Raw genomic sequence first — 139662 nt, forward strand, 5'->3', positions numbered from 1 at the left:
GGAGTACTGCGTGCAATTCTGGGCGCCGCAATTCAAGAGGGATGTGGATAACCTGGAGAGGGTCCAGAGAAGGGCCACTCGTATGGTTAAGGGCTTGCAGGCCAAGCCCTACGAGAAGAGACTAGAAAACCTGGAACTTTTCAGCCTCCGCAGGAGAAGTTTGAGAGGCGACCTTGTGGCTGCCTATAAGTTCATCACGGGGGCACAGAAGGGAATTGGTGAGGTTTTATTCACCAAGGCACCCCCGGGGGTTACAAGAAATAATGGCCACAAGGTAGTAGAGAGCAGATTTAGACTGGACATTAGGAAGAACTTCTTCACAGTTCGAGTGGCCAAGGTCTGGAACGGGCTCCCAAGGGAGGTGGTGCTCTCCCCTACCCTGGGGGTCTTCAAGAGGAGGATGGATGTGCATCTAGCTGGGGTCATCTAGACCCAGCACTCTTTCCTGCCTATGCAGGGGGTTGGACTCGATGATCTTTTGAGGTCCCTTCCGACCCGAACACCTATGAATCTATGAATAGTTTACTGTTTTCTGCCCCACTCGGAGGCTTGGGGGGCATGTCTTTACCCTGTGATCTGTTTTCTGGACTGCTGTAAAGGCCCAGAGAAAGACACACCTGAGCATAATATAGCAGATCCCCTCGGCTCCAAGCCTTTATAACAACAGGCAGTAGGCGCGTGTCCCTTGGACTAGGTCTCTTGTTAGCAGGAGGTTCCTGTGCAAGGACCGAGTGGATCTCCGGCTGGTTGGAAACGTTTACCCAAGCAGCAGGTTTTGGTGGCGATGGTAGATGGAGGACTGCCCACCTCTGCAGCTAGTCTGGCATGACAGACTAGTCCAGGCCAAACACTTCACGTCTGCCTGTTGAAAGGCAGAAAGTAGCCCGTGCAGGTGGAGGGGTGCCTTCAGTGCCGGAGCCTGGGCCCCAAGTAAGACACGTCTTACCAGTGTCACATATCACTCACACCCAGGAGTTTCAGCCACACGCCACCCTCCTCTCTTCCTGCGTCTCCAGCCCTGGCAGATGTGCAGTTGAAGGCACGAGGGGGTCGGACACATGATCCCCACCACTGCGCTTCCTGGCAGGACGTGTGATCCTGGGACTGAACAGCAGACCCCGCCATACTATACTGCCAGCGCGAGGGGAGCCCACGCTCGATCTGATCCCAGGCTCCTCCTGCTCCGGCCAGCAGCAAGCTCCCAGGACGGGGAGCCTCAGCAGCCGACGGGGCTCCCAGCTGCCGGGCACAGCGGGGCCCTTGACTCCAGCGGGCCCGGCACGGGGAGCAGCAGTCAGCTGATCGGGCTCTCTAACAGCTGCTGCTGGATTTGAGCAGGGCTCAGGATCCCTGCAGAGGCAGAGCGGGCAAGTTTGCAGAAAGTTGTTGCTTGCAAGAGCACACGCGTGTTTGTGCTCAGGTCCTGAGGCAGGAGCGGGCAGGGAGCTCTGGCCCGGGGACTCAGCCAGGCTCCGAGAAGGAAGGCGCTAGGACCATGGCACGCGGGGAGGATCCACCCTGCATCCTGCCTGTGAGATCCCACCGACGTGGAGCAGAGGAGAGCTGCTCTTGCCCAGGAGGCACTGGCAGAGAGCAGGTCTTTGTGCAGCAGCACCAGCCATGGCTCCTGTGTTGGCAGTGTGACGGAGAGCGGATGTCTTGTTCCCCCGCGTGCTCCTGCTGAACGTCACTGCAGTGCAAGGTTGACGCTGGGGAGTTGTACTGAGGGTGCCTGTGATTCAACTGAGACGGCGTGTTTCAGTGCATTGATACCTGCCTTCGGCAATTCGATTACAGATATCCTGGTCTGCTTTACCCTCATTCAGATGTTGACTGTTTTCATAGATTTTCACAGATTTCATAGACATTAGGGCTGGAAGGGACTCAGAAGATCATCGAGTCCAGTCCCATGCCCCAGGACAGGAAGTCAGCTGGGGTCATAGGATCCCAGCAAGATAAGCATCCAAATTGCTCTTGAAGACGTTCAAAGTAGGTGCATGAACCACCTCCGGTTTTGTAAATAATAAACTGTAAGTAGTTGGACTGCCTGGATCCAGTCTGTGGGGAAACCCCCAGAAGGCACCCCACGGAGAGGTGGCCCCAGCCCTAGGGCCGGGAGGCTGACCGAGGCTATTTGACACTGCAGGACCCTGAATCCGGATGTGGCTGTGGGTAGCACCGCACCTACAGTTACATTGCAAATAAAATAAGCTATAATCCAGTCCAGTATTTCTAGCCATAATAGTGGTTTTCTCACCAACACGGGCAAGGAAGTGGTTCTGATCTTTGCAGCCTCCCTCCCACCAGGTGTGGATCCGTCCCTGCGGGTGGTCAGCTGGGCACAGGTTAGCATGGGGCGGTGTGGGGTTTCCCTTCTCAGATGAGCGCGCCTTGCTGGCAGCTGCATCCTTCTCTTATACTCATTCCTCAACGCATAGTTTTCTTGAAGGGCTGAAGATAACGGTGCAGACAAGGCTGAGAGTGGAGGTCATTGTCCCTTGGTTGTGTTGTGAATGTTAGCCTTTTGGATCCATCTCTGGCTGTTGTGGGTGAACCCGACACGCACAAAAACCCTCCATCACTTCGGAGGTTTCTCATCTGCTGAACTATGGCATGACATGATTGCTTGAGCCAACACCCTAAACTGGAGGTATACGACTTGATTTAATCGCAGAAGGACTTGATTACTTGAGATGAGCACCTTATCGCCTGCACTGTAAGGCACTGGGTAGGTTGCTGTGATAACTGGGCAGAACCCAGGTATTGTCCAGCTGGCACAGACATCTCGACTGGGGAGTGATCCAATAACACAGGAGAGGCAATCGCTTTGAAAAGGGAACTTATTCTGATCAGTTTAGAGTAGTTGGGCATTGGGTGTACTGGATACCAAAGCCAGAGAGGAAATTAGCTCCATTGTTTTGTTTCAGGTGCCCCAGTCATGCGTTCACGTTGTTGTGCAAATGGGCACTGATATTATAATTTAATTGTGTGAATTTTCCACGTAGGCCCCGACAAGCTCCGTGTCCAGCAGGGAGGAGGGCATGAGTCCGCAGCGCTGAGGTCCCCGGGCTTCACTCTTCCTTTGCTAGAACGCACTTGTCACACAAGCGATGCCACGTGCTCGTGCCCCATGGCATAGCAGTGTCACAACAATGCATGTATATCAGATGTGGGGAGTTGACCCAGCCCAGTGCGGCAGGGCAGGATGTGGTGCTGACCCAGCTCGGATGGGTGGGGGAGGGCAATTAATCCCATCTGGCCCAGGCCAGTCCATTGCAGACACACTGCTGGGGATGCCAGAGTGGGCAGACTGGTGGGATCTCCATTGGGCCTGGCTGAGGTCCCCGGCAGGCAGGCAGGCAGGGCAGGCTCAGTTGAGTGGACGTGATGGGCCCATGGCGGTGGGGGGCGGCATCTGGCTGCTGCTGCTCCATGTTGCCAGTAGTGGGGCAGAGGAAAACTGGGGCTGTGGCTGCCCCAGTCCCGCTGTGTGCCCAGGGCTGGTGGGACTGGCTGCATGTGCCACGGCTCGGACTGCCCCCGTCCGCGGGCTGGAAGAATCGTGCTGTGGGCCAGATCCAGGCCAGAGGCTGCGTTTTGCCCAGCTGTGAAAGCACAGGGAAGAGCAAGGGAGAGGGAAGTGCAAGGACACAGCAGAGCCAAGCCACGCCGGGACTGGCAAAAGAGCTGGCGGTGCAAGAAGCACAAGCCGGAGCTTCTGCCAAGACTCAGGCCAGGATTGCTAGATTCAGAGTCCACAGTGCTGGGCATGTCACCACGCTCCCTGCATCGGGGGCTCCCCCAGCCTCTGTGCAGGACCTTGCCAGCCAGACGCCACCTGCCCAGGGCAGCCTGGCCCCAAGATCCCCTGAGTGTCTGTGGGGAAGAGCTCCCGAGGCTGGCGGGGCAGTCTGACTCCCATCCACTGCTCCAGCGGGACAAGGCTTCAGGAAGAGGTCCTCTGGCCATCCACCGATGGGGAGGAAAGGGGCAAGCGAGGAGCTGCTTCCCCTCCCCTCGAGCGGGGGGCTGGAGCAGCAGCAGCCGTCTCCACAAGCCCCGGCTTTCCTTGGTGGTTCAGGGAGGAGCAAACCTGTGTTTCAAGCACTTGTCCTGGGTCTGGTCCCTGCCCCATGCTGGTCCTCTCCCTCTGCCTGGTCTCTGGTGCCATTGCTTCCCTTCCCTAGCCACGAAGGTCATGAATGCCCAGGAAAGCACCCGGGAAGAATGAGATCTACAAGCCGGCGCCCAGAACGAGTGAGGAGCCCTCCAAGGATTTGCAGACTGCTCTCATAGTCTCTAGCTCCCACAGCCTCTCTTCCGAGGACTTGCTCTCCAAGGCCTTCCCTCCCCACCTCTGGCCCGTCTCGAACTCCCCCGTGTCTGTTTAAAACACGGAGCCCAGACTGCTCCCAGGAGTCCAGACCAGGCCAAGCTGGGGCTGAGCAGCGGTGCAGGATCTCCTCCGGCACGGCGGCCCTCTTGCTTGAGTTGAGGGATCCAACACTTGTCTTGTTCCCTTTGCTCCCCTGTCCCACACCGAAGACCCCTCGTCCCTGTAGTGATCTACCAAGACAGCCCATCGTTTCCCCTCGTGCAGGCACACCACCCACTCGACCACTTCATACCTGTGTGCTCCATTGCTTTTCTGCGAGTGAAGCCCCTTGCCGACCCGCTTTTCTATTGCTCTAGCGCAGCGGTGGGGGACGTCCGGCCCACGGGCATGGTCCGGTCAGCCGGGGACTCCCTTTCAAAGCCCCCGTGCCTGCACGGCTCGTGCCGCTCTCCAAGGAGACCCCGCCTCAGCCACGCCGCCAGCACGCGGCAGAGCAGCGCAGGGGCTGCTCCAGAGGTGCTGGGCACGGGGGACGGGCGGCTTGCTCCGGAGCCAGCGCAGAGCCATGGTCTGTAGCCTGCACGCTCCGGGCAGGGCACGCGATTAGTTGTGAGCTCAGCAACAACACTCTGCTCACTCCGGTGTTGAACTAGCAGTCATTTATTATGCCCAGTCCTGGTGCGTGAGAGGAACCAAATGCCCACCAGCTCCTCGTGGCAGCGAAAATGGAGTCACCAGTGCCGCAAAACTGCCACAAGCCACTGAGCCCTGCAATGCTGACCACGGGGGCCTTGGCCTGGAAGGGGCAGTGCAAGCAAACACAATAAGACACAACAGCACGCACGCAGGGGATCGTGGCTCTGCCCCGGCTCCAGCAGGCTGTCCCTGCTAGGGATGCTGCCCCCACACCCTGCCACCCAAGCACCCCTGTCCCCGGGGCACTGAGCCGTCATGTACGTGCACGGGGTCCGGGTCCGCCTGTGCAGTCCAACTGCACGTGTGGCCCTAGATGTGGTGTGGGGCCCTGCACTCGCGCACCAGAAAGCTTGAGCACCGCTGGGCTCACGGACTCGGAGATGCATCAGCTTTCACGAGCACGCGCTCACCTCCTCACACGCTATGGCAGGAGGCGCAGAGAGCAAAGGACAGGGTGTGGAGGGAGGGGAGGAGAGGAGAGGCGGGAGGACACTGCTGAGAGAGGAAAGCAAAGTCCCAAGTGACAAACCACGGGGACGGCAGGGATCTGTACATGAAGGACGAGAGCTTGGAGCCGGTCCCTCCCAGGCTGTGCACGTGGGGATTGGGACATGAAGCAAGTGCTGTGATGGAGACCCCAGCCCTGTCCCCACCCCGGGGGCACCGAGGGGTGGCAGTCGGGGCGCGGGGAGGGGACAGTCTGTGCCCCCCGCGGGTCATGGCAGGGACAGGGATTCCCTCAGGGCTGGGCTGGGACCGGGCACAGGGTCAGGGGAGCCGCGTTGGTGCCCCCAGCATTGAGACTAGGATTGAAGAAAGGGCGCAGGGTCCCGGAGAAGGTGTCAGTGAAAGTGAAGAGATGGGACCTGTCGGTCACGTTGTAAAATGAGACTTCGCCCCGCTCGTAGTCCAGGAAAACCCCCACCCACCTGGGCCGCACGTGCACGGGGAGGGGGGTCATGGGGGAGGTGCAGGCCTTGTATCCCCCGTCCTGCAGCCACGCAACCCAGTATCCATCGCCAGGTGTCAGTCTGACCCCCCCCTTCCTGCGCACAGACTCCCTGCACACACCCAGGGTCCAGCCCGTCTTGTCTCCCACCTCCACCTCCCAGTAGCGCCTCCCGCCCGTGATCCCCTCCGAGCCCAGGACACAGGGACAAGTGTCAAATCTCTCGGGGGTGTCGGGCAGATCCTGTCGGGTGTCTCCGTGTCTCACACATTTCCGATCCTCAGACAGGACGAGGTTGGGATGAGCCGTCCCTGGGTCCAGAGTCACGTCCACTGGGGAGAGAGTCACGGGTCAGGGCCGGGGCAGGCGGTCCCCGCGATCACGGGGAATTCGCTGCGTCCCAGCACTCGCGGGTCGGTCCCTGCTGGGAAACCACCGTCGCCCCGCGGGGAAATGGGGGAACAGGAAATGGGGGGACAGGAAATGGGGGAACAGAAAGGCGGGACGTCCCCACTGACCCCTTCTTCCCCGGGGCATTCCCGGCCTGGGCACCGGAGCCACGAGCCGGGAGGGACATGGGGTGGGGGCGGGGCAGGCCTCGGAAGGGGGAGGGGCATGCGATGATGTCATCCCAGCAGGTCCCTGCCCAGCCCCTCCCCCACACCCAGCGGGGCTGCTCTGCCTCGGGGGGCAAGAGGAGTGGGCTCCAAACCCCTGCGCTGGTGTCGCGGGCGCTGCTGGGAAGGGGGCGAGGGGGGTGGCAGGGAGGCTGCAGGGAGGGGGCCGGGCTGGGAGACAGCAGGGAGCAGAGGGGCCCAGCAGAGCAGCCTGCCCGGGGGAAGGGGTGGCAGGGGGGCAGGGGGCAGGGCCCGGGGGTCTCTGTGCTCTGGGCCGGGGTCACTGGGTGTGCTGCCGACAGCAGGTGGGCGCTGCCCCTGCCACCCCAGGCTGGGCTGCTCTGCCCCAGCGGGGACCCCCATGCCCCAGCCCTGTGGGCACAGGACTGCAGCCAGGGCACCCCACAGCCAGCGCCTCCCCAGAGCCCAGCCCAGGGCAGGGCCGTGCATGGGGCTGGGCGCACGGGGTGGGGAGGGGAGGGAAGGGCAGGGGGAGCACTGACAGGGGCACTAAGCACTGCAGAACAGGGCCCATTGCTGGCGAGTCTGGGGCAGTTGAGCGAGGAGGGGGCATTTCCCTACTGACTGCCCCAAACTTCTGGGCTCAGCTGCACAAGAGACATGTCCCAGCACCCCCGCCGTGTGTCTGCTCTGGGGGTCTCCACCGGAGGAACTGCACTGGGACAAGGACACCCCGTGTACACAGGACCTGGGACACTGCTGGGACCGGGGCCGTCTGCCCCCACAGCACTGCACAATCCCAGTCCCGTGGGCCCAGTTGCCGCACTGGCCAGCCTCCATTGTGCCAGAAGCTGCACATCCCGATGCAGTTTCCAAACACATCGCAGTGACCCAGGAGCAGAAATCCCAATGGCTCCCAACAGGACCTGGGCTCCGGGGCCACTTGGGGCCTGTGGAAATGCAGTCCTTGGAAACCACAGGAGACTCGTGCATTACTTGTGCAAGGGCAGGCTGGGGAGGATGACCAGTCTGGGATGGGTCTGTTCAGAGCACCAGTGTGAATGCACCTTCCCTCTGCTCTGTCCCCAGACCTGCTGTGACATTTGCCCACTTGAGGACATCGGCCCTGCTCCCACCCAACACCCAGGCTGAAAACAGAGACGGGTCCAGTCCAACTTCTCCTCCCAGAGGGATTTGTCCCCTGTTGTGAGCTGCACAACTCCCCTACAGCCATGCCCAGGCCCCCCAGCATATACAGTGCTGGCAGGGACTGGCTCACATCCCCAGGGAGCGTGTGTGCTCTCCACCCCCTGCACCCTGGCCCATGACAGGGGACCGGACTCCATGATCTCACAGGTTCCTCCTGGTCCTTCTTTCTGTGACTCTGTGATCGTGTGCGTGTAAGGCGTGGGACTTGCTGGGTTTCATTGCAGAGCTTCTTCCATTCATGAGGACCTCAGGGCTCATCCACCCAACAGAGCTGGCCTGGGTCATCAAAGCCCCTATAAGGTCTCTTGGACTGACCCTCCCAGACCCAGGCACATATGTACCAGGCCCAAGTGAAAGCAGCTTTTTGGCTTCAGCTTTGTGTGGGCCAGGCCTGCACTGACTGCTGGTTTGCACCATCCTGGGCAGAGAACCGCTGCAGGGACCCAGTCATCTTATTCAGCATCTCTTGCTGCCTGGAGGGGCTGGTGCTTGCACTGGTGTGTCTGAGCTCTCTGGGCAACCCCAGGCCTGGCTGAAGGCTGCTTTCTGCCCTTCCTGCGGCCTCAGGGAAAGAGCCGTGAAGACCCTTCCTGGAGGGAGGGACCTGGAGTGACAGAAGCCACTGTCCAAAGCCCAGGCAACACACACGGCCTGAGCAAGAGCTCAGGGAGAAGGAGAAGGGTTTCCCTGGTCACTAAAGGCAAAAGGAGCAGCTGGGCACAGACTGGGCTCTAGCTGGGAGAGGACATGGGTGTCAGGGAAAGAGCGCAGGGACACCGGGAGGAAGCAGCAGGATGTGTGCTGGGAGCCAAGGTTGGGCATCAGCATTTTGCAGCCTGGAGCCGCCTGAGGCCAGTCCACTGAGCAGCCTGCAGAGCAGGGCCAGGGGCAGCGGTGACACGTAGGGGGTGCATGGGGGCAAACATATACCCCCGAGAGCATTGGTGCACCCCTCTGACCGGCCGCGCTCACCACCTAGGTGATGGGCAGGCGAGGCAGGCGGGAGCACCGGTGCCCCCTGGAAGCACAGGCTGATCGCTGCCACTGCCGCCAGACGCGCCGGCAGCCGCTCCCAAAGCAGCAGCAGCTGCTCCCAGAAATGGCTGCAGTGATCAGCCCCAGCAAGCGGCCGCAGGGGCTGCCCAGGCAGCAAAACTGGTCGTGGGAGGATGCCCTCCGGCAGCAACCCTCCCACTGGGATCCTCTCTCCCACCCCCAGCACCACGGATCAGTCATGTTGTGGTTCCACATCTAGGCCACTTTTCCTGCCCCCACCCTCTATCCTCTGCCTGTGCCCACCTGCCCCTTCATGCCCTGTCCCCTTACTCATCCCACTGCCCCGGCATGCTCCCTTTGTGTCCATCTCCCAGGCTGTCTCCTCGGCCTGGAGCAAACCCCCTTATCCTGGCCACAAGCAACCTAAACCTCCTTCTCTCAGCCCAGCCCCAAACCACAGCCCCTCAGCAGCTTCCCTGGCACCAACTCTCTATCCCCGACCCCTGGGCCAGTTAACTCCCCCTCACAGGGGCAGTGCCTGTGCAGAGGATGTGGACAAGGCCCCCTGGGCTGGAGGAGACCCGAGACCCAGAGGATGTGACAAGAACACGAGATGTGGGCTCTGCTACCCGACTTTCTCTCTGAGATTGACACTCCCACCCGGCCTGCTCACCCCTGCCCTGGTGGAGGGTTTCTTGTGCTCTGCACGCAGGGATGGAGGTGCTTGGGCTGCAGGTGCTGGGCCACCACCCAGGAGATGGGGAGTATCTTCCCTGCTCTGCCACTGACTCTCTGTGTGACCCTGGGCAAGTCCCTGGAGTCCCCTGGGCCTCTGGCTACAGAAAGAGGATCATGGGCTGTCCTTGTCTGTCCTGTCCCTTTAGATGAGAAGCCACCAGGCAGGGCAGGGCTGTCTCCTACTCCTTGTCCCGGCAGCTCCAAGCATGCAGGGCCTGGTCTCAGCTGGGATCTCCTGGCACTGCTGGGATAAACAGCTGCACACTGATCCTGCCACATGCACTGATGCTGAGCAGCACTTTGCTTCTCACATCACATGGAGTCACGATGCCAGCACCTGGCAGGGATCCGACATGGACACGCATGGATGTTGTGCTGCCCCAGTGCCCCATACACTGCTGCCTGCCCCTGCACACACGGGCCTGCCCCTGCACCCCTGCCTTCTCCAGGGTGCAGCCAGAGCCCTGGGAGCTGAGCAGGGGGAGGCACGGCTTTGGGTCCTGGTGGGGGGGACACAGCTCCTCTCTCCCTTGGAGGGGACCTCACAGCTCTGGTGGGTGAGGTTTGGACACCCTGTTCCTCACCCCACCACCCCCTGAGGGTATCCAGCCGTGCCCTGTCCTCCATGCTGTACCTGCCACTGCATCACCCACAGAGGGAGGAGCGTTTCCAGGGCCGGGGTCAGCAGGGAGCAGCTCAGCACCTCACTAGCAGGAGGCAGCAGAGCCGCCAGGGAGGGCAGCTGCACCGGGGTCTGAGGCCCAGCATTTCCCCAAAGCCCAGCCCTGGGGGCTCGGGGCAACTTTCTGTCTCCTTGCACCTGTGACCCTGCCAGGCAGCACCCCGAGAGTCAGGGGCAGAGCGCGGAGCCGACACACCTGGGGAGATGGGGCCAGGAGGCCCGGAGGAAGGGTCGGCTTCACTCACCTGCATGTCTCTGGGCTTTGGTGAGTCCTGAAAAAGCCAGAAACCAGAGTTCAGACAAACAAGCACAAACCCCACAGGACACATATCAGTGAACAAGACATTGCAGAGAACAAAACCAGCACTTACCCAGCTCTGGCGGAGCGTCCCGGGAAGGACAGAGGGAAGGAAAATGAAAACAGGTCAGTCAGTCGCCATGATCCTCACTGACAAAGCTGCCCCGCACGACGGACAGCCAGTGCTGGCTTCAGCAGGAATGCTGCCTGGTGCAGGTGGCAGGATCGGGTCCCCAGGCCAGAGTTGGGGCCTCTCTTCTCCAGCCCCTGGACTGTGATGCTCTCCCACCCCGGTCCTAGGAGCCAGTGGGGCTGCCCCGGGGGGAGTTACTCACAGGTGCAAGGGAGGCAGAACTGGACACGGGCAGACCCTTCCCCTGCTCCAGCCCCTTTGTGCAGATGGGGCAGATGGGCAGGATCTGGCCCTGACTGCACACATGAGCAATGCCCGGGTGCAGGTAGTGCTCAGCTGGCACGGAGCAGAGTAACCCGCACCTGTGCCCGCTGCCACCTGCTAATTTCATGGGTGGGGTGTCGGGGCAGGGGTGTCAGGGTACAGTCCCCTCCTCAGGGACCACAGGCAAGTGGAGTCAGTCAGAGCAGCCCCAGGGGCAGTCTGAGAACCAGGGACTGTAACTGGCTCCTGCCGGTCCCCTCCCCTCCCCTCGTTCCCCGACTAGAAATAATGTGCGTCCAGCTCAAAGGTCTCCGAGATCTCTCCCTCCAGGAAGCGATTTCATGACTGCAGTGATGCCGGGTGTGAGCCCAGCCAGTGCTGAGCGTGCGCAGTTCTTGCAGGTTTGCATTGGAGCAGAGGGCACTCAGCTCCACACAGGATTGGGGCCGTGAGCTGGGACATGACTGTTGGAGCCCTGGATTAGATGGGGACTGTTATGAATGTTGTTGTACCGTGAATGTGCTCTGGCCTTATGCTTTGTGGACCAGGCATCGCTCAGGCCCATCCCAGAGCCTGGGATCTTGGTCAGTCATTCTGTCCCAGGTCTCAGGGAGAGCACAGACCCAGAACAAAAGGGCCCCGGTGGTAAAAGGGGACAAACAGTCTGCCAGAGACACACAAAACCCTGGGCCAGACACAGGCAGGCCTGGGCAGGAAGGCGAGGTCATGGCTGGCAGCTGTGGGTGGAGGGCCTGGTTTAATTGTGGGACTAGACAAGTTCAGGGAAGCTGAGCTGAAGAGCTCTGTGCTTCAAAAAACCCCTGTGATCTGCAGAAAGGGATCCCAGAGCCTCACAGGGCTGCTCCGTACCACAGCCGCACCAGGTCCCAGCATCAGTAGCCGTGCGTGCCCTCCTCCCCTGTCTTACATGCGTACCAGCCCAGCCTCTGGCTTTTTCACTATTTCTTCCATCCAGGACGAGCACACACCAACTGCAGAAGCTTCCTCAGCCTGATGAAGGGTTTCTGAACCCAAACTTGCTAAGAATTTTTTTCCCGACTATTTAAGTTGGTCTAATAAAAGATACCAGATTCACCCAAAGCACCTTGTCTGCCTGTGTCCTTAGACTACCATGGTTACAACCTACACCCCTCCCCACCTGATACACCCGACCCAGGCAAGACACAGGAGTTCAATGTGAGGCTTTCCCGGAGGAGGAGTCAGGATTGGTGCCAAGGGTGAGGCAGCTGGAGCGGGAGGTCCCAGTGCTCAGGAGCTGGGGTAAGAGAGATCCCCATGCCCTGGCCTCTGCCCTGGCCTCCCAAATCTGTTGGTGGATCTGCTGGGGAAGGTCCAGCCAGGGATCAAGCTGATCCATGGGAGCACGTGGGCCTGACCCTGCATGTGCTGTGTGGGGAAGGCAACAGGGGCTGAGGTCCTAGGCCTGCCCCATGGAGGGTGCTGGGAGTCAGGGCTGGGGCCAGGAGCCTCCCCAGGATGATCCCTACAGAGCCGTCCTCTCACAAGTCCTCCCTGGAGATGGGGAGGGAACAGTTTGATTTCCAGGGTGTTTTCAACTATGCCCGTGTCGGTAGAGCCAGTAAAAAGTCACTTACCTCCCACTGTCTTGTATCTTGCTGCAAAGTGAGAGAAAACAAGAATTAATGTGGAGCACCACAGACTCCCCTGGCCCATCCCAGATAAGGCCAGCAGCCCCGTCAGACGGTACAGAGCCAGGAGCAGGTTGGCATCCAGGGGTTTAAGGCAGAAGTGCACAAGCAGCAGTTTTTGGTGGTGGGGTGATATCTTTTATTGGATGAACTGCACAGCTGGGAGAAAGGAGACCAGAAGAGCAATGCCTTGTGTTCAAAACTTGTCTAACGCAGTCCCAGACATGCAGTTGGTCCAATAAAAGATACCACCCCTGAATTCCTCACCTCTTGCATGACTCCTGGACCATCAAGGCTACAACATCACTCTAACACCACGGAGGACTGAACTCAACACAGAACTAGACCATGTGTGTTCACTCCTTTATGCAAGGCCTGTCTGTGTGCACCTGGGATCTCCTTGTCCTGTGGCCCTGACGAAGCACAGGGTTCCTGACCAGGCTGCCACCTTGGTGGGTGCAGGGGAAAAGTGTAGTTTAAGTCTTAAGGATTAAAGTGTGAAGGGTCCGTCCTGGTCCGTGGGCTGAGGCAGTAGAGGGTGAGGTCCCAGCACTCAGAAGAGGATGCTACATGCAGACTGCACCACCGAGGACAGACGTTAACATAGAACTAGACCACGTGTGTTGAGATCCTTTATGCAAGGCCTGTCTGCGTTCACCCAGGCTCTCCCTGTCCTGTGGCCCTGAAGAAGCACAGGGCCTCCGAGAGGGCTGCCACCTTGGTGGGTGCAGGGGAAAGGCCTTGCTTAAGCCTTAAGGCTTACAGTCTGAGCGGTCTGTCCTCATCCCCGGGCTGAGGCAGTTGAGGGTGAGGTCCAGCACTCAGAAGAGGATGCTACACACAAACTGCACCACGTGCCGGTGCCTCGAGCCCCTGAGCTGGAGGTAATGACTTGGGGCCACCACGGCACTCAGGGGAGCAGGATGGGTATAGAGGGAGTGAAGAGGGTCATTTCCCTTGTTTCCAGACTATGGAGCCCCTGGTCTATACCAGTGACAGGGACCCCACATTTGAAGGCAGGGGCAGGGCCTGCATTTGGCCTCTGCCCAGGCCCCATGCATCTGACACTGGCTCTCCTGCTGAGTGAGCAGCAGGGGATTTATGACCCCATGACAGCACGTGGGTCTGACCCTGCTTGTGCTGTGTGGGGAAGGCGACAGGGGTCACGGTGCCCAGGTCTGCACCTGCAAGACACTGCAGACATGGCCAGGGCCCTGCAGCACACTCAGGATTGGGCCCATTCATACAGATCTGTCCTTGTTAGGAGGCCTCTGGAGATGGGGGGACATGTGGTTGGTTTTCCAGGTGTTTTCAATGTGTGCAGGGGGTCAGCAAAGCTAGTAAAGGGCACTTACCTTCCACTGCCTTGTACGTCACTGTAAAGGGAGAAAGAACAAGAATTAATGCAGAGCCCAGCAAACTCCTTGGTCCCACCCAGACAAGGGCAGCATCTCCCTGTCTGCCAGTGCAGAAGCTGGAAGCAAGTTGCCATCTGGGTAAGCAACATGCGAGCGGCAAGGACTTTTTGGGGATAGGTTTATATGAACTGCACAGCTGGGAGAAAGAAGAACAATGCCTTGTGTTCAAAAGCTACCTCGATCCCAGCTCTGCAGGTCGACACTGAGCTAGATAAGGTGTGTTCAGGTCATCTGTGCACGGCCTGTCTGTGTGCACCCGGGCCCCCCCTGTTCCATGGCCCAGAAAGCCGCCACCTTGCCGGGCTCTGGGGAGAGGCGATACTTCAGGTTTGATGGGCAGAGACTGAAGCGTCAGCCCTGGTCTCAGGGAAGAGGCAGCTGGTGCGTGAGGTCCCAGGATTTGGGAGTTTACAGAACGGGGCCTCATCAGGGCCCTGAGCAGCACGGCAAGCTGGATGGTCCTAGCAGTGATGCCGGGTGTGAGCCCAAGTGGTGCTGGGGGTGCACAGTTCTTGCAGGTTTGCATTGGAGCAGAGGGCACTCAGCTCCGCACAGGATTGGGGCTGTGAGCTGGGACATCACTGTTGGAGACCTGGATTAGATGGGGACTGCTATGAATGTTGCTGTACCGTGAATGTGCTCTGCCCCTATGCTTTGTGGACCAGGCATCGCTCAGGCCCATCCCAGGGCGTGGGACCTTGGTCAGTCATTCAGTGTTTAAAAGCCTCTTGGAGGTGGGAGCAGCTTGGGACATGGAGCCAGATAGTAGAAAAAGAGATCCCACCTGTCCCAGGTCTCAGGGGAGAGCACAGACCCAGGACAAAAGGTCCCCGGTGCTAGAAGGGGACAAACAGTCTGCCAGAGACACACAAAACCCTGGGCCAGACACAGGCAGACCTGGGCAGGAAGGCAAGGTCGTGGCTGGCAGCTGTGGGTGGAGGGCCTGGTTTAATTGTGGGACTAGACGAGTTCAGGGAAGCTGAGCTGAAGAGCTCTGTGCTTCAAACAAACCCTGTGATCTGGAAAAGGGATCCCAGAGCCTCACAGGGCTGCTCCGTACCACAGCTGCACCAGGTCCCAGCATCAGTAACCGTGCATGCCCCCCCACCTGAGACACCCGACCCAGGACAGATATGGGAGATCAATGTGAGGCTTTCCCAGAGGAGTCGTCAGGATTGGTGCCAGAGGTGAGGCAGCTGGAACGGGAGGTCCCAGATCTCAGGAGCTGAGGCAAGAGAGGTCCCCACGCCCTGGCCTCTGCCCTGGCCTCATGGATCTGTCACTGGCTCTGCTGGGGAAGGTCCAGCCAGGGATCAAGATGAGCCATGGGAGCACGTGGGCCTGACCCTGCATGTGCTGTGTGGGGAAGGCAAGAGGGGCTGAGGTCCCAGGCCTGCCCCATGGAGGGTGCTGGGAGTCAGGGCTGGGGCCAGGAGCCTCCCTGGGATGATCCCTACAGAGCCGTCCTCTCACTAGTCCTCCCTGGAGATGGGGAGGGAGCGGTTTGATTTTCAGGGTGTCAGGAGAGTCAGTAAAAACTCATTTACCTCCCACTTCTTGTATCTTGCTGCAAAGTGGAGAGAATTAATGTGAAGCACCACAGACTCCCCTGGCCCATCCCAGATAAGGCCGGCAGCCCCTGTCAGACAGGACAGAGCCAGGAGCAGGTTGGCATCCAGGGGTTTAAGGTAGAAGTGTGCAAGCAGCAGTTTTTGGTGGCGGGGTGATATTTGTTATTGTATGAACTGCACAGCTGGGAGAAAGGAGACCAGAAGAACTTTTCCAGACTATGGATCCCCTGGTCTATACCAGTGACAGTGACCCCAAGTTTGGTGACAGGGGCAGGGCCTGAACTTTGGCCTCTGCCCGGGCCCCACACATCTGACATTGGCTCTGCTAGTGAGCGTGCAGCAGGGGATTTATGACCCCATGACAGCACGTGGGTCTGACCCTGCTTGTGCTTTGTGGAGAAGGCGACAGGGGTCACGGTGCCCAGGTCTGCACCTGCAAGACACTGCAGACATGGCCAGGGCCCTGCAGCACACTCAGGATTGGGCCCATTCATACAGATCTGTCCTTGTTAGGAGGCCTCTGGAGATGGGGGGACATGTGGTTGGTTTTCCAGGTGTTTTCAATGTGTGCAGGGGGTCAGCAAAGCTAGTAAAGGGCACTTACCTTCCACTGCCTTGTACGTCACTGTAAAGGGAGAAAGAACAAGAATTAATGCAGAGCCCAGCAAACTCCCTGGTCCCACCCAGACAAGGGCAGCATCTCCCTGTCTGCCAGTGCAGAAGCTGGAAGCAAGTTGCCATCTGGGTAAGCAACATGCGAGCGGCAAGGACTTTTTGGGGATAGGTTTATATAAACTGCACAGCTGGGAGAAAGAGCAATGCCTTGTGTTCAAAAGCTACCTGAATCCCAGCTCTGCAGGTCGACACTGAGCTAGATAAGGTGTGTTCAGGTCATCTGTGCACGGCCTGTCTGTGTGCACCCAGGCCCCCCCTGTTCCATGGCCCAGAAAGCCGCCACCTTGCCGGGCTCTGGGGAGAGGCGATACTTAAGCCTTGATGGGCAGAGAATGAAGTGTCAGCCCTGGTCTCAGGGAAGAGGCAGCTGGTGCGTGAGGTCCCAGGATTTGGGAGTTTACAGAACGGGGCCTCAGGGCCCTGAGCAGCACGGCAAGCTGGATGGTCCTAGCAGTGATGCCGGGTGTGAGCCCAAGTGGTGCTGGGGGTGCACAGTTCTTGCAGGTTTGCATTGGAGTAGAGGGCACTCAGCTCCGCACAGGATTGGGGCTGTGAGCTGGGACATCGCTGTTGGAGCCCTGGATTAGATGGGGACTGTTATGAATGTTGCTGTACCGTGAATGTGCTCTGCCCCTATGCTTTGTGGACCAGGCATCGCTCAGGCCCATCCCAGGGCGTGGGACCTTGGTCAGTCATTCAGTGTTTAAAAGCCTCTTGGAGGTGGGAGCAGCTTGGGACATGGAGCCAGATAGTAGAAAAAGAGATCCCACCTGTCCCAGGTCTCAGGGAGAGCACAGACCCAGGACAAAAGGTCCCCGGTGCTAGAAGGGGACAACCAGTCTGCCAGAGACACACAAAACCCTGGGCCGGACACAGGCAGGCCTGGGCAGGAAGGCGAGGTCGTGGCTGGCAGCTGTGGGTGGAGGGCCTGGTTTAATTGTGGGACTAGACGAGTTCGGGGAAGCTGAGCTGAAGAGCTCTGTGCTTCAAAAAACCCCTGTGATCCGCAGAAAGGGATCCCAGAGCCTCACAGGGCTGCTCTGTACCACAGCCGCACCAGGTCCCAGCATCAGTAGCCGTGCATGCCCCCCCCGATCTGAGACACCCGACCCAGGACAGATATGGGAGATCAATGTGAGGCTTTCCCAGAGGAGGAGTCAGGATTGGTGCCAGAGGTGAGGCAGCTGGAGCAGGAGGTCCCAGTGCTCAGGAGCTGGGGCAAGAGAGATCCCCACGCCCTGGCCTCTGCCCTGGCCTCATGGATCTGTCACTGGCTCTGCTGGGGAAGGTCCAGCCAGGGATCAAGATGAGCCATGGGAGCACGTGGGCCTGACCCTGCATGTGCTGTGTGGGGAAGGCAAGAGGGGCTGAGGTCCCAGGCCTGCCCCATGGAGGGTGCTGGGAGTCAGGGCTGGGGCCAGGAGCCTCCCTGGGATGATCCCTACAGAGCCGTCCTCTCACAAGTCCTCCCTGGAGATGGGGAGGGAGTGGTTTGATTTTCAGGGTGTCAGGAGAGTCAGTAAAAACTCATTTACCTCCCACTTCTTGTATCTCGCTGCAAAGTGGAGAGAATTAATGTGGAGCACCACAGACTCCCCTGGCCCATCCCAGATAAGGGCAGCAGCCCCTGTCAGACAGGACAGAGCCAGGAGCAGGTTGGCATCCAGGGGTTTAAGGCAGAAGTGTGCAAGCAGCAGTTTTTGGTGGCAGGGTGATATTTGTTATTGTATGAACTGCACAGCTGGGAGAAAGGAGACCAGAAGAACTTTTCCAGACTATGGATCCCCTGGTCTATACCAGTGACAGGGACCCCAAGTTTGGTGACAGGGGCAGGGCCTGAACTTTGGCCTCTGCCCGGGCACCACACATCTGACATTGGCTCTGCTAGTGAGCGTGCAGCAGGGGATTTATGACCCCATGACAGCACGTGGGTCTGACCCTGCTTGTGATGTGTGGGGAAGGCGACAGGGGTCACGGTGCCCAGGACTGCCCCTAGCAGGCACTGCAAACATGGCCGGGGCCTTGCAGCACACTCAGGATTGGGCCCATTCATACAGTTATGTCCTTTTCAGGAGGCCTCTGGAGATGGGAGGACATTTGGTTGGTTTTCCAGGTGGTTTCAATGAGGGCAGGGGTCAGTAAAGCTAGAATAGAGCACTTACCTTCCATTTCCTTGTACTTCACTGTAAGGGGAGAGAAAACAAGAATTAATGCAGAGCCCAGAGAACTCCCGGGTCCCACCCAGACAAGGGCAGCATCTCCCTGTCTGCCAGTGCAGAAGCTGGAAGCAAGTTGCGATCTGGGCAAGAAACGTGTGAACGGCAAGGACTTTTGGGGGGCAGGTTTATATCTCGTATTGGGTGAAGTGCACAGCTGTGTGACAGGAGACCAGAAGAAGAATGCCTCGTGTTCAACAGCTTGTGTAACTCAATCCCAGATCTGCAGGTGGTCCAATATAAGATACACCCCCCAAAATTTCTCACCTCTCCCACAAATCCTGAACCACCAAGGTTACAACATCACCCTATCACCACTGAGGACAGAAGATGACACAGAGCTAGACAATGTGTGTTCGTGTGCTGTCTGCACGGCCGGTCTATGTGCACCCGGGCTCTCCCTGTCCCATGGCCCAGAAAGCCGCCGCTTTGGTGGGCTCTGGGGAAAGGCTTTGCTTAAGCCTTTCCCCAGAGAGGAGGAGAGGGGCAGAGGGGCAGAGACCGAAGAGGCAGTCCTGGTCTCTGGGAACAGGCAGCTGGTGCGTGAGGTCCCAGGACTCAGGAGGTTACAGCAGGGGCCCTGAGGTCCCAGGGGAGAAGGCAGATGGGTGAGCTGGATGGTCCTAGCACCAGTCACCCATGACTGCAGCCTGTGGGCCCCTGGGCTACATCAGTGACGATGGCCCAGCGTGGGGTGGCACAGGGAGGGGCCCACGCCTTGCCCTCTGCCCAGACCTGCTGGTGAGTGTCCATCTGGGGCCGACCACGCTGTGACTACACCTGGGTCTGACCATGCTTGTGCATGCGGTGAAGGCAGCAGGGGCCACAGGGCACAGGCTGCCCCAGGCAGGCACTGCAATGAGGGCGAGGCCTTGGACGGTGCCCAGTATTGGGCCCATTCATGCAGCTCTGTCCTTGTGACGAGGCCTCTCTGGAGATGGGCAGGGACACGGGTCGGCTCTCACAGTATTTCCAATGTAGTCAGAGCGTCAGTGAAGCCAGTAAAGTGCATTTACCCTTCATTGCCTCGTGTTCCCCCGCAAAGTGAGAGAGCAAGAATGAGTGTGGAGCCCCACAAAGTCCCTCGCCCAGCACAGCTGAGAGCAGCGTCTGCCCTGGAGGACACGGACACTGGCACTGATTTGTCCTCCAGCCCCAGCCACCTGCTGCCCAGGAGGAGGTCCCAGTCCGAGTAGGACCCTGCACATACTTGCACCTCTAGAGAGCTCTTATCCACAAATGGCACCATCACACGTCCCCACAGGCTTAGCTACTCCCTCCCTTGGGTCTGCACCTCCCAGCCATACCCAGTTGCTCCTCCCTGCTCAGGATGTGCAGGATCCAGCCTCCTCTCTCCATCCTGACAGCCCGGTCTCTGATACCAGCCCTTGTTTTACCCTGCCTCAACTAATAAAGCTCCCTTATCTGGCCTCTGCCCACACATGCTGCCCTCTCCACACACAGCACATGGGGACAGGCCCTGCCTCACACACAGCACCCAGACAGGGCAGCAGAGAGGGGCAATGGAGCCATGGGCTGGAGGTGTTGAGAGGACGAGGCGATGGTCAAGGAAATCTGGCCTGGATTGCTCTTTTCTAGATAGCACCAGGCAGGAGGGACATAAGGGAGCTCAGCCAAGGTAGGCCTAGGGGAGGGAGAAGATCCATGAATGTGGATGGAGAACACACTGCCTGGGCTAGGGGATGGGAGAGGTGAGATTCACCCTGCGGTGTCTCTGAAATCACCCTCCTGGTAGCTCATATAACTAGCCTCGGACACTCACCTTTCTCATTTTCCAGTGTGGATTGCAGAGTTGGGGGTTGGGGGGGAGAGAAGTGTTAGAGGTGAGATTTCACCCTGTCCAGTTTGTACTCCCACATAAGGAGATGGGCACAGACAGGTTTGCATTAGCTTCCCTGCACACCACACCCCTGCTGCCTGGGCCTAGCCTGCTCAACGGCAGGGTTCAAACAGACCCACTTTTTCCTATCCCCGCTAGGACCTGGTGTAAACGTCTCTTCCAAAGGAGCCACCCCCCTCTCTGGTCCCCTCTGACTCCTGCCCTTGTGGCATGGGGGTCACTGAAGGTGATGGTGTAGCAGAGGGAGACTGGCCCAGGGGGGCTGGTGTCCCTGCTGGCACTGAAGGAGGGAATGATCTCCCAGGCCAGGATGGCCAGGACTGTGGGGTGGTCGGTTCCACTTACTGGGGTCATCAAACATCTTTTACCCAACAAATCCTGGCCCCGCAGGTGCCCAAGGTGTTGGGGAGCCCATCTGTCTTCTGCTCTGTGGCAGACAGTAGGTTTTACAGCCTGGTGGGATAGGATACTCCCCCTAAGGGAAACTGTCCCCGGGGTGAGAGGTCTTTGTGGCAGTGCAGGGGGCAGGGACCACGGTGGATGGTCTCGTGGGCCCTTTTGGCTAAATGTCCATTGTGTGGCGGCCTGTGGTGCTAAGGGACTGGGGTCAGGGGCCCACATGGGCCCTTCCACTTCTGTGTCCCTTTGACCCACTCCCTTTCCTGCTCCTTTCTTTGCTCATGCCCCGAGCTGACCCAGCTCCCCTGGCTCCTGGTGCAGGGCTGAGGAAGGTGAAGTGGGTCAGACGAGTAAGGCATTGACCTGGGCTGGATACAGGGTGGGCTCCATCTTAGCCCAACCCCTGGTCTTGTGGGTAGTCCCTGCACCTAGCTGTGAGGATGAAGAGGAGAACCTGCCACTGGTACCGGGGAAGAGGAGACGTGTCCATAAGGGGATGGGGGAGAGGGGCCTTCTTCCAGCAGTTGTTCACGTCAGCCTGGGCTTAGTGAAGGAGGTGGGGATGGGCCTGGGGTGCTCCACTTGGAGCTGGTCCCCTGGGGCGCCTGCCCTGGGGTACATGTCTGGCAGGACACGGAGGCATCGTCATGTCTGACAGTCACTGCTCAGCACAGCTGGGGCGAGAGCAGCCAGGCCCAGGCATCAGCCCTGTCTGAGAATGGCCCTGCTGGTCCTGAGTGCGGTTTCTGCGTTACAACAACTGTAGACAGTGGGTCACTTCAGCCATCAGCGGCTCTAGGATCCCACCCCCAGCCACAGGCAGATCCCTGCCGGCCCATCGCCACCGTTGGTGACCAGGGAGCAAAGCAGCAGGGAGCCCTCACAGTGCACGGGACACACCAGCACACCAACACGCACTACAGCCTCTTCCTGTGGGAGGATCTCAGGATGAGCAGCCCTAGCATTGAGGAGGGAATAGCTGACTCTCCTCAGCACCACTTTGCCCATCCACAGCCCCTACCTGCCTCAGAGGACAGGATTTTTACCTAACCACCTCCCCTCCTCCCAGACCCTCTCCCTTCTGCTCTGTGTGCAGGGATCAGGACAAACACGTCCATAGCTGCCCAGCACAGAGCTCCCCCTCCTCATCCGTGTTTCCAGCTGAGCAGCACTGATCTGGCAGGACCGCTCGCTGCAGGGTTTGGTTTGTGTTCCCCACTGAGCTGCAGGGGTGGGAATCCATGTGGCCCCTTTCCTGGCTCAGATGTGGGGTCTGGTCTGATCAGAGACTTCTCCCACAGCTTCAGTCCATCCCTGGGGCTTGGAGCTCCTCTCACAGCAGTGGATGGAGACCCGTCCACCCTGTCCTGTCCCATCTCAGAGGAGCTCTCCCCTCCCCACCTTGTCACATTACCTTTTGCACGGCGGAAGTAGAAAATGCTCAGGACAATGACCACCAACATGATGGGTACAATCACAGCCAGAGCCACCATCCAGGGGGAGAGCCGGGGGAAAAAGTGACCTGCAAGAGAAAGTGTCATTCACGTGGCAGCCCTGCGTGAGTAAATGCACAGGGCTGGGGGCAGCAGTGGCTTTCCCGGGGACCCTCCTCATGGATTTCAGGCTGACGGGGCTCCTCCGTGCTTCATGCTTATCGCACTGGCAGCCCAGCTCCAGCCTGGCTAATGCAGCCACTGTCCTGCCCCTGCCCGGAGGCAGCAGAGTGGTCACTGCAGGAATAAACCAGAGCCAGCAGCACAACCTCTGCATGCAGAAACCTCTGCCAGCCTGAGGAAAGAGAGATAGCAACCTCCCCTTCCTCAGGCTATCATGGGACCCTCATGGGAAGTGGCTCCTCATCCAGCAGGTCAGCAAAGACAAACTATGTTTCTCCAGTCAGAGGCTGAAAGCTGAGCTCTGAGCCAGTGTGCGGTTGTCCTGAATCTCAGTGTGACCCCTCGTGCCAGGCGGCGCAGGCCGACCCCAGGGGCACAGTCAGGACTGAGGTGACCGAGTGCCGTCAATGCAGCCCACAGACACTGTCCCCTGAAGCACTGCAGGCACTGAGTGGCCCTCAGGGGACTCCTGCGCCTGCTCTCTCACCCCAGCAGCTACCAATGGACCAACACCAAACCCATTCGCAGTGCTCTCCTGAGGGCTGTGAGCATGTTAACTCTCATGGGTAAAGTAGAACTGGACTCAAGTCAGACCTTGCACCAGAGGCCCCCCAGGAGCATGCGTCCAGGTACCAGGAGCAGTCTGGGAGTGAGCCATAGTGTGGGCAGTGCAGCCAGTGCAGCCCCAGGTGCAGGGTCATGGGGACGTGTCCCAAGGAGCAGTGAGGTCCCTCAGGGGATGTCTGCGTGGTGCAGCACGGCCCCATGCTGGGATTGCTGTGCAAGCTCTGCACGTGCACCCCAGAGCACAACGCAGCGCGTATGGCTCCAGAGCCCCTCGCACGGTGCCATGTCTGGGGAGTCGCTGCTCTACAGTGGGAGCGAGGGGGCAAGTCTGGGAGCCCTGCCCATGTTTGAAGCTTTCACAGCACAGGCTGATGGGAAACCCCTTGTCTTGTCTCCCTGGGAGCCTGGTCCTGCATCTCGGGTTTGTGTCTCCTCTCCTCCCCTCCCAGTGCTCTGGACCTGCACAGAGCGAGTCGGGGCACTCGGAGCCCAGGGCTCCTCTCTGAGCCTCCAGCCCGATGCACTGGTGAGGCCCTTCGTGCTCCCTGTGACCCGTGCGCTGATCTCAGCAGCTGCAGCAACCAGAGGCCGCGAGATGAACAGTGCTGCATGGACCCCGTGTCTTTGCGATCCCCATGTCATTCTAGTTGTGAACTCACAGTAAGGGCAACAATTATTATTAGGGGATTTGATAGGAAATAGAATTACATGGGCTCCTGTAATCACAAGAAGTAGGGTTGGAAGGCACCTCAGGAGGTCTCATCTAGTCCAAGCCCCTGCTCAAGGCAGGATCATCCCTACCCCGACCATCCCACACGCGCTTGTCTAGCCTGTTCCAAACACTGCACAAACGACCCTCTCGCACAGGTAAAAGACACACAGCTGAGGACACCAAGAACAGCCTCACCTGACATAAATACAGCAGGGGACAAGGACGCTCTCCACATCCTGCCGCTGCAAGGTTGTTAAATACACTTCAGAGACCCAAGGAAGAGAGCCGTGCTGTTACCTGTCAGCTCGGTGTTCCCGAGGGAGCCCGGGCACCCAGCTTGCTGGACTTACAAAGGACTTTTTCTTTCCCCCTCCTCACACCTCACCGAACCACAACTAAGCTGAACAAAAGTGTAACAGGCATCTCAGGCCGTACATTCCCGGTCCTAGTATGGGAGGCCTTTTTAAACTTGATTGACTGAGTCTTGGTTGCCGGGGTAGGGAATGCTGAGCCAAGAGACCGAGTCAGAGCGGGTACGGGCAACATTTGAACAATGGTTCAGGGTTCATCACAATGTTCAACCTATTGGAGCCCTGGCCACAAATGCTGTCCTATTTTTCCCAGGATGACTGGTGGAAGTCCTCCCCTCAAAGTTTATCAGCACTTCAAGTAATGCCCTTAAGTCTGTTAGAAGACTACGGTAAGATCGGAAATTCATGCTAAGCTGAGGCTTGTTCACAACGGGTAAAATACAAAACCCTACAGTGCAAGCATAGCTAGGCCGGCTGAGAAGAAACACCGTGGTATCCCTTCCAGTTTACTTCTGTATTCATAAGCATTTCAAGCTGGCTCCTAGGTGTCTGGTTACTCCTTAAACCTTATGTTTTTCCTGGTTGTTAATCCATTTCTTGAGATGTTCCAAACCAGATAACCCCTTGTCACTGGAAAAGGTAATTCATGTACATTGAAACTGTTCCTGTAACAGGATTTTCCCTGTCAGTTATGGCTTGAGACCCTCTTGATTTCCACAACTAAAAGAGTGCCTTCAAGAGGCTGGACTAAGGGTATAAGAAAGGTGTAAAACAGCAAACAGTGTGCTTCAAGAGAGAGAAATCTCTGTGACACCGTCCGCTGTTGTTCTCGAGAAGCTGGGAGAAACAGATCCTCTCTTTCCATCGCCTGTTTAAACTTCAAGGATCGTGCTGGGAATTTTGCCTGCCAACAAACCACCCGAGTGCCTTGGGACGGGAAGATCCCAGCTCTCGTTCTCGCTCTCTTTCTCTCTAGGCATAGCTTTCTCAACCTGAATTGTATTAGTTAAGCTCTGCAGCAACGCTTCTTTTACCTAAGCCAAAGATCCCTGTGAAGCCCCAAAATACTGTGGGGTCTGCTCATCAAGAGGCTACCACAGCTAGAACAGTTAGGGCAAAAGACTGGGACGTGCTGAGTTGGAGACACAGAAGGGGATCAGCATGTACAGGCTGATTGACCCCGTTTGGGTCAGACCTGCCCCAAGGAACTGAATGCTGGCCCACGAGGGTGTCAGCTGGACACCCAGCCGGATGCAGAGGTCTTCTGTTCACCTGTGTGCTCGTGTCTGACTGCAGTGTGTTGTTACCTTGATTAAGTGATTCCTGGCAGATGAGGGTGTCAGCCTGTACATGCTGATGAACCCGGCCGGGTCAGGCGTGTCACTTTAATCTGTCTGTGTGTGTGTGTGTGTGTGTGTGTGTGTGTGTGTGTGTGTGTGTGTGTGTGTGTTTGACTGATTTGGTGGCTGGAGGAACCCAGCCCCACTGAAACTGAGTCCTGCAAGATAGCTCCATTGGGGGTGAGGACTTGCAGAAGGGAGAGAAACAGCTCCAAACAGAAACACAAGTAACACAAGCAGCACATTGATAGAATTACAGAGAGCCCAGAAACGTATCCCTAATAAATGAGCACAGCCCAAAGTGACGGGCAAATCTGGTGACAACGCCCTCTGCCTCCCCCCACTCCCTCTGCTACAGAGGCAGGCGACCTGTCCCCCCATGGTCTGTAACATTAATGTCACAGGGGAAAATTCCTTCCTGACCTCAAATGTGGTGTTTGATTAGACCCTGAGCAGGCACTGGGAACTACAGTCTCTCATCAGGAACTGGGAACTATGGGATTCTTGCATGAGTGACCATGATGTCACTGCGCACCCAGGGAGCTGCACCCCTGAGTCTCCTTGTGCACCCAGAGACCCTGTGTGCACCGTGGGGCTCTGCAAGGAAAAGCCAGAGCACACACAGGCACCAGGGAGGGGTTCAGGTGTCTGTGGAGAGTCTAATCTGACCCCTTTTAGACACAGGATGTTATGGATGACCTGGTTTCCCCTGCTCTGAGCCCAGTCATGCAGGTCTGACTACAGCAATACCAGTGCTTGGCTAAAGCCTGTCATTGAAAAGCACCTCCCAGCTGGAGCCGAGCACACCCGGAGAGGAAGGACCGAGGCCAGTCCAGGGGAGTGTGTGCTAGGCTTTGTCCTGCCCTGCTCACATCTCGCACCTCACTTCTAATTCCAGCTACTCCAAGTTCAGGATTCATGCTCTGGACTTTCATGTTTTGTGCAGTTCCTGACCGCAGCGGCAGTGCCCAGTGACTCTGGACACTCAGCCTGGGACACCCCCGAGGGTCTGGGAGTGGAGCCGTGCTGAGCACCTGCCTTTGAACACCAGGCTCCCTCAGGTGTCTCAGCTGGGTGCCCCAGTCCTAAGTGGCATTTGCAAACCTTGGGCAGGACTCACTGCCTGGCCCCACCTGGCTCACCCGGGCCCAGCTCTCAGCTCAGCCACAGGGCGCTTGGCCTGAGTCCTGGTGTCGGTGTCACTGCAAACTCCCGTGTCCCTGTAAGCCCTGCTGAGAGCAGCACAGACGGGCTGTTGTGCTGCCCTGGGAAACGGCTCACTACACGTCCGACACATGAGCAGTGATCACCCTCCCCACCCCAACGCCGTGCTCACGGCGTGGCAGGCACTGACCTGCAATACTGATGGTGGCTGTTTTCTCCTGGTGCAGGAACAGGCTCCTGACAGCACAGGTCACGTTCTGGTTCGACTCTGCCATGATCACAACAGAAACCTCCGTGTGAAACAGCCCGGCAGTGTCTGTGAACACCTTCTCAGAGGCGGGTGGTAACGGCTGCCCACGGTGATCTCTCCACTGCACCTCGGGCTCTGGGTACCACCCAGCCAATCGACACACCATCAGGATCCCTCCGTCCTGGTGACCCTCAGCAGAGACGTGGGGGTCAGAGCCCAGTGCTGGAGAGGAACAGACAAATCCTGCGTTAGGTCTAGACCAGGGCTTCAAACTCGCCCACCCCCTGGGGCAGATGCTGACTGCAAGGATCCTTGCGGGCTGGCTCTGGACACAGCACGGGGGCAGTGGCAGTGGCAGTGGTGCAACCAGTGGTGGTGGTAGGGTAAATGGCAGCAGCAGTCACCGTGCTACAGGTAATGGCAGTGGTGGGGCGAGCAGTGGTGAGACTTAACCCGTGCCATGGACACGTGCTGTTCAACCCAGTTGCTCACACCCCACCGCTGACACACGTCACCAATAGGGCTCCATGCCCCCGATTTTGGCAGCAGGCCCCATCCCCACTTTCCCCAGCCCCTCTGTAAGCCCCACAGGCTGAACGCTTCTGCTCCGCAGGCGGGATTCACCCACAGTCCATAATCTGACACAACTGCTCTAGACGTACGGGGGAATTGCCCAGCACCACCGCTAGGATGTGAGCACTCAATTCCTGTTCATATCTAAGGGACGTGGACTACAAAATACCATTTTTGGCCTTGGAAATCCCAGTCCCTCCTGCTACATCAACAGCTCAGACCTTCAGGAAGGAGCCTCCTCAGGACCCTCAGCAGAGCAAGTTATGGGATAAACACTGGAGAATGGGCCCTGTGCTGTCTGGGAGGCCTGTTCCCTTCACTACACTCACAGGGCTGGACCCTGGCTCCTATTTCACTTGAAGCCCCCAAACCCCACTTGCCCAGCTGCACAAGCTGCACTTACACACTGCTTGTGATTGTCTTTTGCTGGAGGGGGAGGAGGGGTGGACTAGAAATGGGCAGTGATCTAGAGCGGCACAGGAGAGAGGAGATGCAGAGTCTCTGCCCCAGGCTGGGAGCTGGTATCTAAGCCAGGGGAGCTCCATGTCGATGTGCAGGACAGGAGGCCCAGGGAGGTGCAGTGTGGCCCCCCCACATCAATGTGCTGTTCTCAGCTGTGCGAGAGCCCCTGGGACATGAACACAGCCTGGAGCAAGAGCTTAAAGGGGGTGACCTGCTCCGTCCATCTCCGTGGGTGCTCTCACCCCCAGCCGCAGACCTGTGCCCTGCACCGAGCATGCCTGATTACGCGGGATCCAACCCAGCGCCTGGCACAGATCCGGACTCTCATGCAGTGCGAGGGCAGCGCAGCTTCCCAATGCATTCACTGTGTGATGCTGATCAACTCATATGAGAGCACATGAGATCCCATGGGTTTTGGTGCATCTCACCATACATCTGACATGTTAGAAGGTGGTTTCTGATTGGCTGAATTAAAGTACCTGCTGATTTTAAATAGGGCTTCGATAACAAATAGTGTCCTATGAATCTAGGCCAGACCCCACGAGGGTCATGAGCAAGCTCTGAACCCGAGCCCCAGATGAGACCTCCCCCCATGGGCTACAAGCCACAAATCTTGGCTATTCTCAGCCGCACAAACCCTTTTACACTCGCTTTTACACTCTAGCAAGTTATAGCTCATCAGGCTGTTCTGTATGAACGTTACCCACATGGGTTTGAGGTACACTGCTTTAGCTTCCACTTCCAGCAGATCTGAGAGGTGTGCCCCTGAGTGCTAAGTCCCTCCCTCCGTTAGCATGGTATAGCCATTCCTCTGTCCACTCCCTGGTGCTTCCCCTGCCCAGGGAGAGGAGCCGGCTGGATGGGGAGAGACTGGATGGGGCTCAGGCACTTCACCACTTCTGTGGCCTAAGTCCTGTACACCCCGGCGGGGCAGGGTGCTCCTGTATTCTCCCACGTAGGCCCCAATTGTTGTGCCCTATCAAACCAGGTGCAATGAAGAGCTTTTTGCAACATCCCCACCCCTTCCCTGATCCCGGGGTCCCTGTCTGTGCCATGCTCTTCCAGCACAGCCCAGACTTGCCACCCGTATCCATGCACCAGAGTCCCCCATTCTCTCGCTCATGCTCGGGGCCAAGTGCACCCACATGTGCCCTCCCCCAAACCAGGAGCTCGGTGTGCTCCCTCAGTCTCCGTCCATCCTTCTTTCTCTTCTTTCTTTCTGGCAGGAAGCTCATTCAGGCTGTCACCCTGGGAAACTCCCCTAGATGCTGAGGCAGAGGTGAGATGGGGGTGTCACACAAGGCAGTACTGATAGCTTTCCAGTTCTCAGCTCCAAACTCAGAGATGCGCTGGTCCGAGCTGCGTGTCAGGCCTGGCGGGGCTCAGCACGTCACCAAAGGCCAGGCAGGATGAGCAAAGGACAGGCAGTGAGGCCCAGCAGCCGAGACACGTCCAGCACGTCCATGCCCAGGTTGTACCGGTGAATCTGCCTGTGTGCAATCTTCCTCTGAGCTTATTCTGAAAGAGGCTGGGGGCTCGGTCTGGGCTGCATCCAGGGTTGGCCGTGACCTGACAAGGTGTGATGAATGGCATGAAAATACACCCAGCAGGCACTGAAGGGGAGAGATGAACTGGCCTCTGCTCCAACAGCCTTGGCCCAGGCTACAGCTACTGGTGTAAGGAGAGTCCTGGTTGGTCTCTAGATTAGCTGTGTTATCTTAACACTAATAAACACACTGCATTTCTCTCAGGGTATCCTTTTCAATTATACAGAAAAGGTGACAAGTGAGGAGACCAGCAAACATCCCCTGGGCACAGCTAACGGCATGTGAACTGGCTGATGATTAGCACGACAAGGTGTAAAGCCCAGAGCCCCCAGTGTTTCAGCCGTATTAGAGAAGGGTTGGAGACTGGAGAGAAAATCCAGTGAAACACTCCACGCAGGGATTAGGACTCTTGTGTCTGCGTCCATACACATGAAAAGTCCCCACACTCCTCACAGCTCACTTTATCTAAGAGAGGGGCTATGTATTGTTATGCCGGGGACAGGGGTTGGCCTCTCACCTCAAAATCAATATATGAAAAATCACATCAAAATCAATATATCCAACATATGTACAAATATCAAAATATATCCAATATAATCACAATTGCATAAAGATCAATATAGCCATGAAAGATATCAACCAAAAAAATCCTTGCCTCTTGCATTGCTCCTGGACCACAGCTACAGCATCCCCCTACCGCCACCAGTACATATGATAAGTTAATGCAATTAAGTGTTAAAAAGCCAGTCAAACTGAAACCTTCTGCCCCAGCCCCACGGTCCTCCCCGGTGTGCTCCAGCCCTCGACAGACGTCAGGATGTGAATGGAAAACCCTCCCAGGCTACTCTCGGGAAACAAATCTCAGGAAGCACACACTGCAGGAAGTGGAGGCAGAGATGGGATTTAGGGGACTGACAAGTGAACTATCACCTGCTCCCGTTAAGCCCTCCAGCCCCATTCAGTGCACTACGGGCAGGCCCAGACCGTAAAGGAGCTACCCACCTGTCACCTGCAGCTCCAGCAGAGCTTCTTCATAGGAGACACCGGCCTGGAAGAAGCAGGTGTACTGCCCGTGGTCGGATAGTCGCACCCTGCGTATTGTTAGGGAGACGCTCCCAGAGGTGATGTTGTCCTTCAGGAGCTGAGTCCTCCCGAGATACTCCTGCATCTGCTCTCCAGGCTGATCCCGACCTCCCCGGTACAAGTGCACCACTGAAGAGAACCGGGACCGGAACCACCGCACCTCCATGCTCTCCGCGCTCGTCGCAGGGGAGAGGCGGCAAGGAAGGACTGCGACTGCTCCCACAGAGGCAACAACTGGCTGGTCCGGTCCAATCACTCTGAACTGGGCTGGGGAGAGTGCAAGACCAGAGGGAAATTAAACTGGACAGAAGCCATGACCTGTGTCAATGCAGCTTCAACGGCAGCATTACATAAATGTGGACATAGGCAAACACGCATGCAGAGCAGCCTGGCTGGAGCAGGCAGAGGAGCAGAGGACAGCATGGCCTCCCTCGGCCTCCCTCTGCAGTGGGGCAGCTCTCTGGCCCTGGGCCCAGCAGTGACAAAGGAGAAGGGACAGGGCCCTGCACATGCATGGACAGGACGGGCAGGTATATGTTGGAGGAGGAACAGGCCTGGGTCTTCCAGCCGCACCTCAGCCCACAGGGCTCAGGGAAGAGCCTCAGGCCCTGCTCACTGGCTGCATTTCACTATGCATCCCAGCCAGGAATTTAGTTTCCTGAGTCAGAGACCAGGGAAAGGGGCCCTTGTAAATCCAGGAGAGACAAATGGTTAGAAGCAAAGGCAGACAAAAGGGAGGGCAATGTGGTACTTTAGGGCATTTATACAAAGACTGTGAGTCTTCTCCATCATGCTGGAAACAGCATGTTGGAGCACACTCGATTAATTGAGTCTGCTGGAGTACATAATTAATCTACCCGGAGCTCTTACAGGTGCAGTTGTACAAGCGGTGTACTGCACATCAGCACTGAGAAAATAGTGGACTGTGTGCTTTAAACTAAAACACATTTGACGTGCTTTAGTTCAAAGCGCACTGCCACCATTTTCTCAGCACTGACGCACGCTGCACCACTTATACAACTGCACCCAATGCAGCACTGGGCGCTTCTCATTAGTGTGGGCTGCTAATTAAATGTACCAAGCCCTGCATCTGGCACATGTGTAAAAATGCCCCCAGAGACTAACCACTTCAGATACATGCTTCCGCAACAGAAGCTTCTCTGGAAGAGAGGAATTGCTCTATTATTTTTCCAGTCAAGAAATGAGTGAATGTGAAGAGCTGGCATTTTCCAAGGTGTGCCTCGAGTCTAACAAGTGAGCTGTGAGTCTAAACAGGTTGTGAGCCACTGATCCAAGGAGCCGCCCTGCCCTGCCTTCTGCCTGACTCCAGACTGCTGTGGCTGACACCCCGTAGCCAAGGGAGAGCGACTGACCTGAGACCTGAACTCAGTGCCTGCAACAGGCTCATCGCAGACTGAACTGGAGGCATGACTAGGGACAAGGGAAAGTGCCCCAGTGGTAGGAGATGCCATGGACAAGGTCTCTAACCAGCAGTGGGGATGGGGTAGGAGGGGAGGGAAGAGGCCGGGCTGGGCTGGCTCCGGGAGGAGGGTGAAGCAGAGATGACAGGTGCAGGAGCGGGGCTGGCACAGGCCTGCAGGGAGGCTGCGCAGAAGGAAGCTCCGTGCCCGCCCTGGGCTGTGCCGGGTCCAGGGGGATGGCTGTGGGAGGGGGTGATGGGATCACATCTCTGACTGTGTCGGGAGCCCCTGGCAATGGATCTCTGCATGAGAGCAAGCAGCAAATGCCACGAGGAAGCAGAGGTCCTACCTGCCACCAGACGGTGAACCTGGAGAGTGATGAGGAGAGCGATGCAGCCGGGCAGAGAGGGGCTCGCTGAGGGGCTGAAGCAGAACAAGGAAACCTCCCTTTTCATGGCGGTGTGGTCTGTGCAGCACAGAAAAGCACAAACCCAGCCTGAGTATGCCCAGGGCTGTGACACCGTGGCAGGGCAGCAGGTGGGATGGTGCAAAGGGAAGAGACCTCTGCACCAACCTGGGCAGTGTCACACAGCAGCAAGGCGCACCCACAGCAGGAGCTAGCAGAGACGAGCATCTGCACCCCTGAGCCACCCTGGTGCTACACAGCACTGGGGGAAGCTGGAGGGAGCAGGGCAGGCCGGGACTCCACGTGTGAGATAAAAACACTCATCCCCTTCCCACCACAGCCCCTCCCCTGCTCATCCAGAACAGCACAGAAAGAGAGACAGCGAAGTCCCCAGAGGGAAGAAGTGCCCCTGTCCCTGCAGTGCCCATCCTTGGCAAGGGATCTCCCTGGGAGCAGACCTGCCCTCCACCCCAAGAGCACAGCGGGTAGAGCTGGCCCTTGGGGCCTCTGGGTCCCACATACGGGGAGCTGCCTGCTCACACCCAACCCCTCTCTGGACTGCGGGGCTCTTGGTCCAGTCCCTCTAAGCAGAGGGTAGTCAGACTGAGCACATCCCTGGCCATGGCAAGAACGGGTTGCACGAGTCCCAGCTCCATTCAGGGCTGACACCAGCCCTCCGTTCTGCTCTGTCTAGACACCATAGATTCATAGATTCATAGATGTTAGGGTCAGAAGGGACCTCAATAGATCATCGAGTCCGACCCCCTGCATAGGCAGGAAAGAGTGCTGGGTCTAAATGACCCCAGCTAGATGCCTATCTAACCTCCACTTGAAGACCCCCAGGGTAGGGGAGAGCACCACCTCCCTTGGGAGCCCTTTCCAGACCTTGGCCACTCGAACTGGGAAGAAGTTCCTCCTAATGTCCAATCTAAATCTGCTCTCTGCTAGCTTGTGGCCATTATTTCTTGTAACTGAGGGGCACCATGGTGAGTAAAACCTCACCAATTCCCCTCTGCAACCCCATGATGAATTTATAGGCAGCCATAAGGTCGCCTCTCAACCTTTTCTTGTGGAGGCTGAAGAGGTCCAGGTGCCCCAGTCTCTCTTCGTAGGGCTTGGCCTGCAAGCCCTTAACCACGTGTGGGGCCCTTCTCTGGACCCTCTCCAGGTTATCCACATCCCTCTTGAAGTGTGGCACCCAAAACTGGATGCAGTACTCCAACTGCGGTCTGACCAGTGCCCGATAGAGAGGCAGCATCACCTCCTTGGATCTATTTTTCATGCACCTGCTTATTGATAAAGTGCCATTAGCTTTGCTGATGACTTTGTCACACTGCCGGCTCATGTTCATCTTGGAGTCCACTAGGACTCCGAGATCCCTTTCCACTTCCATGCCACCCAGCAGGTCATTCCCTGGGCTGTAGGTGTGCTGGACATTTTTCCTCCCTAGGTGCAGCACTTTGCATTTCTCCTTGTTGAATTGCATTCTGTTGTTTTGTGCCCATTTGTCCAACCTGTCCAGGTCTGCTTGTAGTTGTTCCCTCTCTACAATCCCATTGTGAGACTTGTCTTGCCCCTCATTTAGGAACACTGAGGCAAAGAACTCGTTGAGGAGTTCAGCCTTGTCCCCCCTGTCTGTCACCGAATGCTTTTGCCCATTCAGTAGAGGTCCTGTTCCTCCCTGGGCCTTCCTTTTACTCCCTATAGATCTGAAAAAACAAATTTTTGTTATCCTTAACTTGGGATGCCATCCTCAGCTCCATGGTAGCTCTGGCCTTTCTAACTGCCTCCCTACAACTGCGAGCTGAGGAGGCACACTCCTCTTCAGTAATCTCTCCCTGTTTCCACTGCTTATATGCCCCGCTTTTTGCCCTTTGCTGCTCTGGATTTCTCTGGTCAGCCAAGGAAGCCTCTTGGCCCCTTTCTCCCTTTTTCCCCACATCGGGATCATCTCCCTCTGTGCCCGAAGGATTGCTTTCTTAAGGCCCAGCCACCCTTCCTGGGCTCCCATCTCGCCAAATCTCTTACCCTTCAGTGCGTCTTCGACTAAATGCCTGAGCTCGCTGAAGTCTAGCACTTCCACCCTGATAGTTACCTTTCCCACTCTACGCCTTATGGTGAATTCTGTTATTTGGTAGTCACTGTCCCCCAGGTGACCACCGATCTGTAGGTCTCCTACCATGTCATCCCCTGTTGCCAGTACCGGTCCAGTAAGGTGTTCCCCTTAGTGGGACCGTGTACCTCCTGCGTCAGGTGGAGGTCCTGCACACAGGATAGGAACCTGCGTGACCGATGGGATTTTGTTGTCTGCATCTCTCAGCAGATGCCAGGGTAGTTTAGGTTCCCCATGACTACCGCCTCCCTAGTCTTTATGGTCTCCAAGAGCTGCCTCAGGACTTCCAAATCTATTCCTTCTCCTTGGTGTGGGGGTCTGTAGCAGACCCCTACCACCAAATCCCTTTCCCCCTGGCCTCCATGTAGCCTAACCCACAATCCTTCTACTTTCTCCTCCTCCGATTCCATTTTGATAAGGGTCGATGTATAACGCTCCTTGACATAGAGCGCAGCCCCTCCCCCTCTCCTCCCCACCCCATCCTTTCCGTACAGCTTATAGCCCTCAGTGTGCACCGCCCAGTCGTGGGTCGAGTCCCACCAGGTTTCTGTTAACCCCACTAAGTTGTAAGTGTTTTCTGCAAGCAGGAGTGCTAGTTCATCCTTCTTGTTCCCCATGCTCCCAGCATTAGTGTATAGGCACTTGAGCCCTGCGACTGGTGCCTTTGTTGCCCCCCAGCTCTGATGCCCAAAGGGCCCCTTATTGCTTACCTACTGATTGCTTACCTGTGCTGTACTGCTGGCCGTCCCATGGATTGCAGGTTCCTGATGTTACCAGCGTGACCCCATGCCGGGGACAAGGGCCCTGCTCTGGGCTGTGGCTGGGAACCAAATGTCGTGGCTGTAGGCACATTGAAAAGGGCTCTGCATAGCCATTAAAACAGATCACATTGCTGGAAGTCAAGGTGGCAGACATGGATGGCCTGGGGAAGGGCCTGTTTGCTGGGCTAGCCCTGATCACCCAGCATGGACGGATCTGGTCTCAGGATGCCCCTCCTCAGCCGCCCTTCTCCTCCGCTGTTATCTCAGGACAGGGACAGGCTTCTTAATGCACAAAAGCCCTGGCACACACTGGAGGACATCATGCAGGGCAGGCCAGCACTTTTTTGGCTGAAGTGCCACTAGCTAGACCCAGACCTTCCCTGAGTGCTGCTCTGATCCCTGCGATGTCCGTGTCTCTGCCTCCATCCCAGCACCTTCCCTTACCCCAGGCTCACATGCCAGACCCAGCCACTGCCCATGCCCCTCATGGCACACAAGCACGGGCTGCCCACACTACCGTAGGGAAACAGGCAGGGGCACCTCTGCACACCCACAGCCAGCCGGGCTGGTCTCAGGAGTGAACAACCAGGGCCATCGCCCGGGGACCCTCTAGGCTAAGCCTGTGCCAGTCCCACAGTCCTGGGATGGTGGGGGGGGACCCTGTCACAAGTGTGTCACAGGCTCTGACTCGGAGTGAGCAATGGGTCCTTTTCTTGCTGACAGGTCCCATGGGTGGTCAGTGGGTCCATGTGTGAAGATCTCAGAGCGAGCGTGGACCCCCTCCCCAGAGCCCCCCACTACCTGCTGAGCGCTGGACCACCATGGCTGGGCCGTGTCTTCCTCTCCGGTGCTGGGGCTGCGCTCCGTGCTCCTTCCCAGGGCTGTTCCCCAGCAGCACCGGCCCTACGAGTGTTACCCCTCATCCAGACAGGAGGTTCTGGCCCAGAGGCATCAGGAAAGGCACCCCTCACCGTCCTTTTGTTCATTTAATGCATTTCAGGATCACTGGGGATCCTCTTTCCTGCTGCTCCCAGCAGTTACAAAAATGAAAGTAAATGGTTACAGGAAATGACTGCCAAGGACACCTGTGGAGACACGCCAAGATCACTGAAGCAGAGGTCAAAGTTCCCACCAAGCAGCACGCAGGTGTGGCACCGTCAGTCCAGTCACTGCTCTCCAGAGGTCCTGGCCCCGGTCTGCCCTGCTCTCCAGGACCTGCGACAGTCGCCGTCCATGGGGTTTGCATGATGCCAGCGACCACGGCCCCTGTCCCTGGGGAAGTTGGCAAAACCCAGCGCTCCTGCAGTTTCCAGGCTGTGACGGAGCAAAGGCCTGTGTGCTCCACACCACACCAGGGCACTGCTCTTCACGGTACTGATGTGGAAACAAAAGATTAGAATATATAAATGTAAAGGCCACCCTTTACAATTCATTACACTGATTTCTTTGTTTGATTTCTTGCTACTGTAACAAAGTGAATAAAAACAGGTAAATAATACTACAACAACAACACAAGTTCCCTGAGGAATACTGAGAGCTTTTCCCCACCTGCTAAAAGTCTGCCAGAATTGAAAGGTCTTACTCAGACTCCAAAAGATGGCCAAAGTAATGGGTCGTGTTGTGAATGGAGGAATTGAGGGATGAGCCCTACCTAAACCCAGGAAGCTGGAGCTCCAGTTTGCAGCAGCTCTCCATGACTGGTGATAAAAGGGTTCATTTTTTTCTCATCCAATGGCTGTTCTTATCTCCTGAGCCCATACAGACACCACACTAACTGCCCCTGCACCCACACTTTCCAGCTAGGGCCTGGTCAGAGGGTGCAGAGTGCCAGGAATACATCTGGACTCTGTAAGGGTCACACAATGTGCTGAGCTGAGAGACCCCACGTGGGCTGTCTCCTTGGCCTCTCCCACAGGAGTCTGTCCCCTTCCACACTAAGGCCATGGAGGTGGCTTGCAGGACTGCAAAGGGCACAAACCCAACTACAGGCCATGTGTGAAGCCCTGTCTGTGCTGCCAGGAGCTGGACAAGGAGCTGGACAAGGTGTGGAGCGATGCCCAGGAGGAAGTGCCCACCACACGGCACAGCTGGCTGCCCACGTGGTCAGGACATGTGTGCACAGCTGGGAAGGGAACAGCCACTGCCCAGCATCGCAGTGCAAGGACAGCCCTGGCTTCTGGGTTACTTTTCTAGTCTTTCCCTGCTTTCCTCCTGCATGCTCTGGTCTCTGTGCTAGCCACGACAGTGGGGCAGGGGGAGACCTGTGCCCGTGGGTCAGCACCAGTCAGGAAAGTGCTGGCCTGGAGCCCAGGAAGTGCAGAAACCTCATGGTGCCTTGATACCAGGGAGGGGCAGCTCAGGGCACTGAGCAAGACAACTGCCCAGAGGGAACCTCCCTCCCAGCCTCTGCTTTGGGGGTCACCTCACCCCAAGCAGCCAGCGCAGTGAGACACGTGTTGGGAAGGGGGTAGTAGTAGTGGGGTAAGCAGATGGGAGGAGGAAGGGGATGAGGAAGGGGAGCTGGCAGAGCTGGGTCATGAGGCAGAGCCTGTGAGACAGCACTGCTGTGCCCACTCGTGGATTAGAAATTGCCTTAAGATAGAAGCAAAAAGCGAATAGAAATGGCCCTTTTCCAGGATGGAAAGTAAAGAGCAGGGCTCCCCCGGGATCCGTGTTAGGGCCAGTGGTGTTTAACAGGCACATCAGGGACCTGGAGAAGGCAGTGAGTAGCAAGGTGGACAATTTTCATATGGCAAAAGTATTCCAAGCAGGAAAGACTGAGGCACCTGCAAGGACCTGCAGAAGGCTGTGCAGCAGACTCAGGTTCCTGCTGAGCTCAGCCAGTCTCTCATACGACACTCCGTACAGGGGCATTCACAGGCCTGGGTCTCCTCTAGCCCTGAGAAGGCACCTCTAGCTCCCTGCTGCTTCCTCCGCACTGCCGTCATGCACCCCGCTCTGACGCTGGTCCTGTGGTGGGACAGCTGCTTCTGGCCTGGGGTCTCTTTCCAGAGCCTAAGGAGTAGCTAAACGAGGGAATGAGCAGCTAAATGGCAGGTGAAATTCAATGCAGATAAATGTAAAGTGAATGTAAAGCACGTTGGCAAAAATAGCCCAAACCCTACCTGTACTCTCATGGGCTTTACATTAGCTATCACCACACAGGGAAGAGATCTAGGACTCACTGTGCACAGTTTGCTGAAAACATCCGCTCAGTGCTCAGCAGCTGTTGAAAAATAAAGGCAAACAACATTGTTAGGCATTATGATGAAGGGGATTGTAAACAGGGCAGACAGTATCCTGATGCCTCTTTGCAAATCCAGGTTGCGCCCACACCGTGAACTCTGCGTGCAGTTTGAGTGCCTGCCCCTCACAAAGCATGGAGAAGGACGAGAGTGTGGCAGAAATGCCACCGTTGGTGCCCCTCTCCAGAGACCCGTCTCAGCCAGCCTGGGAGGCTGGTGTTTCATTCCTCAGGGTGGGGATCTCCCACCTGGTCTACATGACAAAAGCCTGGCGCCTGGGAGGCGGATGCTCTGGTCACCTGGGCAGGGGGGAAAGACCCGGCCCTGCGCGGGCCCAGGTAGCCAGTGATGCTGGGGAGATTGGTCGGCTTGTGGCCAGTATTGGCAGCTTCGATTGGACCGGGCTGCTGAGGTCAGAGAGGTTATTTAAGGGCTCAGTCCAAGAAGAAGGGGCAGTCAGCCATTAGTGATTAGCCATGCGGTCATCCAGGTGAATCTGAGCCTGGCTCTCTCCTCATCACCGCATGCTCCAAGAGTGCCCTGCCTCCAGAGGAAACTCCAACCACCTCCGGACGATACGAGTGAGTAAGCTACTTGAGATCAGACTAGATATTTAGCTTACAGTAACTCAGATGCGTGAGCAAAAGGCTACCTCAGCCACCCTGGTTTGCTCTATGGGATTCCTCTGATATTCCTGTAAGATTTCTATGATACTGCTCTACCTTTTACCCTGTTTCTGCCCTACCCCCTGTCATCAATAAAGTTCTCCTTGTGACCGGTGTGGGAGACTTATTGAGGGGTGGGTCTAAATTATGCCAAGGAGGCCCCTTAGGTCTGTGGACTAAGGGAGGCTTCCTAATAAGCCCCTGACTTGGGGAAGTGCCCCAAGTGCTGGTATTGGGTCTAGGACCCATTGGACGATCAGGCATGTGTTCTCCAAGGTGCGCAGAGCCAGAAGTGAGTCCAGAGCCTTGGATGGTGGCTGCGGGAACCCCAGGCTAGCGGGTGTGCTCCAGGGAAGGGGTCGGCCGGACGGGAGGCACCCCAGGGAGGCACTTGGAGCCTGGAAGGTGGGCGGGCGCAAGGAGGTGGGCGGCTCAACACAGGAGCGCCCCCTACTGGCCCGCCACAATCATCACCAACCCAAGGACCGCTACCTGCAGCCTGCAGGCTGGGCCCTGTAGCCCATTTGGGTCGGCTGCTCCCACCTGCTGCTACTTGCAGCCAGGCTTGCTGAAAGCTGCCTGCTTTTGTTCTCCTAATTCTGCCCGGCTCTCTTCCTTCCCCATAAGAGGGGAAGGAGTCCTCTATGGCAGAAGGATGTCCAGGAACTAGAGAGGATCTAGAGATGCGGAACAGGACGATAGAGGGGTTAGAAGAATACAGGCTGTATGAGGGTGCTGAGAGGACTGGATATGCCTCGTTCAGAGACAAGGCACAGACGTAATAGCACTTTGCAAATACTTGACGGGTGCCATAAAGAAAGGGAAGACAACTGTCCTGAGCAGAGCAGATTTAAATTAGCTCTCAGATGAAGCTTCCTTACTGCCAGGCTAGTAGGACATTGGAGCAGCTGCCTGGGAAAACTGTACCGTCTCCTTCCCTGGAGGGAGGCTGAGAAGTGTTTGGCAGAGATGCTTCTGGGAGATGCATCCTGCGTGCAGGCAGGGCGCTGGACCAAGCAACCCCGGAGGTCCCGTTCCACCGCACGAATCTGTGCTTCCCTCCTCACTCATTTAGATCTGTAACCTAGGCATCGGCTGCCCTCCTCTCGCTCCAGCTGCTCCAAGCCTCACCCTTTCGACCTCTCTGCTAGCTCAAAGATTCAGCCTTGTCTTCCGAGCCATTTGGAAAAGGATCCTATTTCTGTCTTTATCATCTCACAGTCCAGCTACTGTCACGTCCTTTCCTCTGGCCTGGATGCCACCCCCTTTGCTTCCCCGAATCCATTCATTACAGTGTCATCTCCATTCCTTGTCAGCCAGTCACCCACCACTCTTTCCTCTCCACTCGGTACTTCTCAGTCCTCAGTGGCATCAAACACACGTTCATACACACTCGTACTCTCACCTCTAATGGACAGCAATCGCAGAATGCTTATAGCAGGGTATCTGCATGGAGACTGTCTTGGACGCAGACCTCGGACATGGTTCAGTCACTCCCTTAAGAACTGCTCTGTGGAGCTCTGCTCTGTGCTGCAATACGTTTTTTAATAGCAGCAGTTCAAAAGATGCCAGCAAGAGTAAGGATGCTGGGACTCGGTAAGCTCTTTGCCAGGCTGGGGTAAACAGGCTCGATTCCACCCAGGGCGGTCTTTTCAGTTGGGCAAATAGTCATCCCTAGCAAATAAGGAGTTGCGATCTCTCCCATCACTGATAGGAAGTTATTAGAGTGTGGCTAAATATAGACCAGTATTTGGATGTCTCTGGGCATGTCTACACATGCAATTCATGTTATATGGATTTACTGCATTGTAAACCAGCCCTTGGCAGACGTCTATATGTGAAGCCATTTGGGAGCAGATTTGCTGCTTGTGGGAGTAGCCTGCAAAAAGTCATGTCCTAGTTAATAAGGATTTGCATTCTCTCCCATCACTGATATTCAGTCATTAGAATATGGGTAAAACTAACCTACTTTTTGGATAGCTTTAATTTTTCCCAAGGTGTCAGAACCGGTGCTTGAGCCCAGATTTTACAGCTGAATCCTGAACCTCTCATGCAAAGAACCAAAACCCCAAACAGAACAGCCTTGACCGGGTGTCTTCATCAGGATATGCAATGTGGTAGCTCAGACCCATCTCTAGCCATAAGCTGTGTGTGACACATGCCAGGAGTTGGGTTTCTCTCCTCAGAGCTGTGGTACATTTGAGCAATGGTGACACCTGCACTGAGAAGGCACTTTCCTCTAAGCCCAAGATGCTGTCCAAATAACTATTCCATGCACTGGTACAAGATGGGGACTGACGGGCTGGGCAGCAGCTCTGCAGAAAAGGACCTGGGGGTGACCGGGGGCAAGAAGCTGAACAGGAGCCAGCAGTGTGCCCTTGGTGCCAAGAAGGCTAATGGCATCCTGGGCTGCATTGGTAGGAGCGTTGCCGGCAGATGGAGGGAAGTGAGTCTTCCCCTCTGGTCAGCACTGGGGAGGCCACATCTGGAGTCCTGTGACCAGTTGTGGCTCCCACTACAGAAAGGATGTGGACACATTGGAGAGAGTCCAGCAGAGGCCAACAAAAATGGTTGTGGGGCTGGGGGACAGGAGTGGTGAGGAGAGGCTGAGGGAACTGGATTTATTTAGTCTGCAGAAGAGAAGACCGAGGGGATTTGATAGCAGCCTTCACCTCCCTGCAGGAGGTTGCAAAGAGGCTGGAGCTGGGCTGTTCTCAGTGGGGGCAGATGACCGGACAAGGAGCAAAGGACAATGAGGTTAGATATGAGGAACATCTTTCTCACAAGGAGGGTAGTAAAGCACTGGAGCAGGTTACCCAGAGAAGTGGTGGACTCTCCATCCTTGGAAGTTTTTAAGACCCAGAAAGACAAAGCCTTGGCTGCGATGTTGCAATTGGGGCTGGTCCTGCTTGGAGGAGGGGGTTGGACTAGAGGTGACCTCCCAACCCTTATTTCTATGACTCTAAGATCCCAGCTCTCCTCACCACTGCTCAAATGTCCTTTGCTACCAGAAGCTTCAGCAGATGAGCTTTTGGATGATTAACTGAATCTGGGGGTGCTTTCATGTTTCCTTCAATCATGAGACAAAGTTTGGAAGTGCATGGCTGGATGGAAGTGTCACGCAGTTAAGTCAATGGCCAATGTCCAGTATTTTTCAATGGGAGTAGACCGCAGTTTCCAACGAATCATGGGGCTGAAGCATTGCATAATATTTCATCATGTTACACATTCTCCAGTTCATGTATCTCCTTTTTATTTGCTTGATTGTCAGCATCTTCAATGTGATTTCCACATATTGCGAACTCTGCTGCACCACTGAGGTCCCAAAGGGACTGTTTATCATTAAAGTAACGAAGGCCATTTCAGTTTCTTAATTGAAGACAAAGAAAAAAACCCCAATGCTGATGTCACCTTTGGGGACTGCGATGGGGAAAACAACCAAGCAGTTTGTTCAAAAGACACACAGTCCTCTTAGTCGGGCCAGTTGCAGAGGCTTTGCAGCTGGAGTCTCGCGCCCATCATTGAGAATAAGCCTAGCCACAGTGAAGATCTTTTCGTCACTTGAATGTGCAAGTGAGTTACTATTCACATGGCTGTATTACATGTTCTTACCTTTCAGTCTAACTACCTACTTCCTTTGCTTTAGCTTTTCGGATGGAAACCAGGATGGAGGGAACCTTTACTACAATGGAGAGCAACAGACACCAAGCCAAGGCATTTTGTTTGCCTTGAGAAATAAGTTCCAAGACAACACTGATGTTAAGGATACTACACCTTGAAAGCTTGCATTAAATACAATAAAACCATTTGCTTTTTAAAGTAGGGCTTTTATAATGTAAACTATTGTCTGAAATCTTTGCAGAGTTAAAAGAGCAATACAGGGGGAAGAAAGCAATGACATAGCACAGGTCAGAAAGGAGGAGAGAGTAAACTACCTAGACATTTCCTGTGTCCTCACAACAGGCAGGGTGCGCAGCCAGAGCCCTCTGCACAGAACAGGGCACCTGAACACGGCACCTGCCATGGACCACGGCAAGGGGTGTTTGGAGAGGAGGGATGCATTAGCCCAGGTCCCTGGTGTCTGGGATGGGACAGGCAGAGAGCGGGTTTGTGTCCCTGGCAAGAAACTAACAGCTCTGAACAGGAGGGACCAGAAACTCCAGCACCTGCAGTCAGTGCGGTGCTGCGTACGGCAGGTAGAGCAATCCCGTTAGCAGAGGGGTGGATGGGAATGGGGCACCCCAGCATGTAACCCACAGTGTCAAGGGCTCCAGCCCCAGCCCTGGTGAAGGAGGGAAGAGGCTGAGGTTCCTGAGCGTGTCGGCACACAGAAGAGATGCTGTGGGGGTTGGCAGCTTCCAGCAAGGGGAGGCAGTGAGGTTTGCTCTGCCCATGGAGATTGCCAATTCTCAAATGGAGGACGCTGCATATGCAGCCTCCAGCCAGACAGACTTTATACTGGGGTAGGGGGAAATCCCTTTCCAAACAGATTGAGAGCCACGAGTGGGCCATGACCCAGATGGGGAGAGTGCGTAAAAGTTTCCCAGGGGCAGCAGGAGCCCAAGGAAAGACACCGCGGTGGAGGAGAAGGAGAGAGGCTCTGGGGGAGCGGGTGAGAGACAGCAGGAGCCCCAGGGAAGACGGAGGGAAATGCACAGGCACAATAAAGACTGCTTGTTTGCAGCAGATAGGTCTGCTGTGCTGTTTGGGAGGTCTGGCCGCCCCTCTCTCATGTAAGGAGGAAGACACCCCATCCTGAGCACTGAGCAAAGGGGGAGCTGTCTGAGGCCACGGTGCTACAGGGAGCCGGGGCAGACAAGAGCAGGGGCTCAGAGCCGGAGCTTGTCTCTTTAGAAGTCACCCCAGGGCTGGCTGCCCGGTGTCCTCACAGCCAGCAGACAAGGCTTCTTCTTGGGGAGGCTTGAGGCGGAGTTCCCCCTGACATGGGCTGATCCACGACCCTCTATAGACCCTACAGAGCACTGAGAAGTGTGGGTGCAGTAGGGAGCAAACCAGTCCAGACAGGCATCCTGGCATTTGAAGGTGCAAACAGAAGTTACAATTTTTGCCTGATCTGGTTCCTGAAAGTGCTCTACAGCTGTGATCAAACACAAGTGCATGACTGCAAACTGCTTTAAAATGGCCCGGTTCAGCAAAAATCTGAATCTTCGTTATATGAGGGTGAAAGTGAAGGTGCTCCAAAGTGGAGTGCCCTCAGTAACTTCTGTCAGTGCTCGCTGGTATCAGGCCCAGTTGACACAGCCAGGCACTGCTCCCAGTGCTGATTTCAGAATGGGAGAGGAGAAAGGAGTGGAGGGAGCTCATTCTGGGGGATGCCCAGCTGGTGGTAGGCAGTGAGGCAGGTGTATTGGAGCCCCTCTGAGGTGGGACCTCTGGTCCACCCACCCTCCTACTTCTGCATGGCTGGGGAAACCCCAGAAGGGACCTCCCTCCCTGCCTTCGCCCCCTCCCATCCTGAGTCAGCATGGGAGCTGGGAGAGGGGACAGGGAAAGGGCTGCAGATATGCCACCTCTCTCTCTGGATGGGCTCCAAATTGTAGCTTAATCTCCCACCCTCTCAACCCAGTAGCAAATATCTGTTGCATTTGGAGTATTGCTCTAACTCATGGTGCTTTCCATGATGTGCCATGAGTTAGGGCTGGGATCTGCTCTTCTGTCTGTGCCTTGAAAGACCAAAATATCTCCCCTGACTCCCATACCAGGTGAAACCCATTTTTCCAACTGGTATCACCACCGCACCAAGTTACCCAAGTCTCATCACAAGCAGGAGATCCTCAGCCTGCTATCCCACACTGCCATAGCAATCGAGGCCAGACTTACAGTGGAGAAGCTCTGATGCCAAAACATAAGGAAACAGACAGTGCTGTTAGTGGAAAATGCAGCACATAAATCACCTCTTCTCCTGCCCTATGGGCTTAACATATCATCTGAAGGGAAGGGCACTGGAAAGTAAGTGAAATTGTACCATAATCATTAGCAAATGGCACAGTGTGAACAGCCGTGCTGATTTTCTTGTCCAGAGAAGCATTTGCTGACTGTGTGTTTTCCATTCCAGATGGTTTAGGACGCGGGCCATGGACAGCTGCAACAGCAATGCTTCTGCCAAAAGCTTTTTTCTGGTTGGGTTTCCTGCTCTTCAGGACTACCAGCTCCCGCTCTTTCTTGTCTTTCTCTTATTCTACCTGCTCATACTAGTCGGCAACATCGCCATCATCACGGTTGTGGTGGTCGACCCAAAGCTTCACAAGCCCATGTACTTTTTCCTAACGAATCTCTCCGTGTTAGATATCCTGTTCACAACCACGACCATTCCCAAAATGCTGGCTATGTTTCTGGTCAATGCCAAAATGATTTCTTTCCAGGCCTGTTTCCTGCAGATGTACAGTTTCCATGGGCTAACGGTGACAGAAGCCCTGATTCTGGTGGTCATGTCTTACGATCGCTATGAAGCCATTTGCAATCCTTTGCATTACGCGGTTAAAATGACCAAGAGGATGAACATCCAGCTGGCAGCAAGTGCCTGGATAACTGCCTTGATCATACCAGCACCTGTCATGATCCATACCTCTCAGTTAGCATTTGGTGAAACCACCAAAGTTTATCACTGCTTTTGTGATCACTTGTCTGTGGTACAAGCAGCCTGCCCGGATTTTGGTGCCACTTTTCAGAACTTCTTGGGGTTTTGCATTGCCATGACGGTCTCCCTTGTGCCTCTTACCCTTGTCATCCTGTCATATGTGCTGATCATAATCTCCATATTAAAGATCGACTCCAGGGAAGGTCGCAGGAAAGCCTTTTCCACATGCACTTCCCATCTGATTGTGGTTGGCAGTTATTACTTTTCCTTGGCTGTATCTTACATCTCTTACAGAGCAGACATGCCTACTGATATCCACGTCATGAGCAATGTGGTCTTTGCTATTTTGACTCCTTTGTTAAATCCCCTCATTTATACTTTACGTAACAGGGAAGTGAAACAGGCAATAAGACAGTTTATTGTACTCAAGATCTTTCCTCCCTTTAAAAACATTTTAGTGCTTTAGGGCACATTTGCTTCAGCACTATGTAAACCTCTGCACTATTTCTGTTCTTTTGAAAAGGGATTAATTAAGGCTAAAGTGGTTTGCAAAACCTTCTTTGTGGTCCTTGCAGTGGGATGAATTTCATGCAATCCGGTAGTGCTAACTATCCTCCTTGGGCTTGAAAAAGGGTAATTATATTGGGAATTTTGCTACTTGGATTGCTTTCTTCTCTGGACAACCACCTTCAATCATCATGTGATACCCTGATTATTGCAAAATCAGTTTAAGTGTGTGCAAGTGCCTTAAAATGTGTCATGGAATCATAGAAGGAGAAGGGACCTGTATGATCATCAAGTCCGGTCCCCTGCCCTGAGCAGGAAGTATTGGGCTCAAGTGAGCTCAACAAGGTGCTTGTCCAGCCTCATTTTGAACACCTCCAATGAGGGTGACTGCACCACCTGTGCTGGGACCATGTTCCAGATTGTGGTGACACCTACAGAGAAAAAGTTCTTTCTTATGACCAGCCTGAATCCACCCGCTATTAGTTTATGCCCATTGTTCCTCATCCTCCCTTGAGATGCCCTCCTGAATAGTTGCTGTCCTGGTTCTTGATGCTTCCCCCTGAGGTACTCGTAGGCAGCTATCAAGTCACCTCTCAGCTTTCTCTTCCTCAGGCTGAACCAGCCTAGTTCCTGGACTCTCTCCTCATAAGGTCTACCCTCCATGCCCTTAGTCAAATGGGTGGCCCTTCTTTGTACCCTCTCGAGCTTATCCATGTCCTTATTGAAGTGCAGTGCCCAGAAGTGGGCACAGCACTCCAGCTGAGGCCTCACCAGTGATGAATAGAGAGGGAGGAGTACCTCCCCAGATCTATCGGTCATACAACAGTTGACGCATGCCAGAGTTTTACTGGCCCTTTGGCAGCCTCATCACACTGCCAAAAGGGCCAATAAAACTCTGGCGTGCATCAGCCGCTGGTCTATAAAGGAAAAAAAGCAACTTCATAGAAAAGGGCAGTGTGTTGCACTGCATTTATTATCTGTAGCCCCAACCCTTGACAGGTGCCCCACCCCCAGTCACCATCTTGGGACTGGAAGTCCCTCCCCTTGTCCTAGAAGTACTCTTTTGTGCGTGGTCCTCCTTGAAACCAGAAAATAAAGAAACCGTATACCAATAAATAAACAAAATAAAATAAAATAAAACATCTATTTTATTTTAATTTTATTTAAAAAAAGATGTTGTCCTGATTTACATGGGGTTACCTAATGTATGTAGAGGCAATTGCATAATAGCTCAAAATACACTCTTACTCTTGTATATTGTGTGGTGGGGAAGGGGGTGTATGTGGGGTTGGGGAGTGGGTGTGTGTAACAGAGGGCCCTGGGCTCTCTGTTACTTTAAAGTAAAGACAGCCCAGCCAGGGAGCACTGCAGGGCAGGCAGGGTGCAGCAGCTAAAAGTTGCTAGGGCAACAGGGCAAAATGAGGCGGTCAGCAGACACCTGCAAGTGGTCAGCTGACTGGATGCAGGCAGGGCCCTGGGTGCATATAAGTCCAAGGTTGGGGCTGTCAGGGAAATCTCTCCCTGGATGCCAGAAGGGAAGGAGCTCCTGCCCAGGGATGCTGGGCTGACTGCTTTGCTGCCTACAGGAGCAGGGAGGCTCAGGGAGCATGCGAGGTATCCTGGCAGGAAGGCATGCTATTTCAGGGTAAGGGTTTGCCCTCTTAAATGGGAAGAGGGCTGCTACTTTGTTATGATAATGTTACAGCTCAGGGACTTATGTCACATTACTATTTCTTTACCAGTGGTTTAGGATGAGGCTGCAAGGGGAGGTAAGGAGGTCTCATTATTGCCCAAGGGGCACATGACTGCCAGGGGTAGGCTCAAGCAGTTTTTGAGCCCAGAACAGACAGAAAGAGGGTGCAGCCACACAGGGGCCAGGGGAGCAGTGACTGGAAAGGACAAACTGAAGCTAGTGCCTCAAAGCCTGGTTCGATTCAGTGGGCCCAGGCTAGAAGGTGTAGTGAGATTAAAGTGGCAAAGGCCAAGGAGGAACAACATTTCTGTAACACTCATGAGGTATGGTAAAGAGGAGGATTTGGAGCCACAATTAGCCCATAAGGCTTTGGGTGACCTGCCAGGCACAGTTGACTACAGAGACCCAGCCAGGGGCCTGGGACCAATGAGGATAACTAGGGTGTGGGGGACACTACTGGGGGTTTTGGTGGGACCAGAGCTATGCAAAGGTCTGTGGGAAGCCTCCCTATTCATTTATATTTCCATCCAGGTGTGGCAGGCGAGACAGGAGGGTACTCCAGGGGTGGAGCAGGACATAGTTGCAGAGCCAGTGAGGGGCATCACGGCCACCCCTGAGACCCTGATGTGTTACAATGTGCATGTGTGGTGTGGTGTGCAGGGTGTACGTATGGGGTATGGGTATGTTAGGTGCGGTATGTGAAGGAGGGTGGGGGGGTGGATATGGAGGGTTGCAAGGGTGGGGTGTGTGGCTGGGGTGGAGGTGTGGGTGTGCATGTTTGTGTGAGGGGGTGGGAGTGTGTGTGGGGGCTGTGGGAGGGTGTGGGTGTGTTTAGGAGTCTGGTGGGGGGTGAGGGGGTGTGGCAGGGTGTGGGTGTGTGGGTGGGAGGGCCATCTGCAGAGTCCCTGGCGTGTGCGAATCCCTGGAGCTGCATGTGGTGGCAGTGAGCGGGGCCAGCCCAGCCCTGCCCTACAGTGCAAAGGAGGCAGTCAGGCCCACAGGCTGCAGGAAGAGGAGCTCCTGGGAGAGAAGGGCTGCAGGAGACAGGCAGGGGGCACCGAGGCCACCCATGAGAGCAGGGTTGGGAGAGCTGAGTGGGAAGTGTGGCTTCAGGTGACATTGAGCCAGGGTGGGGGAGATTCAGTTTGTGAAGCAGCTTGCTTGTGTTTCTGCTGCATTTACGCTTGGGACCGGAGGACCAGGTTGTGGCTGTAGGAGAGGAGGAAGACCGCGGTGGGGTGCTGGTGGGGCACTCTGTGACAGGTAGCCAGCCTGGGCTCAGTGGCCTGGAGGGCTCAGGGCTGGCCCATAGGACGAGAGTGCAGGACATGGCCAGGGGCCCGGATCATGTGAGTGTGAGACAGGTCTGGGGCCCAGGAGCCAAGGCCCGAGGCAGGAAGTCTAAGCTGAGGAGCACAGCCAGAACAGAAGCACCAAGGCGGGGAAGGCTGAGGGCCAACAGCTGCGTTGGGCCAGAGAGCCCACTCTCAATGAGGAGGGAGTAATATCGACGAGGCGTAAGTGTGACTACAAGGGAGGATGGAGCTGTGAATATAGCCCATAAGGGAACTGGCACCATGAGGCTCTGGCAGGGCCAGGAGGGCCACAACTTAGAGCCTGAGGGGCAAGACCAGAGCCAGCTGAGTACAGGACATACCAGCTAGCTAAGTGAACTGGGTCTTACTCTGGGACTGCTGGGTGGCCTCCCTAGACACCATGAAAGTTCCCTCAAGGCTTGGATGGTGAGATCAAAAAGGGAGGGGACCTGAGGAGCCAGAGCGGGGCAGGAATTGCTCGGCCGCAGGGACCCTGGGGCCGGGCTCTGCCACGGGAGCCAGTGCACAATTGTTACGGGTCAGATGTGTCCACGTGTCCGGAGCTGCAGCGCTCCAGGTAGAGCAGTCTCCTTTTAGGTGTTAAACCAATATGTTTGCAGTGAAAATGGTTGGGGGGCTGGGGCACATGATTTGTGAGGAGAGACTGAGGGAAATGGGCTGTCTTTGCCTGCAGAAGAGAAGACCGAGGGGGATTGAATAGCAGCCTTCAACTCCCTGCAGGGGATGCAAAGAGGATGGAGCGGGGCTGTTCTCAGTGGGGGAAGATGGCAGGACAAGGAGCAAAGGGCTCCAGCTGCAGCAAGGGGAGTTCAGGTTAGATATAAGGAAAAACTTTCCCACTAGGAGAGGTAGTAAAGCACTGGTGAAGGCTACCTGAAGAGTTGAGGAGTCTCCATCCTTGGAGGTTTTGAAGCGCCAGTTAGACAAAACCTTGCCTTGGATGAACTAGTTGGGGCTGGTCCTGCTTTGAGCAGGGGGTTGGACTAGATGTGACCTCCCAAGGTCCCTTCTAACCCTCATGTTCTATGACTCTATGATCCCAGCTCTTCTGATCACCCCTCAGATGTCCTTTGCTACTGGAAGTCTCAGCACATGAGTTTTTGGGGATTAACTGGATCTGGGGGTGCTTTGATGGCTCCATAAATTATTTAATGAGGCAAAGTTTGGAATGACATGGTTGGATGGGACAATCACCCAGTTAAGTCAATGGCCAACATCCAGTGACTTTCGATGGGAGCAGGCCGGCATTCCCCATGAATCATGACATTGAAACATTGGGTAATGTGTCATCAGATTGCACACACCTTAGTTCCAATATCTCCGTTTCATCTCCTTGACTGTCAGCATCTTCAATGTGATTTGCACCTATTGTGAACTCTGCTGCGCCACTGAGGTCCCAAACCTGCTGGGATTGCTTATCATTAAAGTAACGAAGGCCATTTCAGTCTCTTAATTGAAGACAAAGAAAAAAACCCCAATGCTGATGTCACCTTTGGGGACTGCGATGGGGAAAACAACCAAGCAGTTTGTTCAAAAGACACACAGTCCTCTTAGTCGGGCCAGTTGCAGAGGCTTTGCAGCTGGAGTCTCGCGCCCATCATTGAGAATAAGCCTAGCCACAGTGAAGAACTTTTCATCACTTGAATGTGCAAGTGAGTTACTATTCACATGGCTGTATCACATGTTCTTACCTTTCAGTCTAACTACCTACTTCCTTTGCTTTAGCTTTTCGGATGGAAACCAGGATGGAGGGAAAGTTTAATACAATGAATATAAATAGGCAACAAACCAAGGCATTTTATTTGTCTTAAAAGAGAGCAGTTTCAGGACAATGCTAGTGTGGGGGATACTACATCTTGAAAGTTTGCATTAAATACTATAAAGCCGTTTGCTTTTTATAGTAGGGCTTTTATAATGTAAACTTTGATCCAAAATCCTTTGCAGAGTTGAAAGAGCAACACAGGGGGAAGCGAGTAATGAAGTGGTGCAGGTAGGAGGTGAGGAGAGAGAGCAAAATGCCTGGAGACTGCCTGTGTGCTAGGATGTCAACGAGAGAGAAACAGTCTGCTTGTTGTGTAGGTTAACCTCGTTCTTTCAATCTTTCTACCGAAGGGTGAGTTAGCTTGAAGCCGATCAGAGATTTAATGACCTCAGAAAATTCTGATTATAACGGTATTTGAGACCAGAGCGATAACATTGTCAACTCCTTGTAATTAGAGAATGGGAAAATTAAAAGGACTCAAAAGCTAAATTCACTTAGAGTTTAAAAAGGCTGAATGCCCATTTGAATCTTTTTTTTCTTAGAAACCCCATACATCTGCTATTTATCAGTCTAAAAAAATTATCGGCAGGAATGGGAATGCCTGGAAGTCTTCCAGCACCACGCTCTGAGCTCCTGTCATAGAGAGGTGAAGTACATACACGTCTCCTGGGCGTCTTCTATCCCTGTTCTCAGAGCACAAGAGCAAGGGACAGCCAAACACGACTTATAAAACTCATAGAAGAAAATGCTTATCCTCAGATCACAAATGAGTATGGTGAACACTGTCACGGGGCAGTCCTTTTCAGGGAGCCTGGGCTGCAGAGCTCCCTTATCCCATCCCGCCTAGATTAGCTAGGCTGCAGAAAAGGGGGCTGGAGTTGGAGGAGCTGCAGACGAAGCTGGAGTCTGACGCTAGCTGGAGTAGGACGGAGAATCTGGGCTGGAGATAAGGAGACTTAGATACTCCAGACTCCTGCAATGGTGGGCCTGAGCGCCCCAGGAGCAGCGTACTCTTTGGGGTGGCTAGACCTCAGACTATTACTCTCTTCTGTCAGGGAAGAGAGGAAGGGAACGGGGAATCAAGACAGGACCCAAGGTTCCCCAATCGTCCCACTCTCCATAGGAAACCCCTGGAATAAGTGACAGATGCCAGGCAGAGTTTCAAAGATGGACCCACGAAACACTTGAGAAATCAGTGCCCTCGGCTGGCGAGGCAGGAGGACAGATCCCAGTGCCAGGTGGTAATTAGGAAGCTCTGGGCTCAATAACTGCTTGAGCCTGCCCCGGGCAATCACATGCCCCCCTGGGCAGTAATGAGGCCTCCTTACCTCCCCTTGCAGCCTCCCCTTGCTGAAGACCTGGGAGCAAAGAGGAATAAAGATGGTCCTCACAAGAGGCAGGGTGCGCAGCCAGAGCCCTCTGCACAGAACAGGGCACCTGAACACGGCACCTGCCATGGACCACAGCAAGGGGTGTTTGGAGAGGAGGGATGTGGGAGCCCAGGTCCCTGCTGTCCGGGATGGGACAGGCAGAGAGCGGGTTTGTGTCCCTGGCAAGAAACTACAAGCCCTTGAACAGCGCGGAGCAGAAACTCCAGCACCTGCAGTCAGTGCGGTGCTGCGTACGGCAGGTACAGCAATCCCGTTAGAAGAGGGGTGGATGGGAATGGGGCACCCCAGCAAGTACCCCACAGTGTCACGGGCTCCAGCCCCAGCCCTGGTGAAGGAGGGAAGAGGCTGAGGTTCCTGAGCGTGTCGGCACCCAGAAGAGATGCTGCGGGGGCTGGCAGCTTCCAGCAAGGGGAGGCAGTGGGGTTTGCTCTGCCCATGGAGAGCACCGATTCCAGAACGGAGGATGCAGAGTTTATACCAGGGCAAGGGGGAAATCCCTCTCCGGGCAACTTGAGAGCCAGGAGTGGGCCATGACCCAGATGGGGAGAGCACAGAAAGGTTTCCCAGGGGCAGCAGGAACCCAAGGAAAGACACCGCGGTGGAGGAGAAAGAGAGAGGCTCTGGGGGAGCGGGTGAGAGACAGCAGGAGCCCCAGGGAAGACGGAGGGAAATGCACAGGCACAATAAAGACTGCTTGTTTGCAGCAGATCGGTCTGCTGTGCTGTTTGGGAGGTCTGGCCGCCCCTCTCTCACGTGAGGAGGAAGACACCCCATCTTGAGCGCTGAGCAAAGAGGGAGCTGTCTGGGGCCACGGTGCTACAGGGAGCCGGGGCAGACAAGAGCAGGGGCTCAGAGCCGGAGCTTGTCTCTTTAGAAGTCACCCCAGGGCTGGCTGCCCGGTGTCCTCACTGCCAGCAGACAAGGCTTCTTCCCGGGGAGGCTTGAGGCAGATTTTCCCCTGACAAGGGCTGATCCACGACCCTCTACAGACCCTACAGAGCACTGAGAAGTGTGGGTGCAGTAGGGAGCAAACCAGTCCAGACGGGCATCCTGCATTGGAAAGACCAGGCATCTCGGCTGACTCCCATAGCAAGTGAAGCCCATTTTTCCAGCTGATTGGGTGCGGTGGTGGTACCAGCTGAGTCTCGTCTCAAGCAGGAGAGCCTCAGCCTGCTCTCTCACACTGCCACGGCAGTCAGGGCCGGACGTACAGCGGAGAGGCTCTGATGCCAAGATATGTGGAAGCAGACAGTGCCGTTGGTGGAAATGCAGCACAAAATCCACCTCTTCTTCCACCTTTTGCACTTAACATATCATCTGAAGGGAAGGGCACTGGAAGGTAAGTGAAACGGCATCATAATCTTTAGCAAACGGCACAGTGTGAACGGCCCTGCTGACTGCTTTGTGCCCAGGACGTACTCGCTGACTGCGTGTTTTCCATTCCAGATGTTTCAGGACGCGGGCCATGGACAGCTGCAACAGCAATGCTTCTGCCAAAAGCTTTTTTCTGGTTGGGTTTCCTGCTCTTCAGGACTACCAGCTCCCGCTCTTTCTTGTCTTTCTCTTATTCTACCTGCTCATACTAGCCGGCAACCTCGCCATCATCACGGTTGTGGTGGTCGACCCAAAGCTTCACAAGCCCATGTACTTTTTCCTAACGAATCTCTCCGTGTTAGATATCCTGTTCACAACCACGACCATTCCCAAAATGCTGGCTATGTTTCTGGTCGATGCCAAAACGATTTCTTTCCAGGCCTGTTTCCTGCAGATGTACAGTTTCCACGGGCTAACGGTGACAGAAGCTCTGATTCTGGTGGTCATGTCTTACGATCGCTATGAAGCCATTTGCAATCCTTTGCATTACGCGGTTAAAATGACCAAGAGGATGAACATCCAGCTGGCAGCAAGTGCCTGGATAACTGCCCTGATCATCCCGGCACCTGTCATGATCCAGACCTCTCAGTTAGCGTTTGGTGAAACCACCAAAGTTTATCACTGCTTCTGTGATCACCTGGCCGTGGTCCAAGCAGCCTGCCCGGATTTTGGTGCCACTTTTCAGACCTTCTTGGGGTTTTGCATTGCCATGACGGTCTCCCTCGTGCCTCTTATGCTTGTTGTTGTGTCATACACTCACATCATCATCTCCATATTAAAAATCAACTCCAAGGAAGGTCGCAGTAAAGCTTTTTCCACTTGCACTTCCCATTTGATTGTGGTTGGCACTTACTATTCATCCATTGCTGTGGCATATGTCTCGTACAGAGCACGTATGCCTATTGATATCCACGTCATGAGCAACGTGGTTTTTGCTATTTTAACTCCTTTGTTAAATCCCCTCATTTACACTTTACGCAACAAGGAAGTGAAACGGGCAGTAAAACAGTTCATTTTTTCCAAGATCTTTCCTCTTACTAAAAAGATGTAGTTGTAGCAACAGGGTTTATTGTTTTACCATTCATTTGTTCCCTTCTGCCGTGGACGGATCTCTGAATGGATGCACTCCTTCCACCCACTTTAGTATTAGCTCATGTCCAAGCGTACACAAGTGCCCTAAAGGAGCTGTATTTTGACAAGTGCTTTGTAAAAAAGCCCAGCTCGGTACTCTCTGTATCTTATGCCTCCATGACTCTGGATCAAGCATGTTCTGTTTCCACGTGGAAACAACCCGACCAAAGAGCTGAATGTGAACTTGTCCTTTCCTTTTCAGGCGCAGAAACCTGTGAGCCATCTCCATCTACCACATATAATGGCTGTAATCGGGATGTAATTTAAGACAGGCTTTCCTCATCAGTATGATTTTATCCTGTTTACTATTAAAACATTCGATTACCCCATTCATTTTTTTTCCTCCGTGACCCAGTGGAAAAAAATTAAATGATCACTCCTAAATAATAAAACGCTTGGCCATGCTTACGTGTCACCCTTTTCCTACGTATAAAGCAGTGAGGGCACGGACAGATTTAACATTTGTAGCTCTCCAAGTACTTTGGAGGTCTTTCAAAAAAATCAAGGGACAGATATCTCCACCCAATGAGATCTTTCTATTATGCCCATCCTCAGAAAGGATCTTTCTAATATGCCCATCCTCCATGTAAAGCATCTCATTTTACATCTGTATCCTCCAGCAGAGTATGATAGGTCAGTCCTCCAGCATCCCACAGTGCCCTGCAGCTATCATGTTCCCCATCGCCCTGCTCCCAGGTGTTGCCTCTATAGTTCACTGCAAGTCCACTGCTCTGGGGCCCCAGGACCTGCCCAGCGTGTGGCCTTGCCTATATGCAGCCAAGCACAAAGACACCACTGTACCCACCCCTTGTTGGCCATCCATCCAAGAACTGTTCCTGGGGTGGGCAGCAATCTCAAGGACCCTCTGGGCAAGTCACCAATGGCCCCATGCCCATGATGTCCATGCCTCCATCCTCCGCCATGTCTGCAGAGCGGTCCACAAACCAGAGGTGGGCAGAGGTCCTGAGACTCGCTCTCAGCATGGACAGACTGTGGGGTGTAGGAGAAGATGCGCGTGGGGTTGGCAGTTGAGTGAGGTGAAACACAGGGAAGAAAGGGGCTGCATGAGGAGACTGAGGAGAAGGGGTTGAAGGGGAAACCGGGAATGCGAAGAGACCCAAGACTCCCTCTCTGTCCTGATGGCTAAACTTCTCTGCCATGGCTCCTTCATCTCCTCCTGCAGCTGGCTGCCCCTTTTCCCATCACCTTTTCTTCTTTGCACCCACAATGAGGCCAGCTTCTGGGTTCAGCGCATCCGACAAAGCCAAAGCTCGCTGCATTTCAGCAGTACGTTTTCCAGCCCCGATAGGTCCACAACTGAGATTCAGTCCACAGAAAGCACAGTGGCCGACAGAGCTGAGCGGGGTGTTTGCAACCCGTGAGACCATCGCAGGAGCGCTGGCTGCACAAGACCCGCGTGGCCGGGCTGGTTTTGTTCAGAGCTGAGACCTGCTGAAGATTATTTTGTGCAGGGCTTGTGCGCAGAACGGCCAACGGCAGCAACAACCCGCGTGTCTCCTCTGAAGTCCCATGTCCCCTTGTTTTAGGTGCTGCCCCCAAGTAGTGGTACAAGATGGGGCTGTGCCATGCACGGATGAGCTAGCTCCCTGCAAAGAGCACATCTCCCAAAACACCGGCCTGGGATCACTGCACCTATTAGCCACCCACCTTTCACCCCGTGGGCTTGTCAGTCCGCAAGCCGGACCCAGTCCGTGGGCCTAATTCAGCATCTGGTACAGACATAGCTGGGGCCTGATCCAGCTGTGCAGGTATGACTGGGACCCAAACCCTCTGTGCAGGCCTAGCCTGGCCGGAGCTGGATCCAGCCGCACAAGGCTGGGGGCCTGATCCACTGCTCCCCACCACTGAGTTTCCAGACCCGGCGGGACCCCCCCGCCATATGACTGTAGCAGGATCCAGCATCCGTGGCCATCCAGGGCACCCCTTGTGGCCCCATTTGTCCTGCTGGCTCCCGTCCTGCCTCTCAGGATACCACCCTGTCATCCCACCTGCCTTGCCTGGATGGTAGACTGGGGGACACTGCCGTCCAAGGCCAATGTGAGTTACCTGGGCATGGTCTCACTTCAGGGGGCTCGGAGCCCTTCTGCCATACAGCTGTGCCAGCCGACTGGCCCCGTCACCCTTGCCCTGGCCCCACTCATAGCCCTCCAGGCCTTAATCACATTATGCGGTTTAATCACATTATGGGCTTTAATCATGGACTCCTCTGCCCCCAAAGCCACATCCACGCCTTGCAAATATTACTATACATCCTTCACCCGCCCTCTGAGTTGCTGGCTCTTTCTGGGCTGTCGATGAGCTGCTTGGCTTTGCCCACACAGCCTGCTGGGTCCCAGACCCATACGAGGCTCTGTCTGGGCTTCAGCCCCTTCTCTAGTCGCACTTGGGGTCCCTAGTCCTGTCTCAGCTCTAGCTCAGCCCTGGGTCCCAGCCTATCTGGGCTTCAGTCCTTTAAAACATGCAGCAACCTGCAGGCCTCCACCTGCGACTCCACACCACCCTATCAGTCCACTGAAACCTCCGGTTCCTTAGTCTCCAGGTCCCCGCAGCTCCCAGTCCTCTGCCCGATGACTCCCTCCAGCTCCCCTGGGTGCCCGGGCTGACTGGGTCCCCTGCCTTTGGAGGCAGGGCTCTCAGGAGGTCTTTCCTCTCTGCAGCTCAGGACCATGCTGGCCCTCTAGCTCTGGAGCTAGGCTTGAAGTATACTGGCCTCCAGCCCTTTCCAGCCACCTGTCCTCTGACTCACCCAGGGGTTTCTGTGTAGCCCATTAATCCCCCTGCTCCTCTCACCACCTGCCCAGCTCGCCTCCATTTGCTCCTTAGCTGCCTGCTTGCCAAAGCAGAGCTCCTGTAGCTTACTGCAGAGCGTCTTTCCCCTGATCCCTCTCTGCAGCGCGTCTCATATCCGCTCATGTGCTGCTTGCTCCTCTGGCCCCTGCTGCTGCCCTCCAATCCTAGCCTCGAAGCCGCAGGGGTTAGGGGACCCTGCCACGGTGACATGGCTCTGGGCCAGATGTGGCACGCAGGCCGGGGATTGAACATGCCTAACACATGTGGTACATGAACCTCTATATATCTCCTTTCATAAGGGAGGTTGGGCAGACTTCAGCGGGCTGCTAGAGAGGGGCCTGTTGCAGAAACCACTTGATGATGAATTATTAACTACTCTTAGGAAGAAGGGCAGGATGGCTCCCTGGTGTTTTCCATCTGCTCTCTCTGTTTTCCAGTGCCCTGCTCATTTCACAATGAAATGGCTCGATTAACACCCCCCCCCTGCCACACACACACACACACACACACACACACACACACACACACACACTTCCTCCCCAGCACAGTGGTTCTCAATGTTTTTTGGCTGTGTACCCCTTTACCTGAAAACTGGTGCTGCCAATACCCCCTACACCCAACACATCTCTGCCTGCTCAGCCCTTAGGACAAGGGTGGTCCCGGTCACTCACGACAGACCGGGGAGAGGAGAGACAGCGCAGTGGCAGATAGGCCAGGGAGCAGAAAGCAGAGCAGCAGATTGGGCAGGGAGTGCCAAGAAGGAAGCAGAAAGCAGAGCAGACAATCAGGCAAGGGAAGGGGATCAGAGTGACATGCAGGGAGGGGGCGGGGATGGTTTGTGACACACCTGTGAAAGGGGCCGGTCCCTTGTGCCTTAGGAAGAGTGTCAACACCGAGGTCAACACGCAGCAACACCATTGCTCACCGTGCGTTGGCCATTCAGAAGCGCCACCACCATTATTAGACTCAAGGTATGCACTCATTAGCTATGTGCTGTGTACTCCCAGAGGTGCTGTGGGTCACCTGCCCTAGGAAATATGGCTAGAGCAGGGATGGGCAAAATGTGGCCCATGGGCCACATGCAGCCTGTAGACCACTCTATCTGGCCTGCGGGGCCACTAAAAAATTTAGAAAATTAATATTTATCTGCCCCTGGCTACCTGTCATGCGGCCCTTGATGGTTTGCCAAACTCAGTAAGTGGTCCTCCGCCCAAAATAATTGCCTGCCCCTGGGCTAGAGGCTGGTAGTTGCTGAAGATAGCATGGTATAACAGAGTTGCATGGAACAGAGCACTAACAGAGCAGAACAGGATACTACTGGAATACAAAGTCCCTAAGCTCACTTGCCTGGTAATGATTCAGTAGGACAAGGCTCCTGACCTGGCTCGAGGAGGTGTATGAAGCAGCTAGGAGTATATATAGCGGCAGCAACCCCCTGGGCAGGACAGCTGAGGGGCTCCAGCTGCTTGATGCGGCTTCTCCAATAAGCTGCATAGGACTGTGGCTGATCCAGGGGTGCAGCGATGCAGGTGCCCCTTCAGCCCTCCGATTCCTGCTCCACCCAAAGTTTGAAACCAGCTGCCTGGCAGTGGTGGCAGCATTTCTATTCAGGCAGCAGTGATTAGCGTGTGATGATGGTGAAGAAGTGCGTGTTGCCACACTCGTATGTCGGAAGCGTGAGGACCAGAAAGCCAGCGACAGGTAGAACGGTCAATGCCCGTAAGGCTTTGTGTGCCCGAAGGAGGGCCGCAAGAGCATTTGCAGATGATGCGGTCGGCCATCTGAGCACCACAGCTGCCAGCATCGCTGGAAAGAACCACTCATTAGCCCACTGATTGGCATGTGAGAAAAGCGGATGGCGAGGGGCAATTTCAAGGGAGTTGGGCTGTAGAGACCAGGGATCACGCCCTCTGCTAATAAGGCAAGCCAAGGGAAGAACAGTGCTTGCAGGCCGTGACTCAGTTTCCCTGCTCTCTGCTCCATTTGCCAGGAGATCTTATCTCAGAGAAATGGGGAGGAATAAAGAAATCTGAACCTGAGCTGTATAAGGCTCCCCCACACCGAGGCAGGGGGTGGGAGTCTGGATCCGGCCTCCGCCACGAGGATGGATGCTGAGGGGCCTGAGCGCTCCCCGCCCGGCAGTGAGCCTGTCTGCGCACCCTCTGCTGCGCACAGCTGCTCTTGGTCATGTCGCCTGATTGCTAAGATCCCAAGAAACCAGTGTCTTGTTCAGAGGAACTTGCTTCGCCTTCTCTTTTGTGGAAGACTTTGTTCCGTGTTGGTCTGGAGACGGTTAACTCTGTTGCACTCTGAAAGCAATACCTCATCTGGATGGAAAATGAAACAGTCTAACGCGTATTTTCCTGGTACCTCACAGTGGATGTACTAGATTGAATGAGCATTAACTAAAGTGCATTAATGCACGAGTATGCACGCCCTGCAGGCACCTATACACAAGCAGCAAGGGTGCTCCAGCGCACTGTCATTACAGCCCGTCCGAGCAGACTCGATTCAGTGCTGTGGTGATTACAGCGCTCCACAGGCTCCAGTGTCTCGTGTATCAGCGTCCCCGCGCTGAAAGACGGTGGTGGGGGCACACTAAAGCTGCCATACTTGCTAGTTTTCCTGCGCATCGGGTGTTTTGTTCCTGCACTCTCAGTAAGGTTTAATTAAAATACAGCCAGCTCTCCTGGACTCCTCTCCCCGTCAGACCGGCTTCCAGGGGGTCCTGCCCATGAGTTCCCTGAGGAAGCTGAAGTCTGCTTGTCTGAAGTCCAGGGGCCTTACTCTGCTGCTCTCCATCCTCCTCTTCCTCAGGATCCTGACCTCAATCATGTCGTGGTCCCTGCTGCCCAAGTTGCCGTCCACTACTACATTCCCCACCAATTCATTTGGCACTGGGGAGGCCACATCTGGAGTCCTGTGTCCAGCTGTGGGCCCCCACTACAGAAAGGATGTGGACAATTCGGAGAGAGCCCAGTGGAGGGCAATGAAAATGCCTCTGCCTGGCACCTCTCCGGTGTGTATTAACAACCTTCGCAGCAGCAGGACGTTGGCTGCTGCAGTTCCCCTGCTTTCTCTGTGGCAGGTGCAGGTGCGATGCCTGGTGCTGCATCGGGGGTGTCTGTGTGGTTGTGCTAAGAGGTTGGACAATTGGGTTGTCTGGGTTGGTGTGGGTCGGCCTGATCCTGCCTCCATCGGGGGTTGGACTAGATGATCTCAAAAGATCCCTTCCAGCCCCACTTCCTTATGTGTCCTATCATTTCTCTATGAAACTGGAGGCTGGCAACCAGGGCGGGACCCGGCTGCATATCCGACCCCAGCGATGCTCCCAGTCCCTCCACAGCCCCACGCTGCAGCAGCCTGGTTGGATGCAGGTGGGTGTTAAATGGGAGCAAGAAGCTCACTCTGGGTCCTGATCCAAACCCACATGGTCAAGAAAAAGCCCTCAGCTGGACTCCTGCCCCAGGGGGAATTTTTGGAGCAGTCAGAGGGGAAGCAAAGCAAACCACAGTCCCACTGGGACTGGGATAGGTGGGCCTGAGACCCCTGCCTGGCCGTGTCGATGCAGCACTGCACCAAGGCCTTGAGCACCTGCAGCCTGTAGGAGCCACGGCTCTCTCCCTGCAGGATGGTGTCGTCCAGGGCTGAGGTAGCCTGGGGCGAGGAGGGGGAAGAGGAATTGCACAGGCACCAGGGAACGGTGCTGCTTACCCTTCACCCACCCCGCAGAACAGCCTCGCACCCAACGGGGCTTCTCCCAACGGCCTCACAGCCCACGCAGCTCCTCCCTGCCGCTGTGTTGTAGGACACTTGCAGCGGCAGGGATGGAGGGGCAGTCCTGCTGCTTCTTGGCTTTGCAGCAGCAAACGAACTGGATGATGCCCCTGGGGAAGACAGGAGAATGTGGGCTACAAGGGGCCAGGCAGAAGCAGAGCCGGCCCTGCAAAACCCACGCTGGAGCCCACAGCCAGGTCCAAGCCCTTCCAACACCTGGGCCTGCTGCCTGGGATTGGCCCATTGGAAAGATGAGCCCATTTCATGGCACCGGGAGCCAAACAGCTCCAGAATTCAGGGGGGTTGTCTCCCGTGCTGTATGCCAGCTCTCTGCGGTGCACCCACCGTGGCTTTATCCCTGGATTCACTCAATATATTACCTTATCAAGGCAAAGAGCAAGGAGGGATTTGATAGCAATGGGCAGGTGTCTCCAGGGACAGAAAACGATGCCAGAGGCCAGGAAATTCTTTAATCCACTAAGGAACAGGCAGAACAAGAGCCAGTGGCTGGATGTCAAACCAGGCAAATTCAAATTAGAAATAAAGGTGCCCATTTGTAAGGAGCCAAGCCCCAGGGCATCCCTTCACACCCCCCAGGCCATGCTGGCTGCCCCTCTCCTGTCTGGCAGTCCTGCTTTAGCCAGACACGAGATCCCAGGCTCAGCGTGGAGGGAGTGCTGCGACGTGCACTGGCTGGCATGGTGGAGAGCGTCAGGCCTGGGGATCTAGTGATCCCTCTGGGCCGTGAGGTCTGCGAGCCGGCTCCGCGCGAACGCCTGGCCGGTGGGAGCACACTGCGTCCCCTTCCCTCTCTCTGCTCCAGAGACCGCGTCTAGCAATGGGGATTTCTGTCTAAACAGCTAGCGTTTCCTAATTTCAAAAAGTTTCTTTTCTTGCAAGTTGTGGCAGAGGTTTTTAGAAATGTTCAGACTGTCAAACTAGAGAGAAAGACAGAAATGCTAATTATCTTCAGGCTGGGGTCTTTTTAAATTTCCATTGACGTTTTCTGCTTATTTTTCCTTTTGTCCCAAAATGTAGAGGGGGGGGAGGGGGAGAGAAAGGGAAGATTCAGTATTTTCAGTTGTATTTTTGTTTTGTTTTCTGGCTTTCATTCCTTGTACCAAAACCTGAAAACTTCTAACCCTTCCCTCCCAAACCTTTCCTGTCATTTGGAAGAAAAAAGCTTAGTGCCATATTCATTCACATCTTACACTCACCTTTTTGCTGAAAAATGACCCACTGAAAATTAGGGAGTGTTTTAAATAAAAAAAAGAAACTGTTTCTGAATAGTTTGGATAAAAGCCAATGTTTTTTTTCTCTTCGTTCTGCCTTCCCAGAACAAGGCGCATAACTTTTGGGGAGGGTGTGTGGCATGCGAATAAACACGGCACTGTTTTTTGGAAAGCCCCTGAGGGCTGTCCTTGCAAAGCCTCTCTCCCTGCGGCACAGAAAAGAGGCTGGTGGACAGACGGTCTGGTGATGCAGCCATGGGGCAAAGAGCCAGTAGCTCTGGGTTCAGTTGTCACTGATGGCTGTGCGGACCTTGGGCAAGTCCTTCCCCCTCGTGCATCTCAGCTCCTGTCTGCAAAGCGGGGCCTTGCTGGTCTCTGTCTCCCAGGGGGTGGGTGAGCTGACAGAGGTGCCTCGTGCCCTGAGACAGGTGGGGGCCCTGGCATTACCTGGCCATGTAGAAGAGGGACTTGGGGGTGGGAATGATGTTGAAGGGCACAGGCAGCGTCAAGCCCTCCCGGAAGTAGGACAGGTAGAGCTCGGAGTGGGCAAACTTCCACTCCGCGTCGGCATCATCCTGCAACACAAGCCGGGGGGCAGCTCAGAGCCGTGGGGTCGTGCACGCCTTACAGGCACGTACAGGAGTTCCCCAGCTGGCCTGCGCTCACCCCTTCCCTGGGTCACTGAGCATGGCCATCTGCGCCCCTGGCATTGGGTAGACTGTCCTGCCTTTCATGCTGATAGTATACGGGGAGTGAAGCATGGGGCTGGGTGGCAGGTGGCGGGCACTGGGACATGAGCGGGGCAGGGGGAATCCCCCCTGGAAAAGAAGGAGGCAGACACAGGGGTCCTGGCCCCACTCCCAGGGTGCAGACTTCTCGTCAGTGCAAATGCTGGATTGGCAAGGCCAGGTCTGCCACGTGCCCACCTGGCATAAACCTCCAAGGGATCCTTGTCTGAGGGGAGCCAGTGACTGTTCCCCACCGTGCCGGAGGGGTTTAACCTAGAGATGGGACCAGCAGGGCCAAAGGCCGGGGGCCTGCCCCAGACAGGTATGGTATCTGGGCCTCCTGGGTTTCACCCTGACTGCGCTTCTGTGACAGAGAAATGCAGCTGGCTCTGGGGTGGCATATACTGGTGGTCCGTGCACAGTATGGATTCTGTCTGGAGGGGTGAGTGGGATGAAACAGCTTCCTTGTCAAAGGACTAGGCTGGGGCTTCTACCAGCCTTGCCCCATCCACTCGGGGGGGCTCGCTCCTGGCTGGTCCCCTCCCCCACCATGGGCCGGGCTCCCAACGGGGTCGACAGCGATCTTCTGGAAGGAGTTGGTGATCACAGCAACGAGCACGTTGAGGGGGACGATGACCACAACGATGGTGAAGATGCCGTAAAGCGCCCGGCCCACAAACTGGGCCACGAAGACCCGGGGCATGTCCACCACGCGGTGTTCTTCCATGCCGAACATGGTCCAGAACAGGAATGGGAACGTCTCGTTGAAGCTGCCGCAGAGCGGGTAGCGGGTTACCAGGCAGATGTGAGCTCAGCGCGGGCCTGATCCGGCTCGGAGCTACAGTAGGCACAAGACCATCGACCCCCGCGAGTCTGGGGCCCCACAGAGCCGTGCCCACACCCGCACACCTAGTCTACTGGGAAGACCCTTCCAACCCCAACCCTCCCACCTGACTCTGCGAGATCCCCTCTCTACTGGAAGGACACCCTGCTGGGGGAAAGCCCTGGTGCTCTGGACTTTAGCCATACATCCTCTCATTTCCTGTCTACACTGATCTGTGACTGGGGTATGCCCGTGTGCTCCGGGGCCAGCAGTGTGCATTGAATTGGGGACCTCTCCTCCCTTCCCTGGTGCTTGCTCCCAGGATGGGTTATAGGCAGGAGTGCTCTCCCCACCAAGCAAACCCAGCCCAGCTCTCTCAGGACAGGCTCTCCCTCCCTCTCGCCCCCAGCAGCACCTCCCTGCCCCTGCTGTGGCCCAAATCCAGCTTCCTTAACCACGGGTGACTAGCTCCATACACGTTACTCCAGCCGTGGCCACAGAAGGACCTGGTGCAATGGCACTAACGCTGCCTTCTCTCTGCTGGACATGCCTGGGACTGTGCCAGCCTTTCCCTTTCCTTTCTGCATTTCCCAGGCCCCGTGCCCTGCCCTGTGGCTCCAATCCGTGGAGAACTGTCCGCCCGTCCCCACCAGACCCTGGGTGCAGAGGCGGGGCTGGGGGTGGTTGTACTTGCCCAGCCACTTGGACTCCTGGTAGTGCACGTAGATGTTGTTGAGCCCGCACAGGAAAGCAGTGAGGATGATCATCAGGATGAACATGAACCTGCAAGGGGAGGCCAGGGAAAGGCGTCAGAGGGCAGGGAGCCCCGGGCCGGGCAGGCTGCAATGCAAAGGGCATTCATTTCTCGGTCCCCCAGTGGGAATCCAGCTGAGACTGGGCACTGGAGGCTGCATTGCTTCCCTGTGCAGGGGGCCATGCCACTGGGCAGTCGGGCTCCAGCTGGGGCTGGCCTTCGCTCTGGGACAATGCTGCCTGCGGGCAGGGAGCAGCCTGTACCATGGGTTTGTCTAGCATCTAGCACCGGGAGGGTGCCCTCTCCAGGGCCTCTGTGACCTTATTCAGCCTGCTTCCCATGCCCAGCCCTGCAGTCTGAGCCCACATGTTCAGGGGGGCAAAGCACCCACAGCAGAGGCGAGGGGGTGGCTCACTGACTTCAACGAGGCTTGGACAGGGGTAGCAATGCAGCAGCATAGCCCAGCCACGGCCTGGGCTTTGTCCCCAACTCCCTGGCCTGTCCCTTCCCCTCCTTGTGCCCTGGCTCTATAACCTTTGACCTTTATAAGGGTCTTTGGCAAGGCGGGGGTTGCCTTTCTTGGTAGTTGGGACAGGATCTGACCCTGCGGCTGCAACACCCGAGCACTGGCCGTCCCAATGCTCAGCTCTGGGCTGTTACAGGTGCTCTGGGTTTCTGCCCTGTTATTTGGGTGAGGGTGTGGGGGGAACCCGTGGGGGAGCACACACAGGGGCTGGGCGCGCTGGCCGAGGGGGCTGCTCCTGCATCCCCGTCTTGCACTCTTCCCGCAGAGCTAAGAGCTTTTATCACGACTGCTGTTACTGCAGCGCCACGGCTGCCCTCGGCTTAGCGCTGAAGCGGCTGCTGTCTCAGGCTCGTCCCCAGGATGAGGATTGCTGAGATTTGTCTCAACACGCTGCCAGCATCCCCTCCTGCTCCTGGGCACTCCTGGGCAGACCCACGGCTGGATACACGGACTCGCCCTGACGCCTCGTGGCAGGCTGGGGGAATGCTCTGGCTCAGGAGGATACGCAAGCTCTCAGCATCTTGCTGTGGTAGGATCATTGCACGTCACCGATAAATGTCCCTGCAGTCGCATCACCAGCCGACACAGCCGGCAACGGGGGCTCAGGGCAGGGAACAGACTGAGCCCGGGATATCTTGGCTGATTTCCCACGTAACCTGGAGGAAGGGATGGCCAGGAGTGTTTTGGGGGGAGCATGCATCCCACTGGGGCACGAGAGGGGAGGGAGGGAGATGTGAGGTCATCTGTGCTAGACAATCTCTCTGAACACGGGCTGTAGGGATGTGGGATAGATGGGGATTTCGGGGTCCCTCGGTCTCCCCACAAGAGGCAGAAGTACCGAGGGAACAGGGTGGCCCATGGGGCTGGGTAATGATGGAGAGTCTGTAGATGTGAGCCCAGGCCTGGCTGGGAGTCATAGAGTCATGCCCCGGGAATGAGTCTCAGCCCCGTCGTTCTTGCACAGGAAGCACGGTCCTGGTTGTACTCCTTGGCCTCTGTCCTGGCAAGAGTGACGTGAGTGGAGGCAGCTGCCGTCCCAGACCAGGGGCTGCTGGACAGGGCGGGGGGCGGCACGTCCCCCCAGGGAGCGGCTGGAGCCCCAGCAGCAGCAGTATGGGAGCTCGCTGGCCTTGGTGAAGCAGTAGCACTCGGGCGAGGAGGGGGCGTCCAGCAGCGGTACCGGCCTGGCACGGAGACCAGCACCGCAGCACGAAGGAGGCCAGGTACATGTGAGCGTGACGATGTCCAGGAAGCTCCACCAGTCGAGCAGGTAGCTGTGCAGCCCTTCGATCCACACCTCCTTGCACTTGCACCAGAAGGAGCCTGGGGGGCGAGGGGATGGGCAGGAGCAAGGGGGCCCTTGTGCCTGCCACCTCTCCAGGGAGTGAATTCGGGCTCTGGCGAGGGCTGGGCTCAGGTCCCCCACCGATAACCAGCCTTCCTCTGGTGTGTCTGCCCGGGCTGGAAACTCCTTGGGACAGAGACTGCTTCTGACTCGGGTCCTGTATAGCATCCCGCGGGGCCTGGGGGATACGTCGAGGCACAGGACTGGCAGGGACCAGCTGTGTGAGCGAGCCTAGCCCCTGCTGGGGCAAAGACCCCAGCCCATGATCTACCATGGAGGCCTCCCTATGGCCACAACGACGCCCTTTCCAGCAGGCTCAGAAACAAAATCATTGCCCCCCGGGCAGGGAGCATCCACCAGGTCCAGAGCTGGTCCGCACTGGAGGTCTCCGACCCTATTAACCCAGCTCACCGGACTCTAGAGGAGCGAGAGCTCCCCCCAGAGAGAAGTAATTACTGGCTCCCTGCTTAAAAAGGGACGTCAGCCACCCGAGGCTGAGGAAAGGCAGGTCATCAAAACCATATGGAAAAGGGGAGGCGAGGGCTTGCACTGCTCTGATTTAACCGTAATGTTTGCCCACTCCTACCCCAGTGTAAGTGGGTGAAGGTACTGGAACTGTTAGACCAATATGGGAATGGAGAGATGGACCAGTTATAACGGTGCCTCTTATACCGGTGTATTTTACTGCTGGTCTATCTGCTGCTTCTGTCCACAGCCACAATCCCCACTGGCTCACAAGACCCCTCGTACACAGCTCCCCCCTTGTGATTTCTCTTCTCCCAAGTGCCAGGACCCTGCTTCTTGGGGTGACACTACCACTGGAGGTGACTTGCCTGAAACCTCTGCCTCGGGCCCCAGTGGCGAGGCCTTCTCTGGGGACGTACAGCTTTCCAGGGCATCATTAGCTCTTGGCCCATGGCTGGCTCTGGTGTAATTAGCTGCCTTTGCCTCATCCCATGGGTGGGCTCCCGTACGGAAACCACCGTCCCCACTGCCCCTGTACGGACACGTCCGAGGCCAGGAACTGCCTGGGCCCTGGAGACTAAATCCCATCTCAGCTCCAGAATCAGCCCCAGCCGGAGGCAACAAGCACTGGACCTGAGCGCCATCAGAGTCCTGCTAGGCTCCTGGGGCAGGCTCCTGCCAGCACCCCTCACTGCCAGGTTGCTGGAGCTCTGGACCCTGCCAGGGCTCCCTCCGCGTGACCTACCTGCCACCCAGACCGTGTGCCAGGAGTTGCCCCACAAGGTCCGGCTCCGGCCCAAGAAGTCTTTGTGCTTGCGCTCCAGCACCACAGACTCCAGCAGCAGGAAGACCAGGAGCCAGAGGTACGAGGCAGAGGGCAGGAGGAACTTGATCACGGGGATCTTCAGCATTTTGCCCACCTGATGGGAGAAACATTGTCTCGCCTGGAGCAAGACTCAAGGCCATTTGGCTGCATGGTCAGGGCCCACCAGGCAGCAGGGACTTAAACAGGAGCAAGTGCTTAGGAGCAGACCTCAATCTCCATGAGGATTCGGTCCAGCAGATCTCCAGCTCGGGTGCGTGAAGGGAGAATTCATCCATTATCAGGCAAAAGGGGCTGCAGCATCCCCCGGTCTGTGTAAAACAGAGTGCAGAGCTGCCCTGAGCTAGCAGGGGTTGGAGCCGGAGCTAAAAGGACCTTGATTTTAAAAGTGCTCAGGACAGACACTCCACTCCCAGCCCCAGCAAGCAGGTTTAATGGCCAGGTGCAGCTGGTGCTCAAAGTCCACACCTGGGTTTCACTCCCAGTTCACCTAGCCTCAACATCCAGCTGTTGGACCTCGTTGGGCTTGTGTCACCTGGAGGAACAAGCTCATCACCCCAATTGTGCTCCTGTGGGAGAGGATCCCATCATCCCTCCATCCTCTCTCGGTCAAACCGAGCTCTTGCAGTCTCTAGCTATGAGCCTCAGTCTCCCTACGCCATTCTTTCTTTCCCTTCTCTGAGGCTGCTCCAACCTACAGCGGTCCAAGGCTGCGGGAAGCCCACACCTGGGTGCAGCGATCCAGCAGCGGCTGCGCCAGGGAAAGAGGAAGCAGAGCCTGCTCGCATTGGGAGTCCCCCTTCATACAGCCAAGGGCAGCATTAAGTCTTGGACCACTGCCTCGTCCCTGGGGGCTCCCCGGCAGCTGGTAGCCATCATTGCCCCTCAGCCTCTCTCTGAATGCACTGAGAAGGGGCAAGAGCCTGGTGGAGACCAAATGCATGGGGGTAATTGCACATACGCTCACACACACACACATACACACGCATGATTTGTTCAGCTCCAGGAAGGGAGATCATTAGAAGTGCCAGCAGGTTTCTATGGGAGACAGGTATTACCAGGCCGGGTCTTTCTGGGGGTCCTTCTGTCTGGTAGGGGCAGAGTCAGGTGCTTTGGAGGCACCTGTAAGAAGCCGTCAGCAGGGTGGTGCAGGAAACCTTCTTCCCTGAGCCCCCTTTTCCCTTTGCAGCAAGGCCACTTACCCGGGACTTGGGAGCAACCCAGCAGAGCGGGCACAGGATGGGCACGGTGAGGAAGATGGAGCAGGAGACAAAGAGCTTCCAGAGGGTGTTGCTGCCACGCCAGCCGGACAGGTTCCCGCACCAGATGCGTGACAGCACTTGCTGGCAGATGGGGTGGGCGACCAACTGGGCCAAGATGAGAGAAGGGGATCAGAGGGTCAGTACCAGCAGCCCTCACGGTGACCCATCGCTTCCCCCTCCTGCTAGGCAAACACTGCTCCCAGGAACATACAGGAGCTCTCTCAGGATGCAAAGGGAGCCTTCGCCTACCAGCAAATTGCAGCTGACTCTGGGGTGCAGCACACTCCCATGCCCACACTGGGGTGAGAGCACGAAGCAGAAGTTCATCTCAGATCCCAGCGGCTGCTGCAGGGGGAGTTTAGGGAGGTTGAATCAAATGGAGCACGTTGGAACCAGGATGCCAAGGTTTATGCCCTGACCCCAGCCAGAAGCACCCAGAGTTCATTAATGATCCCTCGTTAGAAAGGACCCTTGCAGCACCCTGGTGGGGAGCTTCCCTAGTGCTGGCTCAAGGGGGACTGCAGCACTCCTAGCTCCGACGCCTGCCCCGCACTCACCCTCTTCTTGTCGTAATGGAGGGCCAGGCGGAGCCAGGCCAGGTTGGGGATGTCCTCCTCACAGGCCTGGCTGCCCAGGCCCTCCTCCTCGCTGCTGTCCCCCAGGTCGTTGAGCACGGCCGCCACCTCGCTCTGGTTGCGGCACATCCCCAGCAGCTCAAAGGTGAACTCCTGGCTCAGCTGCTCCAGGCGCAGGTACTCGGGCTGCGGGAGGAAGAGCACGGCCTGGAGGAATGCCTGGGAGCCCTATCCTGTAACGACCTGAATGCACAGTGATGGGACCCCAGCACCAAAGGCAGATGATTCAGCAGAGGAACTCACTGCTGCAGGCACTGAGATGCTGAGACTCGCCCAATGCAGCATCACATGTATGTGAGCCAGCACCATCCTGGGAGTGGTCCAGCAATGTCGGAAGTAAACCTACCAGCGTGACAGCTGCATTTGGAGGTGGTCACTCGGAGACAACAGTCCCACGACCTGTAAGCACCTATCAGACAGCTTTTCCTCTCGCAGGATGGGTGTAAGGTTCCTAAAAATGCTACTATGAACACTAAATTTTAACCCTCATTTAACACTTTTGTAACCATAGCATGCTGGGGTGCATGCCTGTGAAGTGGTGCAAGGTCACTACCTGGTTAAAACTGAGCAAGCACCTACAGATTTTGTCAGAGCATGAGCATTGTTATTGGTTGTGGGGAGAAAAATGAACAGAGAGGAAGGGTATGTGATAAGAGAGGTCTGCAGGGAGGGGTGGTTATGGTATGGGTATGTTTATGCATACGTTTTCAAAAATGCCCAATAGTAAGAAATCAGTGATGTAAGTAGTCTGGAAGTAGCCGGCAGCATTAAGTGTAGCAGCAAGAATAATGAAGATGAAAAAAAGATAGGTGTAAAAATAGTTTGGGAACAATAGGACATTGTACCACTGCACTACTGGAATACACGCCCGAACGTCCCAGCGAGCCCCTGAACTGTCGTTTGGGGAATTTAGTGTTGGTGCTTGTCATTATGGTCAGCTGCTCTGAGCCTTTCTGCACAGAGCAGGATATAAGCTAAATAAAAATAATAGTAACAGCTCCATGCTGCCCACCCTGGCCATAATGTGGGGGGTCCTGTGTGCCCCCTGCCTGGCTCACATGGGGTAGGGACCAGAAAGGAGTCCAGGATGGTGCTGAGCCCCCTGGGTCCAAGCCCAGAGCTGCTGGAATAGTTTCACCCTCTGATACGCCCTGGCTCCCTGCTCCCCCGGAGAGCTGCGGCCCACAAGAGAGCCAGGACGGGTGAAGACCTGGGAGCCGGCAAGTGCCTGACCTTGAACTCGGGCTCCTTGCGAGAGAGGTGCTTGAGCTCGCGACTGAGCTTGAAGGCAGCAAGCATGGCATCCTCGCTGGCAACCGAGAGGTAGGCGCGGCTGGCGAGGCCCTTATAGGTGCTGATGCAGGAGAGGGAGCACTTGAGCAGGTCGTACTGGCGGGCACTGGTGCACTCCAGGCAGGGGCAGGAGACGCGGTGGGGGTGGGAGATGGTGTGGCCTTTCTGCGTCAGCACGTCCACGATCTCGTAGAGGTCCTTCTCGCAGGCAGGGTGAGCGGCGTCACGCCGGGCGCGAAGCGGGAGGCGTCGATGGTGTTGTCGAAGAAGGCCAGCGAGAAGGACCTGAGGTCCATCTTGAGCCCCTTCTCCTGGTTCAGCCGGTCCAGCAGCAGCTTGACCACGCGGGGCTGGTTGGTGTCCACGGCCACCAGCAGGGCCTCGTGGACCTGGCGGAAGTCGACTGTGACGTAGCGCAGCAAGGCCTTGGCCACTTCCTCCCCGCCCGCACGGATGGCCAGGGTGAGGGCTTCCCGCCATGCCCGGTCCTCGGTCTTGTCCAGCGGCCGCAGGATGCCATCGCCCACCTGCAGCAGCTGCTGCACCAGGGGCAGGTTCCCGTCCTGGATGGCGCCGAGCAGCCCCCGCGGGAACTTCAGCTTCCTGGTGACGATCTCCCTCCAGCTGGGCTGCTGCTGGGGAAGCAGAGCTGGTCGGGTTAGGGGAGACCCCGCCCACCCCGACCTGCTCTCAACCACCTCTGAGGAAGAGGATGACATCTCCCATCCCCCTTAGATAGCCTGTCACAAGGCTTCGCCAGGGCTACAAAGCGTCTCCGGTCATCCTGGCCGGGGGCTGAGCCTGCCCCGGGGCCTGTGACCACTCAGCGAGCCGCACGCCCTGCCGTCCCACCGCACGCCGGCGGAGAGGACCTAGGAGTCCTGGATCCCAGCTCCTCCATCCCTCCAGGACAGAGGCTGGATTCAGTCCTGCCATGTTGCTGGCTGTCGTTCAGGGTCCAGGTGTCCTCCTCCACGGCAGCCCCTCAGGGTCTCGCTGTCCCGGTCACCGCTGAGCTGTGGCTCAGAGGCAGCCGGAGGCAACTGGCTCAGGCACACAACCGGGGCAAGCCCAACCTGAGGGCCCGTCACGCCTTCCTCCCCCTCGGGGCTCAGAAGCAGCTGCTCCCAGCTTGACAGGAGCAGCTCGGTGCCAGAGACTCGTTTCCTCCTGGCTAATTAACTCCCCTGGCATCTCCATTGGGCGCACTTGAACTCACAGCTTGCAACACCGGCTTGCAAGGGGCTGGAGGCAGCAAGGCTGGCTACAAAGGGATAAGCAGGAGGTGCCACACTCAGGAACCACAGTGCAGAGGGGTCCTCCGAGGGCTGCTCCACAGGGAGGATAACAACCCCCTCCTGCAGCCAGCGAGCGGAGCCCCCTCTCTGGCTCACAGGGCAGGGCTTTGCTGTGGGGACGATGCTCAGCTTGCTGGGGAGCGCTGTCCGTGGCCGGTGTGGTCACACCTTACCCACAACGCCCAGTGCGGGGCCGGTCCCTGGTGCACAGAGCTTGGGTGGAGGGCTGTTATCCAGGGTCCCTCAGAGCCAGGAGACCCTCGTTCCTGGGTGGGAGGGGGCAGGGACCTTGAGAAATCTGCATAGAAGTGGGGAAAAATTTTGAAGGTGCCCCCCCACAACCACCACCACCTGGGGCAGCTGGTCAGAGGAGGATGTGGGCATGCAGCAGGGGAAAAGCTACTGTGATGCCAGGAGGGGCCAGCACCACCACGTCGTGGATCGAGGCAGGCCTGGCATTAGAAACAAGTCTACTGTATGGGTCTGAACCGTCTGAGCGAAGCTGGGGGCACAGAAACAGGGGAAGGGGGTGACAAGGCGAGAGGCCACAGGAGCAGGGCGGGGGCTGTTACCCAACCAGCCCTTCCTGCCCTGCAAGGGGAGTGAAGGAGCTGCGCCGCCCTTTCCTGCGACACAAAGCCCCGGGGTCTCTGCAGCGCCCCCACTCTCGGTGCAGGCCATGAATGCTTTCCCTTCACCGGTCGGTGACAATAATCGCATGTGCAGACAAAGCAGGCTCCTGCAGCCGCCCCTGCCTGGATGGGCCGCGAGGCACTTTGCGAGGTGGACCCCAGCTAAAAGGCAGCCACTTCTGGGGTGGGGGAGGAAGCCGAGCAGAACGCAATACAAGGATGTGCATGGGGGCAAAGGCTCCAGCCCACTTCCCTGCCCCTGACAAACCAGGCTCACAGCTCCCCAAGGAAACCACCCGGGACAGCCGGCCCCGTTCATGTACGGAGAGCACAAGGCTCAGGGCAGAACGGTCCCGGTGCACACAGCGCTGCCGGGACCAGCGTCTCTGCAGCCCCTTGGTGGGGTGGAGCGCTGCGCCGCCCGGCCCAGCCGGTTTGGGCTCGGATAGTAGGCAGACAGACCAGGGAGCTACTTCAGCTCCACGGGAAGCCCTCTGCCCTTCCCGGGGCTGCCCTCACTCCTGCCCTGCCCCAGCTCAGAGCGAGCCAGCGCCCGGCTCCCCTGCTCTGCTCCGGGGGTCACTGGGGCCTCGCAGGGTGGCCGGGGGGCAGCGGGTATTTTGCCCCCAACCTGCTCCAAGGATCACAAGGAGCCTGAATTGTCCATCTGGAGATGGCCCAGGGCCAGGTCTTAGCAGGAGCCCTGCCCAGAGACCCCTTCGGAGTCGCTCCAGTTGCTCAGCACCGCTGCACCTTCCTCCAAGGAGACCGATGGTCCGAGGAAGGTGTCCGGAGGGTGGGCCGGGGGAAGCGGGTCCCCCATGCAGCCGGCATGGAGAGGATGCCCGCTACTCACCATGGCGCTCTCCTTAGCAGGCTCGCTGCCCTGCTGTGCCTGCCACGCCGTCCCTGCCAGCTGGACGCCCAAGCCCCTGGTCGCTGGCGAGGCTTCGGTTCAGCACCCACTGACTCAAGGCTGCTGGGATGGGAAGTGCCCAACTGCCCCCTCCAAATGCCCCCAGAGGCTCCAAATCCTGCCCTCCCTGCTCAGTCCCTCCTGCCGCTGCCACAAAGCCCACCCTCTGTGGCACGGCGCTGAGCCGGAGGCTTGTTTGTGCCTGTCAGGTAGGAGCAGGCTGGCGGCTCCCCCGGGCAAGGCTGTGCAGGACGAGGATGAGGACAGGTATGCCCGCCACGCTGCCCTCCTACCTGCCCCGGGACTCTGCAGGGTTGCTGGCTTCCCCTTCCATCCCTTCCTTGCACCAGGCAAACCTAGCACTGAAGCAGCATAAGGATGCTCGGCTCCAAGACACACAACCGCCCGTCAGACTTGTGCATGGCCTGCTAAGCAGTGGTGCTGACCCCGTGCGCCCTAAGGAGCAGGGCTCACCCCATGCACCCTAAGGAGGCACGCCGACACCATGCATCCTAAGCAGCCATGCACCCTAAGCAGTGGCGCTGACCCCATGCGCCCTAAACAGCCATGCCAACCCCATGCACCTTCAGCAGCCAAGCTGACCTCATATATCCTAAGCACCCATGCACCCTAAGGAGCAGGGCTCACCCCATGTACCCTGAGGAGGCACGCCGACGCCATGCATCCTAAGGAGCAGCGCTGACACCATGCACCCTAAGGAGGCATACTGCCACCGTGCACCCAAGGAGCCAGGACCAGGCAGCACGAGCCCGCCCCTCTCTCCCTGCCTGCGCTGCAGCAGGTACCCCGGTCAGTGCTTCCCGCCCGCTGCCCGCCTGCTAATGTCGTGCTCCCCCGGCCTCGATTTTCCCCCTGTGAAATGGGCCCGTCTGGCCCACAAGGGGGCGGGGCCTGGAGCACGGGTGGGGGAAGGGGTGTGGCTTGCTGGGCCATGGGGATTGGGCGGGGGCAGGGCTTGGTGACCGTTGTGTGGGGGTGTTGCCCGTTGACCGTTGGGCGGGGGTGGGGTTTGGTGACCGTTGGGCGGGGGTGTTGACCGTTGGGTGGAGGCGGGGCTTGGCGACCATTGGGCATTGACCGTTGACCGTTGTGGGGGGGGCGGGGCTGGCGGCATGGGGCCGCTGCGCGCGCTGCTGCTGCTGCTGTTGGTGGGGCGGGGTGAGAACGGGATAATTTTGGGGACAGGGAATGAGAGTGGCGGGAGGAGCCAGGCCGAGAAAGGGGCTCCCACAGACTGCTGAACTGAGGTCCGGACACCAGGCCTCCTGCGCCCCCGAGCTAGCTGAGGAGCCTGGGCAGGAGAGCGCTGGCAGGCGGTCGCGCCGCACAGGCTCGTGCGCTCGAGTCCTGCTCCGTCGACAGGACTCGGAGCCGAGCTGGCCCGAGAGACCAGCGGTGTATACACCTTGTCTCGGGGGCCCGGGGCTGCTGGACGCGGAGGATTCGGCCCAGTCTTGAGCACACAGGGATGCAGCTCTGTGGTGAAGTCAAGGACGGTGACTTGGGCACAAATCATTGTTAGATGTGTATAATCTGGAAGGACATTTCCCGCGACTACGAAGGCCAGATCCTCCATTGAATCCACTACTCTGTCCTTGCTCATTTTGTGTCTTTATATTACTTTCTAGGTTTTGCTGAGATGTCCAAACTCCTTTACTCTGAAGTAATAGTACCGAAAAAGCTAGAGCCCAGGGGCGGTGCAGACAGCAAGGTAACGTCTCTCTTTTGCTAAAAAGCAGCCCAATGCCCTGCGTCAGTGCAAGGTGTTAATGTACGCTCAGGAGATCCCAGGAGAGGACCATGCGCCCCCTCAATGCACACCCCACAGGGGAAGGCGAACCCCCCACCGCTCATAACAGCTTGACCGTGGGGGGAAATGTCTTCCCGACCCCAGATGTGAGTGTGTGCGTGTGCGTGGAGAGGCCAGACCCTCCAGCACCGGCACAGCCCAGACACATCTCCCGGCGTGGCTGCATCCACCGCCCAGTGCCTCTGAGGGAGGCTTACAAATACCTGACACACGGAGCAGCAAGCGTGGAGCAAATCCCTCGAGCCCCGTGCCACGACCAGCAAAGCCCAGAAGCCTGGGAAATCCCCACAGCCGAGCACGGCCTCGTTGCACCTGGATCATCCCCGACCAGGGCTGCCCAGCCTCTCGAACGCCCCAGTGACAGAGTCCCCACCTTCCCCAGGCGTCTATCCCACGGCCTCCTTGCTCTAGCGCTGAAGGAGGGTTTCTGGATAGCCAATCCAACCCTGCTTTGCTGCAACTTAAACCATGGGCCCGTGGCATCCTCTCTGCAGCAAGAGAGAAAAGGCTCTTTTCCTCTTCTTTATGGCATGGCAGCCCTTCAGATATTTGAAGCCTGATAACATGTCCACTGTTAAGCGCCTTTTCTACAAGCTGAACAGGCCTGGCTTCTTCAGCCTCACCTGACATGATCTGCTTTCCACGTTGCCTGCTTCTGAGCTCTTCTAACTCCTCTACGTCCTTTTTGAAAAGTGGAGCCCCAGACTGAATACTCTAGACGGGGCCTAGCCAGTGCTGCGTACAGAGCATCTTTCACCCAGTGCTTCTCTTATTGCATCCCAAACCCGCACTTGCCTTTTGTGCATCTGCATCGTGATACAGACTCCTGCTGAGTCTCTGAGCCACCAGGACTCCCAGATCCTTCTCCATAATGCTGCCATCCAACCGGGGGTCACCCATGTTGTATCTGTGCTCCTGATTCTTCCCGAGGCGCAGCACCTTGCATTTCTCATCACCGACCTGCATCCTGATCGCTTCAGCCCAGCTTTCCAATCCGTCAAAACCTTTGTGAATTCTGCTCTCATCCTCCACCGTGTTACAGCCTTCCTCGTTTTGTGTCATCTGCAAATCAAGGTGATTTGGCTGGCATTTCATTTTGGGGGGTTAATCAGGGAACAAGTCCCTGCAGTGTTAAATGTCCCAAGTCAGCCTTTTTGGGATAAAAAGTTTCAGGTCTCCATTTTCAAATAACTTTTACGTTCAGACTTTCTTAAAGCTTGTTTTCTATTACTGCTACATACAATTTCAAGGTTAAAACTAATTATTTTAAGCATTAAAAAAAATGCATCTTTAATTTTCAACTTTCCCTTTGCAAGAAAATCAAAATCTGGGGTTTTATTTTGATTCTGAAAAAAGCCAAATGTTGAGTTCTGTCTCTAGTGGGTTATGGAATAGAGAAAATCCCACACAATTTACTGATTCGTTTTGGTGCACTGCCTGGGGGAGTAGTTAACTGATTGCACGATCTCACAATGATTACACACTTAATTTATACAACACAATTTTATTTTAAAACTCTTTGCTACCCATATAACACTGCTTAGCTTTAAGAAACCCCACAAACATTAAAAACACAATAACTACATATATCAGAAACAATGCTCCGAATGCACTTCCTTCCCAAACAATGCTATAAGAATTAGTGTTACACAAACAACTACAATTACAACTAAAAGTTAAATTTAAATCAATACTATTATTTTTCATATTATACTTACAATCCTAGAATTCCGAGAAGCCAAATACCAAAATATGGTTTCATTCCTCAGTAGTACGATTCAATGGGTTGTCCTCAGTAGTACGGTTCAATGGGCTCGCCTCAGTAGTACGGTTCAATAGAATGGGCTCGCCTCAGCAATACAATTCAATAGGCTGGCCTCAGCAGCGATAGGACTAAGTCCCCTTCCTTCAGTCCCTTTCAGGCGCTCTGTGGCTTCAGCGTGAACGAAGAGATTCGTGTTCACGGAGAGGGTGGTTCAGGTGATCAGTCTGACCCGGGCTATACTTGCGATTCTTCCTTCGTTGTTCTACAAGTATAGTCACCTCCAAATTGGGACAGTAAGTTACAGTTTTTATTGAGTGAGCTGCCGTCAGCGGGCTCCTCCTACTCAAGCCTGTCACTGCTCCCAAATTTGGGCTCGGATCTTACTCAACAGATTCTTTTGCCTTTGTTGAGCATTTTAAATTACCTTTGGGGAAACTTCCATATCACTGCAAATGCCCTTTTCTTACCAATCTGGTCAAAAGGCCTTAGGGTTTGATCTCTCGGAATTCAGGATATTTGTTCTCTTTGTAAAAGACTTCTAAAGATGAAATTTAAATTAAGACTTTAAGCAAAGTCAGGACCTTTTGCACGTAGTCCCAAAACAATTACTTAGATAAGGAGATAAATCTTATCTTCTTCCTGAAACTGGCTAATGGGCAACCTTTACAAACATTCAAACTATTTCATTCAATATGACAAGTTCTTTAAATCTTGCATAAAATGAAACTTCTGTGGGGTGCATAGCTGCACTTGAGGAGAACTGACCTCATTTTTGATGCTGAAGTCAGTGCCTAAGATTGCCTTACAATCCTACAACTACGTAGTAAGATGGTTATGTGGGGTCACATCCCTCCCAAGCACATTTCTATTCTGGACGAGTACCGTTCCACGCTTATACTTGGGACATGGGTCATGTAGCGCGTAGTAAGCATTTACTTTGTGACTGTTCAGGAGACTGCAACTCGTAGTACGATCAAACTAAAATGAGGCAGAAAGTTTTCCGAGCAGTCGTGCAACAATGCTTGCTACGATCTGAATGAAACGTGTCCCAAGTGCCGGAGCCATTGAAGACTGCTGTGCGCTGTAGTGTTGTCTGTCCCAGTCCCGGCAGCGCAAACAGGTAGCCGTTGGTGCTGGCCTCCTCACCACATCAGAGTCTCCTGACTGCATTATCCCCGGGGCAGCCAGATGTTAGCTCAACGCATGTTAGAGTGCAGCATCTGGAGAACCTCCTCCGTTACTCTGTGATGGCCCTTGCACGTGTTTTACTGCTTGACATCTCAGGCACTAGTGGTGAAAGTGCAGCTCACACGCCCCAAGTACAGTGTATGACAAAGCCCACAGACTTCATGACTGACTCAACAATAACATCACTTGAACATCCCATGACTCTATACCTATGTGGTCACCATGTGCGGGGTACGCTTTCTTTTATAACTCGAATCACACCACTGTCACATTTTAATGTTAACGCATTCTTAATCAAGCTTTTAGCTTTGTCTGTCTTGGGGTCCTTGTCAACTGTGGGGTCTTTTGTAGCCAGGGTTCAAGACAAGAGAAGAAAGATATGCTCTGAACACAGACTGACTGAATATTGGGGATTTTATTTTTGTTTGATGAAAGGTAGGAATTGCTTTGCCTGAAAGTTTTCAAAAAATATTAAATTGTATGTTTTTCTGTCTTGTCTGCTACAGGCGGAGGAGTCCTATTTAATCAAAATAGCAGGACGTCACCATATTGTTCATCTACAGCAAAAAATGCAAGTGCTTTCTTTCAGCCTTTCCTTTCTTTCTGTAGAAAGCATAAGTGTACATGGCAATTTAGAGAAACGAAAACAAGAAATCTGCTCCAAGTGACTTACAGTTTGTTACCCCAAAGCGGTGTCCTTTCAGTGTTGGGAAGACCCAGACTTCAGGCTGTCTGTGACCAGGACCTGCTTTGCAAGCTAACAGATTTAAGGTACAGCTTCAGGTCCCTCAGTGGTCACCACTCAGGTCAGAAAAGAGGCAAAAGACAGATCTACAGCCTGCCCTTTTACTGTTCACACCCCAAATATGCACTTATTTCAGTGCCCGTCTCGCTATGTGCAATAGTGAGATATGGATTCTCACCTATAGCAGCTGGGGATATTTGGGGGCGGAAGGGGTAGCAGCTTGCCGACTTGCAGCGTTTGTCTTCATTTGTGGAATTCTCCAATTTTCCTCCCAGCTCACATCCTATACTTACAGGGAGCTTATTTTAATGTTTTAATCAACATTAAAGCATTCATTCAGATTTCTTTGTTTCACTGAGACTTTAGCACCTGGAATGAAACCTGTCCTCTTGCGGATGGAGAAGATGTCAGGTAGCTGGGATCGATGTCCTTGTGAACGTTACAGCTCCGCAGCGGAGGATTTCTTATCTCCTTCCTTTGCTATCATGGGATACTGTTTGCAAACCTCCTGTTTTCTCGTTGCCTTTGTTCATGGTCTTCACTGACCAGGCTGCTTTGTTTCTAAAGTTTATCTGAGACATTTAAAATAAATACCTCTATTATAGCAAAGCCGCTGGTATATTGAGGTTCTCCACCTCGGGAAGAAAAACCCACAGCATCCTTATAGGCTCGGCAGTGCTATGTTGGCTAGCACTATGGAAGAAAGAGACTTGGGGGTCATCATTGACCACAAGATGAACATGAGCCTGCAGTGCGATGCTGCGGCTAGTAAAGCAACCAAAACGCTGGCTTGCATCCATAGATGCTTCTCAAGCAAATCCCGGGACGTCATTCTCCCCTTGTACTCAGCCTTAGTGAGGCCGCAGCTGGAGTACTGCGTCCAGTTTTGGGCTCCACAATTCAAAAAGGATGTGGAGAAGCTTGAGAGAGTCCAGAGAAGAGCCACGCGCGTGATCAGAGGTCAGGGAAGCAGACCCTACGATGACAGGCTGAGAGCCCTGGGGTTCATTATCCTGGCAAAGCGCAGGCTCAGGGGTGATCTGGTGGCCACCTACAAGTTTATCAGGGGTGACCACCAGTATCTGGGGGAACGTTTGTTCACCAGAGCGCCCCAAGGGATGACGACTAGGTCGAATGGTCATAAACTACTACAAGACCGTTTCAGGCTGGACATAAGGAAGAACCTCTTTACTGTCCGAGCCCCCAAGGTCTGGAATAGCCTGCCACCGGAGGTGGTTCAAGCGCCTACATTGAACACCTTCAAGAGCAAACTGGATGCTTATCTTGCTGGGATCCTGTGACCTCAGCTGACTTCCTGCCCTTTGGGCGGGGGGCTGGACTCGATGATCTTCCGAGGTCCCTTCCAGCCCTAATGTCTATGAAGTCTATGAAGTCATTCCTACTAACATTATCAAAGTAAAGTTATGATATATCGCTTTTCAATTCTCCGTTGTACGGCTTCCTTACTATCATGTCATCTTTGTGACTCTTTGCTCTAGTTTTTCTGGACGTATTAATTGCTTCCTTTCATTGACCAGGCTAGTTGTCATGTCTGCAAAAGTTCACTCCTGCTTCAGGTCCAGTTCTGTAGCTTGGTACAGGCCTCCTGAAAATGGCCCAGACTGGCAACAAGTGAGTATACATCTCCACTGAGCATGCTGTGTTCATTTAACAAGAATGCATTATTCTTTTACTAGGATCCTACCAGGGGTCAGTAGGCTGGACCTGGCCTGTGGAGCAACTGGATCTGGATCCGGATCTGGATCTGGCCCACAGACCCCCAGGGCTTTGTTTGTGCCACGCCTGTGCCTGCACTGGGGCCAGGCACCTTCCAGCTACCCCCTCGCCACTGCTACTTTTTCACCGCCCCCCACAGCCTCCGCCCAGCTGTGGCCTGGGTGCAGCTTTCAACCAGTGGGGACCTGTGCCAGGGCCAGGCAGCTGGGAGCCGCAGCCACACTGCTGGTGCTTTCTCCTCCCTCCCCTCCCCTCCCCTCCCCTGGTCCCCCAGCTCTGGTGCAGAGGCAGCAGCAGCTTAGACACAGGCCCAGGAGGAAGCAGCAGCAGCACAAGTGCAGCCACCAGCTGTCTGACACGGGTCCCACGCCCGCCCCACCACTGATGCTGCGTGGAAGCCATGCTGCCTGTTGCAGACTACTGCCAGGTTTTTCCAGGCCACCGTTTGAATTGAACTGCGTAACTCTGCGGCCAGCGACGTTTTCTTCCCAACAAAATATAAAACGTTAAGTTACTGCAGCTGCCACCCTTAGCTACTGCTTTCAGAGCAGTCACAGTTGTGGAAAGACTGTCTAGCTAGACTAGAGCTGAAGTAACTTTTCCCCACGAGGTCTGTGTTTTCACACCATTAAGTGTCACAGAAGTAGTCAAAGAACACGCTCATCCATACGAATCCTCATCCGGGGGAGCACATTTCAGACAATGTTTTACAAGAATTCACAAACCCACTTCAGAGAGATGAGAATACAAGACAAACCTGCAAGGTGGCTTCTTCAGAGTCCATCTCTGGGGTGTAGGGGTCGTTCGGTGTGCAGCTGAGATGTATCAGGAGCTAAGGTTTCTGAGACCACATTGGTCTTCTCTTTTCTTATGTTTTGCTCCAGGCATTGCTCATTTATTCATTTATTTTTCTTAGAGCAAAATTCTCTAAAAAGAAATCTCTTGTCCGTTGTGTTCTGGCTACATCCAGGAGAACCAGGATTTTCACACTGGGCTGGTTTGCAACCTGCTTTCTTTCCCGTGGGTCGCCAGCTTAAGAATGAAGCCAGAGGACTGGTGTTGCCGACCTCGGCCACGGTGACGGGGCCTGGCACAAAGTGCCGAAATGTGGCCGCGACACGAGGCTGGGAAGACGAGTGACCGCCGAGTGAGCTAGTGCAGGTTTCAGGACTGGCACGGTCAGCAAAGAAATTCAACATTTCTAGCAAAAAGCTAAAATGGGCTCAAATTCAAAAGAGGAGAAAGCCTGAGAGGAGGCATTACACAAGGTAGTCCTACAACATATAAACGCGTTAGAGCTGAAGAATGGTGTTAGGAACAGGGGTTGCTGCAGCCTGTGTCTGTGTCCAAATATAATAACATGTAGTTGATATAGTTTTGCTACGGTGGCTTTTTTTAAAGTGCTTTAGGTAAAGTTTTAAAAGCAAAAGTAATCTTGTCACTGAAGCCTGTAAAACAGGGTGAGAAGAAACCAGGACAGTAGCAAGCAGCAATCCAGACTGGTGAAGGGAAGAGGTAAAAACTCCTTTCTACCATAAACTGGAAGTTTCCCCGTGACATCGATTCTGTCTAACTTGACGCTTTCCCAGACCACAGAAAGGAACATTTTCAGTCTAGTTTTTGAATCTCAGTGAAACAAAAAACTTGAGACTGGCGTGTGCAGTGAAATATGAGAGTTTGCATATGGTACGAAATTATTCCGGGTGGTCGGTTCCCAAGTGGACGGCGAGCTGATGTCTGTGGTGTCTCGGCTCCAGCTCTCGCTGGTCCGGTCCCGTGCCCCAGGGCTCACGCTGAAGTCCCCATGGGGCGCATCTACCCACGCCACTTACTGCACATTAGCCTAATGACACTGCGCAGTAGCGCATCACAGCACAAGCCGTGCTAATCACCTACTGCACCTGCTGCTGCGTTGTTAGGCTAATGCGCAGTAAGAGTCACTAAATAACTGTGCGCTGGCACTACTGCACAGTAACTCTAGGAACCGCGCATTCAGTCAGTACTTTATTAAGCAAGTACTACAAGAAACACACGGGATCTAAGACGTGTGCATGACCATATAGACATGCCTGCTGAGGACCAGGCACTTGTGAGGACTCGGGGTGCTGTGGCAGTCGGGTTCTTGCTGATCGACTCATATCACGTCAGTGCTGAGTGGGGGTGCCGAGCGTCACCAGGTTCAGGATAGCCCCTGCGTTTGGCCCCAGAGATGGAGCAGGCAGCCAGCACCGCCTCAGCCATTTGCAGGATTTCCATCTGCAGCCCTGGCGAGAACAGGGCTGCCCCATCCCGGCTCTGGGAGGTGGCTGAAGTAGACCCTGTCCCCCGACTCCAGCTGCCCCTGGCTTCGGTTGTGGGGTCGTGTCCATTTTCTGCAGGAATAGTACAGAGTGCACCCCTGTCCAAATGGACCTGAGGAGGCCTGTCCTGCAGCCGTGGGTGCTGAGCGGTGGTGGTGAGGGTGCTCAGGGCTGAGGGTTGCTGCGAGACTCAGTGGGGGCCTCGGGAGGGGCAGTGCCCGTCGCAGGGCCTGCAGCAACGGCACTCTTCTTCTGCAGACGAGACGGTGTTGTGAAAGCGGTGGGCCTGCTGGAAATCCCTGGCCATCTGCCTCCTGGGCCCCTTGCCCTCCCTCACCACAGCCTTCCCGGCACAGGGATCTGGTGCTGATCCCCAGGGCGATCCCGGTAAGCTGCGCCTGGTTTTCAGCGGGCAGCGGGGTCTGCAGACTTGTTCAGGAAATGCCACTGTTTCATCCTGGATGCTGCCAGTTTGCTTCCTTTTCCTTTCTGTTTTCCCTCCTGTGCATGTATGGAGAATTCAAGTAAGCGTCCTGTCTTTCATAATGTGCATTTGCATTTCTAATCCGTCAAATGCTATCTTTGTTTTAGAGAGTTCATAGCCAAGGATTTACCAGTGTTTACTTACGACGAGAAGGGAGACCTGATTACTGATTATCCATATATTCAAGTAAGTTTTGGGCTGCGTACCTTGTAGGGCATGACACTGAATAGAATTAAGCCATCACTTTTCAAACAGGCAATGTCAAAACGCTGGATTTTTGTTGCAAATTTTTGCGTGTTTTGTGGCACAGTTTTGAGCAAACCAAGTCCTGGGCTGAGGGCTGCACAGTCTAGCCCTAGGTACGGTAAGTAATCCCGGGAGAACAAGCCTGAGGTGTAAAATACTGAATCGTAATTATAGGAATAGTCAGATTATGAATGGAGGAAGAACAAAGGTGGCCCAGTGTTAAGGGAGCTAACCAGGGGTTGAGAGCCTGTGGGTCGTGTTTCATTTCCACCACAGGTTTCCCCCGTTATCTTGGCAAAAGCATGCAATCCTTTTTCAGACCTGGACCGGAGATGCTGCTCTGCTGAGCTGCAGAGTGCCTCCCTGCGGGCGCCCGGCCCGTGGAGGGGAAACCAGAACAGCGATCCATCTAGGCACCTAGGGCCAGAGTTTGCTTCCCCTGCTAGGTATCTATGTCCGTAACACACGGTTGTCTTTGCCTTAGGGCTAGTCAGGAAAAACAGAAACAGTGGGAAATGCTCAGCGACAAGTGGTATAGGGTGTAGGACAAACCACCTTCCTCTCCTGCCCCCGCTCCAAACCCCCATCCCCATGTCCGAGCCAGCCATTCATTGGGGCGGGGGTGGGGGGTTACAAAAAAAGGCTGAGATGATGGGTAGGCACAAAGGTACTTTTCAGCTGTTTTGGAAAGGATAAAGGCAGCAGCTGCTGAGGAGTGGGCACAGCCTGCAGTGGTGCGCACTGGCTGAACTGCCCTGACTCACACTGAACAATGCTGGGTTAGCGCTGTAGTGGTTCTGGTGTGTTTGTGCAGAGGATCAGGCAGATGTAACAGTTTAGTTATTAATACATAAAGTTGCATTGCAAAAGTTTACACAGAATTAAATTATAGCGTGCTTACATACAATATACCTGCTTAGGTAGAAATGAAGCCTGGGTAATTTCAACCCAGAAGACTTAGATTTCAGCAAGTGATCCAAAAAAAAAAAAAGAAAGAAAAATGCATAGGCAATCTAACCTGATTAGTTCCCCAACTAAGGCTATTGATATTGGAGCCACTTCTCTCTTCCTGTAGTTCTTGCCTATCCTCTTTTCCCTTTGCATCAGTTTTGCGTTCATGTTTTTCTAAACTTGTATAAAACTACCAATCCTCTCCTCTTTGCCATCATCCTTCCATACAGAAAATCACCCCTAGTCTCTTCCTGTATTATTGTTTTTTCCTTTTATCGTCAAACAAGAGCGTAGTTCAAAAGAGTCCCTCACGCTATCAAATGAGTACAAGGAAGCTCTGAAAGCTGGGAGTCGCTGTCTCTCTCTCCAGGCAATTTTTGGCGTTGTGTTGGGGTGAAGGCTCGTGTGGTGGAGCTTTTCTCCACATGTTATGTGAGAGTCCACTGTATGAGACGTAATAACAGAAAAGAAAATCATTTCTGGCTCCTGCAGACGGATTGTTACTACGAAGGGTTTGTGGAAGACGTCCCAGGATCTGTAGTTTCTCTCAGCACCTGCTCTGGACTCAGGTAAAGCAGACTGCTCCGTGCAGTGGGTAGTGCGCAGTTCGAACCACTTAGCTCTGACAAGATAGAATAAATGGTGAGTGGCTCTTTTTTCTTTCTTCACGGAGATTTTATTCCAGTTATTTTATTAGGTGTCCTTCTGTGTTGTATCTCAGTGACATGTCACAAATGTATGAATGTAATCCAACGCACAAAATAAGCCATGATATTATAACTCTTAATATCAAAATAAGCCATGAGTTATAGCTCTTATCGAGGGCTGTGATACGCATGTGAGGGACATAACTCCCAGTAGATTAGATTACAGCCTTGGTCAACATTAAGCATTTATATGGTCAAATGCTGTTTCTGTTACTTTTTGTATTGTGCTAAGGGAAAGGCAAATCTTGCTGGACAACAGGAAAGAATATAAGTGCCGTTCCTTGGAGCAATGGCAGAGGCTCATAAGGGCTGGAGCAAGAACAGTGTCACAGCGGTTTAGCAGAAATCACACTGTCCTGAGTCAAGATCCTGTGCCCAAAACCACGTTGATTTTAACTACTGCATAAGTACAAATGACTGGTTTTCGTGGTGTCCACATAGGCAACAAGAAGTACCGTTGTGACTGCAGAGTTTTCCTGATGTCAGATTTCTTCACAACACCAAAGTTCATAACGCTGCTTAAAAATGGTCATTGCCCACACTTCTGTCTTTATTTTGTCTCTCCCTCCTTCTACCTTCTGTCTATAGTCTTTGAAAGGTTGAGAGAGGCCATAGATTTGTCCTAATGGGCTTGTGGATACACACAATTTTACTGTGCTAGTGCAATGAAAAGATTGGTAAATTGTAGGAATTTTAACTGCTTTTTTTTCCCCAGTCACTCTTATTCTCCTCTTTAAAAAAAGACTGCAGTTTAATTCATGTGAACATTACGTTTTCACTTCTATTTGACCCTTTGTAGTGGACTCCTGAAAGTTGAAGATAGAAACTATGATATTGAACCTATTGAGGACTCGTCATCCTTTCAACACCTCATTTTTCAAGTCGCAGCTGATGAGGACTCACCCGACCGCTGTGGAGTAACTGGTGATTTCCTGGAAAATCAAGCAGCTGAAGAGAGAGAACTTGCTACAAACGAGAGCCGGAAAGTACATACTATATCAATAAGAGTTACCTGAATTCATGCGTGTGTTTAGTAGGGAACTTGTGTATGGAAAGGCCATGTTTAGGCTGAGAGTGTCCTCGCTGCTGCTGGGCGTTTGTTTTGTATTCTGGGGACAGAGATCATGCTGTTTCCCTGCCACCCCATGGTTCCCCCATGGTCTGGAGGCTAAGGACATTGTTCTCTGTTCAGACACCCTTTGTCTGTACCACGGACTCTCTGCTCCACGTCCGCGCTGTGGCAGAGCACAGGCTGCGCCTCCCCTGTAAGGGCTTGAGCAGGCTGCAGCCAGTCTGCAGACCCAACCAGGCGGTCATAGGGTGATCAGGAGGAGCCTGGGGATAAGGATAGGCCCTGAGAGCAGAGCGGGCAGCTGCTGCAGGAAGCTGAAGAAGCCACATTGCCCAGCAGGAGATCTGCTGGTCCCAGAGCAGTTGGGAGGTCCAGGGTAGGAGCTATGGGATGGAGACGAGTTCTGGCTCTGGGGCATGACCTGAAACTACTCCCTGCTGGGGAGGATGGTGTGAGGCTGCCTGTGGCGGGACAGTCCCCAGGACATGCCACACCAGTACCTCCCCAGTGCAAGGTGAGCATGGGGCACTGGAAAGCCTCAGCCCCTACTGCCTTGTGGATGCCCCTGTGGAGAGGAAAGGATAGGGGAGCACACCCCGACAGAAAAGCACAGGTCCCAGGCCCACTGAGTGGGGCTGAGCCAGGGTCCAGGCTGACAGAAGAGGGCCTGAAGCTGGGCCAAGGCTCATTAAGCGAGGCCTGAGGCCCAAAGGGCATAAGGCCCAAGAGCCCAGGGAGGGGCAGGGAAGAAGCCCCAGCATGGGACCTGGGTAGAGGTCCCAGTGAAGGGGGCATGTGGCCTAGGTACCTTAGGCCTCATTTGGGCCAGAGGTTGAGTGTGGGCCAACAATGGGGCCAGGGGAGTTGGAAGTAATTTTGGATGCCAACTGCGAGGCATGGGACATAAGGCGAGGTTTGAAGCTGTGTTCTCCACCCTTAGCATCAGGGCAATTAAATGGACAGCCTCCTGCCTCAGGACAACTTCAGTTACAACAAAGGCATGGCAGGAGAGTCAGGTAGGCAGACTTCCCTAGACAGGTGGGTGAGCCAACGCTTGGACTGGCCTCAGGACAGTGCCCTGTTACACATGCCCAGACTCTCTCTGGTCTGCCTCTGCTGGAGACAGAATACCACCACTTTCCTTTTGGGCGCTGTTTTGGGTTGTTGTGCTTCTTCTTGATATGTTTCTAGAGGATGTCCAGCCCTTGCTTCCCTTTCATTTGGGGTCAGATAAAGAACCAACTTTCATTAACATGCCCAGATTTCTTTCCCACTCTCTTCCCCCCACATTCATAGGACATTTATCATTCTGGAGGAGTCTGCTAGGTAAGGTGTGCCCAGTGCACTCAGAAATACCTCACTGCTGAGCAGCTTTGACACCCAGTTGCTGCCTATGCAAAGAAAGCCTGTAACCGGGGTCTAGTAATGTACCTCCACTTATGATAAGCAGCTCTTCTTTCTCTGCATGTTACATCTGGAGAAGACTTGATAATCCTTCACGTGGTCTTTTCTACCTTTCTCTCTTCTCTTCCTGACAAGTCCTGGTCCGTAGTCTTTGGAGGAGAAGTGAGTGGGCTAGGAGCAGGCAGGTTCAGGTAGGCCTTTTCTTTGCTCGTTTGACCTCAAGTTACTGCAGACCAGCATTGAACCTTGGGATTATCCCCTTCTATCCACGTGCAGCTAGGATGAAGTTTGACACTCTCAGAAAGTGATGTAATTTTGCTGGAGATGGGGATGCCTAGACCCTTGAAAAGCTGAAGAGTATGACAGAGTTGTAGACCAGGACCTCAGATTCTCTTCTCCGGGCTTTTCCTTTGAGTATCAGATGATGTCATCCCATCCCTGACATCTACCGTCATTGGTTTAGAGATGCCAGAGGATATGATATATCCCTGACTGCTTTGTTTAATATTTACTAATTAAAGATAGCACAACAATATTATCACTTCTTGGATGTTTCCTAGACCATCATGACTACAACAACACTGCAGCCTTATTGCTTTATCAGTCTATCATCCATTAATTCGTCTAGTCCCTTTTTGACCCTGATTATGCTAGCTGCCTCTACAGCCTCCTGTGGCAATGAGTTCCACAGGTTAACTAACTACCCGCTGCATAAAAAATATTTTCTCTCGGTGTTAAACCAGTCTCCTGTCAAGGTCAGTGGGTGCCCTGAGTTCTCCTGTCCTGAGATCTGATGCAGAACAGTCCCCTGTTACTGTCAGCAGCTCTCACATTCCCTTTCTTCGTGACATCCCTGCCCCCTGCCCTTTTCTCTTCTACATGGAATCTGTTCTTTCTGTCTCATCCATAGCATCTGGGGAAGCCAGTTGCTGCTTATGAAAGCTCATGCTTCTCTGAGCCAGTGAGACTCCAACGTGCCATCCTGCCCTACCTTCTGCCTGACGTCAGGGACCGTTAGTCTCAACGCAGATACTGGTCTTTGTTATAATACAATGTCTCTGTCATTTGTCTTCGGTGGGTGGCAAATGAAGGGAGTGTCTACATCTTGAATCTTTTCCCCAAGTCTGCGTACTTCTCCTTTATTTGTTCCAGTGGGATTCTTGCAGTGGTAATGTTTTCCAGGAAAACAGCACCCCTGTCTCCTCCTCCCAACTGAGTTTAACATATAGGCCCCCTCAATGACTTCCTCAGTATTTCTCTCTCTCTTGGACCCGCCTCTCCCCGCTCCCCAAAAAAAAGGTAGCTGGGGGCATGCACACAGCTTCAGCATAGGCAGGGAAGGGAGGAGCACATGAAATGGGGCCAGGTAGCAGGGGGTTGTGAATCCCTGGTGTCGATGCACACAGAAGGAGGGGAGCTGGCGCAACAGTTAGGGGTGGAGGAGTCATTGTGCCACTGCCATGGTATGGATGATGTGGGGAGCCTTGAATGGGAGGAAGAGAAGAGGCAGCACACAGAGCCCTGACAGAGCAGTGACAGTAGGGGGAACCGGGGGGCCTGAAATAATGTGGGATGGGAGTGTGATGCCGAGGGAGCTCTTGAGGAGGAATGGAGGAATGCATTCCCTGAAAGCACTACGATGCCTTTTCAACTCTCTGCTATTCATGCTCTGTGCAATTACAGTCAGAATTTCCCTCTTCTGTGTAAAGGCACTAAACCAAGTCATTTGCAGGGAACCGCGCTGGAGTCGTGTAAAGCAGAACTCTGGGTGTAAACTGCCCATTCAGTAACCCATGGTAGCGTCTATGTTAAAATTAACAGTTGATTCTCTCCTTTCACGTTGCATGGCTCTCCAGATCGGTAACCATGGCATACATAGGACTGGCTGCACCGGAGTACACAGGATGGCAGCGTAGGACTGTACTATCGTGCTGCTGTCTTTGCATGCCATGTCATTTCCTGGATTTGCTGTACATAATGCTAGTATGCTCCTTAATTTCCAGTATGTTCCTCGTTACCACACCTTGTATGGACACACCAGATACCTAGAGTTCTTCCTTACTTCAGACAAACTGGTGGTAAGTCTCAGCACATTTTACTTACAGTACTTTTTGTTCTGACTGTATTCTGATGCATTGAACATATTTTAGTGATGCTGTGTTTAAAACACTTGTACAAATGGACTAAACACTGAAACCCGTTATAGATTAAAATGGAAATTATCCCCCTTAGTCATTCATTGGAGAAATTAGGGAAGTTAGTGTCCTTCCTTTCCTAAGAGCTCACCTTACATCTACCTCATCTGCCTCAGCTCCTGTGTCAAGGCAATGTGTTACCTGCTTGTAAAAGGCTATAAGGTTTGTCAGGCAAGATCTACCTGTGATGAACCCTGTGGCGGGCCAGTAGGGGGCGCTCCTGCGTTGAGCCGCCCACCTCCCTGCACCCGCCCACCTCCCAGGCTCCGAGTGCCTCCCTGGGGTGCCTCCCGTCCGGCCGACCCCTTCCCTGGAGCACACCCGCTAGCCTGGGGTCCCGCTGCCACCATCCAAGGCTCTGGACTCACTTCTGGCTCTGCGCACCTTGGAGAACACAGGCCTGATCGTCCAATGGGTCCTAGACCCAATACCAGCACTTGGGGCACTTCCCCAAGTCAGGGGCTTATTAGGAAGCCTCCCTTAGTCTGCAGACCTAAGGGGCCTCCTTGGCATAATTTAGACCCACCCCTCAGTAAGTCTCCCACACTGGTCACAAGGAGAACTTTATTGATGACAGGGGGTAGGGCGGGAACAGGGTAAAAGGTAGAGCAGTATCATAGAAATCTTACAGGAATATCAAAGGAATCCCATAGAGCAAACCAGGGTGGCTGAGGTAGCCGTTTAAACGCATCTGAGTTACTGAAACTAAATATCTAGTCTGATCTCGAGTAGCTTACTCACTCGCATTGTCCGGAGGTGGTTGGAGTTTCCTCTGGAGGCAGGGCACTCTTGGAGCATGCGGTGATGAGGAGAGAGCCAGGCTCAGATTCACCTGGATGACCGCATGGCTAATGGCTGCCTTCCTTCTGGACCGGGCCCTTAAATAACCTCTCTGACCTCAGCAGCCCGGTCCAATTGAAGCTGCCAATACTGGCCAGAAGCCGACCAATCTCCCAAGCATCCCTGGCTACCTGGGCCCGCGCAGGGCCGGGCCTTTCCCCCCCCTGCCCAGGTGACCAGAGCCTTCCTCCCAGGCCCCAGGCTTTTGTCTTGCAGACAAGGTGGGGGATCCCCGCCCTGAGGGATTCAACAGCAGCCTCCCAGGCTGGTGGAGACAGATCTCTGGAGAGGGGCACCGACGGTGGCATTTCTGCCACAAACCCATGCTGGTTTCCCTTCGGCATCATCTCCCCTGCTGGGCCTTCACAAATGCACTCGATAATGATTTTTTCCAGTGTTTTTCCAAGGATAGAGGTGAGACTGACTGACCTAATGTTACCCGGCTCATCCCTTGACCCCTTCCTAGAGATGAGCACCACGTTGGCCCTTTTCCAGTCCCCAGGGACCTGGCCGGAGCACCATGAGTGTTCAAAGAGCCATGCCAGCACCTCAGCTATGACACTGGCCAATTCCCTCAGCGCCCGTGGATGGAGGTCGTCCAGGCCTGCTGACTTGTACCCACCCAGCCCCTCCAAGTGCTCCTTAACTAAGTCAGCACTAGCCATTGGCGGTCTAGTGCCTTCCGGACATCTATGTATGTTCAAGCTGGGCAAATTGTCTTCATCAGTCCTGAGCAATACTGAAGCGAAGAACTCACTGAAGAGCTCCGCCTGTTCCCTGTGTCAGCCCCCAACTGTCCTGACTTGTCCTGCGGGGGCCCTGTGTTACTCTGCGCCTCCCTTTTGCTCGCCAGGTCTCTGTAGAAGGGCTTTTTATTGTCCTTTATTGTCGTAGCCCTCCTAAGCCCCAGTCCTACCTTGGCCTGCCTGATTCCCTGCAATAGTGCGCCAGAGGGGTATATTCCTCCTTGGGGGCTGCCCCCTGCTTCCACTGCCTATACATCTCTTTCTTTGCCCCGAGTCTTTTCTGGGGTTCCCTGTTCAACCAAGGGGACTTTTTAGTCCCCTTTCCCCCTTTCCAGCATAGTGGAATAGTCTCCTTTTGTGCCCCAAGGATCACTCCCTCGAGAAACTGCCAAGTCTCCTGGACCCATATGCTCGATGCTCTTGAGTTCAGCCACCTCGCCAACTAGCCTGGGCCCTAATTGTCCCTTCTGAAGTCTAACACTTCAGCTTTGCTGCTGATTTTTCCCACCCTTGGTTGGATTGTAAATTCGACCAAATGATGGTCGCTGTCTCCCAGGCTACTGTGCACTCTCAGGTTACCCACAAGATCATCCCCTGTTGCAAAGACCAAGCGTAGCAAGGTGTTATCCCTGGTGGGACTGGACACCTCCGGGTTAGGTGGAGGTCCTGCATGCAGGTTAAGGACCTACGTGAGTGGTTTGTTTTGGTCATCTGCTCCTCCCAGCAGATGTCCGGGTCATTTCGGTCCCCCATGACCACTGCCTCTCTCGCCTGAAGCTGCCATTTCGGTGTGGCGTCACCAGTGCTTAGTCTTTCTTTCTTCAAGGGTCACATTCAACTAGTTCTTCCCCACATAGGGCCCCACGTAGGGTTGACTAATGGCCACTGAAAAGAGGTGTGTTAGAGGAGGAAGTAGCAGATGACACTCCCCCTTCTGCCATTTCTCAGCATAACTGTGCAGATGTCACCTCCAAATGCAGACAGCCTATGAGAGCATGAAGACAGGGGCACTAAATCAGTCAGCATAGTCTCTGCAAGCCCAGATCAACCAGGGAGAGTTGCCGGGCATGAGCCTTCTTGAGCATCAGTAGGGGAACACAGGTGATATCTTTGGAAGAAAAGTAATCACCATCTCCTTTTAAGCACATCTTTTTTTCAATATTTCTGGAAGTGTTGTGTGTGTTTTCTCTCCCTGGACAGGCGTGGTGTCCCCTAGGACCCACTGCATAGACACAAGTCCTCCTTCCCTATGTGGCTGTGACCCATGTATCCAGATAAGGGCCAGCGTGGGCCTGGGCTCTGCACATGTTTTGTGATGTGAAACACTGGATTTTCTGTGGAAAATCACAGAGGCAGGTTCTGAAGAGTTTTTTCCTGCATAATAGAGATACAGAATAGATGCATAATAACACTATTACAAGAAGTAGTACTAAGAAGAAAATTGGTTCTTTGGTCAGCACTGTGTTTCCAGAGGTGTTTTGTGGGTTTTTTTCTTCTTTTTGCAGTATAAAAGGCTTGAGGAAAATGAAACCAAGGTGTTAAACTCAATGCTCCTTATGACCAGCATACTGAACACGGTAAGTTATTTCCTAAATATATGCTGTAAGTGAAAAATGTTCTACTATTCTTTTCAACTGAATTACTAGTTTGGCAAATATTAGCACCAGAAGAGTTGCTGTTCTGTGCTAATCCAGTGGTCTGTCTAATCTGGTATGCTGGCTACGACCGGTCACAGTTATTGGGGAATAATTGACTGAAGGGTAACGTTGAGACGGGCGTCCAGTCTAGATATGAAAAGAGAAAGGGATCGAGACCCTACCACTTCTCCTTGTAATTAGGTTTACTGGTTACTCCACCTTGGTTTTTGGGGTTGTTTTAAAGCCCAGTTTTAACCTGCAAAATATTAATTCTTGTTTTACCTGTCTCCCCTATATTTAAAAAACAAACAAAATACTTAGCAAAAACTAAAAATCCTTTAGTCCCCTTTTTTCCATTATTTTGTTTGAGATTGCTTTTATATTAAATGACCTATAATTTTTTTTTCCTTGGTCTGACTGCCCTTCTTAAAAAAACAAACTAATACAAGCTTTCTTTCCATCTTATTTTAGTCGCATTTAAAATATTACTAATCAACAGCAGCAACAGGATGCAAATCTTTGTAGTCAGCTCTAATGCCACAGGGTTCAGGGTATCCAGCCCTGCGCCTTTCAAAAGGGGTTTCTCCAGTAAGAGCTGTTTTGTGCTTTACTAGCCAATCTCCCGTTGTGAATGATGGAGCATGTCCAGGAGAGCCGACATGCCCCCACCCCCCGCCACACACTCTTTGGGGCCGGTCATGTAAACCAGGGGTAATTATTTTGAGCGGAGGATGATGTCCTGAGTTTTGGAAAGCTGTTGAAAGCCGCATGGGTAGCTCCACCCCTTGGCAGGTGCCTTCCCCCCCCCCCGGTCAACATCTTGTGACCGGAAGTCCAGCCCCCTGACCTTTGACACCAGAAGTCTGTTCCCTTGCCCCCAAAGTACTCCTTCCAGAAAGCGGTTGTGCCGTCTTGGAACCAGCACAATACCAAACTCTATTTGAAAAAGGAAACATCTACAGCATTCATGAATTTGATTTCCAACAGTTTTTGTCCCAATTTAAACAAGTTTGTGTCGTGCACACACAGGGGATTACACAATGGCTTAAAATACAGTTTTGTGCTTGTATATTGTATGGGGGGGTGGGTATGCGGGGTGAGGGAGCATGTGGGTGTGTGCGTGTGGATATGTGGGGTGTGGGTGGGTATGCAGTCTGTGGGGGGCTGTGTGTGGGGGGAGTGTGCCTGGGCTGTGTGATGGGGTGTGGAAGTGGGGGTTAGTATGTATGGCAGTACGAGGGGAATGTGGGAGCCATCACTTCTTGTAAACCGAGGCACTGTGCTCAGTGCCTCCCTTCCGCTCTGGTACCCACTTTGTCCTTCAACCAACTGGTCATTTTAAAAGTTTGGTCTAATGACGCGCCCCATAAATTTCAATAATACCGGCCCTTAATCTCCTTTTCTACAACCTAACCACACTCAGTTTTTTAACCTTTTCCCAGTGGCTTGCATTTCAACTTTTACAGTAGGTTGGGGCAGATGGTTGTCTAGCTCCATTGTGTCTCATTGCTTGAGACCTCCAAGCAAACTTCAGGATCCCATCCCATCTGGAAGTTACTACTGATGAGAGTATGCGAGGAATCAGCCTCTTCCAGGGGAAGCTCTTCCTTGGCACTCCCTGGAAAGTTTTGTTTGGTCTCTGTCCTGAAGGACCCCTACGGCCAACCCTGGTATGGGTTCCAAGGGGCGTTGAGACCCTGCCTCCCTGTTGGCCTTGTTGTGTTAGATGGCCTGTCTACTCCCACGGCTGTGACTGTGACCCAGACTCCTAGAGACCAGGTAACCCCTGCTACCCTTTCCGAACCATTCTCATGCATACACAGATACCTGTAAGCCAGTTCCCAAAAAGCAAACCTTTAAATGCCATTTTCTAAGCCAACAGGGAAGAGGTAGGAGTGCCATGTCCCAGCCAGCACAGCAGACTGCTTCACTTCAGTTTTTCTTGTGCCATTGCCATTCCCCTGTCCTCCCTGGGACTCGTGCTTTCCTTCTCCAGCTCCCTCCATGCCTCTTCAGTGACCTTCAGGTGCAGTGTGCCACATTGGCAACAAAACTATTACAAGACTGTCGTATCAACCCTGGGGACTCCCCCTGCTCTCCTAGGACTCCCCCTGCTCTCCTAAGTATCCCACTTATGAACCTATCTATAGCAAAGGGTGCTCACACTAAGCCCCTCAAGATCTCCCCCCCAGGATGCTAGATCCTTTCGAGGGAGCCTGGGGGTACCACACCTATCAGCACTGTTAGGTGGGCAAATATGATTCACAAGATGCATCCAGAGATTTCCAACAGAAATCCAGAGCTGTGGTCTTTTTGAGTCCTTCGCAACAGAAAACTGCCGTGTTGTTTTTCAGTAGTTAAAAAAGAGTGAAAATGAAGAGCTGGTGTTTTCTGAGGGGTTCCTCCAAGCGATCCAGGCTGAGAACCACTGCACTAGATATATCCGGTTTAATTTGCCACCTCTATAGTGACCATTTCTGCCACTGCTGGAGCAGGGTCTGGGCTAGGTGGACCATGGGTCTGACCCAGTATGGCACATCTTTTGTTCTTATGCCCCTTTCAAGTGCCTGATTTGGGAGCTACTTAATTGCTTCCAGCATGATTATTTCTTGGTTGCTGATGGCAAGCCCCTTCCCCATTTTACATGCACACCTCAGCTTCCTCTTCTTGCCTCCCAAACTTCCTCCCCTCTCAAGTACCGCATGCGTGTGATGTCAATGTGTTCATGCATGAGGGAGTGTAATCATGAACTACCAGGGCAGAGGAAGATCTTAGGTGAGCAGAAATGGTATTAAAAAAAAAAGTGAACAAATGAAAATACATATTCTGCAGTCAATATTGTTCTTATAACTAACAATATAAATGAACAAACTGCAGAAAAATATTGGGTCAAGCAGAAGGTCTCTGAAACATCAACATGAGCACATGGAAATCATGTACTGTAAAACCCGGCAAGTAGATGACACCTTGTTTTCAACGCTTGGTCTCTTTGCAGATGTACACGTCACTTAATCTGCGCATTGTTCTGGTTGGAACTGAGATATGGACAGACGTGGACCAAATCACAGTCACTCATTTACTGGACCACGCTTTTCACTTTTTCGCTCCATGGGCTAGACGGTTCCTTAAACCCCGCATATACTTTGACCATGCGCAATTACTCCTGTAAGATACTCTTTCATTTTTGTATGACTATGTAGATACTGTTTCTGACATGTCAGTATTAAATGCACGTTCCTCAGCTTTTATGAAAGATTTAACATGCATTTTCGTTTATGTAACCAAATTTGCTATTTCCAATATTGGGATGTTGTGGGGTTTTTGCATCTGAAACAAGAGGAGAGTTCAGACCTTCTGTGCCCACAGAGCTGGCTTTGTTTCTAGGAAAGAATATAAGAACTGCCCCACCACACTGTACAAGTCGTCTCTCTAATCCCGGGGTGTCAAAAACACAGCAGCATGGGTCCAGCCTGCGGAGCCGGGTCATCTGGCCTGCGGGTCTGGGTCCTGGGTGGTGGGGTGAGCAGTGGCAGCATTAATATCCACAGCTTCGGGAGTTGTGGCAATTCACACTGCTGCCGCTCGTCCCGCTGCCAGATTTCCAGCCTCGTGGGCTGGATCCAGAGCGCAGCGCTGTGTCGTCTGCCTGCAGGGCTGCTCGTGGGCCAAGAGTGTGACTTCAGGACAAGCAGCAGCCAACGTGGCTCTAGGAACCACAGCAGTTAGTGCTGCTTGACCCACCACCACACTTCTGGCCCTGCGAGCAGCCCCACAGGGCAGATGAGGTGTCTCCACACTGGATCGAACCTACTCCGGCACCCCTGGGGCAAGGTGAATACGATACCCCTGCTCTAATCCAGCAGTGATGATCACTAGACATTTCAGAGGGAAGGGCAGGACCTGTGCAGTTATGAGTGGCTTCTTCCTAAGGAAATGGTTACTTTTTAATCCCCACTTAGATGAGCTTGGGTTATACCCTAAAGTTTGATGGTTTTAAGAGCCTTTCCTGGTGTTTTTTAAACATTTATATTGGCACTTGCGATATTCTGAATAGCTGTATCTTGTACACACTATCCATAGTTTAATGATGCAGGGTGTGTCTACAGGTTCATTAATGTGCCCGAATTACTGTGCATTTAGTTTAGTATGTGTTCAATGAAGTACTAACTAACTGCGCAGTAACTACAGTTCCTGTGCAGTAGTGCTGGCACACGGGTATTTTGCAATGCTTTCTGCGCATTAGCCTAATAACACTGCACAGCAGGCTGTTAGCATGGTTTTTAACAGCCACACTACTGCACAGTGTTTTAGGCTAATGTGCCGTAAGCATCTTATGTAGATGTGCCTGCATTGTGCTAAAGTAGTACTTACAATTGATGCCAGAACATATAATGTCTTTCCATATTGAGTATCCTCTTATTCTTTCTGTCCACACACTGTTAAAAGCACATTCATGTTCAGAAGATAAATGTTAAAACAATTCAGAAACGGAAGAATTACCAATGCGGCTGCAAACATGATTTGGTAGCCTTGTGCGCTGTATTTACAGATTCATTTCAATGGCTACTTGACCCTGCTTGCAGCTGGAGCCTGAACTAGACCTGCCAGTTAAATGGCAGAAGGAATATGGCTTATTAAAATGAAAGGCAGGCTGCTTCGCCTTCTCTGCTGAAGAGCTTTGCTTGAGGAAATTGTCAAGCCCCTTTTTTCAAATAAGAAATTTAGAATAACATTTTGGAAGTCAGAGTCCCCGCCATATCCTAGGGCTGTGTTGAGCTTTTTGATGAGACTGCCCTTTGGCTTTGCATCCTATGCAGGCTCAGGGCTAGTGCCAGGCCAAGAAAATCCTGATACAAAACGTCTCCTGCTTAACATCCTTGTTGCATGGTCGCTGGAATACAGAGCCTCTCTTCGGTCAGCATGCAGTTCCCCCATCACGTCCAGTCTGCATGCGGTTTTTTCCTTCCTTCCCCCGCGCTTCCAGTGTAGGCAAGGAGGAAGGCAAGTGTTGTAGAAGTTGGCTGCAAGACCCAGCGACTCCCCCAGCTCTGCTCCTGACTGTGCACGTTCTGCTTCCTGTGGGAGTGCAGATGGAGGACACTAAATTATATAGATACTGCTTATCCCAGATTGTGAGAAGAGGCTTCCTGGCGATCCTTACAGCCACGGAAAGCTTTGCAGGTTAACACTTGGGGATCTCGGTCTGAGCCTCTCCAGTGTGCAATTATCATACCTTAAAGTTTCAGCCCTTCTAAGTATGCCACAGGCTACCCCAAACTCTCTGTCCTCCTGTTTGCCCTTTATGACTTCTTCCGTGCCAGCAGTCACGATGTCCACTGAGACCTCCTCTCAGTTCCCTAAAGCCACCTGAAGTCTCCCATACCAAGGACTCTGCACGTGTTTCGTGAGCAAGCCACATGCCCAGTGCTCGGACCCTGGGGAAGGTTTGCTTCCTCAACTCTGGGCAAGCTCTGGGAGGTGAAACCTTTCAGATATTTCACTAACCATTTCACATTTTCTCAGGTCTTCCCTTTGAGTTATAAAGGATTACTAGATAAAATCCAGAGATTTGAGGACATTTCTTGAACACTGACACATCTTTTTTTTTACCCATGAATCTGTATTTTGTGACTTGAGCCACTCATGTGTAGCAAGCATTAAAAGGCATAGCCTTGCTTGCGCATAGACTCTTCTTGCCTGTGCTCATCAGTCATTATAATCATGTTCTCTGCCTCGTCTCATATGGTATGACATCCTATATTTCTATTTATTCTTCATTTTATTCCTTGTCTATAACCATTTAAATTTAAAACAAATCAGCCGTGCACGCAGAAGGGTTACTGGAAGTCTTTACCCTTCCACCTTGCATTAAATGGCTTTCAGATGATGGGAAATGTTCAGCAAGAACTAGAAGGCTGAGGCTAGAGCTTGAATAAATAAACTGGCAAAGAAAATGAAAGTTTTCTTGCTTTTTTAGTAAAATTCTTTTAGATTTCAATGTGATTCCACATTGAGGGCTTAAAGATATCCGGGGTGATGTTGAAGTGTTGCTGAATTTCATCCCAGTGAATGTCAACGTTGCACCTTGATACATGGACTCATGAATTTCTCTACGCTGTCAGATTTAATTAACACGGCTTCCTCCATTATTTGTACAGCTACAGGCCACTTCTCCTCAACGGTGGGCAGCTTGCATGAGAAAATGGAACAATTTCATTCTGACCTGTACAGCTTATCTTTACATAATGTAAATGCCTAATTTGAAGAACTTCTCACTTTTAAAATGGTTTCAAAGTAATTTTAAAATATGAGGACCAGTCAGAAAGTGATGTCTCCTATTTTTCTTTCTCAGCAAATATTATTGGAAAAAACCCTTGCCTGTTAGTGCTAAACATGCAGCTATGGACTGAGGATGGGGCAGCGCAGTCCATTCAAATGATGCCGTTGTCTCTGCGGTGTGCAAACTGCAGAGTGGGTGAGCACTGCCACGCAGAAGCAGCGCCTCGGGCCTGTCTCCCTTGGGACACATTACAACGGGCTCGCGTGCAGTTTTCAGCTTCAAGTGGAGGCTCCTGTGCTTGGACAGAATTTTTTCTCCCTGGCTGCTACTGGTTTGCTTTGAAGGGAAAAATTAGGAAGCAATACTTTCTGACTGAACCTCATTTTTACCATTTAAAACGTCCTTTGTTGACTCCTGCGGCCTTGCAGCTTTCAGTACTGTTACTGCACCCCTGAAAAATTATAATTGCTTCAGACGGGGGGATCTTTAACCAGTAGGGACTCTAGATTTGAAGACCTTGGGTATAAGAGGACACATTTTCAGGGAAGAAGAACAAGAAAAAGTTCTTTTTGTAGGTAAAACAAGTATTTTTCTTTACTGATTTATGCTGTGAAATCCATGCCAACTGCAGATTGTAGTAGCATTCAATATTTTGTAATGTGTTTTCTCGACAGAGGCAGACACTATCGAGGCACGCTAGGACTGGCAACACAGGGAACCGTATGCAACACAGACGCCTCAACATCTATTATTAGGGTAAGAAAAGAGTATCTTGCAATACGTCGTGTAATACCAGATAGTTTCAAATCGTTTCTGCAGTAAGGCTGCACCGGTGTGGTGCAATGTGGTGTGGCACTTGGGTTTTCCTAATTTTTGAGTTGTATCAAATGCATGGCCAGTTGAGATGCTTTAACCTTATTCCTGATCTTGGGAACATAACAGTTGTGGTTCCTCAACTTTTTATTTAATCCACTGAGACAAGCCGTAGGAGGAAAGGAAGGAAAATGGCAATGAAACCCTGCTTGCTGATGACGTGGCACTGGAGGGGACCAGGCCACGGGTCAGATGCCCAGCTGGAAACACTGAAAAGGGCTAGCTGAACAAGGTCAGGGAGGCAGAGGGAACTTGATGAGGCTGGAGAGCCTTGGTAGCCTGGAGGAAGGCACCATCTGTGTTACAGCCTGGAGGGAGAAAGGCGAGTACTGTTTATTAGCCTGGAGAGGGAAGAGGGACGTTTTTCTGTTTGACTTCCTTTGCTGAGAAGGCTTCAAATAAAGGACCTGGCTTGCAAGTGAAAAAGAAGTGTGGCTGCTCAAGTGAGATGAGCTGATAGAAAGGACTACAGCTCCCAGCGCTGAGTGTCTTCATAACAGACTCAGTTGTGCAGGGAAAAACCCGGTTCTGGTTTCGGAGGTATTGTAGAGGAAGTAGTAATATGTGAGTACGTCTCGGCCATGTGGGACAAGGACATGAACGGTGGATGATGCCTCCGATTCCTGGCCTGGCTGTGAGGAAGATGATGGTGTTGTTGGCTCTGACAAATTAAGTTGAGGAGAGACTGAGGGAAAAAAAAGAAGTTCAGTTTTGGCCTCATTAACTGAGTTAAATAAAGTAGTCAAACTTATTATAAGTTGGCCCAAGTTGGGAGACTAGATTTGAAGGGTTGTTGACTGTAACCATGCTGATCTAAGGCCACAGGCAGACAAAGTTGTTTGGGTGGATGTCATATCTTTTATTAGACCAACTCAATTGATAGCTTAAGATCTCACTTCTATCCAAAGAAACTTGTCTGTCTAGATTTGAAGGCCCGTTCTGTTATAGGGGTAAAAGCCTATCCCAGATTGTATGCTTCGTGTGTCCACAGCTGGCACTTGTAAGGCTATTGTTTTGAGTCCACACCATGCAGTTCTCATGCTAGTGAGTCTACCTGACACGTACACCTCCTCCCGAATTTTCCTACAGTATACTAGTGTTCTCCATTGCAGATGTCAGATGATTGGAAATTTTCTGAGCCAAGAGTGTTCTCAAAAATGGTTGTTCATTAAACCCAAAGTTTCATTTTAAAACGTCAAGGATTTCTGTGATATCTTTTGTTGGACCACTGCATAGTTGACAGACCTGTTGGACAAGCCTTTGGTCATCGAGGCTAGGGACAGAAGTTACACATAAACTGGTATAAGTGATTGGAAACCAGTTCAAATCTTTAACATAACAGAAGTTCAGTGCATATAAGCTGCTTTCAAAATGGCCAAAACCAGTTTAAGATCAACCTGGATGGATGTAATATCAGACTTATTTACGTTAAATTGGTTTATTGAACTTCTCTCCCAGTTCCCCCCAAAATTCAAGTTAACTTACATCCCCACCCCTGCACCCCCTACCCCCCAGGGTGAGGGGGCTAGCCTTGTGCAGGCTGTCTGCTCCAGCCAGGCAGGGAAACATGCTCTAGCTTCCCCCAGTTTCTGGCCTGAGCCACTGCAGACATAAGGCTGCATTTCCAGAATCAAAAGTGAACGTCTGTTCACTTGCTTATTGGTTCAGTCCAGTCTGCGAAGGTTGAATTGATTCTGTCTTGGGGTTTTTGACAGTCTTCTCTTAGCCCAAGTGCCCGTCCTCAGGTCGCATTTTAAACCTGTCCAGTTTGGCACAGTCTGGATGAATGCATAGCAACCCTGTCTGGATTTCGCAGATGAGGCCTGACCAGCTCTGAGGAGAGAGGCACGAGCACCTCCAGGGTCTTGCACCTAATTCTTCTATTGATGCATCCCTAAAATGCAGGTGCCCTAAAATGCTTGTGCCTTTTGTGCAGCTACATCACACTGCAGACACATTTGAGTCTGGGATCTACCAAGACTCCCAGATCCTTCTCTGCAGTGCTGCCATCCAGCCAGGTGTCACCCATTTTGCATTTGTGTTTTTGATTCTTGTTCCCAAGTTGCAGTATCTTGCACTTGTCTGCCCTGAATTTCATTCGGTTAGCTCCAGCACAGATTTCCAATCTTTCAAGAGCCTTCTGAATTGCACTCCCTCACATCCTCCAGTGTGTCCACAGTCCTTCCCAGTGTAGTGTCACCTGCAAACTTGCTCAGAAAGCTTCCTGTGCCAGCGTCCCAACCATTAGCAAACATGTTGAACAGCACCGGGCCCAGGACAGACCCCGTTGGACTCCCCGTGAAACCTCCTGCCATTCTGACAGGGATCTGTTGATAATTTCCCTTTGCTTTTGGCTGCTGAGCTAGCTGTCTATTCACTTACTAGTAGCTCTGTCCAGCCAACGTTTCTCCAATTTATTTATGGTCCTGCAGGACCTTGTCGAAAACCTTGCTGAAGTCCAGGTGCACTATATCCACAGCATTTTCTTCATCTACCCAAGTTGGTACTTTGTCAGAGGAGTTCAAGTTTGTTTGCCTTGACACTAGGTCCCTGAGCAGGTGTGAAGTTCCCAACCCTGGAAAGATGCACTTGATGGCTTTTGCCTGGAAATGCAAGCTCTGGATACTGCCTGGTCCCAGGTCGAGAAGCAGATGCATTTGTTGGGTGTTCCTGAAAACGAAGCGCTCTGACCCCCTCCGTGCAGGGGCTGCCCATAGTAGTGAAGCTCACAGAGTGCTCAATATTACTGCGTGTCTGCTGCATGCAGGGAGTGTGTGTGGCGTATATGGAGGTGATGGCATAAGAGCTCAAACAAGTCTTACTCTTGTATATTGTGGGTAGAGGGGCATGGGGTCTGGGGTTTGTGGGGATTGTGTGTGTGTGTGTGAGTGGATGTGGGTGGGTGGGTATGGGGGTTTTGTGGGGAGGGTGTGTTGCTGCTGAGTCTGGGCACGATGTGTCAGGACTGTGCAGTGCAGGTCCCCGCTGGTACCACAGGGCTGGGGCCAGTGGTAGCGACAGCTGGAAGGAGCTGCCGCCACAAGCTGGGCTGCCTAGAAAGACAGTGCAGCTGCGGAGCTGCCCAGCCGTGCTGCATGCCCAGGGGTGGCAGGACGTGCCATAGCTGGACTGTGCCTGAGCCAGGCAGGACGGAGGGACCTGCCACAGGCCAGACAAAGACCTGCTGTGGGCCCCAACAGGCCGTATTTCACCCACCCCTGGTCTAATGTCTCTCCTGATTGTACAGTTGGTCCAATAAAAGATATCACCAGAAAAAGGCCCTCTTTTCACCAGCGACAGATACAGGACTGTGGAAAGAGGAGGTTTGGTGTCGTCTGCAAACTTGCTCAGGAGGCTTCCCGTGCCAAGAGACGTCCTAGGACACCACTAAAGAATTAATCCTTCTCTGTGCAAGTTCTCCCGTGGGATTCTGTAATTACTCAAACTGGCCACTTGCACATGCAGCCCTCATGTTTGCTGTGGAAATCATACTTACATATTTTTAGAGCTGAGCTCTCCCAGAGACTTTCTGAGTCAATGTGCAATTATTTCCAAGTGCTTTTCATCTTTGTGTTTTGTCTCCCTGTGTACAGTTCAGCAATAATGAGAACGTATATAATGCAGCTGGTTCTGCTCATGAGCTTGGCCACGCTCTCATTTTTGGACATGATGATGAAGCCGGCAATGTAGCCAGATTCTGCCGATGCCCTGGCTGCAAAGAAAGATGCATTATGAGATCAAAACTCTCGTGAGTAACGCTAAGTTTGAATGTACCCCTTTTTTTCATTCTCTTTTGATACAATAATGCTGGAGAATCCTGGTTGAGAATCGCTGCCCTAATCATTTGGCAGGCTGTATTCCTTGCAGCACTCAGCCACTCACCCCCCTTGCACACTGCCTCTCCTCTTTTGTCAGTAGCAGTGATCACCAATACCAGTACAGTTGGTGAAAGGACAGCGGAGTTGGCATTAATACAAATATTAATCAAGACCAGTTCCTCAACTGATGTTTGGGAACTCTAGCAGTAATCTGCTTCCAGCCCAACATTTCTCCTTTCAATGCTGCACCTTAACATTGCCTCTTTTTCTGTGCCCTGCTCCTGCCAAGGTTGTTCAGATATGCTACAGAGATCCCAGGCAGCGGGCCACAGTCCCTGCTACAAAGGGAGGCAAAACCCTGCAGTCCATACCAGCCTGACAAGGGGGAAATTCCTGACCCCAAATGTGGCAATGGGTCTGATCCTGAAAGGACGGGCAAAAGCCTCTAGTCAGAAACCTCCAGGTTTAAGACCCAGTCAAAATCCCCAGCTTGGGCTGCAGCCAACAGCCAGTGCTTCAGAGGAAGCTGAAGAAAATCCTCCTGACACATGTAGCAGCAGGAGGGGGGAAACTTCCTTCCTGGCCCTATGTGGCAGCCAGGAAAGCCCAGCAGCTTGGGAAATACCCATAGCAGAACATGGGAATAGCTATGCTTAGATCCTCCCTGACCACTACTTACCTGGCCTCCCCTCGAGCACCTCCAGGGATGGAGAGTCCCAAACTTGTCTCGGGGTCTGGTCCACTGCCTCATTGGAAAGAAGCTTTTCCTGAGATCCAGTCTAAACCTTTGCACCAATTCAAGCCACTGGTCCACGTCCCATCATGCCCCTTCTTTAAGTGCCTTTTCGGCAAGATGAAAATGCTTAGCTCCTTAATCCTCTTCCCGTATGATTTGCTTTCCAAGCCCTTTGATCTTCTTTGTCGCCTGCCTCTGGGCCCTCTCTAACTTCTCCACCTCCTTTTAACACTGAGGAGCCCAGAACAGCACGTGCTATTCCAAGTAAGGCCTAACCAGTGCCGAGTAGAGAAGCCTAACTATCGCTATCAGTCCCCATGTCTTGCACCTACTGCTTCCCTTGATGTGTCCAAAAAACACATTGGTCTTTTGTGCAGCTGCATCCCACCGCAGACTCGTATTGAGTCTCTGATCTACCAGGACTCCCCAGTCCTTCTCCTGAGTGCTGCCATCCAGCTAGGTGTCAACTTCTGATTGGTATTTTGGATTCTTCTCCCCGAGGTGCAGCACCTTGCATTTGTCTGCACTGAACTTCATCCTGCCCATTCCAGCTCCGCTTTCCAATCTGGTGAGATCCTCCTGAATTGGGCTTCCCTCCTCCAATACTTCATAGTCCTTCCCGGTGTTGCATTGTCTGCAGGTTTGCTCAAGACGCTGTCTATGCCAGTATTCACATGATCACCGAACACATTGGACAGCACCAGAGCCAGCACAGATGCCAGTGGGACTTCACTCAAAACCCTCTGCCCCTCTGACATGGATCTGTTGATGATTGCCCGTTGGTTGTGGCTGTTGAGCCGGTTGTCTAGCAGTCCTGTCCAGCCTGCGGTTCTCCAGTGTGTTTGTGGGAAGGTCACGCGGGACTTGGTTAAAAGCCTTATTGAAGTCCAGCTTCACACTATCCACTACATCCCCTTCATCCACCCAAGTAGTTACTATATTTACCTGAGTCCAAGACAAATATGAATTTAAGACAAGCCCCAGTTTGATTCTAGACATGGGACATTTCTAAATTGGTTATAATTTTCCATGTACGGCACCTGACTATTGGAGCTTTATCTTAAATTTCTTCCTCCGCTCCCCATTGCTGGTGTGAGGAAAGTCAGGCATGCGGGGGGAGTGGGGCAGGCAGCAGGAGAGTCAAGTGGCTTGACCCTTGCTCCCTGCTACTTGTTCCCCCCAACTTGCCCCCACCCGCCACCTGCCACCCATGCCTGCATACCCTGCCCCTGCCCCTTCAGTGCCCGTCTTCCTTAGCACTTGCTCCCCGCATGCCTGCTCCCCGCATGCCCCCCACATCGTCTTTAATCCCTCCCCCCAGCGCCTGAGGCTCCAGCTTCAGGGCACATCATCACTTCAGCCCAGCTCCTCAGCGGCAGCTCTGGGGCCAGGGCCAGGGCCAGAGCCAGAGCTACCACTGCTGGGTGGCTGGGCTGGGGCTGAAGTGCCACCGTGCTCCTTCCCCCGGGGCCAGACCAGACCTGGAGCTGCAAAGTGGAGTGGTGGCAGGTGGGGGTGCAGCGGCTGCAAGGAGCAGGGAGGGGGCTGCTGTGGCTCCGACTCTGCCCCCCACCCCCAGCTTGTACTCGACTCCAAGATGAGGGGCTTTCCCCCGTGTTAAATGAGGTAAAAAAGACCTGATCTTGGATTTGAGTAAGCACAGTACTTTGTCAAAGAAAGAACTCAAGTTTGTTTTTACTGAAGTCCAGATCGATGAGAGACCCGCTTCATTTCCTTTGTCTACAAGTGAGCGAAATCTTTGTCCCAGTTTTCATTTATCACCATGCTTTGAATTATTTCTTGCTTTCAAAATGTGTTCTGTAGTCATACTGTTAAACTGATGCAAACACGCCTGTTGTTGCTCCGAGAGCGTTTCCCCTATATTAAATACAGGGTGAACATGTGCTGTTCTCCAGGCATCTTGGGCCGCTCCGGACTAGGTCTGTGAATAGTCTTACTTCCAGACCTGGGATGCCACACTCCAGGTCTTTGAAAACTGTGGGATGGGAGTTATCTGGTTTCCCCCAAAAGAGACTGCTCCCTTCGTACCCATCCTGGCTGCACCGATTCCCACGTCCACAACCTCAGTCTCTTTAGTGCTAATTGCCGTATCTTGATGACTGAAGCAAAGTACTCATTGAGCTTTTGGCTCAGCCCCAGAGATCTTTAATCTCGGCTCTATCCTCAGCGCCCCCCAGTAGCCACAGTACTTCTTTCCTTTCTCTCGTGTTTACATGACTAGAGGACCTTTCGTTCTTTAGCTTCATTACCCGCTATAAGGTCTAACTCAGCTTGACTTTTGGAAGTTTTCATTTGATCTATACAGCCTCACTTGAAGACATAGCTTCCTTTTTGATCCCTTTTTTTCCATTCCTTTGAGGCTCTGCTTACATTCAGTACCCTTCTTGAGATGATCGTTCACCCAAGATTGGAGCAGCTTTTGCACCTTTAATTTAAGGAAATTCTAGCCCCTTGCACACTCAACTCTCTGAGGTACACAGTCCTCGTGTCTCTATTGACTTGTTCCCCTTAATCTATTTATATTTTCCCTTATGAAATGTAGACCCTCACTTATTTATTGACAAGCTGTGCTATCTTTAATATACAATCCTGTCACGCTGTCTTTACCTTCCTGCTTCTATCTTTCCTGAACAGGGTACGTCCTTCAAGCCCAGTTTCACAGTCAGGACCGCTATCGCATATTGTTTCCATATTCCCCGTGTGCCCAGTTTTACATCCTCTACTAATACTTTGGTTTCCTTCTTTTTGTTTTCCAGGCTGTTTGCATGAAGATATTAAATAACCGAGAGGGCAGACACACAAAATAATTGAACCATTCAAAAATGCCACTGACAGGGATGAGAACTGCACGCAGTTTTTAAAATGTGGGCACAGTATGACTTTGTATAATGGCATGATGATGTTCTCTGTTTCATTTTCAATTTCCTCCTTAATGATGCCCAACATTTTATTGGCTTGTTTGGTCATCATTGCAAGCTGAACTATATACAATCTCACCGAGGTGTCTTTCTTGAGTCGTCATAAGCTAGTCTCTTTCCAAGGTCTCTCTCCTGAGTCATGAGCTAGTTCAGAATCCAGCTTTGTGCACGTAGGCTATGGACAGACGTTCAAAAAGCCTGAGCCTGAATTGATTCAATCTTTGCAGGTTAGTTCATCCTGGCTATGCCAAACCGGTTTGTAACCGTACAGACACCCCCTCTAGACTGAAGAAAGGCAGGCATATGCCTACAGTGGCTCAGGCTAGAAGCTGGGGGGCACTAAAGCAGCCCTCCCTTCCCTTCCAGAGTGCTGAACTGAGTGGGGTGTGGTCAGGAGTGTCTGAAAGCTCCAATGAGGGAGGGGCTCCCCCCCACAGGGAGGGGTTCCCTCCCTCCTCCAGCTGCTCCTGACCAGCGAGGGTGTCAGCAGGGAGTTGCACCGCATTTAGTTACACAGCTGGGAGTTACACAGGGAGTTGATAGCATTTAGCATCCCATCAAGAAAACAAAAACCTCTCTTTAGTTCAAGCTCTTATTAGACAACTTTTTCCAAGCAAGGAATGGAGGGATGTTACCAGCTACCTGTTGATTAGCTCCAAAAAGCCCTAAGGGGACACAGTCCTGTCTGCCTTTGTCCTGTCTTTCTAACACGGACACCTTTCAGCATTAGCTAGCATACCACATGCTGGCTACCGTCCGTGCTGTGGGAGAGGGGAGTGGGGAATCCCTGCTGGAGCAGGGAGCGGGGAGCAGGGGCACAGGGAAGCCAGGCAGACACTGCTAAGCCTGCAGTCCCTGTCAGAGCGAGCGCCAGTGAGGTAGCAGGCGGGCGGGGCCAGCCCTGCTTTCTGGAGCAGAGAGCCCCGCCCAGGACTGCAAAGCATCTGGGATGCTGGGGGACTCTGGTTTAACTTAAACCAGGACGGAGTCCAGAACAGACATTGTATAAACTGGTTTGAGCCAAATCAGCTAAGTCTGAAACTACATTCAACCAGGTTTATCACAAGCCAGTTTCAGCCATTTTCAACCTAGTTTATGTGCACTGAACATCTGTTCTGTTACAGGTTGAAACAGTTTTTGATCGCTTATACTGGTTTATGTGTAATGTCTGCCCCTAGCCCCTAGATGAAGTTATTTTGCCCCAGGTGCATTACCTTGCACATATCAACATTAAAGTTCATCTGCCATTTCTTTGCCCACTCCGTTAGCCTGGTGAGATTTTTCTGCAGCTCCTCTCCATCAGCTTGAGACTCGATTACCCAGAATAATTTGGTATCCTTTGCAAACTTGGGGAGCTTTCACTGCACACCCTCATTTCCAGGTCATCAATTAAAATGTTGAACAAATTGGGCCCAGCACAGATCCCTGCAGGCCAGTGCAGCAACTGTTTTCCTTAACTCTAATTGTCTTCTACCAGCTTGTCTTTTGCTCTGCCTCGTCCTTACTGTGACCTGCTTCCCTGGTTCTCCATCCCTGTTTAAGGAGGTCTGCCCTCCATATCCTTCTGTTCAGTAGGGATTTACATTTCTTGAGTTGTCCGATTACAGTCTTCATGGGAAGTAATGTGTTTGTTGCTTATTGCTCACTGGCTCACTTGGTTGTTTTATGTACTTTATATCATTGATCCTAATGAATATACTTTATTCCAGAGAGTGCACAGAGTTCAGTAACTGCTCTGCTGCTGACTTCTATGACAGGTTGATGATGGGAAAATTAAATTGTCTACTTAACATGCCACCTGTAGCTACACTCACATATAATCAGTGTGGGAATGGTCTCTTGGAAGAAGACGAAGAATGCGATTGTGGTAGAGATAAGGTTAGTACATTAGGACTTTGCTTTGCCAGCTTTGTTGCAGTAACATTATTAAGCCCTTGGTTTTCTTTCAAGTTCAGAAATATTGTCTAAGAGATAGAGCGTGCTCACTTAAGGAATACACACAGTCCTAAATCTGCCAGCTCCACAGCTCTCCTTTGAAATGAATAGAAGTCAGACACCTAAAATATCCCTTTCTTTTTATTTCCAATATATAAACTTGAATACACAGAGGATTATGGGGGCACAAAATCAATCCCGTCTTTCAGAGCTCTACAGGAACCTTTCATAGCAGAATCTGTTCAGTTATACCAGGAGCAGATTGCATTTGAGTTGGATGTAGTAAACTTATATCTTGTCTGCGTACTGTATGGAAATACCTGAGACCTCAGGGCCATTTTTAACTGCTGGGTGGCAGCTCCATATGTTTTAGACCGAGTTGTCCAGCAAACTGAAATGACTGTAGTTTGCATTAACAAAAGTGTGTGATTGGAACAAGGGGAATGGTCTCCTGTGAGGGGCACTACAAACCAGATGCGACGGCATCAGACTGAAAGAAATCACCTGCGTCTGGTCTTGACTCGGTTCCTGCCCTGCTGAGTCCCTGATCTCATCGCAAATGTGAGTTAGCAGTGTGATGCTATTCGCAAAGAAAGCACAGGCAGTTGGGCCAGCCTTCAAATAAGTATTATTGGCAAGATACAGGAGATGCTAGCATCACCCTGCACAGCTCTGCTTAGGCATCAACCTCTGAGAGGGCTAAGAGAAAGGAAGGGAAGCAGCAGAAATGACGAGGAGCTGGAACACAAGCTTTACAAGGAAAGGTTGAGAGAGAGAGATGCATATGGGCAGGAGGAAAGAGGACACGACAGCAGTTTCAAGTATTTGAATGGCTCCTTAAAGAAAAGTTTGAACTACTGTTCTTTGTTGGCAGGCAGGGTTTAGCCGGCAGCCAGGTTTAGATTACATCTCAGGAAAAAAACCCACCCTTCCAAACTATAAGAAGCGTGGACAATGGACTGAGCTACCTAGAGAAGGCATGAGGTATAAAAATCTAAAAAGGTACCTCTCCAGGAAGGTTTAGCAGTAGTTTGTCTTGTGTCTGTGTTGGACTAGCTGACCCTCGCACTTTCTACGTGTAAAATTCATCCTTTGGCAGTTCCTTTCCACAGTAGCTTACGGTCTGTGAATGAGAGGGGCTCTTTAGCACTGCATATCTAGTGTAAGTAGCAAAATGGTGATATTTCTGAAGATTGTCTAATGCTTTCTATGAGAAATTTCTGTTTACAAGTGCTTTAAATTTTGGACAAACTAAGATCTGTGCCACGATTCCCCAAGTTATTTATCAGCCGTAACTTGAAATCTCACGTGATATCGACTGAGAGGATTATTCTTCTCTTAAATTTTTGAAAAAGAAGTAGTTTTGCTAATGTAAGAGACTTTTCAGACTATCAGCTTTCCTGTATTGTGGGATTGAGGGGTTCGGGAAGTCAACAAGTGGGACAGCTCTGCAGAAAGAGGAGAGTCGTTCAGTGGCCAGTGAATATCCACGTAGATCTGATGAACTTCTACGTGGCAGAAAGTCAGCAGGTGTTGCTAATGTCCTTTCTGGTCTTGAACCGCTGAGCCCTTGCCGAGCTGTCCTGTGTGTGCGCTCAGCCCTGACTGAGTCTCACGTGGTTTCCAAGTGACTCCAGCCATCTTGCAGGGCTCGCAATTACAACCCAAGCTGTTCCTCAATGGACTGAAGAAATGATATTAGGACACGGCATTACTTCAGTGACTATTAAATGAAATAAAGCCTGGCAATGCCACCTTCTCTGAAGGACAGCCCACATGATGTAGTTAATGAGACGGTATCGTGTTATGTGCTTACAGGTATGCCGTGACAATGGCTGTTGCCAGTCCAATTGTACGCTTGCGCCAGGGCTCACTTGTGTGTCAGGACATTGCTGCACAAAATGCCAGGTAATACATTGCATAAAATATTTCTAGTAGGCTGCATATTTTAAGCTCAATTAAATATTAAATCGTTTTTGTTTGGTTGGTTAGTTGGTTGCTTTAGCATAGTGCTATGAAATGTATTTTCTGTCTTGGGAAAATAAAGTTGTAGGCCTACTAATCCTGTGTAGAGATGTCTGGCACGTTTCTCATGGTTAGCTAAAAAAGCTGTAGCCCTGCAACAAACCACTGGTAAAATGTTACTGCTCCCAATGGAAGCAAAGAAAGGAGTGAAGAAATGTGGTGGAGCATACAGAGAATAAGCATACGATCATGAACCAGATGCCCAGACTCATGAATCTGGCGTTAAAATCATACTATTTTCAAAGATGACTTATCTGCCTTGTGATTGTGAGACACTGGGGAGAAAACAGTTGCCTGTTAGTGCCCAGGGCACAAATAGGCATGGGCACACATGACCATTCGACCTGAAATGCCTGAATTCAAACATGAACTGTGCTAGTGGCTGCTCTGAGCCCCACTGTCCCCTTCTGAATGCTGGGCTGGCGAGATGCCGTCCATCACTTCGGTTCCCTCTGCAGTTAGTGGGCTGCCTGCTTGTGAATGCAGGCTGACTTTTTCCTTTACCTCGAGTGTTTCTGGGTACCCCCAAAATAAATCCATTTTACAACGATAGACTTCTTCGTGTGAGAAGCTTGCTGAAAGTAATCTTATTCATCCTTGTGCTTGGTTTGCCTGTTTCCCCCCCAGTTTGATCTTGCAGGAAAGTTGTGTAGAGATATCGGTGATGAGTGTGATCTGCCAGAATATTGCAGCGGCGCGTCACATCTGTGCCCAGAGGACGTGTTTAGACAAGACGGAAGTGCGTGTGGGAAAAGTGACATCTGCTTCCAAGGGAAATGCAATAACCATGACAGACAGTGCAAAGCTATATTTGGTGAAGGCAAGATATCTTAATCTTTTCCTTCAACCACTTTTTTTCACAATTCATATGCTTTCTTGTGTGGAATTAGCAACCTCCCATTGCCAGGGTGCATGGCGCTCATGCATGAGCCCACTCCTGCTGGAAGCCAGGTCCAGAAATAATGGGCAGAAGCTTTCTAATTTCCAGTCAAAGTATATTCCTGGTTCATTGATACCTGTGTGCTCTTCTGCCAACATGATATTTTGGCTTAAAAACCTCCGATTCCTTGCTGTTTATCCCCCTCCGTCTTTGTAGCATAAGCCAACGTGTTTTCCCGTTAAGACAGTTCCGGACGAACCTGTCACGCAGGTGATGTACGGGGCGGTTATCTTCCACCTTGCAGTGAACTCTCTGCTCCGTCTTGACCTGTACAGGTGCCCGCCGCGCTCCAGAGAGTTGCTTCAGAGAAGTGAATCTGCGAGGTGACCGGTGCGGTAACTGTGGTTGGGATGGACTGGCGTACAAGAAATGTGCTGAAAAGTAGGTGGGACAGCTGTTACGAAAGTATCTGAGAGTGCAGCCCCGGTCATGACTGAGACCCCGTCATTTTGGGGGTTCTAGTGGCATAAAAATAGGAATCTAAATACAGATAGGATGGGCGAGGACGTGATAGAGGGGAAAGGAAAGGAAAGAGGTGGGTGACAGGAGAGGGAAGTCTGGGTTGTACACCAGCTGAGGGGGCAATCTGGAAGCTGCACATTGTGGTTTATTTTTCAGTAGACAATATTTCTGCAGCATGAACAGACAGCGCTCCTTTATGAGAAGCGTAGCCCTGCTGACTTCCCAGAAAGGCCTCCCAGTCCTCTCATCCATCACCTCTGAATGCCTTGCAATCTCTCTCTGCACAAACCTCATTCTGAAAAAAAGCTGGCGTGCTCCTTGAGCAGCTCTCTCCCTGCACGTCCAGACTTGTGGGTGCAGTTCACGTCCTGGGCCTTTGACTGAAGACTTTTGCCATAGCAGCACCGAGAGCCGAGAGAGCGCGGCCCAGCTCTGCCTTCCCTCCTGGTCTGTCTTCTTCAGCCGTCCCTCGCAGTGGATGATGATTGTCTTCCGTGATCAAGCTGTTTTCATGGAAGATGCCCATGCAAGATTTCTGTTATCGTGGAGAAGCTGCTGCACACCAGCGTCAATACGGCTTTTCACGAAGTAGGACCTTGTTCCAATGGCAAGGAGACCAAGACAACCGGGGATCTCGTTCCGTGGCAGTCTTCCTCCGCCTTCAAGCCATTGAGAGCCTTACGTCTTCTTCCGCCTGCTCCGCTGTTGAAGACTTGTAGACCCATGGCTCTGGGCTTGGCAGGATTATTACAGTGGCGACCTGTTCCTGCCTTGTCACAGCACCGTCAAAAGATACAGGTGGCTTTTCAGGAGGAAAAGCATTGTCATGTGGTATCCTCACCACATCCTGGCAGTGCTGCTGCTGCTCGGTCCATGACTGCTCGTTCCTCAGAGTTACCCCTGCTTATTCCTCAGCGAACCTCCCTGGAGCTCAGTCCATTATCTGCCCCCTGGGGCCATGCTGGGCAGCAGCACAGCTCTGTGCCCTACTCCCAAGGAGTACAGTGCTTTTGACTGAGACCCCCTCTTCACTGGATCTCCAGTTGTACCCAACTGTGTTACAAGGATGGACACGCTACCTTTCATCCCATTGATGCAGGACCACAAGCGGAGGGGAGGCCACGTTGCAGTGTACGAGTACTGCTATGGCAAAAAAAAGAAAATCCCTGGTGCCAAGCGCAGGGAGTGAGATGCACCCGTCAGTCAGCAATGTGAATGTAGGCAATGCATCTTGTAGAGCTCCAGTTCCTAGTAATTCATTCCCTGTTCCCACAAGAATGGTTTGATCTCCCCAGGTTCGATACAGGATGACCATGAATAGAAGGAGTGAAAACTAATGCAAGAATGACCATTTGCTTGCTGTGGCTTACCAGTATCATGTCAGGTTACAGAGAAGGGGAATAGAATTGGCAATAGCAGAGCAGGTGTCTTGTGCTGAGTCCAAATTCAGGATTCTTGCACACTTGTTTTCTCCACAGCCTTGAGCATTGTGCAGTCCCCCCTGCCCCATCCTGCAGCCACGTCTCTACAGAACTGCAGCAATATTGAACAATTTCGGGAAAAAAACCTGCCCATAACGCTCCATGATAGAAAGATAAGAAGCTTCGCGCTGGGCTGCTAAAGGGTTAGCAAGGCACACAGAAAACGGGCCTGGGAGAGGAGTTGTGGGAGTGACTTGGCAGCTGTTCATGATAGGATATACTATAGATCCCACACAGCTCTTCAGATGCTCTGTGAACTTTTTCTTTCAGGGATATTTTGTGTGGAAGAGTGCAGTGTGTTAATGTTCAAAGCATACCAGTAAAGGCAGATGAGGAGACTACAGTCCAGACTCCCATTAATAATACCATTTGTTGGGGTATAGACTTCCATGTCGGGCCAGATGTTCCTGATGTGGGATCGGTGAAAGACGGCACCCTGTGTGATAAAGACCAGGTAGTATCATACAACACCGATAGATACCTGGACAGCATGAAAATGAGATTCAGTCGAGAAGGCATGGAACTGGTGTTTCCAAGTCTAACTTGCCCCATCTCTGTTACATGATACACTCCCCAAAACAGCCTGCTCTGACCCATGTATGTAGGAAGAACCCCAAAAGCAGGCCCTCTTACCCCTTCTCCAGGACCGACTGCAGCTGGCAAGAGATGCCACGCTTCTTCTGTAGAGCGAGAGGAGATGGCATGAGGATGGGTCCTCTCCTCCTGAAACTGCTACCCTGCCTACATCAAAGTTCATTCCTGGGTATGGGACACTATGAATGACATGGCGCCGCGCATCGTTCTTCCAAGGACATGAAATAAGGCAAATCCCATCCCCACAATGGTACCGCGGCAAAAGCTCTACCATGCTGATACATGCAGTGGTAGGATCCTTAGACAAGTGTGTGGGGCTGGAACGCAGATGTGCACCAGGAAATAGCAGTGCACTTCCAGACAGGTTTTCCCCTTACAGGAAGCAAGTGTGCTGGGCAGGATGTATTGTGATTGCAACTGCCCAGTCCCAGGGAGATGGAGACAATTAGGGTTGTTAATCTTTATGCTCCCCAGAGGATGTGCTCCTGTTTTATGGTTCTTGTCACTTAATTGGGGAACGGTTTCAAAGAGTGCAATCCCCCGACTCTCCATGTTGAAAAATCATCCTGCTAGCATACCTTCCCCTTCTCACTAGTAGCTGTTTGTTGCCTTTATTCTGGGAAGATTTAAAAAAAAATAGTGATTCTTACAACATATTCTGAAAATGCTTAGTTTTGGAGGCTTTCGAGCTTTTGAGCTCAGTCAAATACTTCATTTCCGTAGCTTCCCAGCTGCCAATGCCTGACGGCTCTGCTTCTGTCCGCTGCAGCAAGAGGTTTCCAGCAGGGACTCTGTGTACCATTTTTCTTGAAAACAGGATGTTTTCAGACAAGCTTAGATACATTCTCTGTTCATCACTACCCATTGCTCCCCAACACACAGTGGTATTCCCAAATGTCTCTGTCTACTCTGGAGTCAGAATACAGGCTTCATTCCTGTCTTCTTATCTAATATACACCTCTGTATTTTTCTAGATGTGTATAAACAGAACCTGTGTCAGCACAAATATTCTGGAGTATTACTGCCGTGATGAGAAATGCAACGGCCAAGGGGTAAGTAGCAAAGATCCCGTGAATGCTAGAGTACATTCAGTTCAACTTTGGATAAAATGCAAAGGTGACGTTCCAACTTGCAGATGCTCATTTATTTCACAGTATCTAGGTTATTTGGGACTGAAAAGTTTCTCTTTAACAGTTGTCATTCAAGTGATTGTCCACAGATTTCACTCTTGGTGCTTGGATTTTTTTTAAATAACATTATTCAGTGTGGCCAGGCCTTCTCAGAAGGAAAACGAGGGCAACAAAAATGGTCTGGGGACTGTGGGACAGGACTGGTGAAGAGAGACTGAGGGAACTGGGTTTATGTAGTCTAGAGAAATGAAGACTTGGGGTGGGGGTGGGGTGTTAAATCAGAGCCTTCAGCTCCCTGCAGGGGATTGCAAAGAGGATGGGGCTGGACTGTCCTCAGTGGGGGGCAGATGACCGAACAAGGAGCAATGGGCTCCAGTTGCAGCAAGGGAAGTTGAGGTTGGATATGAGGAAGAATTGTCTCTCTAGGAGGGCAGTAAAACACTGGAACAAGTTGCCCAGACAGGTGGGAACGTCTCTATCCTTGGAGGTTTTGAAGACCCAGGTAGACAAAGCTCCGGCTGGGATGATGCAGTTGTGGTTGGTCCTGCTTGGAGCAGGGGTTGGACTAGATGTGACTCCTGAGGTCCCGTCCAACCCCCATTTCTATGATTCTATGTTTCTAATGGGCCTGATATGCAGGCAGCCATAATTTGTGCTTAATTCTTTCTTCCTGCCTGGGACTAAAAGATAGCAACGTGGAGTGCGTGTCTCTTGCTTTTTTCTGTGTCCTTTTTGGCTTTTCCACAACTACATCCCTCTTGAAGTGAAAATATGCTTTACTGTATGACTGTTGCGAGGGCATTGCCTCTTGGTTTGGTCTCTGACTAGGGTGACACCTTTTCAAAAGGGGGAGGCGGGACACACGCCTGCCCTTTCCCTCCCCCATTCCCACTGCTGCCGCTGCCATGGCCGGATGAGAGCCCAGTGCAGCTTGGGGCTCTCTGCCCTGCTGCCCTTCCCTTGGGATCCCCTCACCAGCTGTGTGCCCCCTGCCTTCCCCGTGGCAACAGGGGGCACAACTCCAAGCTGTCGCAGCCCTTGCTGCTACCAGGCGGGCAGGGTTTGCCTCGCTATGGCAGTGTGGCCAGTGTGGGGCCCTCAGGAGCAGGGTGGGGAACCCCAAGCCCACAGTGGGCAGCCCTTATGCACCCCTGCCCCATGCAGAAATCTGGAAGAGGACATGCCCCTCCCATGCCCCTCCCTCCCTCTCCTTTCCCACCCCCGTGAACAGGGGAGAGGAGGGAAAGTAGAATGAAGAGTATGGACCTGTGGCTCCATCCTGCTCCCTTCTCTAGACCCGTGCACTGCCTGTCTGGGCAGCACCCCCAGCCCCTGCCCCACTCCCTCACCTTGAGGGGCCTCAATCTGCCCCCACTCCCACTTTCCCCCTCCCGCCAATAGACTTACCTGCCGGGAGCTGCTCTCCGTGCTTCTTGACTGTATTTCCTGGCCAAGGGCATGTATGTGGGCGTGCATGTGCACGTAGGACCCCCTGAGCCCCTCTCACGGCAGCCCCTTGCACGCTGGAATGCTGCCAGCCTGCAAGGGGAAACCCACTGTTTCCCGATCCCAGCAGGCACTGCAAACCAAGGAGAAACACTGCCCCAGAATCCTGCAGCCTGAGACAAGGACTTGAGGTTCCCACAGTGGGACCATCCTGCCTTAGGGACGGGTGGTCTCCCAACCTCTGGCACTTCGTGGCATTTTTGAAAAAGGATAATGAATGCCAGCCTACAAGCTAAGTGGGTCTCACGCTGCGTTGAAACTATATGACTGGTGGGGAAAAACAATCAAGAAACATGATTTTGTTGAAGTTAACTAGAGTTAATGAAACACAGGTCTTCAAATTTTGTAACAGAGGTAAGAGAGAGAGAAGAAAACTGCTCTGATGTGTATTCAGCTTTTGGGTTCTCACTTCATGTTTTTGCCCCTGGGTCTTTACGTGACTTCAGTTCTGGGTTTAGAGGCTGTGGTAGTGATGCCTTGACATCTTATCATTCAGACTCTCCAATTTCAACTGAGATGAGTACTCCTAAATCAAAACTAGTGCGTTAACTTTCTAGCCCAGAGATGCAGAGGCTGTTATCATTATTCTGCCCTGCTACGTAGAGGGATTTAGAGGGACCAAATTACCAGGCCAGTTTGCTCCCCCACTGCGCTTTAAGGGATACCAAGCCTGCGGGCCAAAGAGGAGGCACTCATCACACACCAAAATAGAAGATGGATTAGATTATTTGTTTCCTGCAGTTTATGCACTTGCTGTATTTCAGATTTGCAACAGCAACGGAAACTGCCACTGCGACTTTGGATGGGCCCCCCCATACTGTACAGAGAAAGGATCTGGAGGAAGCCTTGACAGTGGACCTCCTCCATCTACCTCTACTAGTAAGTGCTGTGACAATCTTACCACTCTGCATATTGCCCTGCCTTTTTTGGTTGATGTGTCTCTTGGGTTTGTCCCTTGGTTCAAATAAGCTTGTGTACCTGGTCATTTATTTGCTGAGAGTCTTTTCTGCCTAATCTGCCTTCCTTTTTAAATCCTTCAAGAGATTTATGTAATGCATGATCCTGGATGAGGGTATGTTTATGGGACATACCCAGATTATGGAATATATTAGACCTCCAATTTTCTTACATTTAGTAGCCAAAAATGAAGCGCACAGACTGCACAAGCCCTAGTGCTGCTGAGTGCTCTTCGACCGCTTCTCACTCTAGATATAAAGTGGATTTCAACCTGTTTTCCTTTGTGGACCCCAAAAAGTTTCCAGCGGAGGTGTGTGGATCCCTTTGACTTGTAAGTGTGGGCATTCACATACTTTTGATTGATCAGAGTCATCTCTTGCAGACCCCTAGACATAGTCTGCAGACCCCCAGAGGTCCACCGACCGCAGGTTGCAAACCACTGCTCTCGATCTCTGACCCCAGTGACTTCTGCAGCAGAGTTTCCATCCTAGAAAGGGACACAGCACACGTGGACGCAGCTTTTTATAACAGCTCTCCTCTCCTCTGAGGAATGTAATGTCATCCAGCCCCTCAATTAAGACAAATACCACATTCATTGCTTCTGTTTGACTCATTGATTTCCAAACATTTTGGCCCTGCTCCGTAGATATTATTTTCATTTATAGCAGGGCCTCACTACCTTTGCAGACAATTTGCCAGTTAGCAAATATTCCCGCCAGTGGCTCTGCAATGACGTCGGCCAGTGCCTTCAGCACCCTCGGATGGAGCCCATCCGGGCCTGCCCACTTAAAGGCATCCAGTTCTTCCAAGTGACTCTGCACCATCTCAGGGTCTACGCATGGCAGTCTGGCGCCTTGCTGCTGCCTCTCTACAACCCCAGTGAGAGGCCTTTACTTGGGATGCCATCGTCAGCTCCATGGCAGCTTTGGCCCGTCTAACTGCCTCCCTACAAGCACGAGCAGAGGAGGTATACTCCTCTTTGGTGATCTCTCCCTGTTTCTACTTTTTATGTGCTCCCCTTTGCCCCATAGGCTGCCCTGGATTTCTCTGGTCAGCCAGGGAAGCCTCCTGGCCCCTTTCCCTCTTTTTCCTCACATCGGGACTGTCTCTCTTTGTGCCCGAAGGATCATTTCCTTAAGGCACAGCCACCCTTCTTGGGCTCCCATCACTTCAAAACTCCTACTCTGCAGTGCGTCCTTGACTAATCGCCTGAGTTCACTGAAATCAGCTTTCCTAACGTCTAGTACTTTCACCCTACTAGTTACAGGCACAAACATTTTGGCCCTGCTCCGTAGCTACTATTTTCATTTATAGCAGTGCCTGGCTACCTTTGCAGACAATTTGCCAGTTGGCTCCAGGAAAGCCTTCCTGGCCCTTAGCTCAGAAGTGCAAGCAATAGCCAAAACACCTCTGCTTTAGATGTGGCAGCGCTGCCTCACAAGCCGTGGGCATGGCACGGTCACGAAACATTGCTCCTGGCTCCAGGGGTCCTGATTCCTGAGGGATGTGATTAGCACTGAGGAGAGCCGTCCTTTCAAGAGATTGCAAAAGAGATTTTGTGCTATATACCTGGAAGCAGTTGAATGCATCCTTCCTTTGTTCGGTGTGTGCACACCTGCTCCTAAGTGAAAGCATAGGCACCAGGTCTTTTCCAGTGAGAGAGACCTGCACCGATTCTCTACTCCTACTCTATTTATTGGCAGTCCACAAAGCTAATATGAATCCTGGCACCTGATGTACAGAGAAAACCAGTTACAGGGTTTGTACTGTTAGTTAACTGGTGGGAGAGGGAAGGGGAGAAGGAGAGCCGGAGAGAGAGAGCACGTGCACAGGCATGCAGTCCTAAAAGTACCTGGGTCAAATCACACTAAAACATGTGTTACAGTTGTACCAGGAACGGCTGAATTAAAGAAAGTATAACCTTGTGTCTCTTTGTCTTTCCAAGCATCCTCCAATACCTTTTTAATAGGGATAATCATAGGAAGCGTGATTCTCCTTCTGCTTATCACCATTGCAGTGTGTAGTATTGCCTGTCGCTTTTGAAGGTAAGTCAAATCTGCTAATATCTAAACCTGATTCCTTATCCCAGTTCCCCATGGCACATGCTGGGTGGGACGATAAAAGAGGGCGCTGTGTTGTCACCATCCGTTGCCTCCACCGTTGTGCTGGGTCTAACCTGAATGTCGGACTCATCTGCAGAAGGGCAGGTGGGCAGGGCATGGCTGGGTGAGTAAGTGAGGTTACTGCCTCCTACTGTGACTCTGCTTCCTGCCACGTGAAGCAGGGCTTCAGCCGCAGGGCTTGCAGGATCTGGATGGCTCCCCGGTGGGGGCAGCCCTGCTTCTCTCCCCATGAAAGGAAACCGTGCCTTTCCCTGTCTGGAGGAGGCAAGGGCCCAGATGCCATTTGAAGAGAATTAGGGCCTAGAGCCATAGTTGACCCCAGTTACCGCTCTGGTAGCAGGGAGGGGACACAGGGCTTGGCCCTGCCAGAGACTTCAGGATGGCTTTGACCAGCCTGAGCGGGTAGTGAGAGGGCGGCAGGCCAAGATGCACAGCCGTGGTCTTAGGCCAAGGCCCTCGGTTTGAAGTTGCAGCCTGACAGCCTCGTCCACGATGAAAGTGTCAGAGCACCTGCGGGAAAGCGAGCGGGAGAGCCATCATGTCGTGCTGTGTGCGGAGCAGCAGCAGCTTCCCCTGCCCTGTGCCTGGCGGTCTCTTCCCCAGCACTGTCTCTGCTCTGCCTTGGCTGCTGTGTGCATCCGCAAAGGCCTGCCGTGCACCCGCATGCTGCTTTTACTTTCCCATCCCTGGCAGGATGGAGCAGCGTGTCCGGTGCTGGGGTCTGTGCAGTTCCCCTGTCTGCCGTGTGCTATGCAGAGAGGGCTGAGGTCTCCCCACATGGGGAGGGTCCTTGAACGACCTACTAGGCAGTGCTGCAAGTGAGTTATTCGTGGGGATCCGGATTTCCTCTCATTTAAAAAAACTCCCCAAATCCACATTTTAATTGGGGCTTGTTAAATCAGAGAAAACCAGGATCCCTGGTTCTTAGTTATAGTATCAAATGAAAGGCAGTAGTGTAGCTGGCGGGGGGGGGCAGGGGGAATAAGCCCCAGGGCTCAAGGCGAGGTAGATAGAGGCTCTTAACACTCTTTCCTGCCTGCCTGCTATCGGGTGCTGAATTAAGGTACACCTGTGTACAGCTATCAGTGAGCCTGCGTGGAGCTCTGGTGTTGCAGCTGGATTACTTCCCAGCACCTTGCAGACTCTTCCAGCAGTACAGGGGGAGAAGCAAACAGGGCACGTTTGATCTTCAATATAGGGCCATGAACTGTGGGGCCTTCATGGCTTTCACATCCTGCCATTTGACAATCTAGTTACGCAGAAGTGTTTTATTAAGCATGACCTCAGGACAGATAGTTGTGATGCCCTGTTAAAGGGTTTGTTCAGGAAATGCAGCATTCAAAATGCATGGGGACTAAACATTTTTTACTTTTCATCACAGGTCTGGTCAGAAATCACAGACAAGCAAGAAAAAAAACGATTCTTCTGCTAGTGTAGGCAAGGTAAGCGTCTGTTTTCCAGGCTACTTCCCTCCATTACTCCTAGTTAAGAGCGGAGCACGGGTGCCTGTTCTAGCCTGGGAGATTCAACTTTACTTGCTTTTTTTCACTTTTTCAATTTCAAAAAGTTGAGCTGTAAAGACAATCCAGAAAATCATGACTGGACCCCTTTGTCTAAAAATGCTGCATGCGGTAATACTCACTAAAAAACCAAAGACAAGGTTAGAACCAGTTCTGACCAGAGAAAGAAATGGTTAATTTTTCTGGAAATTTAGAATTGTTGTTGCACATTGGGAAGAAGTGAGACTTTCCAAGTTTTCTATGAATCGCCTCAGAGCGGGATGCTCCGACAGTCACGGCAGGAACGAGCCATATCGCGGCCTCAAGTTCAAGTTCCTGGTTGTGGCCATGGGGCGCTCTGTGGTCTTTCTGTCATTGATTAGAAATTATTGATCAAGAGAGGCATTGCTGAGAAACTTGCTGTGATGGAAGTTGTCATAGATTGTAAGAAAATTAGGCAGGGCAGGATATGACTTGGAATGTAGATAGCAAGGGCCATAGAAAGCAGTTAAAAAGGGACTTCAGTAGTATGTCAAGAGGAAAAGGAAGATCAAAGAAACTATCAGACCTTTCTGGATTGCAGGAGGCAATCTAGTTACAAACTAAGCAGAGAAAGCCGAAGTATTCAGTGCCTTTCTTCCAGTAGTCTTCCCAAGTCAAGGCAGCCTGCCGGGTGATGAGCACAGCTGACAGCAAAGAGAGAGGAGACAAAAGGCCTAGAACATGGATGCTCAGCCCCTGCCCCCTGGGTCAGATCTGCCCTGCAGCAGTGTCATCCAGCCCACAATATTCCCCCCGGGTCTGGAAATGTGGAGGTGGGGGAGCGGTGCCAATTTTGGAGTTTTGGAGCCGGGCTTGCAGGGAAACAGAAACTAAGAAGAGAGAGGGGGAAGAGGAGGGGAAGGGCTGCTCTCATATTGACATCTGGAGCTGGGCAGTGTCTGCGATCTGGCCCTGAGGTCCCTTCCAGTCCCAGTGCTCTGGGGGAGGGACGGCAGCCTGCTGTCCTCCCGTGCACAGATCCAGGGGCCCACACCCCGCCCGAGGAGTCTGGCACGGCCCCGCTGCCCTCCCGTGGGGTTTGGGCCTCCGGATCTGCATGCGGTATGGCAGCAGGCTGCCGGCGCCAGCAAGTGATACCAGTTTTTCTTTGAAGAGTTTGAGGTGTTGTTTCACAGAACCCCTGCACCTATGTCCTTGAAACCTGGCTGGGTTCATGCCCTCAGAAGGGGATACCATCTCTGCAAGTTTCTTCAAAATCAGGCCAGAAATGACAAAGTTATAGGTATTTTAGTATTTCCCCATTATAGCCTACGGCCGAATAACCAAAACAGTGTCGAAACTCCCAAACAGATTCGGCTGAATCAAAACAGAACAGTAATCCAAAACACCCACATGAATCACTGTCCCTCGGAAATGGCTGAATCCGAATCCGAATCGAGACAGCCGCTTCGCACAGCCCTAGTGAGGACCTGAGTATCAGGGAGCTCAACTGCTGAGCCTGGTCCCCGTTTCAGTGGTGGCCTGAGGGTTGTTGGAGCCCTCGGCAAGAGTCATTTGGGGCGATTAGAAGCTTATTATTGATGACCTATCAGCAAGTTGGACATTTTCAATTTCAATTTCGTGTTGCCCTATCATGAAACTGCAATGAAAGTATCTTAATACAACGCTGACAATACAGATAGTCAGGGTAACTCATTTTTAAGGAACCGGAGTGGAGAATATTACATAATACATTTAAGTAATACAGCACTCTGAACATGAGTGTTAACAAACCTATTTTATTGAGAGACATATTATCAATATAGAATGGCAGATTTTCGCAACAATTTAAATTTAGAGTCAGTGGTCAATCCATTGCTCCGACACCTATTTTGATAATCAGTATTCATAAGTTGAAGAAAGAACAATGTTTTTAATAAGTTACAGAAAGAAAGAGTTTTTTTACCACTGAGCTACATTCTAGATTTGTTTTAGGTTCAAAATTTTGGGGACCCTGAAAGTGTGGGACCCCGGGTGGTCGCCTGGTTTACCTCCCCTAAGGCCGCTACTGCTCATCCTGCTCCCAGCGGGTCACGTGCAGAGATACTTTTGCTGGAGCCGGGCAGAAGCGTAAGCAGCAGAAACTGCTGTTACCGCGTTTCTTGTCTATAATGCACCTGTAGCCTGTTCTAGCAGTTCCAGCGACGGACAAGTGCCATTTTGTCATGGAAAATGAAATAGGCTGCTGCTCTCCAGATGAATGCTAGGGAGGTGCCCAAGTCTCCAGTCCTTTAACCATACTCCAACTCACACCAGCTGCAGTGAGTCCTGTTCCAAACCGTGGCTGGAGGAGGGGGCGACCACCTTTTGAACAGCTTTGTAGTGGTCGGTGCACGCTCTTGGGAAGGGGGAGCCCTCGGTTCTGGGCCCTCGTCTCTTGGAAGACCATTCAAAGCATCCGAAAGGGTACGAGCCACGGGAACTGATCTTATTCTGCTATCTTTTTAGGGCAGTCAAAAGTAATCAGGAGCAATTACGTCTTTGTGCACCAAAAAGGCCAGACCAGCATTTTGCCAACTGCTGAGGTAGCGTTTCATAAGTTCCAGCTCGTGGGATTCATCAAAAGCCTTCTTATATCCTCAACCCTATCAGCGTCTGTCTATTTTTGTTCACCGGTTAAAATCTTGATTTTGCTTAAATAAATGTGTTTTCTCCTTGTTTCTGTGTTTCTTTTTGTATTCCCCAAAGTACCTCTTCAGCACATTCCAAAAAGCAAATTTTAAATAATCTATATCTACTGAAAACTTCAACAGAAAATTAGGGAAAAGGACTGTAACTTCCACATTTTGAATGAGTTGGGATGAGTGTGAGGGTCTCGGATCCTAAATTTGTGTGTAAAAACCACTTCTCTGGGAAGCCTGTTGCAGTGCTTCACCCCCTTCCTAGTGACAAAGTTCTTCCTCATATCTAACCTCAACTTCCCCTGCTGCAGCTTGAGCCCATTGCTCCTTGTCCTGAGAACAGCCCAGCTCCATCCTCCTCGCACCCCCTGCAGGGAGTCGAAGGCTGCTATTCAATCCTCCCCGCACAGTTTTCTCTTCTCCAGACTCAATTAGCCCAGTGCCCTCAGCCTCTGCTCACAAGCCAGGTGCCCTGGCCCCCAACCATCTTTGTTGCCCTCGGCTGGACTCTTCTTGCCCTTCCCTCCCTAGAGCTGCAAATTCTCACTGGCATTTGGAGGCTTGGATTCAAGTTATATTTCGACCAGTTTTACTTAACTATTGATTTTCTTCTGCAGCTTCAGTATATCAGACGCAGCTGATACGAGAGCTCCTTTTTGGGAGGAAAATGTGTTGCATACACTGGAGCAGATGGTAACAGTTGTGGCTATAGTAGGTTAGTCTGCACTAGGGATCTTGGCTGGTAATACTAGAGGTGCACCAACATATCGGTTGCGTGTCGGATCAGCACTGATAAAAGGAAAATTAACGCTATTAGCTCTTGGCTTGTTCTACCCTGTGTAGCAGATACTTTTCATCACTAAACATATATGCCTTCTAGCCGTGCCCCGAGACACTGCGTCTATGTGCTCCCTGCCACTGCGCCCACCCCCAGAAGAGGCGTGGAGGCACCAAGTTAAAAATGTCCCTGCACTTAAAAATGGTGGCGGCAGCACTCGAACTCACGTTCATTCAACAACCTTTATGTCAAGCACCCCCACTGCAATTATTAAGCACCGGGACACTGATCCCCTGGACAAACCACCTGCAGCTGTATCCTGCTCCCTGCACTGGCCCTGGGTCCCATTCACCACCCTGGCTGGGCAGAGACCCCAGCCCCTGCCCCTGCTCCTGCCCCACTCCTTCCTGACTGTGGGGGCCTCAGTCTGCCCCCACCCCCCCATGCCTCTTCTCTCCCCCATGCCCCTTCCCCTCCACAGGCTTACCTGCAGGGAGCTGCTCCCCACGCTGCCCACCTGTGCTCCTGTAAATCGGTTATCGAATCGATATCAGCCGATATGGCGGGTTAATAGTGGGCTATGTGTATCGACCAAGAAGATCTTCACTGGTGCGCCCCTCGCTAACACTGATCCCGTGGTGGCAGTGTTAGGAAAACCTGCCTTGAAAACTTCCTTATTGGGATCTGATGAATGGAGTGAATTTAAACCTGCTCTATGTGCAGCTGTAGAGATGGGTCATATCGACTTCTTGTAAGAGTGAATGTAGGACGTGGTTGATTAAAATATTCTTGACTACTGTTAAATATGTCTTAATGCTTTAGGAGGCAGATGCATGACGAATAGATCCAAAGAGGTGATACTTCCCCTCTATCGGGCGCTGGTCAGACCGCAGTTGGAGTACTGCGTGCAATTCTGGGCACCGCACTTCAAGAGGGATGTGGATAACCTGGAGAGGGTCCAGAGAAGGGCCACTCGTATGGTTAAGGGCTTGCAGGCCAAGCCTTATGAGAAGAGACTAGAAAATCTGGACCTTTTCAGCCTCCGCAGGAGAAGTTTGAGAGGCAACCTTGTGGCTGCCTATAAGTTCATCATGGGGGCACAGAAGGGAATTGGTGAGGTTTTATTCACCAAGGCGCCCCCGGGGGTTACAAGAAACAATGGCCACAAGCTAGCAGAGAGCAGATTTAGCCTGGACATTAGGAAGAACTTCTTCACAGTTCGAGTGGCCACCGTCTGGAACGGGCTCCCAAGGGAGGTGGTGCTCTCCCCCACCCTGGGGGTCTTCAAGAGGAGGTTAGATGAGTATCTGGCTGGGGTCATCTAGACCCAGCACTCTTTCCTGCTTATGCAGGGGGTCGGACTCGATGATCTATTGAGGTCCCTTGCGACCCGAACATCTATGAATCTATGAATAGTTCACTGTTTTCTGCCCCACTCGGAGGCTTGGGGGGCATGTCTTTACCCTGTGATCTGTTTTCTGGACTGCTGTAAAGGCCCAGAGAAACAAACACCTGAGCATAAAATAGCAGATCCCCTCGGCTCTGAGCCTTTATAACAACAGGCAGTAGGCGCGCGTCCCTTGGACTAGGTCTCTTGTTAGCAGGAGGTTCCTGTGCAAGGACCGAGTGGATCTCTGGCTGGTTGGAAACGTTTCCCCAAGCAGCAGCTTTTGGTGGCGATGGTAGGTGGAGGACTGCCCACCTCTGCAGCTAGTCTGGCATGACAGACCAGTCCAGTGCCAAGCACGTCACGTCTGCCTGTTGAAAGGCAGAAAGTAGCCCGTGCAGGTGGAGGGGTGCCTTCAGTGCTGGAGCCTGGGCCCAAGTAAGATACGTCTTACCAGTGTCACATATCCCTCATACCCAGGAGTTTCAGCCACACGCCACCCTCCTCTCTTCCTGCGTCTCCGGCCCTGGCAGATGTGCAGTTGAAGGCACGAGGGGATCGGACGTATGATCCCCACTACTGCGCTTCCTGGCAGGACGTGTGATCCCTGGACTGAACAGCAGACCCCGCCATACTATACTGCCAGCGCGAGGGGAGCCCACGCACGATCTGATCCCAGGCTCCTCCTGCTCCGGCCAGCAGCAGGCTCCCAGGACGGGGAGCCTCAGCAGCCGACGGGGCTCCCAGCTGCCGGGCACAGCGGGGCCCTTGACTCCAGTGGGCCCGGCACGGGGAGCAGCAGGCAGCTGATCGGGCTCTCTGCCTGGGGGGACGGGAGAGTCAAGGACTCCCAAGTGCTCTGGAAGCTGGGAGCCCCGGTCAGCCTGGCCACACATTCAGTTAATGGTGTGCTGGAGACACCTCTAGAACTACTACACATCCCTTGTGTAATGACTTTGTGGCCTATTCCTGCTTTCATCACGCCATTCGCTGCATGAACGGATCGGGCAAGTCTTTACAAGACATCATTAACTGGTTATTCACGTTTGAAGTGTAAAGCGTGCCCGGCACCTCTTAGGGGAAGTTGCGTACAACTGTAACCGCTGCTGCTGGATTTGAGCAGGGCTTAGGATCCCTGCAGAGGCAGAGTGGGCAAGTTTGCAGAAAGTTGTTGCTTGCAAGAGCACACGCATGTTTTTGCTCGGGTCCTGAGGCAGGACAGGGCAGGGAGCTCCGGCCCGGGGACTCAGCCAGGCTCCAAGAAGGGAAGGCGCCAGGACCACGGCGCGCGGGGAGGATCCACCCTGCAGCCTGCCTGTGAGATCTCACCCATGTGGAGCAGGGAAGAGCTGCTCTCGCCCAGGAGGCGCTGGCAGAGAGCAGGACTTTCTGCAGCAGCACCAGCCATGGCTCCTGTGTTGGCAGTGTGACAGAGAGCGGATGTCTTGTTCCCCCGCGTGCTCCTGCTGAACGTCACTGCAGTGCAAGGTTGACGCTGGGGAGTTGTACTGAGGGTGCCTGTGACTCAACTGGGACGCCGTGTTTCAGTGCATTGATACCTGCCTTCGACAATTCGATTGCCGATATCCAGTAGTGGGGCAGAGGAAAACCAAGGCTGTGGCTGCCCCAGTCCCGCTGTGTGCCCAGGGCTGGTGGGACTGGCTGCATGTCCCACGGCTCGGACTGCCCCCGTCCGCGGGCTGGAAGAATCGCGCTGTGAGCCAGATCCAGGCCAGAGGCTGCGTTTTGCCCAGCTGTGAAAACACAGGGAAGAGCAAGGGAGAGGGAAGTGCAAGGACACAGCAGAGCCAAGCCACGCCGGGACTGTCATGAGAGCTGGCGGTGCAAGAAGCAGAAGTCGGAGCTCCTGCCAAGACTCAGGCCAGGATTGCTGGATTCAGAGTCCACAGTGCTGGGCATTGCACCACGCTCCCTGCATCGGGGGCTCCCCCAGCCTCTGTGCAGGACCTTGCCAGCCAGATGCCACCTGCCCAGGGCAGCCTGGCCCCAAGCTACCCTGAGTGTCTGTGGGGAAGAGCTCCCGAGGCTGGCGGAGCAGTCTGACTCCCATCCACTGCTCCAGAGGGCACGGCTTCAGGAAGAGGTCCTCTGGCCATCCACCGACGGGGAGGAAAGGGGCAAGCGAGGAGCTGCTTCCCCTCCACTCGAGCGGGTGGCTGGAGCAGCAGCAGCCGTCTCCACAAGCCCTGGCTTTCCTTGGTGGTTCAGGGAGGAGCAAACCCGTGTTTCAAGCACTTGTCCTGGGTCTGGTCCCTGCCCCATGCTGGTCCTCTCCCTCTGCCTGGTCTCTGCTGCCATTGCTTCCCTTCCCTAGCCACGAAGGTCATGAATGCCCAGGAAAGCACCCGGAAAGAATGAGATCTACAAGCCGGCGCCCAGGACGAGTGAGGAGCCCTCCAAGGATTTGCAGACTGCTCTCATAGTCTCTAGCTCCCACAGCCTCTCCTCCGAGGACTTGCTCTCCAAGGCCTTCCCTCCCCACCTCTGGCCCGTCTCGAATTCCCCCGAGTCTGTTTAAAACACGGAGCCCAGACTGCTCCCAGGAGTCCAGACCAGGCCAAGCTGGGGCTGAGCAGCGGTGCAGGATCTCCTCCGGCACGGCGGCCCTCTTGCTTGATGTCTTGTTCCTTTTGCTCCCACGTCCCAAACGGAAGACCTCTCGTCCCTGTAGTGATCTACCAAGACAGCCCATCGTTTTCCCCCGTGCAGGCACACCACCCACTGGACCACTTCATACCTGTGTGCTCCATTGCTTTTCTCCGAGTGAAGCCCCTTGCTGACCCGCTTTTCTATTGCCCTAGTGCAGCGGTGGGGGACGTCCGACCCACAGGCTGGGTCCGGTCAGCCGGGGACTCCCTTTCCCAGCCCCCGTGCCTGCACGGCTTGTGCCGCTCTCCAAGGAGACCCCGCCTCAGCCACGCCGCCAGCACGCGGCAGAGCAGCGCAGGGGCTGCTCCAGAGGTGCTGGGCACGGGGGACGGGCGGCTTGCTCCGGAGCCAGCGCAGAGCCATGGTCTGTAGCCTGCACGCTCCGGGCAGGGCACGTGATTAGTTGTGAGTTCAGCAACGACACTGTTCACTCCGGTGTTGAACTAACAGTTATTTATTATGTCCAGTCCTGGTGCGTGAGAGGAACCAAATGCCCACCGGCTCCTCGTGGCAGTGAAAATGGAGTCACCAGTGCCACAAAACTGCCACAAACAACTAAACCCTGCAATGCTGACCACGGGGGCCTTGGCCTGGAAGGGGCAGTGCAAGCAAGCACAATAAGACACAACAGCACGCACGCAGGGGATCGTGGCTCTGCTCCGGCTCCAGCAGGCTTCCCCTGCTAGGGATGCTGCCCCCACACCCTGCCACCCAAGCACCCCTGTCCCCGGGGCACTGAGCCGTCATGTACGTGCACGGGGTCCGGGTCCGCCTGTGCAGTCCAACCGCACGTGTGGCCCTAGATGTGGTGCGTGGCCCTGGACTCGCGCACCAGAAAGCTTGAGCACCGCTGGGCTCACGGACTCGGAGACGCATCAGCTTTCACGAGCACACGCTCACCTCCTCACACGCTATGGCAGGAGGCGCAGAGAGAAAAGGACAGGGCGTGGAGGGAGGGGAGGAGAGGAGAGGCAGGAGGACAGTGCTGAGAGAGGAAAGCAAAGTCCCAAGTGACAAACCACGGGGACGGCAGGGATCTGTACATGAAGGACGAGAGCTTGGAGCCGGTCCCTCCCAGGCTGTGTGCGTGGGGACTGGGACATGAAGCAGGTGCTGTGATGGAGACCCCAGCCCTGCCCCCACCCCGGGGGCACCGAGGGGTGGCAGTCGGGGCGCGGGGAGGGGACAGTCTGTGCCCCCCGCGGGTCATGGCAGGGACAGGGATTCCCTCAGGGCTGGGCTGGGACCGGGCACAGGGTCAGGGGAGCCGCGTTGGTGCCCCCAGCATTGACACCAGGACTGAAGTAAGGGCGCAGGGTCCCGGAGAAGGTGTCAGTGAAAGTGAAGAGATGGGACCTGTCGGTCACGTTGTAAAATGAGACCTCGCCCCCCTCGTAGTCTAGGAAAACCCCCACCCGCCTGGGCCGCTCGCGCACGGGGAGGGGGGTCATGGGGGAGGTGAGAGCCTTGTATCCCCCGTTCTGTAGCCACACGACCCAGTATCCATCGCCAGGCGATCGTTTGACCTTCCCCTTCCTGCGCACAGACTCCCTGCACACGCCCAGGGTCCAGCGCGTCTTGTCTCCCACCTCCACCTCCCAGTAGCGCCTCCCGCCCGTGATCCCCTCCGAGCCCAGGACACAGACACAAGGGTCAAATCTCTCGGGGGTGTCAGGCAGATCCTGTTGGGTGTCTCCGTGTCTCACACATTTCCGATCCTCAGACAGGACGAGTTTGGGATGAGCCGTCCCTGGGTCCAGAGTCACGTCCACTGGGGAGAGAGTCACGGGTCAGGGCCGGGGCAGGCGGTCCCCGCGATCACGGGGAATTCCCTGCGTCCCAGGACTCGCGGGTTGGTCCCTGCTGGGAAAGCACCGTCGCCCCACGGGGAAATGGGGGAACAGGAAATGGGGGGACACGAAATGGGGGAACAGGAAAGCGGGACTTCCCAGAGGGATTTTTCCACTGTTGTGAGCTGCACAACTCCCCTACAGCCATGCCCAGGCACCCCCAGCATATAAAGTGCTGGCAGGGACTGGCTCACATCCCCAGGGAGCGTGTGTGCTTTCCACCCCCCCCACCCCGCAGCCCCTGCTCACTCTCAACAACCAGGCAGGATCAGGGCAGGCTGGGGGATCCCTGCAGGGTGAGAGATCTCGCACCCTGATCTGGGTGCAGACTGGCCCAGTGCGGGCACTCCCCATGGTCAGTCTGGTCCAGGCTCATCTGACCCACAAGGGATGGGGACAGGCTGGGATTGTTCATGCAAGTCACCCGTTGGGAGCACAAGGTCCAATGGGGACAAGGTAGTTGAGAAAAAATTAGGGTAGACATCAGGAAAAACTTTGATTCCGTAAAAGTAAGTACAATGTGGAGCACACTTCCAGCAGAGGCAGTACACTTGCCATCCCTGGAGGCGTTCAAGAGGAGGCTGGACAAGGACATCTTGGAGCTCATTTGAGCCCAGTTGCCTCCTGCCCATGACAGGGGACTGGACTTGGTGATCTTATTGGTCCCTTCAGGTCCTTCTTTCTATGACTGTGACTGTGTGCGTGTAAGGAGTGGGACATGCTGGGTTTCATTGCAGAGCCTCTTCCATTCATGAAGGGCAGCCCAGCTGAGCTCAGCTGCACCTGGGGCCAGTCCCAGCTCCCCTCTAAGCAGCGCCTGCTCTAGGGTCTGGACAGCTCCAGCCTGACCTCCCCTCCCCAGTGTCCCCCAGGGGCTGTGATCTGTGCACACCTGCTCCTACCGCACAGTGCCCCCAGAGCTTGGCCCAGGCCCCAAGGACTGCCTCCACTGTCCCCTGTCCTCACTCTTGGTAATCATTCATCCAGGGGCAGGTCCAGGCAGGGTGTCCCCGCAGGGCTGGAGATCTTACACCCCACTCTGGATGCAGACTGGCCAAGGCCAGGCTCTCCCCACACTCAGCCTGACTCCAGCCTCATCTGACCCACGTGGGGAAGGTGATAGCTCTGGGCAAGATAAGTGGGATACCTCAGATGTCCCTGCCAAGCCCGCACCATTCAGGAAAGCCTCAGGGCTGATCCACACCACAGACTGAGCTGGGGCATCAAAGCCCCTTTAAGAATGGATGCCTTGACTCTCCCAAACCCAGTCCCGGGTGGAACCAGCTGCTGGGCTGCAGCTCTGTGTGGGCAGGACTGCACTGGCTGCTGCTTTGCACCATCACGGGCAGGAAACAGCTGCAGAGACCAGGCTGGGACCTGCCAGTTGGGTCCCTGTTCGTTGCTGCCTGGAGGGGGCTGGGGGCTGTGGGCACCTGTCTGCACTCCCAGGGCAAGGCCAGGCCTGGCTGAGGCTGACGTCTGGGCCACCTGCCCTTCCTGCTGCCTCACAGAAGGGACCGTTCTGCCCCTCAAATGATCAACCAGGTGGATCCCTGTTCCTGCTGTGGGAGGGAGCAGGTAGTGACAGGATCAGGGCTGGACAGCAAAGTGCTGGTGGTCTGAGATTATCCTCTTGCATGTGCCCCAGGCCCAGTTCCTGCCACTCGATCTCCTCTTTCCAACTTCCCCTGTCCCCACTGGAGTGACCCAGCCGTGCCCTGCATGGAAACTACAACGGGACTTTTCCCCTTGCCGATCCAGGGACTCTCAGACCTGGGCTGAGCAGACCGCTGCAGGACTGCAGAGGCTCTCTGCCGACACATCAGTCGCATCCCCCTGTGCTGTGTGTGCTACACCCCCCAGTGCACTCAGCACCGCTCTTGCCAATGACCCTGCCATGTGCTGCCACGTACCTGTGAATTTCCTTAGCATTTCCACCATCCCTGGGATGCTGCACGGGGTCTTCAGCTCTGTTGAAACAGCTTTTGTTTCCTGAAGCTTCACATCCTTGCTCCTAAGAGGAACATATCCCCCAGCATCGCTCAGCCCAGCTCTTCCACATGGATATGCCTGCCACAACCCAAGCAGGAATGTACTGGGAGGGGGAAGGGGAAGATACAGCACCTGTCCAAGGTCCTTTTCACATCCTAGAAAGGGAAAAAGGTGGGTAAAAGTGAATATTCCCTTGCTGGGTGAAACCATCTGTGCCAACATTTAGGGAGTTTATGACTTGTCTGTTCTATGGGCATCATTTTTTTCAGTGTGAAAATCCTTATGTCTGCCTCTGCCTGGTGCACTTGAATGCAGCCAAGGGGGATGAGCCATTTCTCTGCTATCACCTCTGTCTCAGCATTACTTTGCTCTGAACATTTTCTCAGCTACTTCCAGATTTCCTGATTTCCTTTGCAGCTGCTGACAGACATGAGAAAACCAAATAAACTGTGCTTTCCTGGAAGAGGCCGAACGTTAGTTGGACCCGGCTCCACAGCATCTCTCTAGATCACACGGTTCATTAAGGCTTTTTGTGGCTTTAATCTAAAGTTGATTCAACCAGCTATCACATAAAAGCTCCAAAAAATCCCTGTGGAAGTGCCCAATCTATACAGATATTGGGCAAGCCATGTCCAACTATTGTGCTACCATTTCTGGACATGTGCTGGGCTTGGCCCATAGGCACACTGACCTTAAAGTCAATCCCTTTGTTTTCATTTCTGTAGGCAGCTTTTATGTTCAATAACTTGGGGCTTCTCCCAAATCAGAATTTCCTCCCAGTACAGACTGGTAGATCTCTAGGATGATGGAAACTCTTGTCTGAGTCTTGGCTCAGTTTCCCCCAGTTCTGAGGTCCAGGCCGAGGGCTGCTTTGTGCCAGAAGGCAGCAGCATTGAGGGGCCGGATCAGCAGCACACGCTCACCTTCAGCAGCTCAGCAGGTGTCTGCTGGCTCTTTTCCTTTATCTCCGAGATCAGTGTGCGCAGAGAGGAGCTTTGCCGGGAGAGTTGGGCTACGTTCGCCTTCAGGCTCCGCAGAGTCTCGCTCTCCTCCTCCTTCAGTCTCTGCAGAAGCCGCTGCTCCTCCTCGCTCACAAAGCGACGCAGCTTCTTGCACTCAGACTTGATTCTCTCTCTCCGTCGCTTTACCTTGTTCTTCCAGAACAAGCAGCAAAAACAAGTGTGAGCTGTGATCTCCACTTTCAACTTTGCATTGGCAGAGGGAAGGTATGAATTCAGTGTGTGCAGCCCTTTGTCACTAGCTATACTCTCACCAGATATATAATACACACATTAGATATAGTGATGCACTATCTAGAGAAAGGATCACACAATGTCACTCGATGTCAAAGAGCACCTCACATCATGAAGTATTCGCTTTGGGTTAGAGGAGGGGGCAGAGACACTATGGGTCAAACTACAATGGGGCATGGTGAAAGGGACCTTATGGTAGGTGTCTACTACAGACCACCCGACCAGGGGGAAGAGCTGGACCAAGACTTCTCCAGTCAGCTTATGGAGGCAGTTAGGTCAACGGATGTTATTGTCATTGGTGACCTAAACTACCCAGACATTTGCTGGGAGGAGCAGACAGCCAGGTCTGACCGCTCGCGTAGGTCCCTGGCTGTATTACAGGACCTTCACCTTATCCAGGAAGTGCACAGCCCCACTAGGGTAACGCCTTGCTGGACCTGGTCCTGGCCACGGGGGATGACCTGGTGAGGGGACTGCAGGTCCTTGACCACCTGGGCAATAGCGATCATCACCTGCTGCATTGCACTATCCAACGCAGGGTGTCAAGGGCTCACACCAAGGCTGAAGCCCTTGACTTCAGATGAGTTTATGGGACTTCAATGAGCTTAGGAGACTAGCGGGGGAGGCAGTGAGGGCCCAGAAGGTAGAGGAGATGGGAGCCCCCGAGGGATGGTCATACCTTAGGGGGCGATCCTCCAGGCCCAAAGGGTAACAGTCCCTGAGAAAAGCCAGGGGGTAAGAGTGCTCAGAAACCCCCTTGGCCCAGCAAGGGCATTCAGCAATGCCTGAGGACTAAAAGGGGGGCGCACAACCAGTGGAAGGGAGGAGCTATCACCAAGGAGGAGTACTCCTCCGCGGCCCGGGAGTGTAGGAGGGCTATGAGGAAGGCCAAGGCAGAGATGGAGCTCAGGCTAGTGTTCAGGATTAAAGACAACAAAAAGTCCTTTTTCAAGTACGTTGTGAGCAAGAAGAGGGCACCAGGCAATGTAGGGCCCCTGCGAGATGCAAATGGTAATCTTGTGGCCATGTCAGACAAGAAAGCTGATATTTTTAACAGTTTCTTTGCCTCTGTTTTCTTGAACAGGGACCGGGACATCCCACCTACTAGAGGTAGGCACAATCTCAGGGATAGCTCTATCAAGCCTTCAGTCAGCAGAGATGTAGTTAGGGATCTTCTGGAAGGGCTGGACATCTTTAAATCTGCAGGTCCAGATGCCCTCCACCCAAGGGTGTTGAGGGAGCTGGCAGGGGTCATCACAGAGCGCTTGGCCCAGCTGTATGAGCATTTGTGGTCATCTAGCCAGGTGCCGGGGGATTGGAAACTAGCTAATGTGGTCCCAATTTTCAAGAAGGGGAGGAAGGAGGACCCAAGTAACTAGAGGCCTGTAAGCCTCACCTCGGTGCTCGGGAAGCTCTTGGAGAGGATTATCAAGGAGCACATCTGTGGGGGGCTGCAGGGGAGATCATGCTCAGGGGCAATCAGCATGGGTTCGGCAAAGGCAGGTCCTGCCAGACCAACCTGATTGCCTTTTACGACCAAGTAACTAAATCCTTGGGTGATGGTGTCACTGGGGATGTAGTCTTTCTAGACTTTAAGAAGGCCTTTGACACTGTTTCTCACCCCATCCTCATCAATAAATTAAGCAACTTTGGCATTGATGCCTACACAGTTGAATGGGTAAAAAAATGGCTGATGCGGTGCACCCAGAGAGCAGTGGTGGACAGGTTGTACTCAACCTGGCGAGATGTGAGCAGCGGGGTCCCCCAGGGCTCGGTCCTCAGGCCAGCACTGTTTAATATCTTCATCAGCGACTTGGATGAGGGGGTGGAAAGCACGCTGTCCAAGTTTTCTGATGACACTAAGATGTGGGGCAAGGTGGACACATTTGAAGGGAGAGGGAGGCTGCAACTAGATTTAGACAGACTACAAAAGTGGGCAGACGAGAGTAGGACAGGGTTCAACGTAGACTAATGCAGGGTGCAGCACCTTGGGAGAAGGCATCCACAGCACACATACAGGCTGGGGAGTTCCCTGCTTGAAAGCACAGGAGCAGAAAGGGATCTCAGAGTCATTATTGACTCCAAGATGAACATGAGCTGCCAATGCCAGACCGCAGCCAGCAAGGCCAGCCAGACCTTGTCATGCATCCAAAGGTGCATCTCAAGCCAGTCCAGAGAGGTGATCCTCCCCCTCTATGCGACTGTGGTCAGGCTGCACTTGGAGTACTGCGTCCAGTACTGGGCACCGCACTTCAAAAGGGATGTGGCCAGCCTGGAGAGGGTTCAGAGGAGGCCACCCGCTTGGTGAGAGGGCAGCAGGACGGGCCCTACGAAGAGAGATGGAGGGACCTGAACCTGTTCAGCATCAGCAGGCGGAGGCTGAGGGGGGACCTGGTGGCTGCCTACAAACTCATCAGGGGGGATCAACAGCAAATAGGCAGAGCCCTTTTCTCCCCAGCACCACCTGGGGTGACGAGGAACAATGGTCATAAGCTGATGGAGAACAGGTTTAGGTTAGAGATCAGAAGGCAATATTTTATAGTTAGGGTGGCCAAAATCTGGAACCAACTTGCCAGGGAAGTGGTCCTCGCCCCTACCTTGGGCAAATTCAAGAGAGGTTGGACGCTCACCTATCAGGGGTCTTGTGAACCCAGCATTCATTCCTGCCTGTGGCAGGGGCTGAGGCTAGGTGATCTGTTCAGGTCCCTCCTGACCCTAGCTACTATGAAACTATGAAACAATACTTTCACTCCACACCGAAAGGGCTGAAACCCAAACTGGGCATTCAGGATCTGGTGCTTCTGCAAAGACCCTGGGGCTTGGAGCAAAACCCAGTGGGCCACGGATCATCTCTGATAGATCTGTTGATGCTGGTGCTTTTGTGCCAGGCCTGGGGCTGTCCCTGGGTCGAGGATGCAGGAGGTGCTCCATGCAAAGAACTTCAAGCCTGTGTTGGCCAAGGGAGATGGATGGCAAGGACCCCCAGAGAGCCCCCTTCACCAACAGGAACTCTCTCCGTAGGAGACAGGCTCCTCTGCCAGTGGCTTGTTCCCTTCCAGGGTGGGGAAAGTGCAATATCCTAAAGTGACAGCCCAAGAACCAGGAAAAGCACAGGACATAACAAGAGACACGTGAGGAAGGGACTGCAGGGATGAAGAATGAGCCCGCACCAGACCCACAAACCATTACCTCTGCCCCTGTGAGAGCTGCCCCAGGCTGGGGAGCCTTGAAGTCCCTGTCCATGGGCCCAGGGCAGGGCAACAAGAACCGCCTCCCCCTTGGCCATGGGATGGGGAACAGCAAACTCCAGAGCCCCTTTCCCTTCATGTGGGGGCACCGCGGGTGAAAGAGCACAGGGCTCCCGTTGCCCGCAGGGCAGGGTAATGCAGAGTGCCCAGCCTGCCCTGCCCCAGGACACCGCAGGAAGGGCTCTGCACCAGTCCTCTTCTGGCTCAGTGATCACCATCGTGATATGAGGCATTTAGGTTTCAGAGAACTGCTAGAAAAACCTCATAGAAACCAAAACACTGATGTGATGGAAATCCTGCTGCGGTGCCCAGAGCCCTGGGACAGCTGGGAAAGGCAGAGACATGGGCTTCAGGGTGTGCAGAAAGTGAAGCAGCTCTGGGAGCAAACATGGCTCCAGCTTGCAGAGTGTGGCCCATTTTATGGGAGGTAAAGTATGTCATCCAGGCCAGCAGCAGTGACTCTGTACTCCCCTGGAAGAGTGGCAAGGAAGGGGCTAAGCTGCCAGCACCTCAGCCCAGTGTGGTCCCAGCTCTCCCCCAGACCGCAGCATCCCCCTGATGTCTAGGAAGAGCTCCCTCCATGGCACACCGCCCCTGAGGGGGCAGATCTTACAGCTGCCCCCACCCCGCAATGCCA

General features: G+C 53.5%; 6 protein-coding genes, 1 long non-coding RNA gene and 1 pseudogene across 7 annotated transcripts in view; 4 read left to right on the forward strand and 4 right to left on the reverse strand.

The window, feature by feature from the left end:
- Positions 1–4789: 4789 nt before the first annotated feature.
- On the reverse strand, positions 4790–6332 carry LOC132249532 (E3 ubiquitin-protein ligase TRIM39-like; the record flags this gene model as incomplete). The annotated part of the gene is made up of 1 exon (XM_059724879.1): positions 4790–6332. A coding segment is annotated over one exon (561 nt), but the record flags the coding sequence as incomplete, so codon positions are not given.
- A 4089-nt stretch (positions 6333–10421) lies between these two features.
- On the reverse strand, positions 10422–35091 carry LOC132249534 (butyrophilin subfamily 1 member A1-like). Its single transcript, XM_059724885.1, has 10 exons — positions 34980–35091; positions 32085–32201; positions 30234–30581; positions 26590–26871; positions 22104–22211; positions 18376–18396; positions 16143–16163; positions 13905–13925; positions 12496–12516; positions 10422–10456 (listed from the first exon to the last, which is right to left on the reverse strand). The coding sequence occupies exons 2-10, from the start codon at positions 32188–32190 to the stop codon at positions 10422–10424; spliced, it is 963 nt and encodes a 320-aa protein (XP_059580868.1). The 5' UTR covers positions 32191–32201; positions 34980–35091.
- A 9929-nt stretch (positions 35092–45020) lies between these two features.
- Positions 45021–45989, forward strand: LOC132249536 (olfactory receptor 2AT4-like). Its single transcript, XM_059724888.1, has one exon. The coding sequence runs from the start codon at positions 45021–45023 to the stop codon at positions 45987–45989; it is 969 nt and encodes a 322-aa protein (XP_059580871.1).
- A 7656-nt stretch (positions 45990–53645) lies between these two features.
- Positions 53646–54638, forward strand: LOC132249538 (olfactory receptor 2AT4-like). Its single transcript, XM_059724892.1, has one exon. The coding sequence runs from the start codon at positions 53679–53681 to the stop codon at positions 54636–54638; it is 960 nt and encodes a 319-aa protein (XP_059580875.1). The 5' UTR covers positions 53646–53678.
- Positions 54639–70934: 16296 nt separating this feature from the next.
- LOC132248861 (short transient receptor potential channel 2-like) lies at positions 70935–73128 on the reverse strand (annotated as a pseudogene).
- A 17325-nt stretch (positions 73129–90453) lies between these two features.
- LOC132249539 (disintegrin and metalloproteinase domain-containing protein 9-like) lies at positions 90454–113326 on the forward strand. Its single transcript, XM_059724897.1, has 8 exons — positions 90454–90546; positions 93755–93826; positions 96882–97051; positions 100841–100922; positions 104633–104787; positions 110242–110410; positions 112286–112375; positions 113120–113326. Exons 1-8 carry the CDS (start codon positions 90454–90456, stop codon positions 113324–113326), a joined length of 1038 nt encoding a protein of 345 aa, XP_059580880.1.
- A 120-nt stretch (positions 113327–113446) lies between these two features.
- Positions 113447–125904, forward strand: LOC132248862 (uncharacterized). Its single transcript, XR_009460320.1, has 7 exons — positions 113447–113813; positions 115646–115829; positions 116944–117021; positions 119370–119484; positions 121508–121607; positions 123067–123127; positions 125675–125904. It is a non-coding gene; the product is annotated as an uncharacterized LOC132248862 (long non-coding RNA).
- Positions 125905–131149: 5245 nt separating this feature from the next.
- Positions 131150–139662, reverse strand: part of LOC132249541 (E3 ubiquitin-protein ligase TRIM11-like) — a 10814-nt gene continuing 2301 nt past the window's right edge. The window contains exons 3-6 of the mRNA XM_059724898.1: positions 135448–135678; positions 134657–134679; positions 134446–134546; positions 131150–132453 (exon numbers count right to left, since the gene is read on the reverse strand). Coding sequence (XP_059580881.1) covers positions 131912–132453; positions 134446–134546; positions 134657–134679; positions 135448–135678 — 897 coding nt within the window. The 3' untranslated portion in view covers positions 131150–131911. The remainder of the gene's footprint in view (positions 132454–134445; positions 134547–134656; positions 134680–135447; positions 135679–139662) is intronic.

The sequence above is a fragment of the Alligator mississippiensis genome, chromosome 1 (genome assembly GCF_030867095.1).
Source record: "Alligator mississippiensis isolate rAllMis1 chromosome 1, rAllMis1, whole genome shotgun sequence".
Taxonomy (NCBI): Eukaryota; Metazoa; Chordata; order Crocodylia; family Alligatoridae; genus Alligator; species Alligator mississippiensis.

Bases quoted from the DNA above. Each gene is read 5' to 3' on its own strand.
- LOC132249534 (XM_059724885.1), bottom strand. From the start codon at position 32,190: ATGAAAAGGGAGGTTTCCTTGTTCTGCTTCAGCCCCTCAGCGAGCCCC. The intron at 12,517-13,904 runs GTAAGTGCCCTT...CTCACTTTGCAG, and splicing joins GACGTACAAGGCAGTGGAAG to CAAGATACAAGACAGTGGGA. The intron at 10,457-12,495 runs GTAAGTGACTTT...TGGCTTTTTCAG, and splicing joins AAGATACAAGACAGTGGGAG to GACTCACCAAAGCCCAGAGA.
- LOC132249536 (XM_059724888.1), top strand. From the start codon at position 45,021: ATGGACAGCTGCAACAGCAATGCTTCTGCCAAAAGCTTTTTTCTGGTT.
- LOC132249538 (XM_059724892.1), top strand. From the start codon at position 53,679: ATGGACAGCTGCAACAGCAATGCTTCTGCCAAAAGCTTTTTTCTGGTT.
- LOC132249539 (XM_059724897.1), top strand. From the start codon at position 90,454: ATGCTCCTTAATTTCCAGTATGTTCCTCGTTACCACACCTTGTATGGA. The intron at 93,827-96,881 runs GTAAGTTATTTC...GTCTCTTTGCAG, and splicing joins TGACCAGCATACTGAACACG to ATGTACACGTCACTTAATCT. The intron at 97,052-100,840 runs GTAAGATACTCT...TTTTCTCGACAG, and splicing joins GACCATGCGCAATTACTCCT to AGGCAGACACTATCGAGGCA.